The sequence below is a fragment of the Chenopodium album genome, chromosome 16 (assembly GCF_948465745.1).
Source record: "Chenopodium album chromosome 16, dcCheAlbu1.1, whole genome shotgun sequence".
NCBI classification, from domain to species: domain Eukaryota; kingdom Viridiplantae; phylum Streptophyta; class Magnoliopsida; order Caryophyllales; family Amaranthaceae; genus Chenopodium; species Chenopodium album.
The window spans coordinates 39,283,108-39,427,286 of record NC_137849.1 but is presented as its reverse complement, the minus strand read 5'-3'; the positions used below and the strand labels follow the sequence as shown (position 1 = coordinate 39,427,286).

At 35.3% G+C, this 144,179-nt stretch overlaps 7 protein-coding genes and 5 pseudogenes across 7 annotated transcripts; 8 read left to right on the top strand and 4 right to left on the bottom strand.

The window, feature by feature from the left end:
* The window catches only part of LOC145584274 (heat shock cognate 70 kDa protein-like), a 36,835-nt pseudogene extending 25,533 nt beyond the window's left edge, over positions 1-11,302 (top strand).
* A 1,269-nt stretch (positions 11,303-12,571) lies between these two features.
* Positions 12,572-15,313, top strand: LOC145584273 (heat shock cognate 70 kDa protein pseudogene; annotated as a pseudogene).
* Positions 15,314-16,058: 745 nt separating this feature from the next.
* LOC145584272 (heat shock cognate 70 kDa protein-like) lies at positions 16,059-19,359 on the bottom strand. The gene is made up of 2 exons (XM_081641150.1): positions 19,140-19,359; positions 16,059-17,879 (listed from the first exon to the last, which is right to left on the bottom strand). The coding sequence occupies exons 1-2, from the start codon at positions 19,357-19,359 to the stop codon at positions 16,225-16,227; spliced, it is 1,875 nt and encodes a 624-aa protein (XP_081497276.1). The 3' UTR covers positions 16,059-16,224.
* A 1,359-nt stretch (positions 19,360-20,718) lies between these two features.
* LOC145584271 (heat shock 70 kDa protein 18-like) lies at positions 20,719-23,243 on the top strand. The gene is made up of 2 exons (XM_081641149.1): positions 20,719-20,929; positions 21,532-23,243. Exons 1-2 carry the CDS (start codon positions 20,719-20,721, stop codon positions 23,241-23,243), a joined length of 1,923 nt encoding a protein of 640 aa, XP_081497275.1.
* A 44,045-nt stretch (positions 23,244-67,288) lies between these two features.
* On the top strand, positions 67,289-69,946 carry LOC145584269 (heat shock cognate 70 kDa protein-like). The gene is made up of 2 exons (XM_081641148.1): positions 67,289-67,499; positions 68,307-69,946. Exon 2 carries the CDS (start codon positions 68,360-68,362, stop codon positions 69,944-69,946), a length of 1,587 nt encoding a protein of 528 aa, XP_081497274.1. The 5' UTR covers positions 67,289-67,499; positions 68,307-68,359.
* Positions 69,947-73,531: 3,585 nt separating this feature from the next.
* On the top strand, positions 73,532-75,663 carry LOC145584268 (heat shock 70 kDa protein 4-like). Its single transcript, XM_081641147.1, has 2 exons — positions 73,532-73,623; positions 73,998-75,663. Exons 1-2 carry the CDS (start codon positions 73,532-73,534, stop codon positions 75,520-75,522), a joined length of 1,617 nt encoding a protein of 538 aa, XP_081497273.1. The 3' UTR covers positions 75,523-75,663.
* An 11,677-nt stretch (positions 75,664-87,340) lies between these two features.
* On the top strand, positions 87,341-91,354 carry LOC145584267 (heat shock 70 kDa protein 18-like; annotated as a pseudogene).
* Positions 91,355-98,885: 7,531 nt separating this feature from the next.
* Positions 98,886-102,418, top strand: LOC145584266 (heat shock 70 kDa protein 18-like). Its single transcript, XM_081641146.1, has 2 exons — positions 98,886-99,096; positions 100,698-102,418. Exons 1-2 carry the CDS (start codon positions 98,886-98,888, stop codon positions 102,416-102,418), a joined length of 1,932 nt encoding a protein of 643 aa, XP_081497272.1.
* A 1,084-nt stretch (positions 102,419-103,502) lies between these two features.
* Positions 103,503-106,434, top strand: LOC145584265 (heat shock cognate 70 kDa protein-like). The gene is made up of 3 exons (XM_081641145.1): positions 103,503-103,522; positions 103,672-103,901; positions 104,747-106,434. The coding sequence occupies exons 1-3, from the start codon at positions 103,503-103,505 to the stop codon at positions 106,432-106,434; spliced, it is 1,938 nt and encodes a 645-aa protein (XP_081497271.1).
* A 601-nt stretch (positions 106,435-107,035) lies between these two features.
* LOC145584264 (heat shock 70 kDa protein 18 pseudogene) lies at positions 107,036-109,503 on the bottom strand (annotated as a pseudogene).
* A 4,098-nt stretch (positions 109,504-113,601) lies between these two features.
* Positions 113,602-116,130, bottom strand: LOC145585259 (heat shock cognate 70 kDa protein-like). Its single transcript, XM_081641974.1, has 2 exons — positions 115,856-116,130; positions 113,602-115,148 (listed from the first exon to the last, which is right to left on the bottom strand). The coding sequence occupies exons 1-2, from the start codon at positions 116,079-116,081 to the stop codon at positions 113,602-113,604; spliced, it is 1,773 nt and encodes a 590-aa protein (XP_081498100.1). The 5' UTR covers positions 116,082-116,130.
* Positions 116,131-117,160: 1,030 nt separating this feature from the next.
* Positions 117,161-132,079, bottom strand: LOC145584263 (heat shock cognate 70 kDa protein-like; annotated as a pseudogene).
* Positions 132,080-144,179: the final 12,100 nt, after the last annotated feature.

The window sequence follows — 144,179 nt, the reverse complement described above, 5'->3', positions numbered from 1 at the left end:
GTACTTAGATGATGGTGGCAAACTACGTGCTGAATGTAAGTTTTGTCCAAAAACTTTTGCTTCTGATGGCAATGTTAATTGTACTAAAAATGTTAAAAACCATTTTGAAAGTTGCTTTGGTAATCCTGAAAATAAAGACAAGGGTAAGGGTAAGTAAAATCAATTGAATTTTTAATGGTACTAAAAATGAAAATGAGGCTGGAAAAATGAAGTGTGGGGTTGTAAATTTTAAAGAGGTTAGAGAAGCATTGATTTGTATGGTCATTACCGATGAATTGCCATTCAAACATGTTGAAAAACTTGGTTTTAAGTATTTTGTGAAAGTTGCTTGTCCTGGGTTTACCATTCCTAGTCGTACAACTATTGCTCGTGATTGTTTACGCCTTGATTATCGTGAAAAAGCAATACTTAAACAATCATTTGAGAGATGTCAAAAAATTTGTGTCACAACTGATACTTGGACCTCAATTCAAAGAATCAACTATATGTGTCTCACAGCTCATTACATAGATAGTGATTGGAAATTGAATAAAAAAATTATAAATTTTTGTCCTATTTCTAGTCATAAGGGTGAGGCCATTGGTAAAGCAGTTGAGGCATGTTTAGAGTATTGGGGAATCGAGGATAAGTTGTACACTGTTACAGTTGATAATGCTAGCTCTAATGATCTTGCTTGTGCACATTTGAAAAGAATGGTTTGACGAACTGGATGTGTTAATAATGGAAATTCTCTTCATGTTCGATGCATAGCTCATATTATTAATCTTATTGTGTGGGATGGTATTAGGGAGCATGGTGTGTGCATTGATAGGGTTAGAGATGCTGTAAAATATATCAAGAATTCTCCTGCTAGAATTGCTAGGTTCAAAGATCTTGCTCAAAAGGCTAATATACAATGCAAATCTTCTTTATGCTTTGATGTCCCTACTCGATGGAATTCAACTTACATGATGTTGGAAATAGCTTTGAAATTTCAAAAAAAATTTGGTGGGGTGTCACTTCCCGATGGAGAAGGTGTGAAGGATAATGAAAAACCTCCTGAACATGACGATTGGGTGAAGGTGGGAAGGTTAGTTTTGTTTTTGGAGGAGTTTTATCATTTGACTCGTCAAATCTCTGGTTCTCTTTATGTGACAAGTAATAAAGGTTTGTTTGACATTGCATATGTTTATGATTTGTTAAATGAATGGGAAAAAAGTGATGATTTGGATTTTCAAGCTATGGCCATTTCAATGAAAAAAAATTTGATAAATATTGGGGAAAAGTAGCGAACATGAATATGTTTATATATGTTGCTGCAATTCTTGATCATCAATCCAAATTTTGTATTGTTGAGGAAACACTTAGGGATATGTATGGAGAGGAAGAAGGGACAAGACTTGGTGCTAAAGTAAAGCAATTTACTTACTCTTTATTTGAAGAGTATAAAAATTTGTATTCTTCCTTCATTCCTCAAAGTGGCCAAAGTGAAGATCATGTGCCAATTGATGTAGATGTTAATGAGGCAGATAAGAGTAAGAATAAGGACTATTTTGCAAAAGTTAAGGGTAGAGTTAATAAAAGGATGAGAGGAGATAGTGCATTTGCAAATAGTGAGTTTGATAGATACATTAATGAACAATTAAGGCCGGAGGAAGAACAAATGGATGCTTTATCTTGGTGGGCACAAAATGGACATCGTTATCCGATTGTTTCACGTATGGCACGTGACATACTAGCCATTCCATTCTCTACCGTTGCATCAGAATCCGCTTTTAGTAGGGAAGGACGCCATCTTGATCCTTTTCGAAGTTCTTTGACGCCTAAGGTAATGTTTTTCGCTTCAAGTTATAAGTTATTTTATTTTAACATATTTATAATCTTATATTTTATGTTGCTTTTTTTTTTAATTTTTTTGGTTGTATATGAAAGATTGTTCAAGCTTTGATTTGCTCTCAAGATTGGCTTAAACCAAAGGGAATCATGGAAGTTGATGTTGAAGAAAAAGTAAAAGATTTAGAGGAGATTGAGAAAGGTATAATTTCTATTCAAATTTCTTACACTATTACTTTCATCATTTATTATTTTGAAAATTTTAATGTTTATTTTTACATTTTATTAGAGGTGGAAGTTGATGATGGAGATCATGAAGTCATTTTTGTGGACAATTTTGCATGATTTAATATTTGGATCGGAGGTAATGTTTCAACACTTATTTATTTTTAAAGTATCTTTAAAATTTTAATTTTTAACGTTGATGATTTTTTTTCCCCTTTTTGCTAGAGCCTAGTGGTGCATATGGACATATGGTCGATGGAGAATTAAATATGTTGGTGATTTGATAGAAAAATGGAGATCAGAGATTATCAAGATTGAAGAACATAGCTCATCTTCATTAAACTTGAATTATTATTTTGGTGTTGTATTTAACTTGGGACTTGTTTTGTATAAATTTGGAATTTTTTCGGTTTGTATTAAGATGTATAGTGTGTTTTTTATTTTTATTATTATTATTTTATATTGTGATTTATAAATTTTAGGTACAAAAATGGACAACGCAAAAATAGAACAAAAACGTTAAAAAAATGGCGTACTACCTACATAAACATTGCAGGTCAAAGCAGGGCAAAAAACGGGAAGAAAAAAAAAATCAATTCGGTCCATTCCGGTCCAAAACCGGACCGGATCGTAATAAACAGGTCCAGACCGGAACCCGGACCGGTTGATTACGGTCTGGTCCCCGGTCCTTAAAAAAGACTGATTTCGGGTTTCGGTCCATTCCGGTCCCAGTCCGGTCCGGTCCGGTTTTGGACCGGTGCACAGCCCTAGTTGTAAGCATTTTCTTATATGATTATGCTAAATTCCTCTTGATTACGGTTCCTTGTTTGGATGAATTAGTAGTTTTAGTTGCAATAATTAGGCGAGAAATCCCGATTACTTGTGCCTTAATGCTTTCTTGGACCGGTCGAAAGACAAATTCGAGTTGGTAGTCTACTTCTCATCGTTAAGACTTGGTTGGCCTATCTTGTTAGTTGAGTTTGGTTTAGGAATGCTTAGTGTTGTGGCTTCGAAATAAGGCAATGTTGAGTGCCCCTTCTATCACCCAATTTGTGTTCATGCTTGCCTATTGTTTTGATCCGTTGGTTTGATTGGTGTCGGTTCCCATTTCCCCCTAGTGTTTGTCTCCATAGTAGTTATTTAATCAAAACCCCCAATTTGTGACGGAACTAGCTTACAACCGTTTCATATTCTTGGTGTTCTTGACCCATTCTGTGTGGATACGGTCCTTTACTTATGTACCTGTAGGGAATATTTCAAGCCATCCCACACTTGAACCCCACTGTGATTATACACTTAAGCATGGTGGCGTCCAAAGGGAAGTAAGCTAGAGCAAAAGAGTCGCCAACAAGTTTTAGGAACTTGTAAACCGTTCACATGGTGAAGGTTACACCCCTTAACGATCCATGAGATCGTCAACTCCAATAGGTCTGGAACCATGACTGGTGTTTGGGGATGAAGGTACAAATCCAACCTAAAAGAGATTGAACCTGCCCTAAATAGGCCTCTACTTTATTCTACTCGTATTCATGTGCGCTTTCTGACTAACATGCAATCAATAGGTTAACCCTAAACCTGTTTATCTATGTTGGTTGAATTTAATGCACAAATAAAACTATTATTGGCGATCACTTGAATTATAACCATATTAGCCCTAAACAAGATTATTAATTATCTTATTAAGCGTGATTACAAGTACAAATTCCCGTTAAACATGCATAAAAGGTGTGATCAAGCAACAACAATAAATATAATATAAGATCAAGCAACATAATAACAATCATCATAATTATAAAAACAATAATTATAACAATAATAATCATGTTAAAGCATAATATTATTAGCAAGATCCTAGGCATGATACTAACAAGATTAATAACAAACCTTAGCATGTCACTAAACAATAAAAATCAAAGCTTTAGCCCTAACATGATACTAACATGCTATTAGGAAAGAAAATAGGAAGCATCCTAGAAATCATAATTGATATAAGCAAATCAACCTAGATATCATACTAAGGAAAGCATCCTAACATGATACTAGGAACCAAAATAACAATCTTAACACGATTTCTGTATCATAAGATCAATTAAACAATTAAAGTACTTACTTGGATGCCTCGTACCTCTTTCAACAACAAAATACACACGTTAGTAATTTCAAGGAAAATATAAAATCAAACAATTAAATTAAATAATGGAAATAGAGATTTGGGACCAAACCCTCAGAAATTATAACCTTTCACGTGTAGGGCGAAGGCAACTTCGAACTTGGCTAGGTGTGTCTAGTGCTAATGAATGTGGAATTTTGTTTGTGAAAAGTTGGTTTAGAAAGAGAGAGAGAGTATCAAGAAATTCTTGATGAGAGTTGGTGATTTTAAAAAGGGAGGTTTAAGGACGCTATTTATAATGAAAATCAGCCGGAATATGATAAAAAAGGAATCGGAGTTCGAAAAGGAATAAAACACGACCCTGTCGCCACAATAGCCTCTGTCGCCGCGTGACAGGACTGTCGCCAAGCGACAGCCTGTGGTGAGACGCTGCAGACAGTTTTTCCACACGTTTTCATATTTTGATAAAATTAAGTATACGAGGGGTAAAACTGTGATTTTATTTAAAACACTTCTTTTATTCTAAATAAAACTCAAAAAACTCAATTATCAATGCTAATCACATTAGGATTCAAAAAAACCTTCTAGGAAATTCTAGAAGACTATAATCAATCCTAATTGCATTAGGAATCATAAACCATAATAGGCCCTCCTCTAGATCATTGGGCCGCATATAAAAGTCAAACCGGGCTTAGTTTAGTATTTTGGCCATAACTTCCTCAGTATTCATCGGAATTGGGCTTATAATATATCGTTGGAAAGCTCATTTCGAGCCTAATCCAACTACACTATTATTGGACCCTTGCCATGGATCAAACTAAACTGGATTGGCTGTTTTCATAAAATAGGTTTTCGAAAACAGAGAGAAAGAAAAGAAATAAAAAACTAACCGCAACACTAGACTTTCCACACTTTCACTTCATTCGATTATGATTCGACGTGAATAGTATTCATCACCGGGTTTGGTTTTTTGGGGAGACACCATTGGGTGTCTACAGTACCCTAGACTTGTCTTAGGTTGGTTTAGGTAGAAATATTGTTTGGTTTTAGGGTGATTGTCCAACGACCGATTATTCCCTTACCAGAGGGTTCATGCAAAATTAGGATTTTTATAATTATTAAAATCGAGCCCAAATTGCTACAATTAGCTTCATATTACTCTCATTTATTATCACAATTCATATTAATTTTAGGTGAAAATGACTTAATTTTCACCCTATTAAAAACCTAAAATTAGGGCATGTTTACATTTACTGAGCTGAACTGAACTGATTGGAGCTGAGCTGAACTAAATTGAATATTTTATTAGAGAAGGAAATTAGAAACCGCACTGAATTGATTGGAGCTGAACTATAGAGTAAACTGAACTAAACTGAAATTAAGCTGAAATGGACAGACCCTTAGAATTCTTATCTAAATTGGGGATTCTTCAAATTGATATCTTTTTCTGATTAAAAAATTAGCTTGGTAATTAAATTAAGCAAAAAATGTGGGGAAAGCTCGGCTCTCTTCATGTTTCGTTGAAAAGAATTTGAGTTTTGGGTTGATGATTAAAAATCGTTTCATTAGCTGCTAGAAACAGGTTAAGGTCTGTAGAATTTAAGAGTTACTGTAATAATAATAATAAAAAAAAAGAAAAAAAAAAGAGTAAAGGTAGTAAAATCCAAAGAGTGGAATTTAACTGGCAGTGAAAATCGCAAAATATGGTGGTATACTGGTATTTACTTTTTTTTTTTAAGAATAGGATGCATAATTAGTTAAGAGTTAAGTTACAACAATGTGCAGCTGGGTCATCACCAGCACAATTAAAAGACAAGTTCTCAGTGCTTAGAGTTTTATCTCTCACAAAAGCATCATTACAAATTAGAGGAGGGTTGATCAAAATACAAATCTGGTGCATCGCCTCTAAGTTCTTCCTTGCATCCTTTGCTAGCACATCTGCAACCTCGTTGCTGCCTCTCCCTTCATAGCGCATATCCACTTGGAGGTCCATTTGCAGGTCCCTGCATGATTTGATTAATGATGGAGAGTTAGGGATAAACTCATTTGCCTTAATCTCTTCAACTGCCCTTTTAGCATCAGTACAAAGAATGACATTGTTCCAATGTTTATCTCTGATTAGAGTTAGAGCCATTTCCAAAGCTTTTAACTCAGCATCGTGGCTAGTAGGAAGATAACCTTTCCAAACCAGACCAGTCACCCAATCACCCATGCTATTTCTACACACTACAGCACACCCCCGCTTCCTTAGAGTGAGGAAGGAACGAGGCATCACAATTGATTTTGAGACAGTTTGGGGGGGGGGGGGGAGGAGGAAGCCAGTGCTTAGCCGAGGGCTTAAGACTTTCAGAGGTTGGTTTACAGTAGTAAGACTCTGAAGCAGCCCAGATGCACTGGTTGACTGATGAGATTAGGGGGGTGTTTTGTTTGGAGAAAGTCCAAGCATTCCTTCTAAGCCAAAGGTGCCAAAGAGCAAAACAAAAAATCATTTTCCATGGAATTCCATGGGAAGAGTCTGCTGAAAGAGTGAGATTCTGTGACAACCAGTTAGTCCAGGAGCCAGAGAAATTAATGGTAGCAGGACAGGGAAGAAGGTCCCAAAATTGCTGGGCTCTTGGACAAAAGATGAAGAGATGGGCTAATGTTTCATGAGTATTTGGGCAGAAAGGGCAATTTGGAGAGATAGAAGGGATTCTTTTGTTTAAGTTGAACTTGTGAGGTATGCGATCCCATACAAGTAGCCACAAGAAAGACTTTATTTTGGGATGGGTATGGCAGCCCCAAATTAAGTCCCATTTGAAATCAGGAGGAGGACGGGATTCACCCAAGCTGTCAAGTAGAGATGCTCTTGCTTTTTTAGAGTCGAATTTGGCTTTGTAAGTCCAGGTGGAGAAGTGAGAATCTGGTGTATTTGAGAAAGGGATAGAATGGATAAGGTTAAAGAGGTTGTCACTTAGTTGGAATGAAAGGAGATCCTCAAGATGTGGTTTAGAAGCAAATCTGATCTCATATAAAGTGAGTTTAGTAGCATGGAAATTGATGGGACCATAAAGGAAAAATCTAAGGGGGAGGTTTGTAAACCAGTTCTCATCCCAAAGATTTATAGAGCTGCCATCTCCCACCTCCCAAGCAAAGCTTTTCTGGGATAAATTCCAAGCCTTTCCCACACCCACCCAAATATATGACCCCTTGTTAAATGGGGTGGGGTTATCCTTGTTATCTATGTAGATTTCTCTTAAGATATTTGCTGCCCATCCCTTGTTATTATAGATAGACCAACAAAGCTTGGAAAGAGACACTAGGTTGAGATGCTCATGTTTAAGGAAACCCAGGCCCCCATGGTCTTTTGGCTTGCAAATTTTTTCCCAAGATAGCCATGCTATCTTCCTAGATTCATCATAGTTCCCCCAAAAAATTCTTGAGCAGTTGGAGTCAAGCGTTTTACAGATTTGAGCTGGGAAATACAGGGTTTGCATAAAATATCTTGGGATTGAGTGCAGGGTAGACTGAATGAGGATGTTACGACCAGCTTTGGTGAGGGTTTTGCTCTTCCAAGACGCAAGTTTGGCACCTATTTTATCTACTAAGAACTGGAGAGTCTTTTTGCTTGGTTTTTTTTAAAGAGAGAGGGAATCCTAGATACTTGCCAAGATCTGAGGTTGCTGTAACATTCAGTTCTTGTTCAAAATCATCAATTGAGGATGTAGGGGTGTTCGGAGAGAAGAAGATGGAGCTCTTTTGATCATTCATTTTTTGCCCCGAGATTTTGAAGAAATCTGAGAGGGTTTTTTTCAAGGAGAGAAGGTTTTTTTGTTTGTCTGGCCAAATAGGATGACATCGTCCGCAAACAAAAGGTGGGATATGGACGTTTTCCCTCCCCTAAATCTAAATGGGTTCCAACTCTTTTTTTCACATTCCTCATGGATCATCCTCGAGAGGTATTCCAAGCAAATTATGAATAGGTATGGGGAAAGGGGGTCGCCTTGACGCAAGCCTCTTGATGGGGTAAAGGGTTGAGAGAGGCGGCCATTGATTAGGATAGAGGAAGAGACGGATGTGACACAGCTCATGATGAGTTCAATGGTATCCAAAGAGAAGTTGAAGTAGAGGAGGCAGTGGCGTATAAATGGCCATTCAAGGCGATCATACGCCTTCTCAAGGTCGATTTTAAGGGCAAAGACACCCTTTCTACCCTTCTTTTTCTTCCCCGTGGCATGGATGATCTCAGATGCTATGACAAAATTGATATCATTTCCACGGCCGGGGAGGAAACTGTTTTGGTTGGGTGAGATGATTGAATTCAGATGGGGCCTAATTCGCTGAACAAGGATCTTTGACACAAATTTGTAGCAAGTATTTACAAGGCTAATGGGCCTATAACTGGTGATTTTTGTTAGGTTTCGAATTTTTGGAACTAAGCAGATTACTGTTTTATTGAGATTTGGAGGGATGACTCTTGAGGTGAAGATGGAAGAGATTAGTGAATGGCAGTCAGAATTGATTAGTTTCCAGAAATGTTGGAAGAAAAGAGCATGAAATCCGTCCTCACCCGGGGCCTTTAAGGCACCAATTGAGAAAACAGCTTCTTTGAGTTCGAGAAGGGAGGGAATGGAACAGCACCGAATGAGCTGGGAAGAGTTGGGCGTTTGTGGAGGGCGAATATTGTCAGAGGTGAAAAGGGAGGAGAAGTGAAAAAGAATGTGATCATGTATTTTAGTAGGGTCAACCAACCACTCTCCCACTTCATTTTTCAAAGTGGTTATCTTGTTATTTTTTTTCCGGATGGTAGATGAAAGATGGAAGAACCGAGTGTTATACTGGTATTTACATTATATAGATTTTAACTTTGATTGTCCAAAAAATAAAAATAAAAAAAAAATTATCTTTGGCACGTTCTTAACAACTAACACTTTGGATTTCATGACTAATGATAATTTTTCATCAAATACTAATTAGATGTTAATTGTCCTTATGATATATATTAAACGATCTCACCATGCTAGCAATGCACCGGCCGGTTTCATAATATATCCACAAAATGAATTTTTATTTTGCCTTAAAATGTTTTTGGAAAAAAAAAAAATGTATTGTTGGCATTTGTTTCATAATCATAAACAAGGAACTTCTCTTGTTCCTATGGGAAATTACAGTGTAAGAGAATAGTATTGTTGGCATTTGTATAAGAGAATTAATTTTGCCTATTGTCTTCAAGTAATTTATTTATTTGGAATGAGTTTTGATGAATTACTCCGTTGTTCTTGTATGATCAAGGTTGAACTTCACTCTCTCCTTTTTCAATAATCTACTTCGTATAACAGATGTGAGAGGCTAAATGGTCGGCGATTTACAGAGGAAACGGTTCAGAGTGACATAAAATTAACTCTGCCCATTCAAAGTTCTTTCAATTCCTTCCCTCATAAAGACAATAAACCTATGATAGTGGTCACATATAAGGGTGAAGAGAAGCATTTTGCCGCTGAAGAGATATCAGCCATGATCCTTGTGAAGATGAAAGAGACTGCAGACGCTTATCTTGGTACAGAAGTAAAGAATGCTGTCATCACTGTCCCTGCCTACTTTAATGATCTGCAATGACAGACGACTAAAGATGCTGGCACTACTGCAGGGATCAATGTCATGCGTATCCTCAACGAGCCAACTGCTGCTGTCATTGCTTATGGTCTTGAGAAGAAGGCTGTTGAAATTAAAGAGGCTGCAAGAAATGTTCTTGTTTTTTTATCTTGGTGGTGGGACTTTTGATGTGTCTGTTGTACTTCTTGCTAAGGATTCGTTTGAGGTCAAAGTCATAAGTGGGAACACACACTTGGGAGGAGGGGATTTTGATAGCAGATTGGTGAGCCATTTTGTGGCCGAGTTCAAGAGGAAGCACAATGAAGATATAAGTGGCAATCCAGAGCTCTTGCCAGGTTGAGAGCTGCCTGTGAAAGGGCGAAGAGAGCATTTTCATCAACTATCGAGACTAGCATTCAATTAGGTTGCCTTTACGAGAGTATCGATTTTTCTTCAACCATCTCTCGCGCTCGATTTGAGAAGCTGAACCTGGATTTGTTCAGTGATGTTATAGACCCTGTAGAAAAGTGTTTGAAAGATGCCAAGATGGGAAAAAAGGATATTCATGAGGTTGTATGTGCTGGTGGATCTAATCCCTAAAGTCCAACGGCTCTTGAAGGATTTCTTTGATGGAAAGGAGCTCTGCAATAGCCTTAATCCAGATGAGGCTGTTGCCTGTGGGGCTGCCATTCATGCTGCACTTTTGAGTGGCTTTCGGCATAATGAATGCTTTTTGCTTGTAGGTATCACTCCTTTGTCACTTGGAATTAGAGTTCACGTGATGGGATGAGTGTTGTCATTCCAAGGAACACCCCGATCCCAACAAAGAAGGTGCTGAACTACTGGACTTCCAAAGACAATCAAACTTCTATGGATCTTTCAGTGTATGAAAGAGAGAGATTAATTGCCAAGGACAACAATTGCTTGGGCAAGTTTGATTTATGGGGAATCAACCCTGCCCCAATAGGTGTTGCTAAAGTAATGTTGTCCTTTGAAATTGATGAAAATGGCATCTTGATCGTGACAGCAGAAGAACAAGGCACTGCAAACAAGAATCAAATGACCATCACTAACAACCACGGGAACTTATCAAGCAAGGAGATTGATAGGATGGTGAAAGAGGCCAAGAAATGTAGAGCAGTGGATATGGAGAAACAGAAGGTGGCCACAGCAAAATTTAACTTGGAGGTATATATCAGCAAAATGTGGGATATCATGAGTGGTCAATTTTGGAAAAAGATTGTGATGCAGGACAAGAATATGATTGAAGATTCAATTGAGCAAACAATTCAATGGATGGATTGGAATCATGATGCCACCGATACTTCTAAGTTCGAAGACAAGTTGACTGAGCTCAAGAACATTTGCGACCCTGTCATTGCTAAGATGCACCAGAACAACTCCCCTCTGAGTGGTAAGATCCCCAAAATCGAGCCAAACTAGGCTTAGCAAAATAAGTTATAGTTGCTTATAAGTGGTTGCTACTTTTGCTTAATTGGTTTAGCTCTAAGGTTCTTAAATTCTACTTTTGTATCTAAGCGCCATTATATGGAATCATTTACAGCTACAGCCTTCAAGTACTAGTTTTATGGCTCTAAATTTATTTTTGATTATGCTTTCAAGGGAGCCACTGAATCAAGTTTTACTAAAGCATCCTTGATTTATTTATTAAACATGTATTCGGCAATGGCGTATAGATTGTGTATGGTCCATGGATTTGGAAATCAAACTGTTGTTTGTTTAATCGCAATTTGACTATCGTAATTTTAGTGATCTTTCTGCCATGTATTTCTTGGATATATTGCTTGGAGGCTCACAGGTTGGTAGGTTTAATTCTGCCATGTATTTCTCTAGCAAATGAAATATCAATAATTGATTTTTTTTTTCCCCTTCTTTTTCTTTGGTAGAGTACTGACTTGTGTGTTAGCCCATGCCCGCACAAATTCTGTATGTCAGTGTCACATAAAGTTACTTCAGGCAAAATCGGTATAAACCATCTTTTTATTTTTTTTTAAACCACCTTTTAAATACCTAAAATTTTGATTGCACCACCCCTATTTAACGGATTGCATCTCAACCATCCACTTCCAAATCAACAATCATAGCAAAACCTTCCCTTCCATCTCAACCATCCACTTCAATTACCTCAGTTTAGGGTTTGAGAATGAACAAAGACTACAATTTAATTTGTGCAGTAAAATTAGGTTTGATTTTTCAAAGCTTTACTTAATTTAGTCATGCATTTATATAGAGGGAAGGGTCGAATGTTTTTGGGAGGGAAAAACACAAGTTGTGGGCCCCTTTGACGTCTCAGTTACATTTTTCGTCAAAATTTGGAATAGGGTTGGTGCAATAAAAAAACTTAGGTACTTAAAAAAGTGGTTTAGTAAAAAAACAAAAACAACATAAAAGGTGGTTTTTTCAAAAAAAGTTCGTCAAAAAAGGTGGTTTATATCAATTTTGCCTATTCTTTAGTAATGTCTAATTAAGGAAAGATTATACCAAGTATAATTTTAATGTCTTACTTTCTTAACTCTTTCCTAGTTGTATGCAGCTTTCTTTCCATTATTCAAAATTAAATCTTTGTAAGTTTATTGCTCTAACTTAAATACCAAGTACTATTGTGGGATTATTTAGCCATTAGCCTGATATAAAGAGTCCCTCAAAAGGAAAAAAAAAAAAAAAAAAAAGCCTGATATAAAGAGATTTTAAGATTCAATAAAGAGCAACACAAATTCTTTCTCCAAATTTCCCTCGTCCTGTTCCTACTACTACTACTAGAATCCCCGACGTTTTTTTTTTCAAATTTCCGACGCTAAACTTTGAACTCAAATAGTAAATCAAACTCTGAAGATGAAAGGCAAAGGCGATGGCGGTTGGCCAGCAATAGGAATTGATCTTGGAACCACTTACTCTTGTGTTGGAGTTTGGCAGAACAATCGTGTTGAAATCATTATCAATGAACAAGGAAACAGAACGACGCCTTCTTGTGTCGCTTTTACTCAAACTCAACGCCTTATTGGCGACGCTTCCGTCAACCAAGGCTACCACTAATCCTACCAATACCATCTTTGGTACTTTTTCTCCATCCTCCAAGTTTCTTTCTTTAATATTTTTTAATTTACTGCTGATTAAGAGTTTACACTAATCATACTCATTAAATTTGGTTGTAGTTGGTTGAGAATTTTTTTCCACAATAACAGAATTTTTGCTAGATTAATTAGTTAATTTTTGTGAACAAGATAATATACTCTGTGGTTGATTTAATTGAGTTTTAATTAATGGAACATAATGTTACTACATTTTTTTTAGGGGACATAATGTTACTACATAGGTGTTCTTTTGAGAATAATTAAATCTAAGATGAAGCTTGTACACTCAAAGTCAATTTTAATTCATGTAATTATTGGTTTTAATCAGTTTTTTTAATCAAAGATTAATCCAAAAAGTATGAAGAATGTTTTAAGACTGAAGAATCTATGTCAATTTCTCTTAATGTTTAGTAAGTGCATAATCTTTCTCTGCTTTTAGCTTTATTTAAAATCCGACAGAGGAAGCTGTATGGACAATGCCTAGTCTTAATAATTTGTAAGTGAACTGTGAAAGTGTCTTGAGGAATTAGGGAAGTGAAGTATTTCAGACTTATGTTTATCCATCCAATAACCTTTCAAAAGTTTAATATTGGGTGCTAAATTGCTAATTAAGGAGCAGATAGTATTTCGAGAAAATTGCATCATGTTGGAAAAAAGAAAATTTTTCGATTTTTTAGAAAATAATGTTGTTGCAACAATGTGCATTAGTTTGTCGCTATTAATTAAGGACATATTTTTTCAAAAATTGCACGGTCATATACTCCAATCCATTTTCTTCTTTTATATTTACATTTTCAATTTAGTTTCTAGTTACAATATCTAATTATTCTATATATTAATTACAGAAGCAAAGAGGCTTGTTGGAAGAAGGTTTACTGATGAAACAGTGCAAAGTGACAAACTCTGGCCTTTTAAGGTTATTCCCTCTAAAGACAATAAGCCGATGTTTGTGGTCACCTACAAGGGTGCAGAGAAGCAATTTTCTGCTGAGGAGATATCTTCAATGATCCTTATGAAGATGAAAGAGATTGCAGAGGCCTATCTTGGTATGGAAGTGAAAAATGCCGTTGTCACTGTTCCTGCGTACTTTAATGATTTGCAACGTCAGGCAACTAAAGATGCTGGCACCATTGCTGGACTCAATGTAGTGCGCATTATTAATGAGCCTACAGCTGCAGCCATTGCCTATGGCCTTGACAAGATGGTTACTGACAACACAGAGATTGCGAAGAATGTGTTGGTTTTTGATCTTGGCGGGGGCACTTTTGATGTATCTTTGGTAAGGATTGAGAACGGTGTATTTGAAGTGAAAGCAATAAGTGGGAACACCCACCTTGGAGGAGGGGATTTCGATAATAAAATGGTTAACCACTTTGTGGCCGAGTTTAAGAGGAAGTATAAAAAGGACATGAGTAACAACCCTAGGGCTCTTGGGAAGTTAAGAGCTGCGTGTGAAAGGGTAAAAAGGATCCTCTCATTGTCCTCTGAGGCTACTATTGACATTGACTGCCTTTATGAGTATACTGATTTCAAATCGACCATCTCCCGTGCCAAATTTGAAAAGTTGAACATTGATTTGTTTACAAATTGCATGGATTCTGTAGACAAATGCTTAACGGATGCCAAGATTGAAAAGAGAGACGTTCATGATATTATCCTTGTTGGTGGATCAACCCGGATTCCGAAGGTACAAGAGCTGTTGAAAGATTTCTTCAATGGAAAAAAGTTGTGCAAAAATATTAACCCTGATGAGGCTGTTGCCTATGGTGCAGCCATACAAGCTGCGATCTTGAGTAAAGCACGTATAAATAATGACTGTGTACTGATAGATGTCACCCCTTTATCTCTAGGCATTGAACTTTATGGTGGTGGTCTATGTGTCGTAATACCAAGAAACACAACCATTCCAACTAAAAAGGTACGCCATGGACTTACAACTCCTCGGAACAATATGACTAGCTTGGATTTCGATGTGTATGAAGGGGAGAGGCCTGTTGGGAAGGAAAATGACTTCTTAGGCGGGTTTACTCTTTCAGGGATTCCTCCTGCTCCAAAAGGCGACGTAATGGTGACTGCCACCTTTGAAGTTGATGCCAATGGTATTCTGACTGTGTCAGCAACAGAAATAAACACCGGAAAACAGGACAGAATTACCATTACTAACCATAGTGGGAAGTTGTCAAAGGTGGAGCTGGATAGGATGGCTAAGGATGCTAGGAAAAACTTGGCTGACGACATGGAAAACAAGAAGGCGGTCAAAGCAAGATTTGCCTTGGAGAACTACGCTGATAACATATTGGATTTGGTGCAAGATAGTGAGAATAAATTTCATGAGCAAGCCAAGAAAAAGATAGAAGATGCTATTGAGAAGACAATGCAATGGCTGGACTGGAATTGCCATCTTGTCGGGGCTTGTATGTTTGAAGAGAAATTGAAAGAGCTTGAAGGCATTTGCAATCCTCTTGTTGCACAAATGCAAATGACTGAACTGGAAGGTCGCTGACTGCTGGTCCTGCCATACATCCTGATATGAATTAATGTACAGGTCATCGAAGTTGGTTAATTAACTACGGCTTTTGCTTATTTTCCTGGCCTCTTCCATGATTTACACGATTTTTTGTAGCTTAATGCTTGGTATGATTTACTGGTGTTGCATATGTTGGACTCAGAAACACACACATTGTCTTTTGTTATCTCTGATGTACTAGTACATATCAATTTGAGCAATTTTCTAGCATTATATAACATTATAATGCTTGCTGCTGCTTTTCTCTGCTTTGTAATACCTGCAGATGAGGAATTCATCTTCGTCTGATCTAGTCTTCAAGTATGCGTAGAGTTAGAATAATTGCCTTACCACACAAGGCTAGGAGGCTTGTCTGCAGAGTAATTAAAGAGTGACATGTTGATAAACAGCTTTCTTATTGCAACTTAGCCTCAGATCATATCTTTATATTCTGTACTCCTACAATCTTTCACCAGAATATATACTACTGTTGTTTACTACAGTCCATTAATGATATTCCACATTATGTCTCACTAATTTAACCATCAAGCCATTCAGAAATAGTACAGAATTTTCCTTACAAGAAAAAAAAAAAAAAAAAAAAAAGGAGAGAAAGAAAAACAAATAGTGCAGAATTTGGCTAACAGCAAAATCTAATGTATCTCATAAAGAAAATCAGGCTAAAATTTTTCCATACCGGCTTTAATTCAAGCTTGATAGTCATATATACGTAGACGTCAAAGGCTAAAATATCTAGACTACCCTAGTTACAGTGGAAATAGAAAACAAAAACAAACAAAACAAAAAAATTGCCTAAAATGAGTTAATTTTCCTAGCAGATTAGTACTGGTGTAATGATATAAGTACACGCTTAATCATCAATGTCAACAATCCAAGGATCGGAATCACTAGGTGCCACTTGCCCCAGCACCGTCATTCGGTCGCATGCTTGCAACAAGAGGGTCACAAATGCTCTGTAGCTCTCTCATCTTTTCATCAAATCTCCATGCTTCTGTGTGAAGATAATTCCAATCTATCCATAGCATGGTCTTCTCAATAGCTTTACTCATTTTCCGCCTGTCCTTGAGCTTAATTTTCTTACCATGATCTCTGAGCAGATCAGATATAGTTTTAGTGTACTTCTCCAAATTATTCCTGGCTTTAACCCTTAGACCTTGCCAATCATCCTCGAGCTTGAACTTTGCAGCATCCTGCATCATCTTATCGACTTCTTTCTCTGACAATCGCCCACTACGATTTAAAAATGGAATTCCATTCATACTTCCAGTTTCCAAATCTTGGTTAGAACATTTCAAAATGCCATCAGCGTTGATTTCAAAACAGATGTTTACTTTAGGAACGCCTTTGTGTCCAGGAGCAATATTAGGGAGTTTAAAAACACCCAATGAATAATGGTCTCTGACTTTGGATCCCTCAACTTCAAAAACCTTAAATGAAGGTGTGCATTGGTTGTCCTCTGTAGTACGAAGTAGTTTTTGTGTCCTCGTTGGGATTGGAGTGTTTCTCGGGATAACAACACCCTTATCTTCAGGATCATAACAATACTCAATACCAAGAGAGTATGGAGTGACATCAACAACTGAAAAAGTCATGTGATCTGTACCACTCAGGAGTGCAGCCTGGGCGGCAGCACCATAGGCAACAGCCTCATCAGGATTAATGCTTTTGCAAAGCTCCTTCCCACAGAAAAAACCTTGTAACAGCAGCTCAACCATCGGAATCCTGCTTGACCCACCAACTAGAAGAATTTCATTAATATCATCTTCACCAAAGTTAGCATCCACTAAACATTTACAACAGAGGCATAAACACTCCTCAAACAGATCCATATTCAACTTCTGAAAGTGAACACGAGTAATGGTTGAAGAAAAATTAAAGCCTTCGAAAAGGTCATCAATCACAATACTAGTTGACGTTGCTGTAGACAGGATTCTTTTTGCTCTTTCACAAGCAGCTCTTAGCTTCTCAATAGCCCTATAGTTCTCTCTAATGTTCTTTCCATACTTCCTCTGAATCTCAGTCACATAGCGTTCAATTATTCTGTTGTCAAAGTCTCTTCCTCCCAAGTTGGTGTCTCCACTTACTGATTTGACTTCAAATTTTGCATTCTCAATAATGACCAATGAGACGTCAAAAGTACCTCCGCCAAGATCAAATACCAACACATTCTTTCTATCATTAGTCAACCTGTGAAAGCCGTAAGCAATGGCAGCAGCCGTTGGTTCATTGATAATGCGCATCACATTCAGCCCAGCAATTGTTCCAGCATCCTTAGTTGCCTGACGTTGTAGATTATTGAAGTAAGCTGGAACAGTAACAACAACATCCCTCACAGAAGTGCCAAGATAGGCCTCTGCGAATTCTTTCATTCTGCAGAGGATCATAGCAGAAATCTCTTCAGCTACAAATGACTTCTCTTCACCCTTGTATGTCACCACAATCTTGGGTTTTATTTCTTCAGCATTGACTTTAAATGGCCAACGCTTCATGTCTTTCAGTAGAGTTTCGTCATTCGATTTCCTGCCTATTAGCCTCTTTACATCTGCTATTCAAGAAGACACAGAGGATGATTGCATAACCAAATTAAAGTAATTTACTTCCATCGAGTATGAAGATTATAAAGCCCTGTAACCCATACTACATACAAACTGCTATTCAATGAATACTTTGTGAACTTATAATTTGATGTAGACATGCAGTAGTTTAAACTAGTTACTTTTTTGTGGAAAGAAAAGGATGAAAATGCAGTGAAATAAACTCTAAATCTCTGATCCAAAACCAGATATATATGAACTGTAATGAACATCAATGAACTCTGGCAGCATACAGCAAATTGAACTATATAATACAATGTCACATTAAGGGATCTTTATGTTCAAAATCTTCAAATCAATCACGTAAGAAAATTATTATATTACTCACAAAACAATTCATTTTCTTTTCTATTGAATAATAAGTTCAGAAACATTATTGTTCAAATGGAGTCATCATATCCTTTACAATAGCTAGTCCAAACGGCCATACAATTCGCAACAACAGAAGAGAATATAGCCAAACTAATTCAGTAAATGAACGCTAGCTAGTATGACATAATTCGATTGTTAGAACATCAAGATCAACATCATGAGTCATGACGCCCAAAAAAACTTGTCTCACTAGAAATATTTTTCGAAGTCTACAAAAAAAAATATAATACATGAAGTATTTGCTTCTCATAGTTGTGTAATTTATAGCCATTTTATGATAACTTCTGTAATTTGCACACATTTTATCCAGTGATTTCATATATTCTTTACAAATTTTATAATGTACTTCCACCTAATTTGACAATCGTTACTTCCTCCATCAAGAAAATTGGTTCTTTCATTTTTTTCAATAAGGACAATTATATAATTCATAATCTTCCCAAAAAGAATATTTCAATTAAATACTTCATTTTACTTTGATTTTTTACTACAAATTTGATGCCTAGTATCCTAAATAATCAAACCCAATATTTTAGCTACCTAAGCATTAATCATCAAGAAATCCCATAATTTTGCAAAAAAAAAAAATCAAACCCAAAATTCGACAAAATTATCAACAGAAGAGAATATAGCCAAACTAATTCAGTAAATGATTAAATAATTAAATAAATAGCTAGAATCGTTGAATGAACAATAAAGTAATAAACCCAAAATTCAACAACATCAAAAACACCTATTCATAAATGTTACTCCATATTCAAGATAACAATTGTAGCAATTAATTAATTGTAAAATCTAACTGAATATAATCTTTAAAAAAAGAACAATAAAGTTACCAAAAATAGTATTGGAAGGATTGACATCAGCTTGATACTTGGCAGCTTCTCCAATAAGGCGTCCAGTCGGTGTAAAGGCAACACAAGACGGCGTCGTTCTATTACCATGATCGTTGGGAATTATTTCGACCCTTCCATTTTGACAAACTGCAACACATGAATACGTCGTCCCGAGATCGATTCCTATCGCCGGCGACGGAGTTTCAGCTGTAGCTTCCATTTTTGGTAAAATAGAAATACCAAAAAAAAGTTTGATGATATTGTTATCATTTACGGTAATATTTGTAGAAGAGAGAGAAAATTGAGCGGCACTTCTGCCAATTCACTGCTACAGCTGCACTTTATACAAGGATGGTCTCCCCTCTTTCTCTAATCTCTATTTTTTTTTTTTTTTTTTTTTTTTTGAAAGAGCTCTATTCTCCCTTTTATTTTTTTATTTTTTATTTTTTTCGGTTATTTTGGTAGACTTTTGGGTAATTTAGAGCCTGTTTTTTTTTTTTTTTTTTTTGAAACCGTAATTTAGAGCCTGTTCATTTCAAATTATTTTCAGTTCTTAATTTTCTTCTCTTATAAAATATTCAGTTCAGTCAATTAGAACAGGCCTTTAGTAAAAGCTGTAGTAATAATTCTTTTACTTGAGTTACTTAATTAGGGTATTAATTTTTTCGAGTTACTCGATTAGTGGTTAATTGAGGGGTTCGTTTAGGGATTATTTGAGTGTTACTTAGTCAGGGGTTACTCAGCCAGTGGTTACTTAAGGGTAATTCGAGTAACCTCTGACCGAGACCCCGCCACATAGTGCGGCCATGAAAAATTCCCTTTTAGATAAAATAACTTAAAATTTTTATTATTTCTTTCTCTTTTTGGGTGAAGGAGAGGGGCAAGCCCCTAGAAGAAAATTTTTCATTATTCCTACTTACATACTTTACATTTTCTATATTTTATGATTTTACTAGTATATTTATTAGATCCTCAATGATTAAATTTTTTAAAAAACACGGTTTACATTATAATTTCTACAACTCTGCTTAATGGAAAATATTATGCATTGAACTTGTAAATAAAAAAATAGAAAAATTTGTGAGGAAGTTTCTTTTATGTAGACCTTTTTTTTTATTTAAAATGTCGTTTTATAAAAAAAAGAGGCTCAAAAGGTCGAGAGATTGTTATATACACCCGGGTGTACGGTACATACACCCACTACATTCAAAGATATTTGTTTGCTCATTTGATGATAAAATGAGTCATAATCATCAAAATAAGCAAATAATATCCTTGGGTGCACCGTACACCCGAGTGTATATCACAATTTCTACAAAAGGTCAGGTTATCCTTTGACCATTTTGTGTGTTGATTTTTTTTCAGCCTAAAAAGTCACATGACCACTTAAAGTTTCTTTTTTCCCCCTGTTTTCTCCTTTCCCCCCTTTTAAATCCTAACTTCTCAGTACTTTTCCCACTTATTAAACCCTAATTGAAGTTGCGGGGTAAATTGTATTGAGAAATTATTTTTGATTAAGAACTTTCCTATATTTCAAACTTGTTTTTTGAATCCATTTTGTTTCAAAGCTTTTTGGAAAATGGCAAAATGGCCGGTGATAGGCATCGATTTAGGGACAACATACTCATGTGTAGGAGTGTGGCAGGCACAACAAAATCGTGTAGAGATCATTACTAATGACCTTGGAAGCCGTACGACACCGTCTTGGGTGGCCTTCACCCCTAACGACCGTCTTGTCGGCGAGGCGGCAAGGAACCAAGCGGGAAAGAACCCTTCAAACACTATTTATGGTTTGTTATTAACTCTTTTTTTTCTCTTTTTTTGGTTGATGATGTGCTCCCAATTCTTAGCATGAATAGTTGCTTGAAAAGTTGAAAGTTTAATGTTGTAGTATTTGTTTTGTGTTAGGATTTCAATTGAATTTCACCGTTGACCAAATAATTATAGTTTTTATGTTCATGATTTGGTTTGTTAATTTAGATTTTCTGTATAAATGTTTGTAAGACTATTAATGAATTTGATTTGCTGGTTAATTAGATTTCTACAAAATACGAAATTAAAACATCTTGAACCTATATACTATGGATAAGGGTTTTGTCTCCGAATTGAATTATAGTGGTGATCTCAAAATATGTTTAAGATTAAGCCTAAATTATACAATATGCAGTTACAATAAATTAAACCTATAACATGAACATGTTATTATAAACACTAATAAAGTAATAACACACTATGTTATTAGGTGCAAATTACTTGTTTTCCTTAGTGGGCAAATGAGTTGATGAATGTCCCTTAATTAAATCTTAACTTGAGGTTGAAAATGACTTTTTTTGTAAGATGACAGTGTCATACTGTCATCAGTTCCTAACTTCTTGTTAATGAGTATGTACAGACGCCAAAAGGCTCATAGGTAGAAGATTTAACGATGACAAGCTTCAAAAGGACATGAAGCTCTGGCCTTTTAAAGTAGTTGCTTGTCCTGATGGTAGCGACGGAAAGAAGCCCATGATCATGGTCACCCACAAGGGTGAAGAGAAGAAACTTGCTCCTGAAGAGATTTTCTCAATGGTGCTAGCGAAGATGAAAGAAACTGCAGAGGCCTATCTTGACTCGGAAGTTAAAAACGCTGTTGTTACTGTTCCGGCCTATTTCAGTGATGCACAACGTCAGGCAACTAAAGATGCAGGAGTCATTGCTGGACTGAATATCATACGAATAATTAATGAGCCAACATCAGCTGCAATTGTCTATAATTTTGACAAGTTTAAGAGCAATGAAGTTACCCCTAAGAATGTGTTGGTGTTTGATCTTGGAGGAGGGACTTTCGACGTTTCTTTTGTCACTATTAAAAGAAACGTTGTGGAAGTGATTGCTGTAGGTGGTAACACCCACCTTGGTGGAGTTGATTTTGACAGTAGAATGGTGAGTCACTTTGTCGCGGAATTTAAAAGAGAGCACAATAAAGACATTAGTGCCAATCCTAGAGCTCTTGGGAGGTTGAGAGCTGCTTGTGAAAAGGCTAAGAGACAACTTTCGTGGACTACTGAGACTAATATTGAGATTGATTGTCTATTTGATGGAATAGATTTTTCGTCTACCATAACTTGTGCTCGATTTGAGAAGATGAATATGGATTTGTTCAGGGATTGTATGGATGTTGTTGAGAAGTGTTTGAAGGATGCCAAAGTGGGAAAGAGTGATGTTGATGATGTTGTTTTTGTGGGTGGTTCGACAAGGATCCCGAAAATTCAGCAAATGTTGCAGGACTATTTTAATGGAAAGGAGATATCCAAAAGCCTGAACCCGGATGAGGCTGTTGCTTATGGTGCAGCCGTTTATGCTGCAATCTTGAGTGATGTACGACAAGATGAGCAATTTTCGCTTGTTGATGTCACTCCTTTATCTCTCGGTGTTGGGCTAAGAAGTGGCGCTTTCAGAGTTGTGATTCCAAGAAACACACCGATCCCTACCAAGGTAAAGAAGAACTCGGTCACTGTCTCTGACCGCCAAACTCGGATGAGGACTAGTGTGTATGAAGGCGAGAGTCCCATTGCTGAGGAGAACAACTTCTTGGGTGACTTTCTTCTTACTGGCATCCCTCCGGCACCAAAAGGAAAAATCAGGGTCATTGATTGTTTCAGCATTAATGCCAATGGTATCTTGACTGTGACATCAACAGAAGAAGAGTTTGGTAAGAAGAACCAAATTACTATAACAAATCACAAAGGGAGGTTATCAAAGGTGGAAATTGATAGGATGTCAAATGAGGCCAAAATGTACATTGCTAAGGATAAGGAGCAAAAGAAGGCCGCGAATGCCAAGAACACTTTGGAGAATTATATACATGAGATGGAGGATACCTTAAGAGGTAGTGGAGAGAAGATCGGTGCAAAAGACAAGAGGAAGCTTGGGGATGCCATTGATCAGACTGCACAATGGATGAAATGGAATACCATCCATGCTGAAGCTTCTATGTTTGAGGAAAAAATCAAAGAACTTGAGGGCAGTTGTGCTCATATCATTGCAAAGCTGCGTCAACAGCTGAAAGATGTTAGTGACGCTAGTTATTCTCGAACCAAGATTGAAGTTGTGGAGCTCGATTGACAGAGCTTTGTTGTGAGTTGTACTGTGAAGTTTTAATTTAAAACTTTTGGATATACTACTATCTTAGTCTAAAATTAGTTTGTCATTTAATAGACAAATAGTTTGAATTACTTTCTGAACAATGTATGTTGATGCTTTATTTGTGTAAAGTTTTAGATTTTGGGAACCTGACTACTTTTTAATCCTTTTGATTTTAGTACTGTTATAAGCCTCTTTTAGATTTTAGCTTTTGTGTGCCTATTCCACAATTCATCTGGTTTTCGTTGCTGCATGTCAAAAGTTGTTCATTTGTGTTACAGATGTTGGACTTAGTAAGCCACACGTCGATTTTTGTTATTCCTGATGCTGTACGACTACAATTCATCTTCATGTGAATTTCTGTTTGAAACAATTCGTTTTCAGTCACTTGTTGATTGTAAACCTCTGTTGTGCACTTTATGATGAATTTGCCTCAGTATATATATCAAATTGAACAATTTTCTAGCATTATTTAACATTATAACGCTTGCTGCTGCTTGTCTCTGCTTTGTACTACAATGTTTAGGTTCTGCAAATGAGGAATTAATCTGATCTAGTCTTCAAGTGTACTGTGTTGTATGAACATGTGATGAAGTTGTAAATATAGATGTGGTTCGATGTGATCTTGTATATTCAGTATTGACACCGTGTTAACAAATAAAACTCAAGCTTTCTTGTTGCCGTGGAATTTACATACATAGACTCAGAGAGGACCTCACAAGGCTAGGAGGCTTGTCTACAGAGTAGTTTAAAGAGTTACACATTTATAAACAGATTTCTTATTGCAACTTAGCCTCAGATCATATCTTTATATTCTGTACAATCTTTCACCAGAATATATACTGCTGCTGCTTACTCCAGTCCATTAATGACAGTCCACATTATGTCTCACTGATTTAACCATCCAAGCCATTAGGAAATACTAGTACAAAGTTTGGCTAACAGCAAAATCTGATATATCTCATAAAGAAAACCAGACTAAATTTTTTCCATATCGGCTTTAATTCAAGCTTGATAGTCACATACATGTAGATGTACAGACGCTAAAATGTCTACACTACTCAATGAAATGATCAAAAATTATCTAAAATGAGTTTTTTTTTTTTTTTTTCTTCTTTCTAGCAGAGTACTATAGTAGTACTGGTGTAATGGTATAAGTACAAGCTTAATCATCAATGCCAACAATCCAAGTTTCGGAATCAATAGGCACCACTTGCCTTAGCACCATCATTCTATAGTATCTTTGCAACAATAGGGTCCCAGGTTGGTGTTTCCACTTACTGATTTGACTTCTAATCTTGCATTCTCAATAATGACCAAAGAAGCAATGGCAATAGCCATTGGTTCTTTGACAATGTGCACCACATTCAGTCCAGCAATTGTTCCAGCATCCTTAGTTGCCTGACGCTGTATATTGTTGAAGCAAGCCGGTACAGTAACAACAACATCCCTCACAATAGTGCCAAGATAGTCCTCAGCAAATTCCGCCATTTGGCTGAGGACCATAGCAGAAATCTCTTCTGGTGCAAATGACCTCTCTTTACCCTTGTATTTCACCACAATCTGGGGTTTTATTTCTTCACCAATGATTTTAAATGGCCAAAGCTTCATGTCGTTCAGTAGAGATTCATCATCAAAACTCCTGCCAATAAGCCTCTTTACATCTGCCATTGATTGTCAATGTAAAATATTAACTAGGAGTATGACAAGAAGACAAAGTGGAGTATACATGTATATATATATAATGATAATAAATTAAAGCCTTGAAATCCCTGCCTATTAACTGCTAATCAATAAATACTTATGGACTTAACATTATATGCAGTAGTTTCAATCCATTCATGTATCGCGGAAAGAAAAGGTAAATAATGCAGCAAAATAAACTCTGGTCCAGATCAAGACATATATAAAATCAATGAACATCGACAACATACAACAAATTGAATAAAATTATACAAGTAAATAACTTACAGTAATACATGGTCACATATTAAGGTTTCTATAGTATACAAAATCTTCAAATCAATCACACAACATAAGAAAATTAAGAGATTACTCACAAAGCAATTTAGATTCTTTTCTATTGCATAAGTTCTGTAACATTATTGTCCAAACGACCATATGCCAACAATAGAAGAGATCGAGAACATAACCGAACCAACCCAAAAAATGAATGCTAGTGCGACCAAATTTGGTTATCAAGAACATCAAGCTCAACATGTCCTGACTTAACTTGAAGGGGCTAACTCATGACAACGATAAACTTGTCTCACTATAGTGTAAAAAAACTTGTTTAGCTAAATTTGCTACTCATTATTATTATTATTATTATTATTATTATTATTATTATTATTTGGTGCACATGAGGAGTAGCCTTTTGAAAAGTGACTATTATAAGCCTAATGACGTGACATAATTTGATTAGATGTTATAAGACATGTCATCTTTGATTTTTCAAAGCATTTATTAATTAAAATTCATTTTTTTTATTTAAGAAATTCTTTTTAATTTTCGAATATTATATTTTATAATTTCTGAAATTCTTTTTTTAATTTCTTAATTAATATCAGAAAATTAAAATTAAATTAAAAATCAAATTAAAAAATTAAAAACAAAAACTGTTCTTCATTGTTTGTTCTTCATTGTTCTTCATCCAAAATCAAAATTATCATGCAAATTTGTTACTATGATTCACTAATTTGTTCAATGTTTCACTGTGAACTTCGATCTTTAATTTCGTTCATCAATTCGTTTTGTAGCATTTCGAATTTTTCAGTTCTTGATTTTTATGTTTTTGTTCTTAAAAAATCTCAACCAAAATCGCTTTATTACGTATTTGTTAAGGATGATACCTGCATGGCCGCATAGGTGTTTGGTTATATTGCGGTGGCCGGTGGCATGATGGTTTAGGCTGAATGATTAGTGTTCTTTCGAATGTGTGCGTGATTGGAGAAAACAATCATTCGTTTTTTGTTTTGTCCTAGTTTGATCCGTAAAAATGTAAATAATTTGTTGTGAACTTGTTTGTGCCTTAGATAATGACCTAAACTTCTAGATCATTACCTTTGGAAAATAGTTTTTTATATATTCTAGTAATGACCTTATTATATTATGGACATGACAAAATATCAGATTATGATATACTTCCGGTTAATCAATTTACGCATTTTTTCCTAGTAGGGTTTTTGTATATTAAAATTTAGATTAACACATTTAGTTAAACTATTTTTCCTAAGAGGGTTCATTCATTGGACCTAAAATTTAGGCTAAAAGATTTATTTGAAATCTTTTTATTTTGTAAAAGATTATTATGCTATTTTTCGATTATTCTTAAATTTAGTTTTCCTCTCTCATCACTCACGAGTCACGACGTACACGTTTTCCTCCACAAGCTCTTGTGCAGTTAATTTTCTTTTAGTACTTCACTCTTTGCTTTCCCTAATAGAACCATAAAATTCAAATATTCCCTACTAATTATTCGCACAATTATACGAGTAATATTTAAAAGTAAGAATAACTACAAATAAATCTACTGCCTTTTATACTTTTCATAAAAATAACTCAAAATAAAAAGCTACAAATAAATAACATGCCATTTATAATTTTTGTTAATCAATATAAGGGTCAACACTTTATAAAAGCAATTGTTGATATGAATTTCCAAATTCACCTTGTTATAATTGGGGAAATCATTTGTATACTCTTATTATAGTTAGATCTTATAATATAATTCTCACAATGAAATCAACACGCATTTTTGTTTAATCGAATATTTTGTCATGATATGATTGATATCCATAATATAATAAGGTCATTACCAGAACGTATAAAACACTGCTTTCCAAAGGTAATGACTTAAAGAAGTTTAGGTCATTACCTAAGCCACAAATAAGTTCGCGATAAATTATTTACATGTTTACGTATCAAATAAGGACGAAAACAAAAAACGAATGGTTGTCTTCTCCAATCACACATTATGAAGAACACCAATCATTCAGCCTTAACCACCATGCCACCGATCACCGCGATATAGCCAAACACCTTTACGTGTAATTCCTCCTTAACAAATACATAATAATGCGATTTTGGTTGAGACTTATTAAGAACAAAAAACCTTAAAATCAAAAACGAAAAAAAAATTCAAAATGCTACAAAACGAATTTATGAATGAAATTAAAGATCGAATGTCACAGTGAAACATTGAACAAATTAGTGAATTATAGTGACAAATTTGCATAATAGTTTTGATTTTGGAGAAGAAAATGAAAAACAATGAAGAACAACTTTTGTTTTTAATTTTTAAATTTTGAATTTTAATTTGATTTTGATTTGCTGAAATTAATTAAGAAATTAAAAAAAGAATTTCAAAAATATGCTTTTCGAAAATTAAAAAAAGAATATCATAAATAAAAAAATGAATTTTAATAAAAAAAAAAAGCTTTGAAAAGTCAAAGATGACATGGCTTATAGCATCCAATCAAATTATGTCACATCATTAGATTTGTGATAGTCACTTTTCAAAAGGCTACTGTAAAATTTTTAGCACATGAGAGGCTAAGTCTCGGGAAATAAAAAACAAACAAAAACTAAGGGGGAATAAAAAGTGGTAAAACCACTCCTACTACATCATTATGTAAAATACGTCCTAAAGCTAAGGGGGGGACTTGAATCAAATCAAATTTGCTACTCATTATAGTGTAATTGATAGTAAATGTTAATGTTATCTTTGCAAACATAACTTATCCACGTGATTTCGTAAATTATTTAATGATTTTGGAATGCATTTCCAACCAATTTCACAATCTTTACATATCTACATCAAGAAAATTGTTTTTGTCACTGGGCAACTAAAATTTTTCATTATAGTCGCAAAATAATTAAAACCCATATTTATTTTTTTTCTTCAAGAATAAAAAACATGTTACATTGTTTAGCTACCTAAGCACTAATTATCAATAAATCCCACAATTTTGTAGGATAAAAGATCAAAATTATTAAATCAAAACCCAAATTTCAACAAAATTATCAAAAATAAAAATTGGTATTCAAATAGCAGAGTAAATAACTAATAAAAAAAAACTAAATTTACTAATGACACTAAATGAACAGTAAAGAAATAACATAAAAAATGTACATAGTATTAGTATAAATGATTAAATGGTATTGAAGATAAGTAATAAATTACTAAAAATAGTATTGGAAGGATTAATATCAGCTTGATTCTTGGTAACTTGTGCGAAGGTGTCGTATTATTACCTTGATCATTAGACACAATTTCGACTGTTCCATTTTGCCAAACTGCAACACATGAGTACGTCGTCCCGAGATCGATTCCTACCGCCGGCGATGGAATTTCATCTACAACTTCCATTTGGTGAAATAGACTAATAGAAATTCCAAGAAATCAGGTTAATTTGATGAATTAGTAACAACTAATATTTGTATAAGACAGAGAAAAATGAGTTGAGCTGCACTTTTGCTTCAGTGTAGTTATTTATACAGGATGGCCTCTTCTTTTCAATTTTTTTATTTTTATTTTATTTTTTACTTTTTATTTTATTTTTTTTGGTTTGGATGTACTACTACTTGAAAAATTCGTGGGTTGCATGAGATGTAATAAGGTGATAAAAAAATTTGGGTTGGGTTAGGCCTTATCATCGAATCTCATGTCCATTTCCGTAAAATGTGGTGGGTTTAAGAATTTAAGAGAGTTTCTCATCCTTTTTGGGGGTGGATTCGGATTTTTAATTATTAATTTATTTTTTTTTAATTTCTTAAATCTGTCTTCTTTTTGGAGCGTAGTCTATCAAATATACTTCTTCTAATCCTAGCTTATTGGCAACATTTCTTATCATATTGACTCCATTCTCTTATATTCTACTCTTTTCTTATCATATTGCCTCCATTCTCTTATATTCTACTCACTTGCTATGATTACGCAATTTAAGAATTTATTTATTAAGTGGGTGTAAGATTTGGTAAGGGGGAGTATAAAAAGAGTTTGTGTAAAAAAAAAAAAAAAGGTGAATAAAGTAAAAGAGAGTGCATGAAAATGTGTTATTAACTAATTGTTGTGGGGTGTAATCTATAATAATAATAATAAAATAACAATCGCTAACATCATGTTAGACACATGTCAAGTTGTTATTAAAAAATTTTGCTTCCAAATTATTCATGATAACATTATTTTATGCCTTTTAATTTTATTTTTTGGAAGTTTATGCTTTTTTTTTTTTTTTTTTTTTTTTTTTGGTTTTAAACTTTTGATTAGCTATATTATTATTATTATTATCAATTTTCGAAAAACAATCTAAATAATTTAATTTCGCTTCCTCAGCTACCCCTTTCATCATTCAATTTTTCTATAACCTCTATTTTTTTTTTAATATTTGATGTATTATTTATTTTGGGGGTTCTAAAAATCATTATATGAAAAAAAAAATAATAAACAAATTTAGAAAATTTTATTTGTTCAAATCGTGCATCGCACGAGAATAATCTAGTTGAAGGAATAAAAGAACGGCCTAAAATAAAAAGTGAGTTAAACATAAAAGAACAAGGAAATTTTAACAACAATAAACCAACCTTTGCCCCATTCTCCCAAAATGGTCCAACCTAAATCTTTCCAAAATAAACCTAAGATTGTATTTATTCACCCAAAATGAACCCAACAGGTCACCTTACCTGTTATACCAAGTCAAAATCCACGTGTCATTAAATCATTGGTTAAGGATTTTTTTTCTTTTTTTGATAATTTTTACAAGAAAAAAAAAATTAAAAAAACCAAAACCCATCCGATCCTTTTCCACCACTGCCAGCCCCGCTCCCCACTAGCCACCCCTCCCCTACTAGCGGTCGGCACCCAACCAATTCCCCCATGTTGTTTCAATGAATACTACAAGAAGGGGGGGTTGAATTGTAGTATGAGAGTTTAGCCAAACTTTTTGCGGAATTAAAATTAAGCTAGCTAAAGGAACTGAGAGATTAACTGAAGGAACTAAAGAATGCAAGAGAGATTTTACGTGGAAAACTCCTTGGCCCTAACAAGGAGAAAAACCACGACCACTTGGGATTTTGGGAAAAGAATCTTCACTATAATAGGGCAAATGATCCTATTACAAGCTAAAGACTCAAACTCAAGTTCCTCTACGAACTTGAGACCCTGAGGAACAAGTCACCCAACTTGTTACTCTTCTCTTCTCTTTCTCTCTTCTCACTTCTCTGTTCTCTCTTCTCACTTCTCTGTTCTCTCTTCTCTTTCTCTTCTCTTTCTCTTTTCTCTCTCTCTTCTCTTTCTCATACACAAATGTTCACTCGAACTTCCCCATTCCCCAATTACAACTCGAAAGAAAAACAAACTCTAGTATAAGAACATTAAGAACACTCTAATCAACTTATGTGGAATTGGACGCTTGACTCAATTAAAAGCTTGAAAACTTATGTGAGCAAGGACGAGTTTTTTCCAACAGAAATTATGAACTATTTATAGAGCAATAAACGCTTTGGAAAACTTCATTGTGCAGCAAACCCATTACGCCACTACTCATGCCCACTAAGAAGATCATGTCCCTTAATTTAAGGAACCATGAACTCCTCAATTTTGCAGAACCACGACTTGAAAAAGAACGTGGGAGAGTAGGCCGCAAGTTTTGGAAAACATGGCGATTTTATTTTTTCAGAAGATATTTTCGAAAATAAGAAAATAAAATAAAATCCTTTTGCACAAGATATTTTCGAAATTCAGAAAGAAATAAAATCCCTTTCAAAAGATAAACGTTTTAGAAAGCAACCGTTTTCCTAAAAACTAGCATGCACAATTTTATCTTCTTAGACCAATTCCACACAAATTTTTCGAGTGCCATTTAATATCTTATACTTACATAAATCCTAAAATATAAAAATATATTTAGTCTTCATGTTCTCTGATGAAGCTTCTACTCCGAGGCTTCTGTTCCTTGGAAGGAACTTCTCTTCTCTGGTGATGCTTCTTCTCTGAAGCTTCTGTTCCCTGAGGGAACCTTCTCTTCTCAAGTCTTCATTTCTGAAGCGCCAGTTCCTGTGAGGGAACTCTTCTTTTTGGATAGCTTTGTTTCTGGCTTTCCTGTTCCTCATGGTATCTTTGCTCGACACTTAATTCTCCTAGTCTTTGCACTGATCACACACTCAAACAATCAAGCCTTTATTAGTATGTATGTAAGTGAGGTTGTGTCATCATCAAAATCATTAAGTCCAACACCCCGACCACTGGCAACCTCAATCATTTGATTGTTTCACCATCAGATTTATGTTCGAGTTCCCGATCAGCTGGAAGATCTGAGTAGCGTAAGCTGTAGGCATTCGGATCCTCCAACCTCGACCTTCAACCTTCGTATGACGATCTTATGGTCGTTTATGCACTAAAGGAAACGAGTATAATCGCGTCAAAGGGTTCCACCTTCAACGCCGCCCGAATTGAAATTATCACCGTTGGTCTACCGGCGACCCAACCCTCCTCTTCATTCAACTCCATCATCTTCTTCTTCTTCTTCTTCTTCTTCTTCTTCCTGATTCTCTCACTTCAATAATCTCAATTTTTTGACCAATATTACAGAATTTAAATTCTTTCTTTTTCAATATAAAACAAAATTATTAAAATCCTTAATTTCTCAATCTTCCAATTTTTTTTTTCTTTCTACATCAATTTCTCACTTTTTTGGGTTTAGGAATTGTTGGTTTAGGGGGTTTCATGGGGAGCGCGGTGTGGTCGAAAAATGCAGTGAAAATGAAAGGGATGGTCAAAAATGGGAGGTGAAGGGGGAGGGGAGTGGTGGCCGAAAAGTGAGGAGAGGTGGAGGAGGGGGTGGCTGGCAATGGGGTAAGGGGAGAATGGTCTTTTTTTTTTTTTTTTTAAAAAAATATTTTTTAATTATTTTTTTAATTTGAAAAAGATAATAATAAAAAAAAAGATAATTAAAAGAAAATTAAAAAAATGGCCGGTTGTACAGGTCATTTGTCATTTGGGTTAGTTCATTTTGAGAGGAAAAAAAATACAAACTTAGGTTTATGTTCGTAAGATTTAAAGGTTGGTCCATTTTAGGAGAACGAAGCAAAGGTTGTTTTGTTGTTCTTAAATTTTTCTATGAACAAGAAAAAAAAATCCTTTTATTATGAAATAACTATAAAGATTAGGAAATTTTGGATTTTAACACCAAAAAAAACACAAAAATGGTTTTTAACACTACAAAAAAATAAAAAATAAATAAATAAACCTTTTATTTTAACACCACAAAAAAAAATCACAAAATTGGATATTACCACCCCTTAACAAATCTTTGGATGAAATCCTTTAACTGGACTTCATAAAGTACATGTGTCACAACTTTTTTAGCTGAAAAAATTAGAATTTTTTTTTTTAAAAAAGCCCCAAAAACTAATACAGCCACCCAACCACCACCAACACCTAACCACCACCGATGTCCACAACCACCGGAAATCTCTTCCCACGCCACCTGCGCAGTCCTCGCCCCAACCTTATTACCTACGCGCACCGAGAACCACCTCCCGCAGCCAGACCGACACCCAATGTAACCCTCTAATGGTCGCCCTATGAAATCAGCCACCAACGGTCGAAAACGACCGGTTTTGGGGCTGAGTGGTCGATTTCGACCCTAAATCGGTCGATTTCGGCCATTAGTGGCCGACTTCGTGGCCGCTTTTAGGGAAAAGTCGGCCGTTTTGGGTAGGTTGTAGGTGTGTCGGTCAGGCTAGGGTTGCGAAATAGGGTCGGGGGGAGGTTTTCGATGTCTGCCTAGCGAGGGGTTTTGCTGGAGATGGCACCGGGGGCTGGGGTTGCGTTGGTCAGATGGGGGAAAGGGTGTCTATGGTGGTGGTTGGGTGGCTGGGGTTTTAAAAAATTTTAAATAATATTTTTTTCTTTTTTTTTTAATTTTTCTTTTATTTTTTAGCCAAGTATATGAAAGTACATGGCATTGTAGCCCCACTTAACGGATTTCATCCTAAAATTCGTTAAGTGGTGGTAAAAGCAAATTTTTGAGGTTTTTGGTGGTGTTAAAATAATTTTATTTTTTTTAATTTTATTTTTTATGTAGTGTTAAAAACCATTTTTGTGTTTTTTTGTAGTGTTAAAATCCAAAATTTCCTAAAGATTAACTTGAATATGTGATTACATTTATATATTATGATGACTGATTACAAGGTCAATTTCTTCAATAGAAAGTGAATTTAATTTTTCTTTCAAAAAAAAAAAGTGAATTTAATTTATATTTAGAAAATATTTTACTCTTTTTCGTATTGAGGGCTTGAGGCTAGTGTTGTGTCTAGGCGATTTTGTTTATTAAATTTTAGGATAAATTTTTTTATTTCAAGTACCAACCTTTATCATATACGAGTATATCTTGATCATTTATACAAATTGTATTTTATAAGAAATATAATCCCTTTGAATTTTTGGATAATTATTTTTATTTCAAGTACCAACTCTTAAACAATAGGAGATTTTAAAACTTATGAAGTGCGGAAAAAAAACCCTAGCCTCCTCTCTCTCTTCTAAACTCTAGCCTTCATTGTCAATTTTGAAGGGACTTCCATCGGATTCCACTGGCAGAAAGCCCCAATCTTTATTATCTTTTAAGCTTTTTGTTTCTTATTACAATAATGTCTCCCTCGAAAGAAAGGGTTCATCTCCTTCGAAAGACAAGGTTTTTTCGATCTCCTTCGAAAGACAGGGTTTTTTTATATCTCCTTTGAAAGACAAGGTTTTATTTGTATTTAATTTGGTTTCCGGTTGTGCGGGGCTACGATTGATTATGATTCGGGTTACGGAATCAATACAAGAATTTACTTTCTCACAAAATTACGAAGCGACGACGGATCGTAATATGACTGATAAATGTCACCCCTTTATATCTACATATTAAACTTTATCGTAATATCAAGAAACACAACCATTCCAACAAAAAAAGGTACACCATGGACTTACAACTCCGCACAACAATGTGACTAGCTTGGATACTGGTGCGTATGAAGGGGAGAGCCCTGTTGGGAAGGAAAACAAAATAACTTATTGGATGTTGTGCAAGATACAGGATAGAGCAGGAACAAGAGTATTAATGATTGGACTGGAATTACCATCTTATTGAGGCTTGTAAGTTTGAAGAGAAATTGAAAGAGCTTGAAGGCATTTGCAACCCTCTTATTGCTCAGATACAAACATCTGAACGGAAGGTGTATGACTGCTGGATTTTCTACAGAGTAGTATATTTAAAAAGTGGCAAAGATTTATAATTAACTTTTTTATTGCAAGTCAGCCTCAGATCATATCTTTTATTTATCAGATTAATAATCCATTAATGATAGTCTAGTAGTCTACAATATGTCTCACTGATATAACCATCTAAGCCATCCTGAAATACAAAATACAGTTTGACTATCAACAAAATCTCATGAAGAAAATCAGCTAAATTCTTCCATATTGGGTTCTATTCAAACTTTATAGTCATATATTAGAAGTTAATCTAGAAAAATCTAGATATATGCAATGAATGAAAAATCTAATGAGTAGTTTAGAAAATTCTAGATTAAAGTAAATAAATCAAGAGAGGCTTGTATCTAGAAATATCTTGTAAAAATATCAAAGATATTTGATGTAAAAAGATCTAGATACATGTAATATTAGACATGTGTAGAAAAAACTACAGAGTAGGAACAAGCAATATAAATATGTTGAATGTACATTGGTTAGAAGTCAGTAAAACAAGAGAGCTCCACCAATGTATGCTATGATTGATAGAAACTAAGCTAAAGGTTCTATCAAGAGAGTGAGAGACATGAGCTCTCACAAACATGTTTGTACAACTTATGATGAAATTATGAAAACATAAAATTGTTATATGATATTCGAGTCAATTAAAGTTTCGCGTGCACCCAATTTCTATCAATATATAGATAGACATTACAGACTTTACAATGGCTGAAAAATTTAGACTATCCTAGTTGAAGTAGTGAAAATAAAAATACCAATGAAATGGACAAAAAAAAAAATTGACTAACATGAGTGGAAAACAGAGCCTCCCTCTTCTTCCCTTTCCTTCCCCCAATACTTTACCCAAACAAGAGAATTTGTCCCCCTTCTAGGCGCCAACATCATCACACCTATCGCATTTTTGCAACAATAGAGTTACAAATTTTCTTTACCTTTTCCAACTTTTCCTTGTACTTGTGTGCTTCCGCATGATTCCAATTCACATCTATGAATTGCTAGCTCTGCACAATAGCAGCCCATAGTTTTATGTATTTCTCCAATTTTATCTGGCTTTAGCTCTTTGTCTTCGCTACTCATCCTCGCCCTTGAAAATTTCAGCAACCATAATCATCTTAACAACTTCTTCCCTTGACAATTGTCAATAACCATTGGGATGTTCAATCAAAAATTCATACATTGTTATATTTGGGGAAATATTTAAACGATTTGACGAAATTCACTAAATACTCCTCTTGAACTTCATCACGCTAAGATATTTGTTATCATCGAAATCATCAAATCTTACCATGAGAAAAAAAAATGTAATTTGTGAAATTTCACAATAATTCTCACACTATAATATATTAATTATGAAAATAAAAGACACAAAATGAATAATGTGTGCAATTGATCACTCCTCTTACACAAACTCTTGTATTTAAGATTTTTTTTTCTTCCTTTGATGAGAACATTATTCTTTTTGAACCCATCAATCAATCAACAATCTAACAGGAACGTCAATCTTTTCGACCTTGCAAATATTTGGGGGAAAAATTTCTCTATAATTATCATTATTATATTTTCTCATTCATAATATTCGGTCACATTACAATATATATAGACAATAAGAATATCTAACCCTAATATTCCTAAATATTTTAACTTCCTAAATCTATCACAATAACTCACATAGTTCCAGTTTCCAAATCTTGCAAAGAACATTTCAATATTCCATCAGCATCAATTTCAAAATAGACTAGTTTAAGAACTTCTTTGAATGCAGGAGGAATTCCAAGGACAGTAAAAACACTTAAACTAATATTGTCTTTGACCTTCAAACACTTGTATTACACACATGTATTGCCAATAAGTGTGGGTTTTCATGTGCATACGGTATACCACAAAGTATTTTATGCATCCTTGTTGGGATTAGAGTGTTTCTGGGAATCAATACACTCATGTATGTAGCATCATCATTAGAATTAAGACCAAGAGAGTATGAAGTGACATCATCAACAAGCAAAATTCTTGGGTAAAATGTACCCCTCAGAACTGCAGCCAATGCTGTAGCACCATAGGCAACAGTCTCATCAAGATTAATGCTATTGCAAAGGAGGCACCCTAGTTTCTATTCTTGAGAAACAAGAAGTGTTTCTCTAATGGCAGTTTTGAAATTTTTGTTGCGTTGGAAATTGTAAACTAATGCTATTTTTTGCTGACTGTAAAAACCATCCAACTTGCTTATGTGGACCCTGGTATACGGTGTTAACTTCTTAAAAAACGGCCGTCAAATCTATTTCTTAACATCCATCTAAGTATTGTAATTTGAAGGGACGGTCTGGTAGCAAAATTGGAGGATCCCGTCGGAAAACTTGAACGAAAGTGAAGTTTAGTTCGTATCACTGTATGTAGTTGTCTTCAAATCTCGTTGCCCCCTACCTTCTTTAACCTCTTTAGCTTTTACGGCGTGATCTTTAGCTTTTCCGACCGCTTCGCCGCCGAATCAAACGAAAAACCCTAAGAAATAATGGAGAAATTAGGGCTTGGTTAACCTTTAAGGGTAGGGTTTGATTTCCACCTCCATTTAAGAAGTGCGTGTATTTTAATTGATTTCTCCATTGAAAGTTTTTAATTCCATTGATGGAGGTGAGAGACTAGAGAATGGATGGAGGAATTCGCCACTACCCGTACACCGCCGGACGTGATATGAATTGCTTTTGAAACCTCGCTATGTATACAGAACGCTAGATTGGCTTTCAAGGAATTCGCCGGTGAAAATTCACGCGGTGGGTAAACTGGACACGGACAAAGGTAAGTTGCAAAGGGGGTAACAAGAGTTAACTCCATCAAAAGGTAGACTTAATGCTTAGTGTAGGGAATATTTCAAGCATTATCCCAAACTTGAGCCCCACTGTGATCATACACTTAAGTATGGTGGCGTCCAAAGGGAAGGAAGCTAGAGCAAAAGAGTCGCCAACAAGTTTTAGGAACTTGTAAACCGTTCACAGGGTGAAGGTTACACCCCTTAACGATCCATGAGATCGTCAACTCCAAAAGGTCTTGAACCAAATAGGGTTCAGGGATGAAGGTACAAATCCAACCTAAAAGAGATTGAACCTGCCCTAAAAAGGCCTCTACTTTATTCTACTCGTATTCATGTGCACTTTCTGACTAACATGCAATCAATAGATTAACCCTAAACCTGTTTAATCTATGTTGGTTGATTATTAATGCACAAGCAAAACTATTATTGGCGATCACTTGAATTATAATCATATTAGCCCTAAACAAGATTATTAATTATCTTATTAAGCGTGATTACAAGTACAAATTCCCTTTAAACATGCATAAAAGGCGTGATCAAGCAATAACAATAATAAGCATCAAGCAACATAATAATCATCATAATCATAACAATTATAATCATGTTAATAATAAAGCTTAAATATAATAGCAAGATCTTAGGCATGATACTAACAAGATTAATAACAAATCCTAGCATGTCACTAAATAATAAAAATCAAAGTTTTAGCCCTAACATGATACTAGAAAGCAATAATAACATCCTAACATGATGCTAGGAATTAATAAATAATAAACATGCTTTCTACAAGAATAGAACAATAAGACTACATACTTTGATGCCTCGTATATCTTTCTAATAACAAAATACACGCATTAGTAACTTCAAGGAAAATATGAAATCAAACAATCAAATTAAATAATTGAAATAGAGATTAGGGACCAAACCCTCAGAAATTATAACCTTTCACGTCTAGGGCGAAGGCAACTTCGAACTTGGCTAGGTGTGTCTAGTGCTAATGTATGAGGAATTGTGTTTGTAAAAGGCTAGGCTAGAAAGAGAGAGAGAATATCAAGAATTTCTTGATGAGATTTGATTGTAGATTGTATATGATTGAAAAAAGGGGAGATATGACCTCTATTTATAGGAAAAAAGAGAGTCGAAGAATAAGAAAAGAATCCGAATTCGAATCGAAATAAAATTCGTTGGTCAGTAGTTTTTGCGAATTTTGTTTTTATCATAACTTTTGATCCAGAAGTCCAAATAAGTAACATAATATTTAGTTGGAAATCTCTTGAAGTCTACTTTCCAACCCAATTGGAATCATATTAAAATATTTTGTAGATAAAAAGATATGGCCGAAATAGTGGAAGGGTGTCAGTTTTGGATAGAGTTTCGTATTCCATTCATATCTTTTTCGTTATAGCTCGGAATTAATATTATAATATATCATTGGAAAGATAATTTCAAGATCTATCCAACCATATAACATTTGGATAAATATTATTAGGCACGAAAATAATATCTGATTGTCTTTGAACATCTTTAAATTCGAATAGAATTAGGACTTAAAAAAGGAAAGTTTTAAAAAAGGAAAGTTTTATTCAATTTCAAACTCTTTGATTTTATCTTTTCAAAAAGGATAATTAAGATCTTTTAGAAACTCATAGAAGATTCTAATTAAATCCTAATTAGTTTAGGAATAGGATTAAACCTTTGGACCCTCCACATGATCATTGGGTCGTAGGCAAAATCCGGTTTGGGCCCGGTTTAGTATTTTGGCCATAACTTCTTCATTATTCATCGAAATTGGGCTTATAATATATCATTGAAAAGGTCTTTTCAAGACCCATCCAAATTAACCATTATTGGACCCTTACGACGGACCAAACTAAACTGGAATGCACATTTTCATAAAACAGGGTGAGAAAAGAAATATTTTCAAAAACAGAAAGAAGAGATATTTTAATAAAAACATCCTCATCACTAGACTTTTCACACTTTCGCTTTGTTCGATAATAAAATGATATGAAAGTTATTGATCACTGGGTTTGGTTTTGGGGAGATACATTTGGGTGTCTACACTTAGCAACTTCCAAATTGACAGAAACTAGAAAAAGTCACGCTTACCCTTAACTATACATGGAATAATTCCAAATTTAACCCCATAAGATACAAATTTTGTTTCTCAAGAAGAGAATCTTGGAATTACCCATTGCAAAGCTCCTTTCCATAGAAAAAAGCTTGTAACAGCTGCTAAACCATAGGAATCCTGCTTGACCCACCAACTAGAACAATCTCATTTATATCATTTCTTTCCTTTTAGCTTCCTTTAAACATAAAGCAATATGGTAAATACACTCCACAAATAGATCCACTCAAACTGAGCACAAGTGATGGTTGAAGAAAAATCAATGTCTTCGAAAAGGCGATCAATCTCAATACTAACTGACGTTTCGGAAAAGAGGGTTCTCTTTGCCCTTTCACAAGAAGCTTTTAGCATCTCAATAGCCTTAGAGTTCTCTCTAATGTTCTTTCCTTCCTCTGAAACTCAATCACAAAAATTTTCAATCATTCTGTTGTCAAAGTCTCTTCCTCCCAGGTGGGTGTTTCCACTTACTGATTTGACTTTGTATCTTAATGAATAAAAAGTCTCTTCCTCAATAATAATCAAAGTGGCATCAAAATTACCTCCGCCAAGATCAAACACCAACACATTTTTTATCTTTTTCATCACCCTGTGAAGGCCATAAGCAATGGCAACAGCCGTTGGCTCGTTGATAATGCGCACCACATTTAGTCCAGCAATTGTTCCAGCATCCTTAGTGTCCTGACGTTGTATGTATAATATTGAAGCAAGCTGGAGCAGTAGCAACAACATCCCTCACAATAGTGCCAAGATAGTCCTCAGCTTATTCTGCCATTTGGCATAGAACCATAGCAGAAATCTCTTCAGGTGCAAATGACCTCTCTACACCGTACCCTTGCATGTCACCACAATCTTGGGTTTTTTTTCTTCACCCATATGGCCAAAGCTTCTTGTTGTTCAGTAGATCTTCATCATCAAAGCTCCTGCCTATAAGCCTTTTTACATTTGCCATTGTTTGTCAATGTAAAATAATAGAGCCTTGAAATCCATCCTATAAACTGCTATTCAATGAATACTTATGGACTTCACATTCTATGTAGTAGTTTCAATCAATTCTTGTATCCCAAAAAAAAAGGTAAAATAATGCAGCAATATAAACTCGAGAAATTTGTGAAAAGGACCTTTTAAGTGGTCGACTTTTTGTAAAAGGATATTGATAGAGATTATTAGAAGATAATCTTGTCATAGGATATATTTGTGTATATTGTATCCTTATCTTATTGTGTTTGTAACTCTATATATTTGATTAATGGAATACATTCAAGGCTAAGGAGTTTTCTCATAATCTAGCATGGTATCACAACTTAGGTTTTAGGATTTTTTTTGCTTTCCTAGTTTTCCTGTTCCTTTTATTCCCTGTGCGTTTTTCTTGCTCCACTGCTTCCGCCTTTAACGCACTCTTTCCCTCTGCACGCCAATTTTCACCATGACCAAAGACAGTGAGTCTAATGTCCCTCCACCACCAGAATACCACCCTGCCCTGACCGTAACTAATATTAAGAATTGTATTCCCCTGATTCTTGACAGAGAGAATGTTCAATACTCAAGCTGGGAGGAATTGTTTCGTGTTCATGCTCATGCTTACAGTGTCCTTGATCATATAGACCCCAAGATCCCTCGCACGACTGGTATGACAGATTCTTTATGGGAGAGACTCGACTTGATCATTGAACAATGGATTTATGGAACAATTTCACCTGATCTTCTTCATACAATCCTCACCAAAGGTGATATGGCACAGCAAGTTTGGGACAAAATCAAAGCCATATTTCAAGATAACAAAACTACCAAGGCACTCTATCTTGAAAATCAATTTAACGACCTTCATTTATCGGGTTTTCCTAATGTTTCTGCATATTGCAAACAATTGAAGTGTCTAAAGGATCAATTGGCTAATGTTGATCAACCAATTTCGGAGCACAAATTGGTTCTTCGTTTAATTGTCGGTCTTCGCAACACCGACTTCGACATTGTTGCGGCCATTCTTGCCCAGACCAACCCTATTCCGTCCTTTGAATATGCCAGATCCCGCCTCCTCCTTGAGGAGTCCCGCAGAGCAAACGAATCAGGTTCGTCTACTCAGTCTTTCGTTGCACACTCCAGTGATTCGAGCTCGTCCTCTAACTCGCAGCAGCAGTCCGGGTCTTCCCCAGCGTCTCGTGGTGGTTCTGGTGGTGGTCGCTCCGCCGGTGGTCGAGGCAGCAGCAAGGGTGGACTAACCGTCCAAATCTACTGCAACCTCACAGGAGCAGGAGCAACACCAAGCCCCGCCTTCTCAAAACCCTCCTCAGTGGGTCGGCACACATCCACAACAACCCTACTACTTTGCTTGGCCTCCAATGGCATATCAGTAACGTTGGGCAGCCCCTCCCTTCCCTTACCTGCAACGGGCTCAACAAGGGAGTGGGCCATCTCAGCAAACCCAACAGCAGGCTTACATGGCTAGCCAACCCAGCTACGGCAATTTGATAACCCCTACCGAACTTGGCAACGCTTTCTCCACCATGAGTTTGTCAAATCCCGAGGATGGTTAGTACATGGACTCGGGAGCCTCGTCTCATATGACCAATAATCCACGTAATCTCATGCCCTTGTTTAATTTAAGCACTCAAAATTATATTTTAGTTGCCAATGGTCACCGCATTCCGATTACTGGTTATGGTCATACCTCCCTCACTGACAAACAATTGACCCTTCGTAATGTTCTCCTAGCCCCTAAAATTATAAAGAACCTAATTTCAGTTCGCAAATTCACCTCTGATAATAAGGTTTCTATAGAATTTGATCCATCTGGTTTTTCTATGAAGGATCTTCGCACGGGAAACATAATAACGAGATGCAATAGTTCGGGGGAGCTTTATCCAGTCACCACCAATCAACCTACTTCATGTCTTGCCACTTCTCTTACCGCCGTGTCTCCCTCCACATGGCATGACCGTCTAGGCCATCCCGGGGCGTCATCTTTAATTAGGAGTAATAATTTTATTCATTGTAATAAGGAGCATGACTTCAATTTTTGCAATTCTTGTCAAATTGGGAAACACACTAGACTTCCGTTTTACAAATCAAATAGTCATACTAATTGTGCTTTTGACATTGTTCATGCTGATTTGTGGACATCCCCCATTCGTAGTGTTAATGGTCACAAATATTATTTGATTTTATTAGATGACTTTACTCATTATGTTTGGACCATTCCTCTCAAATATAAATCACAAGCCTTTCAATCCTTCTTGGATTTTCGTCAATATGTGCTTACTCAATTCAAACGACCTATTAAATCCTTTCAAAGCGATCCACGGTCGTGAATTTGACAACGATCCCTTTAAACTATTTTGTGTCAAGAATGGTATGGTTTTTCGGTTTTCTTGCCCTCATACCTCTTCTCAAAATGGTAAGGCAGAGAGGATGATTCGTACCTTAAACAATGTTAAACGTACTATCCTATTTCATGCTTCACTTCCCCCCTCTTATTGGGTTTATGCTCTAGAGATGGCCACATATATGCTTAATATCGTGCCAACCAAAGCTCTCAAAAACATAACCCCCGCTCAAGCTCTTTTCGGGATAATGCCATCATATGACCACATTCGGGTTTTTGGTTGTCTTTGTTTTCCCAATTTGACTGCTACTACTCCACACAAGCTTGCCCAGCGCTCTACCCCTTATGTCTTCTTAGGCTATCCCCCCAATCATCGAGGCTATAGGTGTTTAAACTTGACCACAAATAAAATAATTTTGTCTCGTCATGTCACTTTTGACGAATCTACCTTCCCATACCGCAACTTGGGTCACTTTCGTTTGAAAGATTATGAGTTTCTTGGTGAAAGTGAATCTAGCCCACTCCTTACACACTCTCTCTTGCGTTACAGTCAAGCCCAAACCAATCCTCAACCCACAAGCCCACAATCAGCGCCCCCTACCCCATTTACTCCACCTGGGCAGTCTACTTTGCAAGACAGATGCGGCCCATCCCCTACTGCCAGGTAGCCCAACTAGCCCAGCCAACCTGTCTAGCCCAGCTACCACGCACAGTCCAGCCCACATCACTCCCCCTACCCAGACCACGCTAGCCCAGCCCGCATATTATTCCCCCCCTATGCGTGGCGTCCAGCCCATACGCCCAACAAGGCCACCCCCATCCTCGCCACCTGTTACTTGAAGCCAACGGGGGATTTTCAAACCCAATCCCAAGTATGGCTTAACAAGCATAGCTCCTCACATATCTCCACTACCCAAAAATCACAAAAAGGCCTTAAATGACCCAAATTGGAATGCGGCGATGAATGATGAATACAATGCTTTAATTAAAACAGGGACATGGGATTTGGTACCTAGGCCTGCGGGGGTGAATATTGTTAATTGTATGTGGCTATTTAAACACAAATACAAGTCTAATGGTGACCTTGAAAAGCACAAAGCTCGTCTTGTTTGTGATGGTAGGTCGCAGGAGGTAGGGGTCGATTGTGATGAGACTTTTAGTCCGGTTATTAAACCGGCAACCATTCGCACAGTGCTTAGCTTAGCTATGGCTAAGAAATGGTCCATACATCAATTAGATATGAAAAATGCCTTTCTTCATGGTGATTTGCAGGAAACAGTCTATATGCACCAACCGCCGGGTTTTGTTGATCGACGAACACCCGGCTATGTATGTCGCCTTCGCAAAGCTCTGTATGGGTTAAAACAAGCTCTTAGAGCTTAATACCAACGCTTTGCCAATTTCCTGCTTCATATCGGTTTTGTGGTTGCCAAGAGCGACACATCCCTTTTCACATACCGACAGGGTGGTTATATGGCTTACTTACTTCTTTATGTTAATGATATTATTTTAGCCACTTCTTCTGCAGGTTGAGACTCAGTATTATATCACAGTTGCAAGCTGAATTCCCAATGTCTGATTTAGGGCCTTTAAGCTACTTCTTGGGAATTGCGGTAACCCGAAAACCTTCTTACTTCTTTCACAGGAGAAGTATGCACAGGAGATCTTAGAGTGCGCGGGTATGGGGTCATGCAAACCCGCGGCTACTCTGGTTGATAAAAAATCAAAGCTCAGTGCAGATTCGGGTTCCCCTTTTAGAGATCCTACTTTATATAGAAGCCTGGCAGGTGCTCTTCAGTACCTAAATTTTACTCATCCTGATATTTCTTATGCAGTTCAGCAGGTGTGTTTATTTATGCATGATCCTAGAGATCCTCATTTCGAGGCATTAAAACGCATTCTGCGTTATATTCAGGGCACCATTTATCATGGGTTACACTTATATCCCTCTGCTCCGACTCGACTAATTACTTATACTGACGCTGACTGGGGAGGTTGTCCCGACACTCGTCGCTCTACCTCGGGCTACTGTTGTTTCCTTGGGGACAACCTCGTTTCCTGGTCAGCTAAGCGTCAACCAAATCTTTCTAAGTCGAGTGCGGAAGCAGAGTACAGAGGCGTCGCTAATGTAGTATCGGAGGCATATTGGCTACTTAATTTATTAATTGAGTTACATTGTCCACTCCGGTAGGCCACCATTGTTTATTGTGATAATGTTAGTGCAATCTATCTTTCTACCAACCTGGTACAGCACCAACGCACCAAACATATTGAGATGGATATACACTTTGTTCGGGAAAAGATTGCTTTGGGTCAAGTTCGGGTACTTCATGTTCCTTCACGGTATCAGTTTGCAGACATATTCACAAAGGGTCTACCGCGAGAGCTCTTCTTGGATTTCAGATCCAGCCTTAGCATTCGTCCTCCTCCCGCTAAGACTACGGGGGTGTGATAGAGATTATTAGAAGATAATCTTGTCATAGGATATATTTGCGTATATTGTATCCTTATCTTATTGTGTTTATAACTCTATATATTTGATCAATGGAATACACTCAAGGCTAAGGAGTTTTCTCATAATTTAGCAGATATTTACGTGAAAAGTTGTGAAAAATGACCTTTTAAGTTGTATTATGGTTTTAGGGGGTACTTGGGTGCATTTTCTTTTGGTCAACGCCGGAGCTCCGTTATTGACTTTCACGTGTTAGTCACGTGAGTTAAAATTTTTTTTTTAAAAAATAATTATTCTTTCCCCCAAATTTCCCTCCTTTCTCAAACTACCCTTTTCATGTTCCCGCCTTTCTCTTTCGGAAATTTGGGGGAAATTTTTATTTTTTTAATTTTTTTCTTCACAATAACAGGATATGTCAGTTATGCATGATTTTTTTTTATTATTATTATTCAAATCTAAGTTTACTAAAAATGATTCATATTTTATTAAATTTGTTACAAATCTTAGTTATATTAAAAGATTTTACCATTAATTTAATTTAATCATTAGTATTATTATCAACTTTGCACTTTTAAATAGTGAAAAATTGTCTAAAAAATTGTGAAATATAACAAAAATTATTGATTCTCTTCTAAATTACACATTTATTGAAATGAAGCATGAATTATTATTAAAGAACTAATTAGCTATTATGTATTTTAAAAGTGTGCTTACATTACTATATATATATATATATATATATATATATATATATATATATATATATATATATATATATATATATATAGAGAGAGAGAGAGAGAGAGAGAGAGAGAGAGAGAGGAACACTACTAAAAAACAAGTGAATTGCGACCGTCGCAAACGGTCGTAAAATTCAAGAAAAACGGTCGCAAAGTATAATTGCGACCGCCAACCGTCGCAACAGACCCGTCGTTATTTTATTGGTCGCAAAAAAAAGAATTTACGACCACTTGGCGGTCGCAGATAAAATTGCGACCGTTTTCTGTATTTTCAACTACCGTTTTATTAGTAGATGTAATTTGTTATTTGCGACTGGCAAGATGGTCGCAAAGTTCTATAATTACGACCGCCTATGACGGTCGCAAAAATATGCAAAATTGTGACAGGCTGGGACGGTCGCAAATGTTGAAAATTTACGACTGGCGCAGACGATCGCAAACTGTTAAAGAATTACGACTGGCATAGACGGTCGCAAACTGTTGAAGAATTACGACTGGCATAGACGGTCGCAAATTGTTGAAGAATTACGACTGGCATAGACGGTCGCAATTTTAGAATATTTGCGACATGCCAAAACCAGTCGCAAATATGATGTAAATGGATGCAATTTTCATAATATTACTGTTTGCATTTACGTTATCATCGTAACCTGAACCTATAACCTGTTATCATATTACAGAATTTTAAAATTAATAAAAAATAAAAATAAAATGCATAATTCATATTATAATAAATCCAACAACAATACTTACAATAACAATGTTCAAGTAAATAATAATATTAATTAGTTAGTAATAGTTTACAAAGCTAAATTTAAAAACTAAGTTAGGCCTATATGAATTATAGTTAGTAATGGCCTATGTTCTTTCAAAAATAGATAAGGCCAATATATATGCCTATATGAATTATAGTTAGTAATGGCCTATGTTCTTTCAAAATAGATAAGGCCAATATATATGAACAATATAATACCAAGTTAAGGCTTATATCCCCCCAAAAAAAGCTAAGGCCTATATTCCCAAAAAAGCTAAGGCCTATATTCCCCCCAAAAAAAACTAAGGCCTATATGAACAATACTAATCTAAGAGCTATATGAACAAATAAACTACGACACCGGAGTGTGGTGACCAACCCCACCACCACTCATGTCCGGGTCATCTTCCCTACGAAGCTGAAATGAAGGACCACCTGAACAGTTAGAGAACAAGTTCTGCAACATCGTCTCCATCATTCGCTTACTCTCAATTTTCGCCTCCTCCCGCTCCTTCTTCAATGCCTCCTGCAATTGCGTAGCAAACTGTGCCTCCATCTGTGCCTGCATCTGCACTTTTGCCTCCTCTATTCGCTCAGCAACCTCGGCTTGCACACGTTGTTCCAATTGTGAAGCTATAGAAGGATTGTACGATTACGAGCCTTTCTCAGAAGAGGGGCTGTAAAACAAACTAGCGCTTACACCTAGGCCCTTCACCACACCCTTTTTCCTACCACCAACGACCTCCCAATATAGCTGGTTAGGGTCCGGTTGTGACCTTTGAGTGGAAGACTCGTCAAGCTTCTTTTGGTAGGCATCCTATAATCAAACAACTCATATTTAGCAAATTATACATGTTTATAGTTTCAAATGGCTTAATAATAGACATTTTCATGCATTTACGAGGCTATAGGATCATAACTAGGCTTAAATGGCCTTTTAACTTACCCATTTTCGTTGTTTTTGCTATATTCTAAGAGTTTATCATTAAAACAACTCATATTTAGCATATTAAACATGTTTATAGTTTCAAATGGTTAATAATAGATATTTTCATGCATTTACGAGGCTATAGGATCATAACTAGGCTAAAATGGCTTAAATGGCCTTCTTACTTACCCATCTCCTTTGTTTTTGCTATATTCTAAGAGTTTATCATTCAAAAAACTCATATTTAGCATATAAAACATGTTTATAGATTCAAATCGCTTAATCATAGACATTTTCAAGCATTTACAAGGCTATAGGGGCATAACTAGGCTAAAATGGCTAAAATGACCTTCTAACTTACCCATTTTGTTTATTTTTTATATATTCTAAGAGTTTATCATTCAAACAACTCATATTTAGCATATTATACATGTTTATAGTTTCAAATGGCTTAATAGTAGACATTTTCATGCATTTACGAGGCTATAGGATCATAACTTGGCTAAAATGGCTTAAATGGCCTTTTAACTTACCCATTTTCTTTGTTTTTGATATATTCTAAGAGTTTATCATTCAAAAAACTCATATTTAGCATATTAAACATGTTTATAGTTTCAAATGGCTTAATAACAGACATTTTCATGCATTTACGAGGCTATAGGATCATAACTAGGCTAAAATGGCTTAAATGGCCTTCTTACTTACCCATTTCCTTTGTTTTTGCTATATTCTAAGAGTTTATCATTCAAACAACTCATATTTAGCATATTATACATGTTTATAGTTTCAAATGGCTTAATAATACACATTTTCATGCATTTACGAGGCTATAGGATCATAACTAGGCTAAAATGGCTAAAATGACCTTCTAACTTACCCATTTTGTTTATTTTTTATATATTCTAAGAGTTTATTATTCAAAAATCTCATATTTAGCATATTATACATGTTTATAGTTTCAAATGGCTTAATAGTAGACATTTTCATGCATTTACGAGGCTATACGATCATAACTAGGCTAAAATGGCTTAAATGGCCTTCTTACTTACCCATTTCCTTTGTTTTTGCTATATTCTAAGAGTTTATCATTCAAACAACTCATATTTAGCATAAGAAACATGTTTATAGATTCAAATCGCTTAATCATAGACATTTTCAAGCATTTACAAGGCTATAGGGGCATAACTAGGCTAAAATGGCTAAAATGACCTTCTAACTTACCCATTTTGTTTATTTTTTATATATTCTAAGAGTTTATCATTCAAACAACTCATATTTAGCATATTAAACATGTTTATAGTTTCAAATGGCTTAATAACATACATTTTCATGCATTTACGAGGCTATAGGATCATAACTAGGCTTAAATGGCCTTCTTACTTACCCATTTCCTTTGTTTTTGCTATATTCTAAGAGTTTATCATTCAAAAAACTCATATTTAACATATTATACATGTTTATAGTTTCAAATGGCTTAATAATACACATTTTCATGCATTTACGAGGCTATAGGATCATAACTAGGCTAAAATGACCTTCTAACTTATCCATTTTCTTTGTTCTCTTTATAAACTAAAATTGAACCTAACATACCAATATTGAAAAGTATTAGGTGCCTAATGTTTCAAATCACAAGTATAAGTGCCTATGTTTTGCTTTCTTCCTTAAAAAATTATTTCATTAGTTTCCAAAGTTAGATGTGTTACCGAGATTTGTTGTGTCCTCTTGTTAGCCGCAACTTTTCCTTTTCCAGGAACTTCCTTGAAATGGGTCTTTAGGAAGACCTCAGGAGCAGTTGGAAGCACTCCACCGGCTTTTTGAGCCTGGACAATTCAAATAACTCTTTAAATGCATAGTGTATGTAACTACTAAAATTTATCATTATCATTATATACCATTAAGTATTACCATTTTCTTTGCATGCTTTAATGCAGAGATAGAACCTTGGAAGTGTGACGGCTCAATTGGATTAGCTAGGGAGCCGCCCCTCCTGTTCTTCTTAGCTTTTTCTGACCTCTCTAGAAAGTCCTCCTTTCTTTTCGCCATAATTTGCTCAAACCTACACTGTCCCATCCATTTTGGAATTGACTTGTTTCTGACAGAAGCATTGTATGTAATCTCTTTCAACCTCTTATGTGCCTTCTTTTCATACTCCTTCTTCACAAGGGTATCAAGATCAGCATTCCAAAGGTATTGTTTCTGCAAATTTTTTTAAGAAATAAGAAAAATAATATGTTTAATAATATATTGTAATAAGTAACCAACAAACACCAAAGTTAGATAAGTAAATTGAACTTGGGGGTTTCATAATACCGTAAACTGGTTCCAACAATGGGACTTAGTAATCTTGTCAACCTCTTCATAGTTAAGCCATGGTTTGTGCCAATGTGCTTGAAAAATACTTGTAATGGAGGTGCTCACAGTGTTATCATCGAACCTTAGTACCAATAAGCAAACAAATGAAGTCATTACATACATAAAATACAAATATAACCAAGATTGTTCAAGTTGGAATGCAAATTAAGCTAACCATGATTAACTTACCATAACCCTGTAGGGTGCAAAGTCCTTCTCGCTTTGGGGGTAGGTACCTCACCCATGGGAGAGTTATCGTCTTGCGTCTGAGGAACCCGAGTAGTTGTCCCAGAACCATCCATGTGTGACACAGGGGATGGGGTAACTTCCGGAGAAGTTTCCGTATTTGCATGGCCTGTCAACGGAAACAATTCTCTCGGGGTGGCATGTCCCAGCAGCCGACGACCACCACCAGCCATGACAACCTACAGTAAGAAAAACATTATGAACATCAGTAAAAATCATATAGTCATGTTATCGCGATCTATAAGCTACTGCCAGACATAACTTTAGCTTTGCAAAATATCAATAATAACATATTAATAGTACACAAGTATATCAAATTAAAACTAGGATGGTCTTTTAAAATAAATTGAAATCCATTAAGATTACATAATAAAAAAGTTAAAACAAGGTTACAATCAATCTCCTAAATCTCAGTTGAATCACCCTCCCCATCAACACTAAGATCATCATCAGTATCGTCATACCAAAATCCGTCATCCTCATCCTCACTATCAGTAGATTCGAAACTGGACTCATCTGGAGGGGCATCGGGCATCACTTCATTTTCAATATCCGAATCTCCAAATCCATCTTCATCACCTTCATAGTCTAGAATGTCATCCGGAGCACAAAGAGTTGGAATGTCAGCAGTGGTTTCTTGTAGAAAGTCTTCGTCAACTGGTGCATCAACAATAGACCTCGCCTTTGTCTTGAACACTGCCCACCATTGAGCCTTATCTCTTTTCAGACTTGGGTAAGGTGCATAGTAGAGTTGGTTGTCTTGGTAAGAAAGCACAAAAGGATCGTACTTGGGGTATTTTTTGGTATGATTGACTTCTATAAGCTTGTATTGATCAATGTTCATACCCCTAGTGGAATCCATCCAACTGCACTTGAAGAGAACAGTTTTATAAGTCCGTAGGGCACCAGTGAACTCCAACTCGATGATATCCTCTAGAAAACCAAAATAATCTCCACCATCTTCATTGGATACGCTTACTGCATAATTCATGGTTGACTTATGTTTTCCATGGCCATAAGTTTGGAATTTGTATTCGTTCACATAGAATTGGCTCCAAGTACGCACTCGCTTAGATGGGCCCATAGCCAAAGCAAATAATATTTCATCATTTGGCTTGTCTTGAATCACCTGCTCATATGGCATAATTATATTAAATTGATATATTTCATGAACTTATAGCAACAAAGTAAGAAAACGTGTTGATGTCAAATGCGTAAAACACTCACTTTCAACCTAAACCACTCGAGGAATTCAGCTTTATGTTTAATCCATACATCTTCTTTGCGAATAGTGGGTTGCATTAGAACAATGTGGTCCTCAAACCCCCTTCCATATAACCAGAGAAAGAGTATTAATGATGGTGGTCGACATTGGATACGTTGCAAAATTCAATGAAATCTTAGTGAGTGTGATAATAGACAAATTTAATACCTCTCATATTGTTCCAGAATGCCGGTATTTCCCAAAACATATAAATGAGCACGTTGTAGTTCTTTCTCATCCAAAAAGCGGCGCACTCCACCAGTTGAAACATGTCCATGATCAACCCTAAACAGTTCCGGAACACTATCATCCAAAGTGCTCTCAACATCATCATGAACATTACGACCTAAGTCACGTGTTTTAGTATCCACTCCTTGTTGGAAGTAGTTAGAGGAAAAGTACCCTATCTCTTCTGTTAGATATGCGTTGCAGATTAAACCTTCAACACGAGCCTTATTGCCAATTTTACGTTTTAAATGATTAAGGAACCTATAATTAAAAATATTGAATAAGTTCTATGTTATGCAAACAACTATAGGTGTATAAACGAAAATAGCAGCTATGAGTTTGTAGGAGCTAAAACCTTTCAAACGGATACATCCAACGATATTGGACAGGACCACATAACCTAGCTTCATAAGGCAGGTGAACTGGTAAGTGTTCCATAGAGTTGAAGAACGCTGGTGGAAATATCTTCTCGAGCTTACAAAGAATTTCTGCAATGTTGTGTTCCAATCTTTCCATATCACTCAATTTGATGGTGGAACAACAAAGGTCACGGAAGAAAAGACTAATCTCAGTAATAGCTTTCCAAACATGGACCGGGAGCAATTCCTTCAAAGCAACTGGCAACAATCTCTCCATGAAGACATGACAGTCGTGGCTCTTTAAACCATGAAGCTTACATGTTTGTAAGTCTACACATCTACTCAAATTAGAAGCATAACCATCAGGAAATTTCAAGTTCCTTACCCACTCGCATAACACTTTCTTTTGAGCCTTGTCTAGTGAGAGTAGGGCTTTCGGCAAAGTGTCTTTCCCTCTCGCATCCTCCGTCACATGTAGTTGTGGTCGTTTGCAATATTTGGCAATGTCATTTCTAAATGCAACTGTGTCTGAAGTATGTTTTTTCACATCCATCACTGTGTGAATTAGTTGGTCAAAGAAATTCTTTTCAATATGCATGACATCGAGGTTGTGGCGGAGGAGAAAAGTCTTCCAGTACGGTAGCTCCCAAAGAATGCTTTGTTTAAACCACCCTAGTTTCTTCTTTTTCAAGCTTGCGAGTGCTTCAGGTCCATCTGTTGCCTTAGCCAAGTGTTGAACTTGTTGCCATAGCTCGTAGCCGGACATTATGTGAGGCGGTGTCCCCTTTTCAACCTTATTCTTACAAAAAGCAATTTTGTTGTTTCGAAAAGGATGTTCGAGAGGAAGAAATTGGCAGTGACAATCAAACCATGACATTTTACCACCATGTTCAAGCCAAAAAGCTTTTGATTTGTCCAAGCAATATGGACATGCTTTTTTACCAGCTGTTGCCCATCCAGAAAGCATACCATAAGCTGGGAAATCACTAATAGTCCACAAGATTGTTGCACGCAAATTAAAGTTTTTTCTTTGCGAGATGTCGTAAGTTGTTGCACCAACATCCCACAGTTGTTTCAATTCTTCAATTAACGGTTGCATATACACATCCAAGTTCCCCTTCGGATTTTTTGGACCAGGAACGAGCAAAGAAAGGAACATAAATGGTTTTTTCATGCACATCGATGGAGGCAAGTTATAAGGGGTCAGAATGACTGGCCAACATGAATACTGACCCCCAAACTTGCCATTAGGAGCAAACCCATCGGTACACATACCAAGTCTCACATTTCTAGGTTCAGATGCGAAATCGAGGAATGATCTATCCAAGTACTTCCAAGCTTCACTATCACTAGGATGCGACATTGTGCCTTGGACTCTTGGATTTTTGGAATGCCACGTCATTTCCTCCGCAACGTTCTTTGTTGCAAACAACCGTTGTAGCCTTGGAGTGATGGGAAAATAGATGAGTTCTTTTATTGGAACCAATGACCCCTTTGAAGTCCTCTTGTATCTGTCCCTTTTTCACACTCTACACTTATCCAACTCAGCATCAGCTTTCCAAAATAACATACAACCCTTTGGGCATGCGTGGATCTTCTCGTGCGGAAGCTCAAGTCCGTTAAGAATCTTCTTTGTATCATATAATGTTTTCCCCATCTTATTATTGTCAGGAATCGCTTCGTTCAGTAATGAAGCAAACCCATCAACACACCTATGGGGCAAATTGTATTCCGACTTCAAAGATACAATTCGAGATGCTTGAGCATTTAGCTCTTCATCTGAACCACTAGTACTATCATCACCCGATGGTTCGTGATTACTCCCAAGAGCATCGAGAACCATTTCACGGTAAGTATTTGGTTGCTCTACACTTGATGTAGGGAACCCTTCACCATGAGAAACCCACTCATAGTAATCAGGTATAAACCCCTTTTTGTACAAATGGAGTTTTACTGTGTTGGCATCATGAAGACGTCTATTCTTACATAACAGACAAGGGCATCTTACTTCATCTATGCCCGGGCTCTCGGGATGAGCCTCACAAAACCGTATGAATTTTTCAACACCATCCACAAACTCTTGCCTAAGTCTACGGGCATTACGGCCATCGTATCTATCATACATTCACCAACGCTCTATCCTTTTCATGGTGACAAATTCTACAACACTATGAAAAACAAATCACATTAATCATTCACACTGAACTTGTTTTCATTACAATAATGGCATACGATACAATTAGAATCGAAATGATATCCAAAGGTCCTTATCATGTCTTGAACGGGAAAGCTGATTTCACATTCTTTATTAAGAGATTTAAACATATGTTGATGTCACATGCTTCTAACACATCCAAGTTCAAGCCTACTGTAGACACCTAAATGTGTCTCCCCAAAACCAAACCCGGTGATGAATACCTTTTGCGTCGAATGATAATCGAATGAGGTGAAAGTATGAAAGGTCAGGTGTTGCGGTTGGTTTTTATTAAGAATTCTTTCTTTCTGTTTTCGAAAAACAACTCTATTTTATGAAAACAGCCAATCCAGTTTAGTTTGGTCCACGACAAGGGTCCAATAATAGTGTAGTTGGATGGGGCTTGCAAAGAGCTTTCCAATGATATATTATAAGCCCAATTCCGATGAAAATGAGGAAGTTATGGCCAAAATACTAAACTGGGCCCGGTTTGATCTTTACATGCGGCCCAATGATCTTGGGGAGGGGCCAATGATAATTATTATTCCTAAAGTTATTAAAATTAATTATAGTCTTATAGAATTCTCTAGAAGGTTCTCTTGAGTCCTAATAGAATTAGAATTAATAATTATATTTTGATAAGTTTGACTTGGAATAAAATATTATTTTATGAAAATACGATTTCAATTTTCATACGGACTTTACAAATCAATTTTGATTAATTTTTTATAAGTGGACTCCGTGTTTGAAAGCGCGTAGGAATCCAAGCTGTCGCCAAACGACAGGCCTGTCGCCACACGACAGACCCTGTTGCCAAGCGACAGAGTCGGTTTTGCAACGACAGAGTGGAGTTTTATTCCTTATCAAATTCTACCTATTTCCGGATTGTTTTCTTATAAATAGGGTCCTGAACCTCCGTTTTTATTCATTCACAATCAATTAATTATTTTCCACAATCACCTATTCTCTCCATGCTCTCATCTCTCTAGTTTTTCATAAACAAAATTCCTCATACATTAGCACTAGACACACCTAGCCAAGTTCGAAGTTGCCTTCGCCCTAGACGTGAAAGGTTTGATATTTCTGAGGGTTTGGTCCCTAATCTCTATTTCAATTATTTAATTTAATTGTTTGATTTTTATATTTTCCTTGAAGTTACTAACGCGTGTATTTTGTTATTACAAAGAGGTACGAGGCATCAAAGTATGTAGTCTTATTGCTCTATTCTTGTAGAAAGCATGTTTAAATTTGTTTAATTCCTAGTATCATGTTAGGATGTTGTTATTGCTTTCTAGTATCATGTTTAGGGTGCTTCCTCTTTTCTAATATCATGTTAGTATCATGTTAGGGCTAAAGCTTTGATCTTTGATGCTTAGTGACATGCTAGGATTTGTTATTAATCTTGTTAGTATCATGCCTAGGATCTTGCTCTTATTATGCGTTAGCGTTGATATGATTATGATTATGATTGTTATTATGTTGCTTGATGATTGTTATTGTTATTGCTTGATCATGCCTTTTATGCATGTTTAAAGGGAATTTGTACTTGTAATCACGCTTAATAAGATAATTAATATTCTTGTTTAGGGTTAATATGATTATAATTCAAGTGATCGCCAATAATAGTTTGCTTGTGCATTAATAATTCAACCAACATAGATTAAACAGGTTTAGGGTTAACCTATTGATTGCATGTTAGTCAGAAAGCGCACATGAATACGAGTAGAATGAAGTAGAGGCCTATTTAGGGCAGGTTCAATCTCTTTTAGGTTGGATTTGTACCTTCATCCCCGAACCCTATTTGGTTCAAGACCTTTTGGAGTTGAAGGTCTCCTGGATCGTTAAGGGGTGTAACCTCACCTTATGAACAGTTTACAAGTTCCTAAAACTTGTTGGCGACTCTTTTGCTCTAGCTTCCTTCCCTTTGGATGCCACCATGCTTAAGTGTATGATCACAGTGGGGTTCAAGTTTGGGGTAATGCTTGAAATATTCCCTACACCTACGCACAATAAAGCGTAAAAAATCCAACAATGAACCAAGCTATTAATAGCAAACCTCTTGCTAATACTAAATTGACCATTTAAGAATCACTAGGAAAACCCGCTTAAACAAGTAGCACATTCACAAAGTAAAGCAATGATAATAAACTGAAATCAAAATGCAACTAATAAGGATGCTTTTTTAAAAAATATAGGATCACAACTCCATAAACAACTAACATAAATATGAATCATATTGCACAAGTAAAAGAAGTAGTTAAATAAGAAGGGAAGAAAACACACACTGGAGGAGTTGACCGGAAAAGCAGAGGCGGCGACGAAGGTGGTCCTAGTATACGGTGGTGTTACACTTTTAGGCAGGGTATTTATAAAAAAACTTTAAAATTAAAAAAAAAAAATAACTACACATGACTTACCTGGCGGTTGCGACGGAAAAAGACAGAAAAAGGAGGAGGGACAGGCACAAGAGGAATCCGGCAACGGTGGAGCTGCAAAGGGGGTTAATTTGCGACCCACAATTAGCTATTTCAGACAAAATAACGAAATTAAAAAAAAAAAAAATCAACCAAAAGTTCAAGACTGAGAACATAGCTTTAATCAAAAGTTCAAGACTGAAATTTTCCCATATTTAACCCAAAATTAGCCAAAAAAGCTATTTCTATTGTTTAAAGAAAAAATTCAACTATGTAGCCTGATATTGAAGTAATTACAATGAGATAAACCCATGTATTAATACACATTTACGATAAGGTAGCTTATTTGGAATGCACATTGACTTAGTTGCCCATGTCTAATTCTTAACTAGTCATTATGAATCTTGCATATTAGACAAAATCATGTACAAATTCAACAGTAAATCTCAAAGCTAACAAAGTATCTAGCTAATTTCTATTGCATTTGGAGTATCAAATGAATTTTATTTGTTCCTGTCATATTTTCTCTCCTCCGCCTCTTTACTTACCTCTTTGCTAGTAACCTAGATAGATACCTCACAAGAAAACATTTGATCCACCAAAATCAGAAAATGTACTAACATGAGCCATGTTCTTAGGGATATTTTCATCTATTATGCTGACACTTTTTATTGAAAAACTCAAGAGTCATTGGGTTGCATCAGTAGCTTAGGTCTGTACTTGTACTTTTTTAAGAAACTAAGTTAACTCAATGCACAAATAGATCAATGAAACAGAGCAAAAAACTAGAAAAACTCGAAAATATGAAAGACCAAATACTCAACCAGCCATAAAATTTCAAGTTCCAGCAAGATTTGTAAAGCTCAATCTAAAATTAAAGATAGTCATTTCTTTGGTTGGTTACTAAGACACAAAACGCTATTAAATGCTTATTTAATCGATTCAAGACAGAAAAATTTCATTACATCCAAACTTAATCTCAAAATCACATGCTTGTTGTAAACTTCACTGAGATTAACATATAGGTGAAGTGTCTTGAAGGACATAGCATATGAAGTCCTAGCATTATATCTATATGGCTATCTATTGGCCAAAACTGGATGATCAGGCTGATTCTCATCTCTTCTTCCTCTCACTCTCCTTTCACTAATCTGAATTTGAGTCATCAGAACCTTTTCTGGCTCAATGTAACTTAGTTCCTCGGCACCTTCAAGAGGTGAAACTCTTATAGTTTGATTATCTAAGGGCAGAACACCTTTTGTCATTCCTAGGAGAAGAATTATGGTACTACGCCTGACTCAAACGCCACTTGAGATTAATGCATGAATAACTACATAGAGCAGTTGCTCACCAATACACAAATATTGAAAATTTCCACAATTAATGCATGGATAACTACATAGAGCAATTGCTCACCAATACACAAGTACTGAAAATTTCCACAATAAAATTAAGAGTTTCTGTGATCAAACTTATTACCCCTTGATCCTTATCACTCTAATACTACCATACTGTCAAAATATCAAACTTATTACCTATAGAATTTGAATTACTATATTTGAAATTCTTATGTTTCCCAAACATAGATTTAGAATTTGAAATTCACATTTTCAATTCCAGAAATTCAATTCAAGTATATGAAATGAATTCCTTGTTTCCAAACGCAACCTAATTTTGAAAAAAAAAATTACAGCGACTTACCTGACTTAACTCGACGGAAAAAACAGTAGTATAATCAAAATTAACTAAATTTAAAGTTTTGGCAGAAATTAACTAAATTTCAAAAAAAAAAAAAAAAAATTACAGCCACTTACCTGAGTACAGTCGACGGAAAACGAAGGAGGCTAGGATATAACAGGAAACCGGCGATGGTAGGCCTGCGAAGGGGTTGATTTGTGACCCAAATTTAGGGTTTTCGCACAAATTAACTAAATTAAAAATAAATAAAACCCAAATTGCATGACTTACCTAAGTACACTTGACGGAAGACGGAGGAGGCTAAGATAGAAGGAGGAAACCGGCGACGGTAGGCCTGCAAAGGGTTGATTTGTGACCCAAATTTAGGGTTTTTGCCCAAATTAACAAAAATTCAAAAAAAAATACCATCGACTTACCTGAGTACCAACGTCGGAAAACAAAGGAGGGACGTACGACCAGGAGGGGAATCCGGCGACGGTGGTCTGCGTGGGGGGTTGATTTACGACCCAAAGTTAGAGTTTTCGCACAAAGTAACGAAACTAATAAAATCAAAAACAAAAAAAAATAAAATGGCATACCTGTGTGTAGCATCGCCGGCCGGAGACAGGTCGTCGGTGGGAACAACGGCGGAGCAGCGACCGCTTCTTTTGTTGTTCTCCCTCTTCCCCCTTCTTCTCTAATTCGTATTTCCCTTTCCCCTTCTTTACAAATGAAATTGCGATTTTGTTTTAATTTGGTTTAAAAAATTCTACGACCGGTTCTACGACAGTTAGACCGGTCGTAATTATTTTTTTTTTAAAAAATAAATCATATAATTTTAACGACCGTTATAACGGCCGCAATATTTTAAAAAACGGTCGCAATTAATTAAAATTACGACAAGCAATGAAACGGTCGTAAATAATACTAATTGCGACCGTTTTTATGAAAGTCGCAAACAAACAGTCGTAAAATCACCGAATTTTAGTAGTGGAAGGCTCATGTAAGAACCCTCCTCCATATAAGAACCCATTATATATAAGAACCCATCTGGACCATTGATCATATTTCATCTAAAGGCTGATATTAATTAGTGAGTAATGGCATTTTTGTAATTTGCAGAACATACACCCCCAAATGTATTACTTTGACGAGTTGACGTTTCATTTTTTGTATCCTCTTTGAATTCAGCAACCCACTTCTCTCCCTCTCTCTCCTCAATTGAAGCATCTATTTAAAGCCGCATCTAAGCTTTCTATCCTCCATTAAAGCAGCATCTAATTTAAGCTAACTATTCTCCATTGAAGCGGCATCTAAGCTAACTATCCTCCATTAGAACATATTGTAAGTTAATTATAAATATAACTTTTTTTTTGCAATTGGACATGCCGAAATTACGTGCAATTCAAATGAAATTTCTAACCTATGTTGTAAGTATATTGAATTTAAGATTAAATTAGTTATTGCAATTTCAGATTATTTTTTTCGATTTTTTGGCGAAATTTCAGGGGAGGGGTGTTTGAAGGTTAATTAGGCTTGTAGCTTGTCATAGTTGGTTAGTAATGGGCTGGGAGATTATTAGGAATAGGATTAAAAGTTATTAATTCTTATAGTTTGCTAGCTACTTGTTAAATAATGCAGTGTTAATGTTTTGTGTTTTTAGGTAGTAATTGAGTTCTAATCAACATAATGTAATGTGCACACCAAGTGTTTGATAAAAGTCTCTGATACGATGTTACATATGTTTGAGTTCTAATTAACTTAATACATATCATTTAGTCTTAGAGGTAATCATAATTTGCGTAAGTTGCTGTTCTTGATCTAAATTGCATATTTATAGCTTTAGTACTCATCAGTCTACATTATCGGTGCTTGTAATTCTTTGGTGACTATTGGACTTTAGCTTGCTCATATTTTTTGGATTGCCTAATTTAGTAATCAATAAGATTGGCTTCTCTATGTGTTTTAATCTCTTTTGTCTATATCAAAAGAAATGGAAGCAAAGCAGCCCGTATACTTGCAAAAAATAGTCTAGCTCTTATTGCTTTTTATGTTTGGTTGGAGGAAGATCCTCCCCCAACGTCATGTTGGTTGTAAATGAAGATATTTTTGATTAAGAATAGTTAAGTTGAATTTTATTAAAAAAAAAAAAAAAGGTTTATCAACATTTTGAGCTCTTCACCTCTGTGACTTGAGATAGTGGTAAGTGATGACTTGTAATTTCTAGTTACTCTGATTTTCAATTGTGCTAAGAAAGTCTTCTTAAAACGGGTCGTAATGAGTCGTATAATTCCTATGGTTAGTCATGTGAAAATTGAGTTGTTGTGCATAATTACTTAATTAGTCCACTATAATTAAATTTATATGTACAACTTTTTTTTTCCCCCGAGATTTATTTTAATAAAATTTTGTAGATTTTGCCACATTTTTGTGTTTTTGAATCTAGCTATAACTATAAAATAAATTATAGTTTAGAACGTAAAACAAGTTTACATAACATAAAGTAATTCACTATGTTCCAAAGTTTTCCCTCTATGTTCTAAAGTTTACCCTCCATGCTCTAAACTTTACCCTATATATTTTATAATTTTCGCTCTATGTTCTAAACTTTAGTTCATTATGTTCAAAAATTTGTCCTTTATGCTCTAAAGTAGTTCATTATATTCTATAGCAAAAGCAAATTTAGACATAAGTATGTTCTAAAGTATTTCTCTATGTTCTACGAAAATTTTAGAACATAAAGTAATTTCCTATATTCTAAAGTTTTTCCTCTATGTTCTAAAGTTTACCCTCTATGTTCTAAACTTTACCTTATATATTTTATAATTTTCTCTCTATGTTCTAAACTTCTGTCTTTATGTTCTAAAGTAGTTCATTATGTTCAAAACTTTGTCCTTTATACTCTAAAGTAGTTCATTATATTCTATAGCAAAAGCAAATTTAGACATAAGTATCTTCTAAAGTATTTCTCTATGTTCTACGAAAATTTAGAATGTAACGTAATTTATTATGTTTCAAAGTTTACCCTCTATGTTCTAATGTTTACCCTCTATGTTCTAAACTTTACCCTATATATTTTATAATTTTCTATCTATATTCTAAACTTTTTATGTTCTAAAGTAGTTCATTATGTTCAAAACTTTGTCATTTATGCTCTAAAGTAGTTCACTATATTCTATAGCAAAACCAAATTTAGACATAAGTATGTTCTAAAGTATTTCTCTATGTTCTACGAAAATTTAGAACATAAAGTAATTTACTATGTTCTAAAGTATTTCTCTATGTTCTAAGAAAATTTAGAACATCAAGTAAATTATGTTCTAAGTAATTCATGTTCTAAAATTAATTCACTATGTTATAAGGAAATTTAGACCCTAAAATAATTCATTATGTTATAAAGTAATTCACTGTGTTCTAAAGTTTTCACTATGTTCTAAAGTTTTCCCTTTATGTTCTACAGCTTTCCACTATATTCTAAAGTTTTTCTTTATATTTTAAAGTTTACCCTTTATGTTCTAAACTTTATCTTATATATTCTAAAATTTTCTCTCTATGTTCTAAACTTTATCATTTATGTTCTAAAGTAATTTATTATGTTCTAAACTTTATTCTTTATGCTCTAAAGTAGTTCACACATAAAGTAGTTCACTATATTCCAAAGTATTTCTCTATGTTCTAAGAAAATTTAGAACATAAAGTAAACTATGTTCTAAAGTAATTCACTACAATCTAAAATTTAGAACATAATATAACTATGTTCTAAAGTAATTTAGTATGTTATAAGGAAATTTAGAACATAAAATAATTCATTATGTTCTAAAGTTTTCCCTTTATGTTCTAAATTTTTCCCTCTATGTTCTAAACTTTACTCTATATATTCTAAAACTTTCTCTCTATGTTCTAAACTTTACCATTTATGTTCAAAAGTAGTTCATTATGTTCTAAACTTTATCCTTTATGCTCTAAAGTAGTTCACTATATTCTATAGCAAAAGTAAATTTAGACATAACTATATTCTAAAGTATTTCTCTATGTTCTAACAAAATTTAGAATATAAATAAAGTAGTTCAATATGTTCCAAAGTATTTCTCTATGTTCTAAAAAACTTTACAAGATCAAGTAAACTATGTTCTAAAGTAATTCAATATGTTAATATAGCTATGTTCTAAAGTAATTCACTATGTTATAAATTTAGAACATAAAATAATTCATTATGTTCTAAAGTTTCTCCTCTATTTTCTAAAATTTTCTATCTATGTTCTAATTTTAGTCATTATGTTTTAAAATAATTCACTGTATTTAGAAGTAATTCACTAAGTTCAAAACTATTATTTAACAATCTTTGCATGCTCTAAACTATTATTTAGCACATGTAAAATTATATTGTTGTTGTATATCTTTGTGTATTATATTTTTCAGCATGTTCTAAAACATGATTTCTTTTGTTTTTATTATTGATTCATTATATATTTTTTATTTATCTACTTGTATATGGAGTATACTATGATATGCATATGATGGGTATACTTTTTGATATTAGCACTACTTTTTATTGTTAATTAGTTGTGTTTTTGTCAAACCTTGCTTGATTACACACTAGTCTTAACTTGGGATAGCAGCCTTTGCCTTGAAGGACTACTGTCTACCCATGATTGTATAGCCAATATAATGAACCCACCTAAATGCAAGTATACTAGGGATAGCAGCCTTTGCCTTGAAGGACTACTGTCTACTAATGATTGTATAGCTAATATAATTAACCCACCTAAATGAAAGTATTCAATCATCGGATTGCAATAAATAACGCTTAAGATTGTGAATAGAAGTGCATAGGAATATGATGTTATAAAAAAAATTACTTTTGTGATTATTTCATATAGTTGTTATTAATTTTTTCTAATTTGAGTGGTTTATATACATTAACCTACTAGCTCAACAGGTAGAGCATTGTGCAAATGCACAAAGGATGTGGGTTCGAATCCCACGTAGGTTCATTTGTGTAACACAAAGATAAGAGTTTGTACGTGGGTTCGTATAATTTAGTGCCGATTTTTTTTCTTTTTTTTCTTTTTTTTTTAAGTTATTCTTAGAGATAACCTATGTAGGAATTGAACCTACATCCCTATGCATTTGCATAGTGCTCTACCATTTGAGCTAATAGGTTTATTTATTATTTTTTAAATTTTTTTTTATACATAGCATTTCTAGCACCTATGAGAATTAGCAAGATGTAAAATAACGTTTATAATTGAACCACAAGCCAAGATGTCCCTCTAACTAATTCCGAGATGTTTCATGTAATCAATCTCTAACACAATCTTGTTGATGTTTCATGTAATTCTGAGATGTTTCATGTAAATTTTTTATGTCTATTTTTTTATACTCATATGTTTTAAAATTTTTCTCTATATTTTATACCCTTATTATGTTCTAACTTTTATTTATTTATTTATTTTATCCAGATTCTAAACTTTTTTCCCTTGTTCTAAGCACATGTTCTAATTTTTTTTCTATGTTCTAAATTTTATTCTTATGTTCTAAAATTGTTCAGTCTACGGTCTAAATTTTTTCCCTATGTTCTAAAATTTGTTTATGTTCTAAATTTCTACCTGTATTATAATTTTTTTCTATGTTCTAACTTTTTTTTCTATGTTCTACACCTATATTCTAATTCTAAACCTATCTTCGATTCTTTTAGCACTCACTAATTAATCACAATCACACTATTAAACTGCTAGCACAACACATAACCCAAACACAGTCCATAATCCTTCTCTCATAATGGAATGTACATCAGACGAGCGATAGTCATACTAGTCATAAGAAAACAAAAAGGGAAAATTAAAAGAAGAGCAAAGCCATTAGCTTGCAGATTACGAATCCAAAGATATGAAAGAGAGCAAAATACCTCCACTTTTTGTCATTCTACTTAGAAAATTATTTGCATAAACAATTAATACCAACTCAAGTTTTAGTATCATAACTTCTAGCTTCGAGGTGGTTAGCTATTGTAATTATCTATTACAAAACAATAAGAAATTAATTTTATTTTCCCACAACCAAAATGAACTTCATTTTCCATTGCAAAACAATAAGAAACCATAACTTTCCATCCTTCTCCCCAAGAGCAATGCCATTTTCGTACCATAATCGAAGTATTTATTCCAAATTTTGATAAAAACCGAACAAACAAACAAAATTTGATCTGATAATACTAGCAATTATTGAATTCCACAATAGCATAGAAAATTATTACTAATTATATATACTAGTATTGTTTTCTCCAACTAGTTTGCAAGTCATCTTCTCTACCTATTTAAGTAACTTCAGTTAGTAATGTTAAGATGCATGCATGCCTGCACTTTTTGCTGTTCTTTGTCTTTCAATAACACCATCTTCTATTTCATTTGTACGATAACTTCTGATTAACTCTATAATCCCAAACCGTATATCATACAATTCCATATTCACCAGTAATCATCCAATTATATATCAATCCTACATTAATCTAACAATCAAATGTCTCCACTTGTTGTGAGCCTCATATCAATCGCCACAAAACCGCACATAAATCGCCCAAAAAAACCCAAAAAACCGCACATAAATCACACAAAAAAACCACACAACGACACCAACAACCAAAAAAATTGCCCAATTAAAGCTGGGCATAAATCGCATAAAAAAACCACACAACAACAACACCAACAACCAAAATAATCGCACAAAATTACGCAAAAAAACCGCCCATAAATCGCACAAAAATGGTAAAATGACGCCAAAAAACACAAACAATATTAATTAAGAGTAGTACTGAAATTACCTAATATCGTTGAAATCCAAACACTAAAATCGTTGAAATTCGAACATTAAAATCGCTGAAATTCGAACCTTAAATCCGCTGAAAATTCCAGCAAAATCATTGAAGTTTGAACCCTAAATTCGCCGAAATTTTATGAAAAACAAATCAGAAAAATCAAAATCGACTTGAACTCATGCAAAATTCATGAAAATCGCAAAAATTAAAATCCCCAAATCACAGACATTGACTTGAATATCATGCAAAATTCATGAAATTTGAACAAAATCGATAAAAAAAGTACCTGTTTTGAGCAATTTAGGTTGTTTATGCAGCAATTTGTGTCATATTTTGGGATTTGAGGAGAGAGAAAGTAAAAGGTTTGAAAGTTTGAGGAGAGAGAAAATTTTGGACAGTTGGTTAGAGGTTTGAGGATTTTTGTTTTAATCTGAATCGTCCAAATTAACCTAATCCTACGGATGAGATTGGTTCTTATATAACTAAGGTTCTTATATAAGGATGAGTTCTAACCGGATCCCTTCCCTATATATATATATATATATATATATATATATATATATATATATATATATATATATATATATAAAACTAAGTTAAATTATTATTAATAATAAAAAGTATCATATAGGAAATGATATACCACTATAGCTAAAAACAAAACACTAGAAAGGGTCCACGTTTTTCAATTTTTCTAATTGGTTATTTTTTTTTTAACGAAAAGAAGGAAGAATTTTTTTATTGATTAACTAGTAGGGTCCAAGTTTTTAAAATAAGGGTCTAACTTTTTTGCACACAATTAATTAAAATCTCATCGGAAAAACTATTCTAGATTCTAAACACTAAGTAAAAAAAAAGTTAGACTTCAAACACAATCTATAATTATTACTAAAGTAACAACTGTTAACATCATCACTTTTTTCAAATTGTACACGTGTCAATTTCTCCTTCATTTTTTTCCCGCTTAAACTTTTTTTTTCCTTTCATATTTTTTTTTAATTTTAAAAAAATCTAAATTTTGATTGCAAAGTAGTTTAATACAGTACAATAAACTTTTTAGTTTTCAATTTTTCATTACTTATTATTTTAAGAACCTTTAAAAATCTTAAGTAAAACAAATATCAACCTTTTTATATATGTGATTATTCCATATAATTACAAAGTTCGCTGGTTTGCTCTTCAACCACCAAAAACTGGATAACCAAATGGCGCCCCTTTCCCTTCTCTCCCAGCCGGATGGGTAGGTCTACCTGTTCGACTAGGTACACGACTCCACCTCAAAAACTAACAAGAGGGTGGAAGACGTTGCGTATGATGTCGACCTTATACTTCAACTTTGATAGGCACTTGAAGTTGATGATGTTAGACGAGCTACCAGTGTCTATAAGGATTCGACCAACCAGCTAGTTGGCCGCCTTGCATTCGATAACCACTAGGTCATCATGCGATCAGCGGACTTTGCCCCGATCCATTTCAGTGATGCTGAGCTCTGGAAATGTGCTGATAGAGGTCTGGCCTTCATTAGCATAGTTGACGTCCATCTTCCTTAAAAGGTCCTTGCTGCCCCAGATGTTAAGGCCCTAATTGTAGACGTAAATTTTCTTTTGTTTATTTTAATTTTTGTAGTTTGATTTATGTTAATAATATTGTATGTAATACAAAGATTTTACATATTATAACAGATATGTCTTTGAAATTTACACAATTATAAATTCTTTTATTATCCGTGCACGCACGGGAGTTAATCTAGTATTATCCAAAAAGTTAGAGCCCAACTATGATTTTTTTTTTTTTTTTTTTTTTTTTTTTTTGAAACAAACCCATGATCTAAACTCTCTTTAATTGGATGGTTAATAGGACTATAAATTGTTTTAATTGCAACTATATATTGACGAATTTGACGATTAATTGGTAACTTGCAATCAAAGACTTTAGTCAACACTAATCATTCATAAGAAAAATCTACACCTTTCTATAATTGTTTCACTTCAATTCCCATACTTCACTTGTGAAATCATCAAACTAATTTTCGTCAAACCCTAACCGTTCTTTCCAAAAATCGACTTTAATTTCTTGAATAATGGTGGTTAAAGGGGAAAAAGAATGGCCGGCTATAGGAATCGATCTCGGGACAACATACTCTTGTGTTGGAGTTTGGCAGCACGGCCGTGTTGAAATCATTATCAACGATCAAGGAAACAGAACGACGCCATCATGTGTTGCTTTCAATCAAACCCAACGTCTTGTTGGCGAGGCTGCTAATAATCAAGCTACCGCTAATCCAATTAATACTATTTTTGGTATTTCTATCCTCCAATTTTTATTGTGTTTGCTTTATAATGTTATACTCCGTAGTTTGATTTTGCCTCTTTCTTTTTAACGCATGTACAATTTATTTCTTTAGCATATAGTATGTTTGATTAATTAATTAATTAAATAAGCCGTTGATTTTTGTTAATCTAAAATTGTTTTTACGGAATGAATTAATTATTAGACTTAAAATTAATGTTGATTGATTGAAAGATTTGAAACTTATTGTTGATGATCAAAACTAATACTTATTGTACACACTAGCACTACTATATAATCCGTAATTATATTTTTTATTATTAATTTTCTAATGCTTGCCTATACTGCCCAATAGGCCAATATACGTCGATAGTATCTATGTTAGATTAAACTAACCATAGTTAATTTTTGTCGACTAAAATTATTTTATGTGATTAATTGAAATTTTTTGTAATTGATCTAAACTAATGTTTCTGTATACTCTACATTAGCACTACTGTATAATCCGTAATCATGTTTTACTGTATACTTGTACGAAGTATATTTTAGTTAATTCGTAATTTAGTTAATTAAAACTAATTTTTACTCTGTATTGGATTCTGAATATTTAATGAGAAGATAGGAGTAACATTTTAAGGATCTGTTGTTGAGCTAATAGGTCTTAGCTTGTTTGTCTCCTAAAGCACATTAATTATTTATGTGACAAAAGTTTATATCTCAAAAATTGATGCAGTCAGTAGCTGTCATGATATTTGTCAATTTCTTATAATTTGGATGATGTTAATTGCCTTGTTATTCACATAAATAAACTGATGCAGATGCAAAGAGGCTTATTGGCAGAATATTCACTGATGAAGTAGTGCAGAATGACATGAAACTCTGGCCTTTTAAGGTTATTTCCGCGTCTAAAGACAGTAAACCTATTATTGTGGTTACCTATAAAGGCGAAGAAAAGCAATTTTCTGCTGAGGAGATCTCTTCAGTGGTGCTGATGAAGATGAAACAGACTGCAGAGGCTTACCTTAACTCGGAAGTGAAAAATGCTGTTGTCACTGTTCCTGCGTATTTCAGTGATTCACAACGTCAAGCAACAAAAGATGCTGGTACCATTGCTGGACTCAATGTCATGCGCATTATCAATGAACCAACAGCTGCTGCCATTGCCTATGGTCTTGACAAACTTACCACAGATAAGAAAGAGGTGGGTAAGAATGTGTTAGTCTTTGATCTTGGCGGTGGGACATTTGATCTATCTTTGGTTAGGATTGGTAAACAGGCTTATGAAGTGAAAGCAGTTACTGGAGACACCCATTTAGGTGGTGGGGATTTTGACAGTAGAATGGTTGATTACTTTGTGGCTGAATTTAAGAGAAGACACAACAAGGACTTGAGTGGAAATCGCAAGGCTATTGGGAGGTTGAGATCTGCTTGTGAGAAGGCAAAAAGGATGCTCTCATCATCTAAAGAGACTAGTATTGATGTAGATTGTCTCTACGAGGGCATTGATTTTTATTCAACCATCTCCCGTGCTAGGTTCGAAAAGTTGAACATGGATTTGTTTAAAAATTGTGTGGATCTTGTTGCGAAATGTTTAAATGATGCCAAGATGAAAAGGGATGATGTTGATGATGTTGTTCTTGTTGGTGGATCAACTAGGATTCCAAAGGTTCAAGAATTGTTGAAAGATTTGTTCAATGGGAAGGAGCTCTGCCAAAGCATTAACCCGGATGAGGCTGTTGCATATGGTGCTGCAATTCAAGCTGCAATCTTGAGTGGCGTACGTAACAATAAAGACTTAACACTAGTAGATGTCACTCCTTTGTCCCTTGGACTTCAAAGTTATCCTGCTGATATGAAGGTTGTCATCCCAAGAAATACTATCATTCCGGTGAAAAAGTCATGTGAAATGGTCATTGCAATCGATAATCAGACAAAAGCTGCCTTTCCTGTAGATGAGGGTGAAAGACCCATTGCCGTAGACAACAACTTGTTAGGTACATTTGGTCTGCGCAATGTCCCTCCAGCACCGAAAGGCCATGAAAGATTTGACGTCTGCTTTGAAATCGATAATAATGGTATCTTGACAGTGTCAGCGCAACATAGGGGCACTAAAAACAGGAAACAAATCACCATTACAAATCACAGAGGTAGGTTATCCAAAGAGGAGATTGATCGAATGGTGGAGGAGGCTAAGAAGTACAAGACAGAGGATGAGGAGCGCAAAAAAGCTGCAAGTGCAAAGCTTGCATTGCAGAACTATGCTGAAAGTATGTGGGACATGGTGGGAGTTTACTGGAAGAAGTTTCGAGAGGAGGACGCTAACAAGATGAAGGATGCAATCGAGAAGACAACTCAGTGGCTCGACTGGAATTTTAATCTCACTGAAGTTTCTGAGTATGAGGAAAAGTTGAACGAGCTGAAGAGCATTCTTGACCCTATCATTGCAGACATGCCTTGACGAAGGTCTGCTACCAGAGATGCTGTCGTCGACCCCCAATAATCTATACGACATGGCCACAGAAGTATGTTAGTTAGTTTTATTGTGCTTGAATTCTGAAGGATGCTTTGGGGTTTTGAATTTATTTTAGTCAGGTATTGGGTTTTGATGGTATGGTCAGAAAGGATATTGATCATTTGATCTGTTTTGTTTATACTACAGAACTTAATTTAATTTGCTATACTTGTGAATAGCTTCCGTATTTTACATGTTGTTACTTGTTCGTCTAATCGTCTTCTTGGCCAATTAGAGCTTTGTTATAGTACTCAGACAAATCGATATGGTTTACAACACCAGTTTTAAGACTTGTATTGTTGTAGGCCTTGTAGCCTAGTACTACCTCCCTTTCCTAACATTCTTTATATTTCGTCTTAGATAGGATTTGAAAGTTATTAACACTTTGCTTTATTCAATTTTTGACAAAAATGTTTCCACTAACTCGCGCATACTCTTTGTGCTTCTACAGTGTTTTGTGCTATATTGATGCATTAATGCATATAAGATTAAAAGACTTGTAACAATGATATAAAGTTAAATTTAGTGTGTCAATTTTGCTTGGATCAACCATCTTACTTTTTCTACAATTTTTATTTTCGAGTATGTTTAGTGTTTCAAAGTTGATGTTAAATTGTGACTCAAAATCTAGTAGGGCTGACTTTGAACGCAGATATCTCTCAAACTACAAGTGATTTTGAGGTGATTCAAGTATGAGGTGGTAGCTTGGTTCAAGAGCTTTTCAACGATAGGTCATATGCCCAATTCCGATAAGAAACGAGAAAATTATGGCCGTTTTACGAAAACCTGACGAAACTGGAAATTTGCAACAAGGCTACGAGCTATAGCTCGGCCCTATGAGGACTTGCGGCAGACATGAGCTAGCTGTCGAGCAATAGCTCGATAGTTCGATTTTTCTAGGATAATTTATGGAATATTTCCTAAAATTATATCTTTTCTATGACGGCTATTTGATTTGAGTATACTTGGGGAACAATTTAGGGTTTTTATTAGGGCTTCCTTGTGTTATAAAAGGACCCTTTAGTTGATCAATTAGATCATACCTTTTGAGCCATTAGATTTAAGACTCCTTGTGTTATTCTCTCGTTCTTTCTCCGTTATAGTGAAGAAGCTCTCCAATCCCCCACCCGTGAATGTAGGTCTAATTTGACCGAACCACGTAAATCCTTGTGTTCTTTGTTTATCTTCTTTATTGCTTTTCTCGTTCTTATTTTTCATTGATTTGTTTCGTATTAATCAAACACAATTACACCCTTATTTCCTAACAGTTGAAAAACAGGGTAAGAAAGTCATTAAGCACCCATGATACTAGTTGTCAAATACGCAACTGATCATTTCAGCACAAAGTTATAAGCAGTATGCTTACTTATCAAGTTAAACCCACTTTTAACGCGAAATTAATGAGTAATTCATATATTGCAATATGGAAATTCATACATTGCAAGATGAAAATTCATTTTAAGTTTTGGATGAGATTTCTTCTCTAATTTATTGTACGATGAAATAGGTTCTCTTTTAAAAAAAACATTATGACTAAAAAAAACAAAGTAAAAAAAAACAAAGTATGACTTTTACTTCCTATATATATACTCGTATGAAGTTAAAATCTACATGTGGTGTTATAACTCTCATGTTATTGTATTTATATTTTTAATTATAGGTTTGTTTTTTTTCATGTATACTCATGTGACTATATGAGTCATGGGTCATACCTCCATGGGTTGACCCAAGGGGGGCATGATTGGGCCTTGGCCCGCCCCATGCCTAGAATTTGCTTTAAATTTAAATTTTTATGTTAGGTAAATGCACATTGTGGCCTTGTGGATAGTTGACAAAGTTATTCACTCATTGTGGTAAGGTTTTTTCTTTTTTATTACTCCCTCTATTTCTTTTTATTATTTACGTGTTGATTTGTAAATTTACCAATATACTTGTTTGACCAATAATATATTTCTGTAGAAGTTCATAGAAATTATGAACTGATGAATTTTAGAGAGAGAAAGAAGAAGAGAATAGAGAGAAATTGGGAGGATTTTATTTCTGTAAGAATTGAATTAGATAATTACAAAGAAGCTTCTAACATATTTATACAGAAACAGAATTAAGGCATAACAAACTTTCTAACAGAAAAGCCAGTTGTAATTATGCTGTAACAAACTCATAACTAATTTTGTTATGCTGAGTCATCAGCTTGCCCTGAGCTAGATACGCCAATAATTTCATTGCATACATATAAAAATTATAAAGATTGAATAATAAAAATACTTGTTGAGGTGAATCAAACAAGATTCCACGTGACTATATTCAATCCATCAAAGTCTTGATTTCATAAGTGGGGTCAATTTCATTAACCAAAAATAATTATTCCATATAGTCATCCATAAAAATCTTCTTCGTCATTCCCTTACGATCAAATACGTCATTCTCATTCAAATTCATATGCTTCATATCCTTCTTAACTCCTTCCAACCAAATCACTTTCGGTCTCCCTCCACCTCGTTTAATCTCTCCATGATCCCTCTCTTCCACTCACCTTACCAGTCCCTTTAGGGTCTCCATCTTACATGTCTGAAGTCTAAACCAATGCAGACGATTTTCCTTTAGTTTGTCTATAATGCCCTATGACACCTACCCACTTTCTTGCAAATAACTGTATTTCGTTTTAGGGAAACCAAAATTACTTGTCTATTTCTATTTAAATAATGTAATTTTTGACAATATTCCCTCATTTTAATGAATTGTCATCATATTTCTTTATTTCTTTTTTTTTTTTTTTTTTGTACTTTTGACATCATTTTTCAACACTTTTTCTCTCCATCTCTTTAGTAATTATCAACTACCTTTTCTTTCTCTCTATCTCTCTCTAACCCCACATGCATACTTATACTTTCCAATCATGAATTTTAAGGAATCTCTAAATTCCTGTGAAAAATGAGAAATAGGCTTGTAGACAAGGGACGGAGGGAGTATTGTGATTCCATCTCTTAAAGGGTTCTTGCACATCCATCTTAATATGCACATTTCGGTAACGTTAACTTCCATCTTTTTAATTTGCTTCTTCTTAGAAACCTAACATTCTGTACCATAGAGTAACACTGGTCTTATGGAAATCCTATAGAATTATAGAGTAACACTGGTCTTATGGAAATCCTATAGAATTTCCCCTTCAATTAATACTGTGAAGGAATGTTTCGGTCACATTAAACTCTCATGGTCGCTCTCCATATAAGCCACTCTACTTAATCTTGTGGGCACGTCTTCATTAAGGTCACCATTCTTCTGGATGATCTACCCAAGTTATATAAAACACTCACTCATGGTCAGATCCTTTCTGTCCAAACTCATTACATCATCATCACTTGTCCCCTATGTGTACCAAAGTGGCATACCAAATATTCAATATTACTCCGACTTAGCTTAAACCCTCTATATTATTCCAACCTTTGCCTCTATTATATTGTTCAAATTTGACATTAACCCCATATTTAGTTGTATCCACCAAAGCGATATCATTTGCAAACAATATACACCATGGGACCTCATCTTGAATTGGTTTGGTTACTTCATCTGGAACCATTACAAAAAGAAAAGGTCTTAAAGAAAACCCTTAATGCAATCCAATTGTAATCGAAAAATATTTTGTCGACCCTCCACGTATCCTCACATTTGTAAACACATCCCAATATATATAGAGGATGCCCCAGTTTCTCACGGTGAGAAACGAATTCGTTTCTCATGGTGGCATTTTTGTGAATAAATCAACAACTTTTTCAACTTTATTCAACTGTGGAGCCCACAATATTGAAAAAGTTGTTGATTTATTCACGAAAATGCCCCCATGAGAAACAAATTTCGTTTCTCACCATGAGAAACAGGGAATTTCCCATATATATATCCTTAATTAGGTCCATGCACCTTTGTAGAATACCTTTCTTCAACATTGTCCACCAAGGTACCTTTCTTGGCACCTTGTCATATACTTTCTATAAATCAATAGAAACCAGAAGCAGATATCCTCAATGGTCCTCTCCAAGATGAAAGAAACTGCAGAAGCCTACCTTGGCTCAGAAGTGAAAAAAGCTGTTGTCACAGTCCCTGCCTACTTCAATGATTCCCAACGTCAGGCAACTAAAGATGCTGGCACCATTGCAGGGCTTGATGTCATTCGCATTATCAATGAACCAACAGCTGCAGCAATTGCCTATGGTCTTGATAATAAGATGGTCACGGGTACAAATAAGGTTGCGAAGAATGTATTGGTTTTTGATCTTGGTGGAGGTACCTTTGATGTATCTTTGGTTAAAATTGGTAAACGCTCATTTGAAGTGAAAGCAGTAACTGGTAACACCCACCTCGGTGGTGAGGATTTTAACAATCGGATGGTTCAGTATTTTGTGGCAGAATTTAAGAGGAAGAACAATAAGGACATCAGTAATACCCCTAGAGCTCTTAGGAGGTTGAGAAATGCTTGTGAGGAAGCAAAAAGGACTCTCTCATCAGCAACTGAGACTACTATTTATATAGATTATCTTTTTGACGGTATTGATTTCTCTGCACCCATCACTCGTGCCAGATTCGAATATTTAAACCAGGATTTGTTTACTGAATGCATCGATCTTGTTAACGAGTGTTTAAAGGATGCCAACATGAAAAAGGATGATGTTCATGACGTAGTCCTTGTTGGTGGATCATCTAAAATCGTCAAGATTCAAGAATTGTTAAAAGACTTCTTCAATGGGAAAGATCTTTGCAAAAGTATCAACCCAGATGAAGCTATTGCATATGGTGCTGCAATTCAAGCCGCAATGTTGAGTGATACAGGTAACATTAAGGATTTCGCGCTTGTAGATGTTATTCCTTTGTCGCTTGGAATCCAGCTTTATACTGAGGAAATGAGGGTTGTTATCCCAAAAAATACTACAATCCCTGTGAAGAAGTTTAATGATAAACTCGTAACAGCTGAAGACAACCAAGAATCTGTGACATTTTCTATATACGAAGGTGAGAAAGAAATTGCTAAGGAAAACAATTTCTTAGGCAAATTTGAACTGTGTGGGATTCCTCCAGCGCCTAAAGGTGAACATAAGCTCAAAGTTAGTTTTGATATCGATAGTAACGGGATTTTGACAGTGACAGCGTATCATGAAGCCACTAACAAAAAAAAAAAAAACCAAATCGTCATCACGGATGTAAGGAGTAGGCTATCAAGTGCTGAGATTGAGCAAATGATCAAGGAAGCTGAGAAGTACAAGGCAGAGGATAAGGAGTACAAAAAAGCTATGAAATCCAAGCTTGCATTGCAAGAATATGCTGAGCAAAACCAAGAAACTCTTAGCAAATGCAACAAGTTTCATGGAAACGACAAAAAGAAGTTGGAGAAAGCTAAAACTGCCATTGACAACACCATACAATGGCTAGACAGCCTAGATCGGAATTCAACTCTCTCTAATGCTCACAAATTTGAGGTCAAGCTGAAAGAGTTGAAGCACACTGTGAATCCTATTACTGATATGCTGAAATGAAGTCTTGAGGGAGTATTGATGCCAAATTGCCAAGGATGTTTAAGATATTAGATCATTGTACCATCAAATTAAATAAGCCAGTGTACTTCAAATTTCAATCTTTTTTTTTTTTTTTTTTTTTTTTTTTTTAAGTTTCAGATGTTAGTGTGTTTTATTTCTTGATTGATTAGTTGTATGTTTCATGATGCACTAGTTCAATTCGTGTATATTTTATATCTTTTGTTTAGCATTTCACAAATTCTTATTAGATGTGGTCAATAATCAGTTAACATATAAGACAACTACTAATTAAGTAATGAGGTCGTCATATAGATGATCAAGTGATGTTACCTAATAATCATTTTTTTTTAATGGTAAAAAGAAGGGTGGTAAGCCGATAAAGAGAAAGACCCTACTGGGCCAGAACCTCTCACATGTCAACTCAATTCGGATTAGCAGACTAGCCAATTTAGGAGTTGGGGGGTTAATCCTCACCCCAAATTGCCTTTAGTGGAGCTTAATCATACAACATATTGGTTTTGAGGTGACAAACCTTACTACTAGGTCAATTCCAGCTTTACTTGGTCGTATAATAATCATCATACATTCATATTGGTTTGAGAACTTTACATGTGTTTTTATACTATTCCAATTGGATTTCATGAGACAAAAATCAAAGTGGGAATAGGAAAAATGATTGAATAAAGTATCAAATTTTGCATTATAAACTATAACAAATTTAAGTAGGTGACAAATATAACAAAAACTTTTGAGTACACCGTTTTATAATAATACTAGGTTAGTTCCCGTGCCATACACGGTAATTTTTAAATTATTATTGTGTTACACTATAATTATATTTATCGTTAGTGCTTGTAACATAATAATTCGTATTTAATATCAAAAATAAAATTGTCAAAAAGTATTATAAATCACATGAAAAATTTAACTGCGATATATTTATCTTCTTATTATTTCTAATATTTACTAAAATAAAACACGAAAAATCAAACCAAGTATAAAGAGCTTAACAAAATGAGTTTTGTAAAAATACTCCTTTGACTATGAGTGTTTTAAAATTCACAATAAAGTGATGCTCTGTACTATTTTTCTTTTTGACAAGCAAATAATAATTTTATAAATATGTATATAGCTAGCCTTTCAACTACATTATCTTTATATGCAGTTTTTTTTTCATATAAAATTGACCGCTTTTAAAATTTGAAAATATAATTTAAAAAAGGTCATATTATCGCAAAGATAATATCACAATAGGATTTACAGTAGTAATAATTTGGGCATATGGTGTAACATAAAACCCATGGTGCATTGATACAAAAATATTATATAAAAAATATAACTTTTAACCCATATAATTCCTATTTTAAATACTTAAAAATTTATGATAATATGTTTAAAATAGGATTTACAGTAGTAATAATTTGGGCATGTTCACTTTAGCTTAATTTCAGTTCAGTTTAACTCCAATCAGTTCAGTTCAGCTCCTAATTTCCTTCTCTCATAAAATATTCATTTAAGCTCTATTCAGTTTAGTTTAGCTCAGCTCCAATCAGTTCAGTTCAGTTTAGTTCAGCTCCAATTAGTTCAGCTCAGTTCAGTAAATGTGAACAGGCCCTTAATCTATGTAGTATGTAATTATTATAAAGATAGGAAACCATAATCATACATATATAAAAATAATTAAAGATACTTAACATATCAAATAATGAAATAACTAATATTTGAGTATAATATATAAGGATATCAAATAATGAAATTATTAATATTTGAGTATAATATATAAGGAAGAAACATGATGATTATTTTGGAAGGAAAAAGTATGTAATTTTTGTAAGAAAGGAATGAAAATATTATACTTTGTATTACGTATATTAAATAATCTCTAAGAAGATTTTTTGACAAAAAAACAAAAAGGCAAAAAAAAAATGAAAATAAAAAAGAAAAAAAAACACTTTTGGTGGGAAAAATTTTAACCAAAAGATGACACGTGTCATCTTTGGTTTCGCCTTTAATATATATCTTTGATTTCGCCTTTAATATATAGTTATAGAAGTTATAGATTATTGTACATCGAACTATATTAAGGTAATTTTACTCCATTTGCGGTAACAATAAACTATTTTTGGGTAATTTTAATCGAATGTAATTTTAATATATATTTATAGTGGAATAAGCTTTATAAAACTAATAAAGTTACTTTTACTTTTGAATTTAGAGATAATTTTTGGGTGTTGATATTGCCAAGGCAAAAAAATCATCTATTATTAGCTGTAATCTAAAAGAATCTATAAATATCAAACTTGTTTATTCAATAAAATATTTTTTAATCTTTTAATAGTCTTTTATTGCTAATAATCTTGTATTACCTATAATTTTTAGTAGTTAAATATTCCGATTAAAAATTTTTCAAACTCCACCAACTGATTATTTTCTTCAAAATCCTCCATTAAGTCAATACTCTCACAATTTACTAGTCCTTGTACCGAATTTATATACTTCTTAATTTTTATCTAGCCCATGGTGATAGTGCACCAACTTCAATTGATCATCTTGTCAAAAAAAATAAATAAATAAATAAATAAAACTTCAATTGATCATAATAATGCACCTCATGTGTTGGTTAGATTGATTGTTTTTAGTTTCTTACGGATATCATGTAAGTGGCTATTATACTCTTTTTGTTATGTAGCACTTCGTATAAGTTTTAACCTTTTTAATGATATACAAATTAAGCTTTAAAAAACAAAAGTTTACTCTAACATTGAGAAACTACTACCCGTATTTGTTCAAAAAAAAAAAAAAAAACCTATGTATTTGGCTATGGATATTGATCGTATGATGTACAACTCCTTAGGCATATGATATATTTCTTCGAAAAAATGATGACTAGCTGGTTTGCCTATTAATGTTTATCGTCTTTAGAATGAGAAAGATTTAAATTGAAATATTTAGCTACTAAATTATAGTAACAAAATATTACAAAACATTATTGGGAATATAAGATTATTAAAAGATTACAAAATTAATGAGTTTGACATTTATAGATCGATTCTCATAAATACGGGCAGTAGTAGATAATTTAACCTTGAAAGTGACTTTTTTGCCTTGACAATATCAGCACCCTAATTTTTATTTAATTTAGGAGTAAATTTTGTTCAGACAGCTTAATAGTGGTTAATAACATATGTACAATAGTTGTACATCTGAATTTTGTAAAAGGTTGTGCAAACCATAAGCTTTTGATTTGTTCACCTTATTTATGAAAAATGACTTTAAATAAATACAAATTAATAGAATAAGTCCAGAAAAAATAAGTTACAATAAAAGTTGATAATAATGCTTAAACAACCAATATGTTCAAATCAATCTCACTTTCCCAAAAAAAAAAAAAAAAATAGAAAATATGGTGGTATTAGAGCCTGTTCTCATTGACTGAATTGAGCTGAATTGAATTGAACTGAACTTATTAAAGCTGAACTGAACTGGACTTATTAGAGCTGAACTTGAACTGAATATTTTATAAGAGAAGGAAATTAGGAACTGAACTGAACTTATTAGAGCTGAACTGAACTGAACTGAACTTATTAGAGCTGAACTAAACTGAAAATAATCGTATGAGAACAAGCCCTTATTCTTATTCTTTTTAATTTTTCACATAAAAATATTTACCTACCAAACCATCAATTATTATTAACCTATACTAAAAGGAGTGACTCTACTAAAAGTGAACCTAAAATGATACTTGTCAAAATGTCATTAATAATTTTCCCGCCACTTTCATTATTTCTTTATTTAATTATTATTAATTAATTTAAAATATAAGTATAGAAAATAAATAGATAAATTTTACTTTAATTAATAAAATAACTAATATTTTAGTATATTTTATACATGTGTGATTCTTTTATAATATTATCAATCATAAGATTCTATTACATAATATGCGTGATTAACTATGGATATATATCTTATGATTGACGTATATTTTTTTTAGAAAGAATTGACACAATATTTTGGATAGTGTTTAATGTGTTGCTTATTTCTAAGTGTAATTGATTCTATTGCATACATAATACTATCAATAATAAGATTCTATTAATCAATAACTATAACTAGTTTGTACTAAAAGCGAAATCAGGAATGACACATGCTATCTCCTGGTTAAAAATTTTCCCGCTTATTTTACTTTCCGCTTTTACGCTGATTCTTTAAGGAAATTATTTTATAATAATTCAAAAAAAAATTTCCAATTAAAATTTTGAACAATAACAATTCTTCATATAAACTCAAAACTTATACTTCCTCTGTTTTCTAAATATTACACCACTTTCCTTTTAAGAAAGTTTCACAAATATTGCACTATATTCATTTTTGGAAAACCAATATTTGTGTTCACAGTACGAATACCTTACATACCCTTACTTTTTAACAATTGATTCTATGGTTTATGTCTACAATCATATGGACAAATTTGTACTTTTATCTTTCTCTCTCCTCCCTTTTCCCACTACCAAAAAATTTGGAGTTAAGTATAAAACAAGGGACTCAATTCTTACAAAATATGGGAAAAGGGGACTCTATTTATTTTATAGAGGGAAAAGGGACTGGGCTAGAATGGGTTTGGGTTTCCGGTGGGTTTTAATTATATAAAGGAAAGAATTGAGTCCCCTTGGTTAAACAATTGAGTCCCCTTGGTTAACAATTGAGTCCCTTTGGTCAACTAAAAAAAGTATGTTTTTTTTTTAATTTTTTTTTTTATTTTTGTAAATATTTTAAATTAAAACCAATCAAAAATAGAGTCCGTTCCTCTTTTTCTTTGAATTTTTATTTTCTTCATTATCTTCATTACATCTTCAATCTTTCAACTCCACATTTCTCTTTAAAATCATGACCATCTCATAAGCTAACTCTGATTCACGTGCACTGCCAACACACCTACCACCTAATATAATCACACCCATGCACTTGTTTATAGTTTGGGCATATTAGGAATCTCATAAAAGGATGCTTGGCTGTCTTAGAAACTCTCCTTAATGGCCTTTTGTTGCAATATACACATATAATTTATTTTTTTCTTTTTCTTTTCTTTTTCTTTAAAAAATAAATAAATTTAGGGCTCTACAAGCCTTCACCAAAATTGCAATGTGTGCTTTTGCTACAAATGTAAGATTAATAAGCTAAAACCAGAGAGTTGAAGAACAAGTTTTGGCTTTTTATTATTATTATTGAAAGAATTATTTTTATGAATAACAAACATTAAAAATTTCAAGATCAAAGCTTTTGTATTGTTGTTGCACTTTCTTAATTTCAAACGGCTATATTTTTAAAACAATCAGTAGGAATGATTAATGAAGGGATTGAATTTGTCTGGTTTAATCATGGCAATAATGAGGGGACTCAATTATTTACAGGGGACTTAATTCTTCTTGGGTTAAAGGTGAGTAAAGTCACCTGAAATTACCCCTTATCACCAGAAATTTAACCCAATCCCCTTTTCCTCTGTAAAATAAATAGAGTCCCCTTTCCCCACATTTTGCAAAAGTTGAGTCCCCTATTTTATACTTAACTCAAAAATTTGTGCCAAACCCTTATGGTGCAATATTAAAAGAACGGAGGAAGTATATTTTTAGATATACGTATTTTTTTTTTTTGTGTAAAAAAATGAACGTATATTAGGTAAATATTATTAACCAATATTGCTATAAACTACAGTATATTTTTTTCTTCCAATTTTGTTACTTAATTTTGCAACAATGTTAAGTTCAATTAAAAATAAAATCATTTTGTTAACACATATATATATCCAATAACGCTGTACGTGCGGGTAATATAATTAGAATTTTATTTTTTTAAAAAAAAACTTCATTAATCCCTCCTCCCCCCTTTTTTTTAAAAAATCAAGTCTAAGTGCCACTAATATTATAAGTATATAATTTTTTATAAAATTCAATAAAAATAACTCTTTATAAAATTTCCCAAAAATTTAATAACAAACATGCATTGTACGCAATTTAAAGTAGTAAAACCCTTATTTTATTTTTAATTTTTATTTAAAAAAAAAAAACAGAGGTTTACCCTGTGCAGAAAAAAAAAAAAGGTGAGCAGTCTACTGTAGTGAGTTGAAGACGATGAACGGAGGAAAGAAAGCAAAATTATGGCCAGCAATAGGAATCGATCTCGGAACCACTTACTCTTGCGTCGGAGTATGGTCCCCACAACACGACCGTGTTGAGATTATCACCAATGACTTAGGCAACCGTACCACGCCGTCTTGGGTCGCTTTCAACGAAACGCAGCGTCTCGTTGGCGAGGCTGCCACCAACCAAGCGGGCATTAATCCTACCAACACCATCTTTGGTTTGTGCTTTAAGCTTTTTCCCTCTTTTTTTATTTTTTATTTTCTTGAAACCCTTGTTATTTTTGTAGTTGTAATTGGCTAATAACGTCGATTTTTGTTGGTCTGTAGTCCATATTTAACTATTATGTGTACGGTATACCCTCTTTCAAATTGCATCCATTGAATCATGAAAAAAAAAATTACCCTTTTTATGCTAAAATGAGATGGGTTATATGTAATTATGTATGCCCTTAAACTTTGAATGACAAAATGTATTTGGGTGATTTTGATTTATATTGGAGATATTGTATGGCCAATTTAAGAGTGTAATTGTTATTTGGGTTCTTAGATTGAGACTCTATTACTATTTGATAGCACAAATAATTTGAGCCATCTTGTTTAGATCATTAATCACTCCCTTGGTCTGAATTGGAAATAAAAGTGATAGACTATCTTGGGATGTTCGGCAAGTAAAGGTCTTGTTTCTTGAAATAATAAACTTAAATGGAGTGGTGAACTGAGGATGGGAAAGAGATAAGTATAATAGTGAAATCAAGATGAATCCTTTGTGGTAATGGGTTTTGTTAATTTAAAAATTACTTCTTGATTGAGAGAGTATAATTTGAAGTTTAGTTATAAATTTGATCATTTTAAATGATGTTTTAATGGATTGGGAAACACTTAAATAAAGTATTTTTTTGTTCTTCAATGCTACTTCATATTATTTCTAAAAAAAACATTTTATTTTATTTCGATTTGGTGTTAATTTTCTATTTTAGGAAGCACAAACAAGAACATGATATTTTTAGAACTCAAGGACTCTAGTGACATAAAGGCGTTCCTAAGAACGTTGATGTGTCACGTTGTCCCTATTTTGTTGTGCCACGTCATCTTCCCAACATCTCATGATGCCACATCATCACTCAAACAATGCCACATCGCTCAAGCAACTAACATTACTCCATATAAAAAGGATAGGGGGGTTTGAACCCTCAACCTCTTATAAGACATATAACTATTTAACCATCTAAGCCAATATTAACTATGTTATTTGAATGAAAAAAAATTCATATAATTGTCACAAGGTTCAATTAAAAAATAATAAAAAAAAATATTCAAAGAATAACTCAATTTTAGCTTGACAATAACAATTGCTGTTTTGAAAAGCTTTTAAAAAAATTATCAATTACACGTCTACAACAGTAGAAACCCAAACGCCTGGGCTTACTCACTAGTGCTTAAATTATACCAAAATAGTTCGTTCTTCTTTATTAGTATCATCAGCGCAATAAGATTTGTTAGTAGTATTAATAGATGTCTTTGTTAGTATTAAGATGGTACCATTTAAAGTTTTACATATCAATATATCATCACACTATAACATACTTCCTCCGTTTATTTATAGTTGCAACACTTTTCTAAAATGGAAATGTCACAATAGTTGCAACACACTATAATTGGAAAGTTTTTTATGTCAAAATTGTACTATTATCCTTATTATAATTTCATGGCCCACTAAATTATACTCTCAGCAATCTCCCTCCTTCATTTTAAGTGTTTTAAATCACATAAGACCCACTTTTCTTAAGTAGCGTGAAAAAGAGTGTGTTGCAACTGCTAAAAAACGGAGGAAGTATGAAGAAGTCGTTTTCAAAATTTCTTTGTCGAATATGAGTACTTATTATTTTATTATTCCCTGTGTCTCATAATACATGAGATATTGGACTTTTTTTCACTGTTTATGCATAAGATTTGACCATATTTTTTTACTAACATAATAAAAATATATTTTATTATAAATTATATTGTTAGATAGGTTTTAATATAAAGTTTTATAATATAATTTATAAAATAATTTTCATTACTCCCTTCGTCCCTTAATACAAAACCTCTTTCTCTTTATTATGTGAGTAATAAATGCTAGAAAGAGGTTTTGTATTAAGGGACGGAATGAGTAATATTTAATTATATAAAAACAAATCTATACTAATGTATTAAAAGGCGTTTATAAAAACGTCTATGCGCCACGTAGCCTCTTTCAAATTATGCCACGTCACTTCACCAACAATTCATGACGCCACGTCACTTCACGAACATTTGACGGCGCCATGTCACCTAGCCAACATCTCCACATACCACACCATCACTAAATTAAAAAAAAATGATGATAAGAGGATTTGAACCCCAAACCACTTACAACAAAATTGACTCTTTAGCCATCTAAGCTAATTATCAAGAACATTATAATTATGAAAAAGAAATATATATAACTTTAAACCATATGGTTTAATTATTACAAAAAAAAACGAGTTAAGTATAATACAGGGGACTCAATTCTTGCAAAATGTGGGGAAAGGGGACTCTATTTATTTTATAGAGGAAAAGGGGACTATGGTTAAATTTCTGGTGTTAGGAGGTATTTTCAGGTGACTTAACTTACCTTTAACCCAAGAAGAATTAAGTCCCCTCATTATTGCCTTGATTAAACCAGACAAATTCAATCCCTTCATTAATAATTTCTGCTGATTGTTTTGAAAATATGGCTGTTTGAAATAAAGAAAGTACAACAACAATACAAAAGCTTTGTTCTTGAAATTTTTTTAATGTTTGTTATCCAAAAAAAGTATTCTTTTAATAATTTTTTAATGTTCTTCATCTCTCTGGTTTGTAGCTTATTTGTCTTGCATTTGTAGTAGAAGCACACATCGTAATTTTAGTGAAGGCTTGTAGGGCCCTAATTTTTTTTTTTTTTTAAAAAAAAAATTATCGATAAGCCTAGTGTATATTGCAATAGAAGGTCATTAAGGAGAGTTTCTAAGAAAGTCAAGCATCCTTTTATGAGATTTCTAATATGCCGAAACTATAAACAAGTGGATGGGTGTGATTATATTAGGTGGTAGGTTGGTTGACAGTCCACGTGAGTCAGAGTTAGTTTATGGGATGGTCATAATTTTAATTAAAGAGAAATGTGGAGTTAGAAGGTCGAGGATGTAATGAAGATGATGAAGAAAATAAACATTCAAAGTATTGTAATTTTATGCTTTATTTTTGTTCCAAAAAGAGTAAGGAACTTTTTTTTTATTGGTCTTAAATTAAAATATTTACCAAAAAAAAAAAAACAAAAAAAACATACTCCTTTTTTTTAGTTGACCAAATTGACTCAATTCAATTCTTTAACCAAGGGGACTCAATTCTTTCCCTTAATTAATTAGAACTCACCGAAAACCCAAACTCATTCTAGCCCAGTCTCTTTTCTCTCTATAAAATAAATAGAGTCCCCTTTCCCCACATTTTACAAGAATTGAGTCCCTTGTTTTATACTTAACTCAAAAAAAACACATATTTATTTCCTACTTCACTCTTTAATTTATTCCCTACTTCGTACTCCGCATATTAAAAAACGTTCCTAAACCTCTTATCACACATATTACTATTTAACCATCTAAGCTAATATCAACTATGTTATTTGTATAGAAAAAAATTCATATAAGTGCAAACCACAAGGTTCAATTAAAAATAAAAAAATTATATTTAAAGAATAACTCAATTTTGGTTTGACAATGACAATTGCAGTTTTGAAAAGCCTTCTAAAAAATTTATTGATTGTACGTCTACAACAGTATCAACTCGGGGCAACGCCCGGGGTCACTTACTAGTTAAAATGAAACTAGTGCATTGACATTTGTGTAATGTTTGACTGTGTCATGAACAAAAAGGAGTATTTATGACACGACCACACCCACTTGCTTCACTTTTTAGTTGTTACTTCGGTTTTTTTTTTCTTTTTCTTATGGTCTCCAATGCTCCATACATACTCACATACCTTTAATTTAAGAATAATATCCCCTTAAAAAAATTAATAATAATATAATCACAACAAATAAAATGTCTAAAACTTTGTGCAAATGAAGTTATACGCTTAAATCCTATATTTAAAGTGAAAGGGGATTTTGGGTAATAAATTTCACTAATTAAACCAATAAATTTCACTAATTCAAAATACCCCTCTTATTTTTTTTCTTTTTTTATTGTTAATAAAATAACTACCATCATTTTTTTTTAAAAAAAAAAAAAAACTACTACCATCTTGGTTAAAAAAAAAAAAGCCATATTTTATTTTTAATTTTTTTTAGGGAAGTCAAATTTTATTATTTAGTTTACATGACGTCATCAACATATTTTTTATTACAAAGTTTTCCATCCATTTTATAATGTTAGTCCCATTTACGTATATCGATGGAAATCTTCGATTGCAAATATCTTAATTTCACACTGGAAAAAAAATTATAAAATTAGATATTAATAAAGTACTAATCGAAACGAATAAAACTAGTTCTTATATGACTATTTTTGTTATTATATATAGAGGGAAATTTAAAAGATTCCCTCTAATTTTTAAGAGTTAAAAGATTCTAAATGGGACTAAGGGTCTGTTCACTTCAGCTTAATTTTAGTCCAGTTCAGTTCAGTTCAATTCAACTTCTAACTTTCTTCTCTCATAAAATATTCATCTCAGCTCTATTCAATTCTATTCAGTGCAGTTAAGCTCCAATCAGTTCAGTTCAGTTCAGTAAATGTGTACAAGCCCTTAGGGCCTGTTCTGATTTACTGAACTGAACTGAACTGAATATTTTATCAGAGGAAGATATTAGGAATTGAATTGAAAATAATCTAAAGAGAACAAACCCTAACATTATGAAATGGAAAGGAGTATATTTTATCAATAATTCTTAAGCCCATTGGCTAATATTTTTTTAATAGAATTAAGGAGATAATATTTTAATGGATCTTGCTAACGGACTCCCGCGGGGTGTTGGATATCCCCATTAAAATAATTCATAAAATGATATTAATTTTGGAATGCATGCCAAAATCACGCGTTGATTGGTGTAATTAATGTTTATTTCAAGTTAGTTAGTCTACTTTAAGTTAGCTTATCAAACGCATCCGGGGCGTTCGATAGTTTTTGCCTGTTTGGAAAACAAAATAATCGGACTTGATAGATTACTTTAGCTTGTAAAAATAAAAAAAATAAAAAAATAAAAAACAATCTTTAGTTTTTGTTTTTTTATATATAAATGCATTGATTTAGAGTCTGTTCTGATTGACTAAACTGAGCTGAATAGAAGTGAAAATAATCTGAAGAGAAACCCTTAAAATACTAGTATTGTTTAAGTGAAATTTATTTGGAAAATTAAAATTACATCAAAATACAATAAAGTACTTAAATAGTTAAATGTGATTTCAAAAAAAAAAAAAAAAAAAAAAAAGAGTAAAGACGGATACAGTTCACCTAGGCACCTAGCCCACTAGGGGACTTTGAAGCTCTGAACGGACTCTCGTCTCTAAAAAGACAATTTTGCAGTACATTGAAAAGTAAAGAAAAGCAAAATCATCTACATACACTATTTATCTTCTCTCTTATATACTGTACACTTTCACAAATTCAGCATAGTTTAACTTCTCCTGTGAGATAGAAAAATGGGAGAATCGGAAAAAGCCCCCGCAATCGGAATCGATCTCCGGACAACCTACTCATGCGTGGCGGTTTTGCAGCGTGGCCGAGCTGAAGTCATTCTAAACGACCAAGGTAACAGAACGACGCCGTCTTGTGTTGCCTTCACTGATACTGAACGCTTGATTGGTGATGCTGCCAAGAATCAAGCTTCTACCAACCCTTCCAATACTATTTTTGGTTTGTTTCCTCCCCTATTTTTTATACAGACTACTTTTGATTTTTATATGACCAATTTTGAACATTAATAATTATTTTTGATTTGATTGTATATAAGTGAAATTTACAACAAATCCATAAGTATTTTACAGGCCTAATTGATCAAGATTTTAACTTTTTTCTATGGTTTGAAGTGTTGGGCAATGTTTTTTTTTTTCTTTTTCTTTTTTTTTTTTAAATTTTATTTTATTGATGTACACATTCAGAAGAATCTAATAAGATATAACTATGTTTTTTTTAAAGTATAAAATCACGAAATATGATTGAATTGAAGTTGAATTTGTGAATAATTTACGTTTTGATGTGTCGAGGAAATTCTCACTTTGATTTTCTCACCCTTATTTTAAAGTATTGGAATTAATCCAAAACAGAGGGAATAACTTCACCGCCAAAATTAAAGAAAATTCCTATTAATTTTTTTTTTTTTACTCTTGAATGCTTAAGTCAAAAAATAGTTGTTTAATTTTAATTTCTTCAAAATAGAATCTGAGCTAGCTTAACAAGTGCCCATGAGCACTATCTCATGGGAAGAGTGCAAATTGCATTCCCCGATCAAGGTTAAGGTTTGATCCAGGGAGCTTTCGCTGTATGCTTGCAACAAGCTATAAAACAGAGGAAACAATTCACAATTATACTAACTCGCACCATATACACAATCAATAATGTTTCGGGTGAAAACAATGGGACCTTGTCGAAGGTCCTGGGAAGTGGTGAAGACTGGGCTCGGTCCAAATGGGCCGAGGGTTTCCTGCACAGCAAATACACGTAAAATGGCCTCGGGGGTTGTGCCGAGGAAGGCCCCTCCAATGCCAAAGTCAGTACAATATGTAGAGAGAAATAGCTATGTAAGAGAGTTAATTGCTTGAGGCTATATGTGAATTTTTGATGAATGGTGCAATTGAAGGTTTTTATACCTTAGCATAATAAGGAGAAATGAGCTTGGAGTCATATGGGCTGACCATGTTGAGTGGGCCGCTGACTTGACTTTGACTTGGCATGATTGGAGGCTTGGGCCTTGACCTTGCCTTGTAATTGAATCATTTATGGAACAGGCTTAATTGGACCCAAACAAGTAAGATATACAATTATAGGAAGGTTGCCTCATATAGGACTTGCTGTGTGTTGGGGTATCGGGAAAAGTTATGTTACTAAGGTAGGTTTTTTTTCTTTTTTCTTTTTTAATTTTTATTTTTTTTTTTATTTTTTTTTTTTAATAATTTTAAGGGAGAACTTAGAATTATATTCAGGACACAATGTAGATAAGTCCTTTTGGCTGCAATCACTAAGTTTCTTTTTTAATGAAGATCTTCTTGCTTTCTCTATGGTTGAGTAAAACCTGAGTTCAATATGCTGCAGGGTAAGAAAGTAAGTTCATCTTTTGTATTGTGGCTGATGTTTGACAATAGATAGTATTGTAGCTGATGCAGGATAATATGCAATACTCAATAAGCTTTATACAACTGAATAATGTGCCCTTCGATTGATCTAATTGTATAGATAGATGTGTTTATTATCAAGCCTTTTGATATGCTTTACACATCAAGTTTCTTAATTATTGATTACAGATGCTAAGAGGCTGATAGGCCGGAAATTCAATGCTGCTGCTTTACAGAAAGACACGAAGTTGTGGCCTTTCAAAGTTGCTGCTAGTCCTGATGATGACAAGAAGCCTATGATTGTGGTCAGGTACAAGGGTGAAGAGAAGGAGTTTGCGGCTGAAGAGATATCTGCCATGATCTTATCCAAGATGAAAGAAACTGCAGAGGCCTATCTTGGCTCAATTGTGAAGGATGCTGTTGTTACGGTTCCTGCTTATTTCAATAACTTACAGCGTCAGGCAACTAAAGATGCTGGAGTAGTTGCTGGACTGAATGTCATGCGCATTATCAATGAGCCAACGGCTGCTGCCATTGCTTATGGCCTTGATCACGACGATGCCAAGAAGAATGTGTTGGTTTTTGATCTTGGTGGGGGTACTTTTGACGTCTCTTTGGTTTCTATTGAAAAAAATGTGTTTGAAGTAAAAGGAGTAAGTGGAGATACACATCTAGGAGGAGGAGATTTTGACAACAGAACGGTTGAACACTTTGTGGCTGAGATTAAGAGGAAGCACGGGAAGGACATTAGTGGAAATGCTAGGGCCATTGGAAGGTTGAGGGTTGCTTGTGAGAGGGCAAAGAGAATCCTTTCCTCATCTTCTTTCACTGCTATTGATATTGATGGTCTTTTTGATGCTACTGATTTTTCTTCGTCCATTACTCATGCTCGTTTTGAGAAGCTGAATATGGATTCGTTTGAAGAGTGTATAAGCCTTGTTGAAAAATGCTTGAAGGATATTAAAGTGGAAGAGAGTGATGTTCATGACATAGTGCTGATCGGTGGCTCGAGCAGAATTCCCAAGGTTCAGCAGCTGCTGAAAGACTTTTTCTGTGGTTGTGGTAAGGAGCTCTGTAAAAACATTAATCCTGATGAGGCTGTTGCCTGTGGGGCTTCCATCTATGCTACAATCTTGAGTGGTCTTGATAACAAGGACTTCCGACTAGTCGATGTAACTCCATTATCTATTGGTTTTGAGACTGATATTGGTGATTTTTCTGTCATGATTCCAAAGAATTCTCCTATCCCATCAAGGAGGGATAAGATTTGTCATTCTGTTACAGACTTCCAGACTTCTATGTATTTCCTTGTCTATGAAGGAGAGAGACCTAGAGCTGTGGACAATAACTTACTGGGTAAATTTGTGCTCAACGGAATTCCCTTAGCACCCAAAGGTGTTGTTAAAGCCAAGTGCTGCTTTGAAATTGATGCCAATGGCATCTTAAAATGCTCTGCCCAAGAGTTAACCACTGGCAACAGGAATGAAATCACAATTACAGATCATAGCGGGAGGCTTCCAAAGGAAGATATCGAGAGGATTGCTGAGTGATGCTGAGAAGTACAAGGTCGCGGATGAGCAGTACAGACAAAAGGTTAAAGTTGTCAATGCTTTGGAAAACTATGCTCAAGAAATGAAAAACATGCTGAGAAGTCATGGTAATAAGATTGGACTGAAAGACAGAAGAAAAATGGGGGATGATATGCCATTGAGCAGACAATCCATTGGCTAGATTGGATTCATGTCCTCACAGATTGTTGTAGATTCGAGGATAAGATGAAAGAGCTCGAGAGCATCTGTAAGCCCTTCATCACAAAGATGCTCGAGCAGCAAGAAAAGGATGCTTCTAAGGTGCGTGTCCCCAAAATTGAGATCAGCAGTGATAGTGAGTAAGCTTGGTTCTTAGGAGTTTTCTGAAACAAGCTTCAGGTATGCTAATAGTATATGTTAGTGCAGGTTGTTTTTTAGACTAGTTTTTGTAGTTTATGTTAGTGCAGGTTGCTCTTTAGACTAGTTTTTGTGCACGACGAATATTGTGCTAGGATAAGACACTGATGCTAGGAGTCTTAATAATGTTTCTTTTGGCTTCTGTATATTTGTGACATTGTTAAGCATGAAATTAATTATATTAAGTCTCGAGAAATAGTTAGATGGGATATACTTGGTGCAGTTCTAGTGAGCCTTTACTGTTATAAACTATGATAAAATTGCAGAATTAGGCTTCACAGACAGAATTCAGTGCATCACAGACAGAATTCAGTGCATGATGTTTCAGGTAAGACAACATCAAGGCGTCACAAATGAACGAGCTATAACCAAAGTCATTGAGAATTATCCCAAGACTGTTTATCGCGAATTCGCGATCTTAGGTATTGTTAATGCTTGAAGCCTCTCTTTCCAACTCTGAAAGCAAATTATATTTCATGGATTTTGGGGAATAATACAGTTTTATTTGTTTCATTGCTGCTAGCTTTAATCCAAGTGAAATGTTATGTGCCCTTGCCTTCTAATTATAATTTATAAATGCTGCAACCCAGCAATAGACATGCAGTCTCCATTAATTTAATTTTGCTACACATTTTTTTAAATGCTATTATTTCTAAGAAAACATGTTTTTGTTCAATTTCATGTTAATTTTCATCCCAGCGAGCGCAAACAACATGGTACTCTCTGGTAGGGGTGTTCAAAAATTGGTCCAAACAAAAAAAATGGATTGGACTGGTCCGGTTCCGGGCCGAGAAATTTATTTTTTCGGTCTTTGATCCGGTCCAATCCAAATCTAGTCTTAGACTGATGAACATCCCTACTCTCTGCCTCTGTGGTGTAATATAAATTGTAACTTTTTAACATTCTTTAGGTTGTCTTTTTTTTTTTTTTTTTTTTTTTGACAAGAAGAAAAGGATTTCATTAATGAAAGATAGCCAAACGGCACTTACAAACAATTCCGAGGAAATCTAAAATTCCAACACAAATACAATTCACCTTAAAACTAGTTACATCGCAGATTCGATCAACGATCGCCTTTATAAAAATCTTCATCCAAAGCAATACAATGTGTGAGTTAGCACTAATTCGGCTTGAGATCCACGGATGAACAGTTGTTTGGGTGAAAAAACTCATATGGCCTTCTAAATACTTTTGGAGATTGTGAAACCCCAAATCTTTAATCTTTGGCAGACGAACAAACAAATAAATTAAACCTAATAGAATAAACACCACATACAAATGCGATCCTTTATTGAAAGCAATTAAAAAGTTTTTTGGAGCTTACCACCGGTAAAAACACCGATGGAAATCCCTACAAAAATTTACAATTGAGACCAGAAGAAAAAAGATGGAAGAGAAAGAGAAAGAAGGAAAAGATTGAAGGAAAATCTTCAAAAAAGTAGTAAAAATCTAGCAATGGAGGCTAGAAAAACCCTTCCAAGGGAGAAATCTTAAAGGGAACAAAAAAATCCTCCCAAGGAGAAAACCTAGAGAGAACTATTAACAAAATCATTCTTTAGGTTGTCATTTACCCCATTCCTCTTTTTAAAATGCTACATTAGGGTGGGTACAAAGTTTTGGGAGCCTTATTTATGCTACAGAGCCTTTTCGGTGCAGCAGGCCACACGGTGTGGCCTGCTACCAAGTTAGCAAAAATAATGGACCCAGACGTGCATAACGGGGTTACTATTCACGGGTATAACGGGATTACTGGTTTTGTCAGAGTTACTTGAATTTTTCAGGGTTTTTTTTTTTTTTTTTTTTTTTTTTTTTTTTTTTTTTTTTCAGGGGTTACTTATATGGATTACTTATTCGGGGTTACTTGTATTTTTATTTTTTTCAGGGTTTACTTGTATGTATGGATTACTTAATCAGGGGTTACTTGTATTTTTTTTCACTAGTTACATGTATGGATTACTTATTCAGGGGTTACTTGTATGGGTTAATTCAAGGGTTACTTGTATGAGTTACTTACTAATTCAGGGGTTACATATATGAGTTATTTCAGGGGTTATTTGTATGAGTTACTTATTCAAGGGTTACTTGTAGGCTCCATACCATACCAAACCAGTAACACCATACAAGTAACCCCTGACCAAAACCAGTAACACCCTACAAGTAACCCATAACCAAACCAGTAACACCCTACCAGCTAAGTAACCCCTTACCAAACCACTCGCACCCTACAAATATTCTACAATCTACTCATATTATTATTGTTGTTTTTGTTGCTGACTTTTTGACGAAGAATGTTCGATCTAAGATTCCACGAAGAAAACGAGCTCACATTTCTCTGGTTCTCATCAATTTCACTACTTCAAATGTTGTTGATGATCTTAAGGTTAATTAATCGCAAGTTTTCACAGCAATTTGACACCCACTTTCTACAATTTCGGGCTTTAATTGCAGCAATTTGGCAAAGAGGAGAGAGAAAATGGGTGGAGTAAAAATATGGTTGTTGGTGATGTGTGGTATGGCTTGAAGAAGAAGCTAAGAAAAGAGGAGAGAAAAAATGGGTAGAGTAGAAATATGTTGTTGGTGATGTGTGGTTTGACTTGGAGAACAAGCTAAGAAAAGAGGAGAGAGAACACTTGTAGTATTTAAAAAAAAAAAATAGAAATTGTGGCTGGCCACACGGTGTGGCCAGCCACATACAAAAATTTGTGTTTATGCTAAATTAACTATTATATTTTGAGTTTATGATAAGAAAGTGGGAAAATCTCTACCTCTAATAGTTTGAGTCTTCATTCAATAACTCTGGTAAATTGTGCTTAAATGATACTCCCTCCATGTTTATATACTTGCTCTTGCTCCAATTTTACATTTTGTACTATTTATTTGTCCTACTTTGACTAATATTTGTGATTTATATATAAGAAAAAAATATAGCATTGTGAGTACTAGTTTGAATCATCTCAATAAATAGATTATTAATTTTCATTTATTAGAATTTATGCTTATTGATAATGAAAGATATTATTGATAAAAGATTAGCTTCGATGTAAGTGCCCAGGTGAAATGGAGCAAATATTTAAAAACGGAGGTAATATTATTTAGATACCAAAATTTTTCCTTTTTTTTTTTTTTTTTTTTTTTTTGAAAAGTAAGATACATGAAGGAGATTAGGTACGTCTTCTCGCAAGACCATGACCTAATCTATCAAGGAGTAAAAAATACGAAAATTTACTATCTAGAAATGGATCTATATCTTGATGAGTTGGAGTAGAATAGCCGAGAGAGGCAACATAATCTGCTGCCCGATTTCCTTCCCGATAGATATGTCTTGCCTGAAAGCTCGAAAAAGAATCCAAAAGAGTCTTGATATCTGCCATAAGATGTAGTTTCCATGGACAGCTGAAATGACCCTGTAAAATATTAATAACTGTTAGATTATCACCTTCAATATAAATATCGGAAATATTATAATCTTTAGCAAGAAGGAGCCCATTGCGAAGGGCAATGGCTTCTGCAAGGAAAGCCGGACAAGATCCTAAATTGTAAGTGCGACTTGCCACATGATTACCCAAGTTGTCTTGAATGACCACGCCTGCAAAATTTTTCCTTATTAGTGTCAACAAATGCAATTAGATTTGTTAGTACTCATAGACTTCTTTGTTGGTATTGAGATGGTACCATCTAAGCCAATTTAATATTAATGAGTATTATTAGTCATTAAAAACTCGAGCTATTAGTGGCGGAAAAATCCTCTCGGGATTATGGTGTGATCATTTCACAAGTTCACATATATAAGGTAATTATTGTGTCATTGAAGTATAGCCTTATAGGGTTACAAATTTACAATGATGGTTATATAGGGTTATCCAAATGGATCAGGGTCACTAAAATGTAAAAATGAGGTTACTTTTCTTAAATTAAAGAAGAGGTTATTCGAATGAATAAATGAAATTTCTTTTTTTTTTAATTATTTGATATAACAATTATTTCATGTTACTAATATAATGAATTGAATTTACTTTTCTTGAGATTTTAATGTTACTTTGTAAATTGATGGGTTACTAATAATGTGATATAAGTGAGTATAATAAGGTTACTCTTATGAGTTATAAACAAATACGAGTATAATCATTTTTTTTTTTTAAAGGTAAGGAGAAAGATCATGACCGTTTCTCAACCCTCACGGTTTTTTGATTCGGTATTTGTGGGTTAGATACTTTGAGAGTGAGAGGGAAGGGTAAGGGCTCTTCATCCTCAAAGTGTCTCTAATAGGGATTGAACCCCCAACTTCAAGGTTGGAAGGTAACAATCTTACCACTAGATCAAGCTTAGCTTTACATTATGTGTTTGGCTACACAAAAGGTACGGAGTACATGACTTGTTGAAAACTTACACTCCCTATGTTTATTAACTTTTCCCATTGTAACTTGCAATTGTTATTTTATATTTGTAATTATATTTTAAATATTAAGAGGAGATAAAACTACTCCCTCCGTCCGTTATTGGGAAAATTTCACAGAAGTTAATAAGCATAAATAAGTAGTAGTAAAAGTATATTGGAAAGATAAATTTATACTGGGTTTGCAAAAAAGTAGAGAGAGAAAGTAATAAAAGTATATGGGAAAGTTAAATTTGCACAAATATTGTTGCAAATTAGAGGGAATTTTAATAAAAAAATTAATATTAATGGTTGTTGGAAAAAGCAAATAGAGTGAATATTTTGGGACTAAAATTTAGCCAAAAGGGACTATCAATAAGGGATAGAGGGAGTATAACATATTCTTGCTTTAAAAACACCAAAAGCACTTTCCTATGGGGCATAATAAAAAAAATGTCCTTTGTTTCATATAAGTATTACTCGTAACTAGTAAATTCCTGTGTAATGCACGAATTTTACTAAATTATATAGTGAAGTACAATATTAATTAATTCATGTGCAGTAGATGCACGCACTACTACAAAAAACCCTATCGAGTCGCCTCTAAACCATCTTACATATCGCTTCAAGGGCGACACTACAGGCACCGACACAATAGATACCCTCCTTACGTGTCGCCTACGACCTGATGCGTTAGAGTATTTTTGTAGTAGTGACGGTTGTTTAATATGGAGTAATTATAATACAACAAAATTATAAAACAACATAAACATTTAAGGGCTTGACACCAATTATTAGAAAGTATGAAGTATATAAATAAAAATAACCACATATAATAGTTATAATGAAAAATTTAATATTTTAGTAAGTTTAGTTTATATTTTATGTAAAACAAATCTCATTATTTAAGTACAATGATTCTTCATTATGGTAAGAATTTTTTAGTTCGCCTTTAGTAATATGTAATAAATGTTCCCATTTGAAATATTGTACTCCCTCCATCCCTTTTTACATTCCTGCTTTTCTTTTTTGGTATTTCAAAATTGCATTCCTACTTAACTACTTTCCTTTTTATTAAGTAAATTTTTACCAGGTTGAAAATTCAACATGAAAGCAGCCTCTTTCCCCCAGGTTGATGGGCATACTTGGTCTATAATTTGGGGGGCTGACACATACCCCAAGATAAGGGCTTTTCTCTGGCAAACAGCATATGACAGACTTCCTATCAAGTCAAATCTCCTACAAAGAAATCTGGCCACCTCAAATGCTTGCCCTTTCTGCCCGAATACACCTGAAACTACCCTTCACCTCTTTATCTTCTGCCCAAGAGCCTATGAGCTGTGGCAACTTCTGGATGTGCCAAGCCAATGCCTTTATATCCAATCTTCGACCTTCATAACTTGGCTAGCAAAAAACTTGACTGTAAAGACCCCTGCCCAGAATGGTGTGCCTTGGAAGATCATTTTCTGTTTTGCCATTTGGGCAATTTGGATGAGAAGAAATAAATGGATTTTCAACAACATAAACCTCCCCTCTCAAAAGTCTAAAACTCAATGCTTATGGGCTGCATCTGAATGGTTTTACTCTACAAAAAACCATCAGACCTTAAAGCCTGTTGAAAAAGCTTAGGCTCCTCCTCCTGCTTCTTTTCTCAAGCTGAATGTTGATGCTTCCTTTATTCTATCATCCAAAGAAATGGGGTGTGCTGGTGTGTGTAGAGATCAGATGGGGCAATGGAAATGAGGCTTCTTATGGAGAGGTTATGCACCCTCTTCAAAGGAAGCTGAAGTGAAAGCCATAAGTCTTGGGCTAGATTGGATCAGAGGAAAAGGATGGGCAAAAATCATAATCCAATCTGATAATAAAGAAGCAGTGGAAGACATAACTCATCTAATTACCACTAACTTAATTACTCCATCGATTTTGAATTGCAGGCAGCTGCTGTCTCAGGAACGATTGTCTATGAGGAAAGGGATAAAAAACAAGGTGGCTGATATCCTTGCAAAGCATGCCAGAGGAGATTGTAATCCGATGTACCAACTGTGTAATTTAGACAATCCCCCCCTGTTTGTATTAATGCACAAGGCAATGACTTTGCGTCTTTTGAACAGCTCAATGTAGCTCAGAATGCAACTATGCTAATGCCTACGGGCAATGAACTAGATGATGTAGACCTTATTTTGATGCCTTAATTAATCCCCTTCCTCTTTTCAAAAAAAAAGTAAATTTTTACCAAATATCCCAAATTATTCCTATTTTTCTGTTTTGTAATTAATGCTTTCCCTATTTTCTCACTCTTATTCTCTAAGTCTCACTCTTATTTTTAGAATCCATGTGCATCAATTTAGATGAATATGATTGGTCCTTTTTTTTCCACCAAAAAATGTTATTGGTCCTTTTTCTTTTCAAAGGATTGATAACATGTGCAACATTAAATATTATTCTATCTTTGTTTTACTCAAAGACATCAACTAATGTCTTGTAATTCCCATTGTACTTTGTTTTATTGATCTTTATTTAATTCCAAATTCCTTAATTCCTGTGTAATTTTACAAATAGAAATATAAAAAAGGAACAGAGGGAGTATGTAAATCAAAGAAATAGATATTCTTGAAATAATGTGCATTGGGACAATTACAATACAATGGGACAATCTATTTTATTGGAATAAAGTACATTGGTACCCTCTAGTTTGATTGAGAGTTTGAGACCATTAAATTAAAATAAGGGTTATATGAGAAAATAAAAAGGATAAGTGAGGAATTAATAAAAAAACACTCTAGGTTGGGGTACATAAATATCAACCGGAGGGATTACTATTATACAACAAAGTATCACGTAAATAAATAATGATGAATCACTCAAAAATGTTTGTTTTCAAAAAATAAAAAATAAAAAAATAATAATAATAATAATAATAATGATGATGATGATGATGATGATGATGAATCACTCAAAAATGCAACAAGAAAAGTAGAATGAGATAGAGGTACTATTATTACAAAAAAGTAAATAAATATTACAAGTGTAGGTGATGTCAATTGTCTTAGCTTTACTAGTACAAATTTTGAAATATGAAGATGAAATTATGAAAATTTTTAAAGTTTAAGACAAGTTTTAAAAAATTGTAATCCCTTTCTCCCCAAAAAAATGATTCTTATGGCTAAATTCTAGTTCCAAAATAATCATTCTATTTGCATTAAAATACTTTTCGATTGACAATAATATTTGTGCAAAAGTTAGTTTTTTCATGTAAATTTTGTTTTATATATACTTTTATTACTTTTCCTCTTACTTTTCTGAAAGCCCCATGTAAATTTTACTTTTCAATATAATTTTATTACTATCTTTTTTACTTTCTTAATACCCTCGAAATCAGTCAAAAGAGTCGTTTTTTCGAGGACGGATGGAGTAATAAAATATTAAAAGGAGCGATAATTAAAGGAGATGAGAAAGAGAAATGAGCTAGTCCAGTACTTGAGTAGCTCCATTTTTTCAAACATCAGAGCCTTCCATTCTGTTGGCGCGGCGCTCGATAAAGCACTCAACAATTACTCTTTGCCAGTCGCTTTAATCTGCTTATTTCTAAAGTCGGAAAATGGAAGAGAGTAATACGCCGGCGATCGGAATCGATCTCGGCACGACGCATTCGTGTGTGGCAGTTTGGCAGCACGGCCGTGTTGAGGTTATCCCCAATGATCATGGTAATCGCACGACGCCGTCTTGTGTTTCTTTCACCCAAACTGACCGTTTTACTGGTGATGCTGCTTTTAACCAACTCATCACTAACCCTTGTAACACCATTTTTGGTATGTTCCTCTCTTTTTTTTCTTTCTAAGTTTAGTAAGTTTTGTTATCATATTTGCTTATTTTTCTTCCATTTTTGGGATGATTAATGGTTAATTATGCCTATTATAAACTCGAATTTGGTTTATGATAGCTTGAATAGCTTCTATTTATGATATGTTAGTTTACTTTTGGAGTAATATGATATAAATTTGGTGAATTTCCAATGTGAGTTTGTGATCCTTGGAAGGGGTTTAAACCCGGGACTTGTTACACGGGGCGTGGTCGGTCTTTGCCACTAGGCCAAGGCCTTATTGGTAATGTATCATGTATGAACTTGGTTATCTTGTCTCAAATTTACAATTCTAGAAAATTATCCGCTTAACTCTAATAATTCATTCTCTAAATGATGATATAGAATTGGATAGCAGGTTGTGAAGATTGGTTCTTTTTGGGCAGTATTTGGGTGAAAATCGATTGGATCTTCCTTTGTTAGTTAGCTTAGCTTTTGATGGTTAATTTAATCCAAATTAGTTAATAGCTTATCATGATGCATTAATCAATGTTAGTAACATTAAGTTTTAGGCCAAATTCGGTTGATCAATTGAGAGTGAGGAATGACTCAAGTGGTTAGAACTTCCCTCCTGGTTCGAGGAGATCCTGGGATCGATTCTCATCCCCGCCCTTGTGGCTCACTAAACACCAAAAAAAAAAAAAAAAAAAAAAAAAAGATTCGGTTGATCAACTTTGATGTGTCAAAAATGAGGGAATGGAACATACAACAGAGATTGAATATTTTTCTTGTTTCAATACTCATTCCAAATCTTTCAACGAGTGTATAGATTAAAATCATACAGAGTTTGTTGATAAACTTAGTTCTATTATTTGATGGTTCAAAGAGCTAGTCTGTTTGCACAAGAATGATAATACATAGGAGTAAGATTTGAGAAGAATAAAGGGGGATTAGCCGAGGAGGATTGCAGAATTGTATTATTTAAATTGATCCACTAATATAGGCTAGAAAAAAACATTTTAGGGATTAGCTAGGGTTATCAAAGCTGAGATTATCAATTGAGCTAATGGTATTCTTCCAAAAAGGTTATCTGTAAAAGATAATGTTTAATTTGAGAGTCTTTAGTTTATGATGGTTGTTTTCTCTCGCACTAGGTATTTCCTTTTAGGTCAGGTGTTGGCTTTCTTATGCTATCTCTATGGAGTTCTTGTATTGAATCTGTTTATGAATCATGGGATATGATTGGCAGGAATCCTTCTATACTACTTCGTGTTATACATTCTCTTAATTTTATGAAAAGCTTGGGTATAGAAAGTGAACAAATTTAGGGACTATAGGATTTCAGACCCAAAACTTTGATGTTGATGTGAAGCAGCAAGTTACAACTCTTATGGTATGGGACTACTATGGGTAACTACTCTTCAACTGGCAATTTTCCGTATGTGATTATTTTATTAACCTTTTGTTGTGTGAATGTGTGATTCTTTCCTTATGTATATCTCCTCCGTGGAATTTTTGAATGAGCCTGGCTTAACTATCTGCTCTTCAACCACTCTTTGTAATATGTTAACCCCTTTGATCTTTATATCTTTGTAAACTAATTGATGACAGATGCAAAGAGGCTAATTGGGCGGGAGTTTGATGATGAATTAGTGCAAAAGGACATGATACTTTGGCCTTTTCAGGTTGATGCTAGCCCTTGTCATGGAACTGGCAAGAAGCCTGTGGTTGCAGTTACCTACAAGGGAGAACAGAGAAAGTTTGCAGCAAAAGAAATTTCTGCTATGGTCCTGATGAAAATGAAAGAAGTTGTAGAGGCATATGTTGGCTCAGCTGTGAAGAATGCTGTTGTTACTGTTCCAGCTTATTTTAATAATCTGCAGCGCCAGGCAACTAAGGATGCTGCAACCATTGCTGGGTTTAGTGGTGTACGAATTATTAATGAGCCAACAGCATCTGCCTTTTCATATGGCCTTGCCCAGAAGCCTAATGGCAGCAGTGTGGTGAGAAGAAATGTTTTGGTAATTGATCTTGGTGGGGGAACTTTTGATGTAGCCTTGGTTACTTTTAAAAAGGATGTAATTCGAGTAAAATCAGTTAGCGGAGACACCCATTTAGGAGGAGGAGATTTTGACATCAGAATGGTTAGACACTTTGCAGCTGAGTTTGAAGAGAAGCATCATAAGGACATCAGTCGAAATCCTAGGGCCATGGCAAGGCTGAGAGCTGCCTGTGAAAGGGCAAAAAGGAACCTTTCTTCAACATCTATAGCTACAGTTGAGATTGATTGTCTTCTAGAAGGCACGGATTTTTCCTCAACTATTACTCGTGCCCAATTTGAGAACTTAAATTTTGACTTGTTTGAAGAGTGTATAAAACATGTAAAGAAATGCTTGAAGGATGCTAAAATGGTTAAAGGTGATGTTGATGATGTTGTCCTAGTTGGTGGATCAAGTAGAATCCCTAAAGTTCAACAACTGTTGCAAGACTTCTTTTGTGGTAAGGAGCTCTACAAAAGCATTAACCCAGATGAGGCCGTTGCTTGTGGGGCTGCCATTTATGCTGCAAGTTTGAGCTGTTTTGATGATAACAATCTGAGGCTTGTTGATGTAACTCCATTGTCTATTGGGGTTAAGGTTCATTTGGGAAGAATGGCTGTTGTCATTCCAAGGAACAGCCCTATTCCAACGAGAATGGAGAAGATCTTTACAACTTCAAGGGACTACAAGACTCGAGTATATATTCCTGTGCACCAAGGTGAGACACTTGAAGCATCGGACACTAACTTTTTATGTGAATTGAAGGTCTCAGGAATCCCTCAAGCACAGAAACACATTCCTAGAATTAAAGTCTTCTTTAAAATTGATGCTGATGGTATCCTACATTGCTCTTCCCAGGATCTGATGACAGGCAACAAAATCAGAACTATACCACACTATCATAGTGGGAGATTGTCAAGAAAAGAGGTTTGGAGGATGGTGAAAGATGCTGAAAAGTTTAAGGTTGCGGATAAGCAGTATCAAGAGAAAGTAAAAGCTATGAATTCCTTAGAAACATATACTCAAAACATGGCAACCATGCTGGAATGTCATGGTGCAAAAGTTGGGCTCAGAGAGAGGCGGAAGATGGGGGTTGCTATTAATCAGACAATCCAATGGCTAGACCAGAATTGGGTTCTTGCAGAAGGTTGCAAGTTTGAGGACAAAATGATAGAACTTGAGGGCGTTTGTGGACCAATTATCACAAAGATGCTTGAGACGCAGAATTCATCTTGTAATGGCGCAAGTAGCAGCAGAGCAAAAATTGAGATCATCGAACTTGACTTGGATTAATCTGTTGTTGCCGCGTATTTTAATTTGCAGACAGATTGGTATGGTAAGAGTTCATTGTATTGTAATTCTTTTGCAGGATAGAACACTAAAGCTCAATATAAGTGGTTCATTATGATTAATGTTTTAAATAGTAACTTCACTTGTATGCAGTTGTATCAATGATTTGCATGACACTGTTAATAAAAGCTTAAAGGAGTGATTCAGGAAATTTGTGTCAATAACTGTGATTATAATGCTTGCAAGTTGCAACACCCCCTCAGTGACTGATTGATTGTTGCTAATTAATCCAATCTAAATGTTTTCTCAGTTTTGGTAACTATTAATCACGTACGTTTTATTGCTTGACAATTCTTTTTTTGGTGAGATTATTGCTTGACAATTTCACTCACACTAAACAGTAAACACCATAACAAATGATTTTGTGTAATTTTTCTCTGTTTCAACTTCCAAATGTCAAATTTATAGGTCAACGCCGGAAAATGAAAGTCAACTATGAATTTTCGATCAAGGGTAGTCTCTTACAACATTTACCCTTTTATAAGATAGTTTCTTACAATATTTTTTTTATTATGTAGTTTCTCGCGAAAAAATTGTTTTATAAGGTAGTTTTTCACAAATTGTCCATTAAATTACTTGTTAATTTTTTAATAGGTGTCTAACATTTAGCCGAATAGTTTTATATGGAGTACTCCTTTGTATTCTTTTTGTTGCCTTAGAGTTTGCCATATTTTATAAATGACTATGAGTCGATGAAAAAATATTGCTTTACTTATTATTGTACACTTGGTCTCATTGATGTTTTTCTCTTATTAACTTCACTCACCAAAAATTAAATACTTCGTGTTCCGTTCAACAAAACTCTAATTCCCAATCAAACAAACAAAAAAGGACAAAGAGAGTATTTATTACAGAGTATCTTACACTTAGGGGCTACTACAAGCAAAACCTTTTCCAACATTTAAGCTAAAACCATAGGTACTCAGACAGAGAAGTTGTGGAACTATTGTACTTTTATTGTGCACTACACACTTCCCTTTGCTTCATTATTAAGTTAAAAGAAAGGGAAGTAAATGCAGTGGAAAAGATGGCAGGAAAACACTTCATGTAAGCAATTAATTACTTCCTACTTGTTTTTATTACTCTTTCATTCATCCTTATTACCTACTTCTCTGTCACCTTGACTTCATATTCAAAAGAACTTCATTTTTATTCTCTCAATTTTTTTTCCTTCCATTTACAGAAGTTTAGTTTAGAAAGGCAGTGTGTGAGACGATCGCAAAGGAGAAAATGCCGGCAATCGGGATCGATCTGGGGACAACAAACTCATGTGTGGCAGTTTGGCGTCATGGTAAGGTGGAGATTATCACTAATGATCAAGGTAATCGTACCACACCGTCTTATGTTGCCTTCACAAAAAAAGAACGCCTAATTGGTGATGCTGCCAAGAACCAAGCTACTATCAACTCTGCCAACACTATATTTGGTTTGTTCTTATCTCTTTCTTTTAATTTTGCTGTCTCAACTTGTAAATTTAGAAGCTTTTTTCAGCATGTTTACTGCACTTACTTTCCTAGCACTGTTGTGAGATAATATTTGAATTTATTATGATGTATGATGAATAATTGAGTTATGTTCACTATATTATTAGCTCTAACTTTAGGATAAAAAGGGGTATTAAGGGGTATAGATTCTCTTATCCTTCGAACTCCCGGTAACTTTATACTTGAGAATAGTCAGTTCAAACTGATCTTTCTCCTTATTACCTAAAAATTCTAGTTTGGTACTAGTTTCATTCTCTTGTGATAAGGTAGGCTTTAATTTTAAAATTTGAAGGGTGAGATGAAATTTAGATCTCATTCCAATCCCAAACAATAAGCTCAAAATGTGGAATGAATAAAAGGATTTTAGAAGTTAAAGTAATTTTAGAATAAGAGGATTTGAACTTGGAATTGTTGAATATTTTGTTCCTTAAAAACTCACAGAACTCTGAATGGTGTTATATTTGTATGCACTTCTACCACCCTATAAAAATGATCCACAAGATATAATAATAATAATAATCTGTTCTATTGGCTATAAAAATTACCTAACTACAATTGAGTGTTGACGACTGCATTTTGGCCCTGTTGTTTCTGAGTTTTCACTTGTGGTTTTGCCAAAGTCATCTTGGCCTTTATTCTCCAAATTTATGGTAAACGTAAAAATGTGTTTTTAGGTAGGTAAGTACTCCATAGTTCGTTTATACTATGTTTGTAGGAACTAAATAACCGATCTTTTGAATGTTAATTTAATCTCCTTCTCGAATTCATTATAATTAATTGATGACAGACGTGAAGAGGCTTATAGGTAGGGGCTTCTATGATGAGGCTGTGCAGAAGGACATCAAACTTTGGCCTTTCAAGGTTGTTCCTAGTAATGATGAGGATAAGAAGCCTCTAATTGTGGTCACCTACATGGGCAAAGAGAAGAAATTTACAGCTGAAGAAATTTCTGCTATGGTCCTTTCGAAGATTAAAGAAATTGCAGAGGCCTATCTTGGAGTAACAGTTAAGAATGTTGTCGTCACTGTGCCAGCTTACTTCAACAATTTGCAGAGACAAGGAACCAAGGATGCTGGAGTTATAGCTGGCTTGAATGTCATACGAATTATTAACGAGCCAACAGCTGCTGCCATTGCTTACGGCCTAGACAGAAAGGCAGCCACTGGCAAAACGAATGTGATGGTATTTGATCTTGGCGGGGGTACTTTAGATGTCTCTTTGATCACGATTGAAAGTGATGCATTTGAAGTCAAATCAGTTAGTGGAGACACTCATTTAGGTGGTGAAGATTTTGACAACAGAATAGTGAATTACTTTGTGAATGAGTTTAAGAGAAAGCACCGTAAGGACATCAGTGAATGCCCCAGGGCTATTGGGAGGTTAAGAGCTGCATGCGAGAAGGCAAAGAGGATCCTTTCTTCTGCTGCTGTGACCAGTATAGATATTGATTGCCTTTTTGAAGGTATTGATTTCTCTTCAAGTTTTCCTCGTGCTCGGTTTGAAAAGTTGAGCTTTGATCTGTTCAAGAGATGCATAGGTCCTGTTGAGAAATGTTTGAAAGATGCTAAAATGGAAAAGAAAGACGTTGATGAAATTGTCTTAGTTGGTGGGTCAAGTAGGATCCCTAAGATTCAAGAATTGCTGAGCAAGTTCTTTGATGGGAAGCAGCTTTGCAAAAGTATCAACCCAGATGAGGCGGTTGCCCATGGAGCTGCAGCTCATGCTGCAGTCTTGAGCTGTGTAGATAATGAGGATTACGTGCTTGTTGATGTTACTCCATTGTCTCTTGGCATTGAAAATCATCGTGGAGAGATGTCGGTCATAATCCCTAGGAACACTCCAACTCCAGTTAGGAAAGAGAAGGAATTTACAACAACAGAAGACAATCAAAGTGAAGTAACGTTCAGCGTGTATGAAGGTGAGAATCCCATCGCCAACAAAAATAACTTTTTGGGTGTATTTGAACTCTCGGGAATTCCTCCAGCACCCAAAGGAATTCCTAATATAAAGGCATGGTTTGAAATTGATGCTGATAGCATTATGAATTGTTATGCCCAAGATGAGGCTTCTGGCAGTAAGAATGGGATAACGGTTTCATATCATACTGGGAATTTGTCGAAGGAAGATGTTGAAAGAATGTTGAGAGAAGCTGATAAGTATAGGTACGAGGATGAGCTATGCAAGGTAAAGGTCCAAGCTATGAATGAGTTGGAAGAATATCTTGAGGACATGAGGTACTTTCTTGAAGCTGAGAAGAGTATTGTGCTTGAGGACAGGAGTATGATGGAAGATGTCATTGAGCAAACAGTACAATGGATGAATTGGAATTTCCTTCTTACCGAAATTTCTAAGTTCAAGGACAAGCTGAAAGAACTCAAGAGTGTTTGCGAACCCATAATCAAGAAGATGTACAAACATTGTGATGCCGAGGCAGGCATCACTAATGTGGGAAATGATGTTGTCGAAGTTGATTAAGCTTGAATTCAGATAACAACTTTGTTGAATAGGCTTGAAGATCTATCTTGCTCCAGTATACTGATATGAAATCCAAGCTGGTAAGCTGGTTTCTAATCTTTTGTTTATTTTTAAGATGTTTTGTGTCTGAAATCATGCTTTTTTCCTGCTGTGTTACTCTTTGGAACAACATTATGCTGCTAGTGGCAGGGGATTGTAATATTTTCCTACTCCAAACCTTGAATTAACCTCCCTAATTGTATGATTATGCTGCAAGTATGTACCAGAAATCCAGAATTAATCTTGGTGATCATATATAATGGTAGGTAGTTTCGGTGAGCTAGATGTCTACTGTATGCCCTGTAAAAAATGAATACTACTGCATGATTTCAGTCTTTTGCAGGAATTCGATCTGGTTTTATTTCCTTATTATATTTGACATTATCTTGACTTATGCTGCAAACATATTATCAGATTTAAACATGCATCATTCCAGTAATTAGCTAACTGCACATTACTATCTTGGCATCTGATCAAAACATTGTATATAGTAGTATGTGCATTAGTAAAGCATTAGAATAACTTACAAAAATTAATTTCCTACTAGAAAAGTCCACCAAATTCAATCAAGCTCTAAAAATAGGCATCGATACGGCCGACTTCCCAGCATCTTTTCCAAGATAGGCTCACAAGTTCTCTGAAGCTCATTCAATTTTTCCTCAAACTTACAGGCCTCTTGAAGCAGGTAATTCCAATTTAGCCATTGGGTTATCCTCTCAATCACATCGCCTAGCAGCTTCTTCTCACTTGTCTTAATCTTCATTTCACAGCTTTTCAAGGTGCTCGTCATCTTGTCGATATACATTTCTAAGTTGTTCTTAGCTATAGCTGCTTCCTTGCGCTGCTCATCCCGAGCTTTGAATATAATGGCCTCTTCCACCATTCTATCAATCTCTTTCTTAGGTAACCTCATACTGTGATTGGTAATGGTTAATTGATTCCTGTTTCCAGTGCTTTTATCCACTGCTGTCACAGTCAAGATGCCATTCTCATCTATGCTCAAAGCTTCCATTATTCTTGGAACACCCGCTGGTGCTGGAAGTATGCCATGGAGTTCAAACTCACCCAAGAAGTTGTTATCTTTCGCAATAGGTCTTTCACCTTCGTAAACACTAATTTTCACAACCGACTGATTGTCTTCAATAGTAGTATATTGTTTCTCCATCTTTGCAGGGATTGGTGTGTTTCGAGGAATCAGAACATCAAACGCACCACTATCAAGCTCAATACCAAGAGATAAGGAAGTAACATCCACGAGCACAGTGTTTTTACTGCTGCAATCGACACCGGCCATGACAGCAGCAAAAAAAGCAGCACCATAGGCAACAGCCTCATCAGGATTAATGCCTTTGCAGAGCTCCTTCCCATTGAAAAATTCTTGCAACATGGTCTGCACCTTAGGGATCCGAGTTGACCCGCCAACTAAAAGAACATCATGAACATCATCCTTCTTCAGCTTTGCATCCTTCAAACACTCCTCAACAGGGCCCAAACAATTCATGAACAACTCCATATTTATCTTATCAAACCGTGCACGATTCAGGGTAGAAAAAAAATCGATGCCTTCAAACAGACAATCAATTTCTATAGTAGTCTCGGTAGTTGAAGAGAGGTTTCTCTTTGCCCTCTCACAAGCAGCTCTCAACCTCACAAGAGCCCTCTGATTACCACTTATGTCTTTATTGTGTTTCTTTTTAAACTCATTTACAAAGTGGCTAACAATTCTACTGTCAAAGTCTCCTCCACCAAGGTGGGTGTCCCCGTTTACTGCCTTCACTTCAAACACATCCTTCTTAATAGCCACTAAAGAGACATCAAAAGTTCCACCTCCTAGATCAAAAACCAAGATGTTCTTCGTCCCAACACAACCGCTATTAATCTTCTTGTGTAGACCATATGCAATGGCAGCAGCTGTTGGCTCGTTAATAATACGCATGGCATTGAGCCCAGCAATGGTACCGGCATCTTTAGTTGCCTGGCGTTGAGCATCATTGAAGTAAGCAGGAACGGTGATCACAGCATTTTTCACTTGTGTGCCAAGGTAGGCCTCTGCAGTCTCCTTCATTTTCGCTAGGACCATAGAAGATATCTCCTCAGGAGCAAATGTCCTGTCTTCACCTTCATATGTTACTGAAATCATAGGCTTTTGGAAATCGCCAGCAACGGGGCCAGCAACCACTTTAAATGGCCAATAGATCATGTCTTTCTGTACCATTTTATCATTGAATTTCTTACCTATAAGCCTCTTTGCATCTGTCATTAATATAACCAAGTCAAACAAATTAAAACTACAGCATATTAAAACCAATCTAAACACAATGTATCATACTTAGAATTAGAACTATTACATTACAGATTTGCAGTAAGCGAAAAAATTTGACAATCGGGAAAATTTCCAAATTCTAATCATAATCAGCCAAGTATCTTAATAATTTTATTTCGTGATTCATTATAGGAAAAGGATAATAACCCTCAAATAATTTTTAGTCTTCTAAAAGTGAAACAAAAAATATGGCATGAACATTTATAGTCCACATATTCTTAAGAAAAACACCTATACACATGTATCATTGTATAAGTTCGGGAATAAATTAAACCTTTCACCTTTGCAATGACATTACTTGAGGCGAAATTTTATAAGCAGTAACATTCTAGATTTACTTGCACAGCAAGGTTTAATTGTGTAGATCAATTTATATTATACACATATACTAGGAAATAATTATTCTAAATTATCTCTAATGTACCTTACAAAACCATAACAAACAAAGAACATGCACTATAATAAAGAGAGGAAGACTAACCAAAGACGGTGTTGGTAGGGTTAAATGCAGCCTGGTTCTTGGCACTCTCACCAACAAGGCGCTGGTCTTTGGTAAAGGCTACACAAGACGGCGTGGTACGGTTGCCTAAGTGATTGTGAATGATCTCAACACGACCATGCTGTGGCTGCCATACTCCCACACATGAGTATGTTGTCCCCAAATCGATTCCTATTGCCGGCCATAAATTATCTCCCTTTTCTTTCATCGTTATTGTTTCAGGCTTAATTCCACTATAACGTTGTTAAACTTTAAGGAAAATATGTCTATTGACTTGTATTACTTTGTGGAAGCTTTACCATCAAGTACTCTTATATATATATAAAGAGGAGTTTTTTCCTTTATTTCTTTAAGAACTAAACTAAATAATTCAATATCAATTAACCAAGAGAGTTTAGATAATTAAAAATTAAAATATTATCTTTTGATATTAGTAATTCTATCTAAGTATATAACTCTGTTTATATGAGCTCGACAAGAAATCCTACTAGAACATGAAATAGGTAACCAACTTTTCAGATTATTAGTAAAATTAGGAAACAAACACTTATAATTATTTCCTAAGCGCATACAACCTTTCTAAAATATATCCATAATATGGTTATTTTTAAAATAAAAAAAAAACCAAATTAGATTAGAAAATCTAATCTAATCTAATATATACAAATAAAGTGACATTTTTGAAGAGCATTCGGCGCGCACATAAGCAAAGGGATATTTTTGACCAATTAAAAAAATTAGATTTCTATTTTATTTTAGAATTAAAAATTTCACTTGCCACCTAAATAAAAGCGACGAATGAAATTTAAGAAATTTGCCACGTATTTAAAAACAACGAATAATGATTTAATAGGATTTAATTTTTTTAAAAAACTAAAAATTATCCTTTGAAAAAAATCATCTTTAGATATAGGATTTATATATCTAAGATAATCTTGATAGTGTTTATGATAAGAAATAAAAATTATTCATAATTAAATTAAAATTTGTGATGCCTACCACAATAAATTGACACATCCTACAACACCAATAAAATTTCATATCAATACAAAACCAAATCAAGCAAATTTTGTGTCAGTTATGTCGATTTTAGGTCATCAATGGCTGCGTAATTCTTAGCTTAATTATAAAAATTCATGTTTAAATGTATATTTGTTATTATTGCTTACATTGTGTTTATTTGGAATACTTAATGATTATATATTTATGTTTTGTTTATTGAATTTTGTTTTTACATGTAGATCTAATTTAATCAGAGAACTAAATTCGAGCAAAAATGATTGAAAAATCAAAGTACGAAGAGGTATTATATCTTTATAAATCCTTTACATTTATTAATTTTTTTTATAAACCTTTTTAGTTTTTATTAATTAATTTTATGATTAAAACAAATTTTTGTGATTTAGATAGCTTAATTTTCAAGTCATCAAATTAACTTAATTTTTATTTTTAATTATAGGGTGACTGTGTTCATGCCTCAATTAAAGCCAACTTTGTACAATTTCGTCCAAAATTAATTATAAGAAAAGTTTACTCCGTTAGATACTTTTCAATCGTTACAAATAAGAAGCAATATCGCACGCATTGTCAGTGACAACAATATAATGATTTAATTTTTCAAATACTATTGTTCGGGCGATTTGAGACGATGAAAAAAGTCCAATACATAGATTTAATTTTGTACAATTAAATTTTGGGATTAATTTCACAACAATTTTTCACTTCCTGGTAAATATGTTGATTTATTGTATAAGACTATAAAGATTAATTTTATATAAATTTTATTTTTGCTAACCTGTTTTATTTATCCATTTTGATTAGATAGAAGAGATATGGCTGTGAACAAAATTGGTGATTCTATTGAAATAGAAGATAACTAGTATACAAGTTTTTATTATTTTTTAATATTTTTATTTTTTTTAAAACAATGAATAATGATTTAGGATTTACATTATTTAAAAAATAAAAAAAAAAATATTTTTTCACATTAAAGATTTTATCCTAATATGTAACCAATAAAATATCATATTTACAATTTTGTTTTTTTATGAAAGATATCATATTTATAACGTATTCATATTTTTAAATTTAGTTGTCATATAATTAACAACCATGAATAAAATACAAAACAACAATAAATAAAGCCGCATTATAAATTACATTAAAAAAAATACTTTTGTAATAGGCAATAACACTTTAATTAAATTATTATGTGCTTTTTATACGAAAATATATTTTTCTGAGATTTATATATGAAAAAATCGTGCATCGCACGGGCTTTCATCTAGTTATACAGAAAGTGAGAAAGTGATGAAATTAAAGGAAACAAAGATATTCAATTACATACAAGTATATACTCCGTACTAGAGTGGGTGACCATAGTGCTGATCTTAAAATCTCTGTACGCAAACTTAACCCTTCCCACAAAATAAATGCTAATATTAGGTCTTTCCCAAAATATATATATATATATATATATATATATATAGAATTTTCCCTCAAAAAAAAAAAAAAAAAAAAAAAAAAACGATTTTGCTTCATCCAAACCAAAGGCTCACGAGTCACGAGTGTTAAATTTATAAAATTATCATTCTTTTTTAAATAATAGGCTAGCAATTAACACTATACATGCAAAGCATAAGATATTCAGAATGACTAATATTAAGCTTCAGCTTTGTTGCAACGAAATTAACTAATAAAATCGATCAGAGTCAAAAGAGGATCCTAACAAAAACAAACAACAAACTCCATATCAAAGCAACTACATGCGAGAAAATGAAATTTTAGTTACATCTATTTTGTTGGAGTAAACTCAATCTTTGGCTCTCAATTCAATTCAGATCAACCTTAGCTTGTAATAACTTATGTACACTAACAGTGGGCTAGCTCAATCAAGATCTATTATCTCAATCTTTGGAGAAGCGCAGCTCATAACCACGTCAGTATCGGACTCCTCTTGGTGCTAACGACGTCAGTATCGGATTCCTCTTGGTGCATCATTGCTATGATAGGCTCGTAAATCCTCTTAAGTTCCTACATCTTTGCAGGGATTGGTGTGTTTTGAGGAATCACACCTCTCATCTCACCCTTGAAATTTCTAATTCCAAGGGATAAGGGAGTAATATCTACAAGTAGAGCGTTCTACTGCTACTATCTACACCAGCCAAGATGGCAGCATAAAAAGCAGCACCATACGCAATAGCCTCATCCGGGTTGATGCCTTGGCAGAGAGCTCCTTCGCATTGAAAAATTCCTGCAACAATCTATGAACTTTGGGGATCCGAGTAGACCCACCAACTAAAATAACATCATCAATATCACTCCTCTCCAAATCTCCAGTTTTGCATCCTTGAGACATTTTTCAACAGGGTTCAAACAATCCATGAACAAATCCTTGTTTAATTTGTCAAACAGTCCAAAACTGATGGTTGATGAGAAATCAATACCCTCAAAGAGGCCATCGATCTCAATACTAGCCTCTACAGTTGAAGAGAGGGCTCTCTTCGTCCTTTCACATGCAGCTCTCAACCTTACCAGAGCCCTACGATAACAAGGTGGTCCATCGTATTGTTGTCAAATCCCCTCCAAGTCGATTAAACTTGAATCTAGGTAACGAATTTATTATACAGGCTTGAAGTAGAAGCTCATATGAGAGTTTAGTTTATTTTAAAGATGTTTTATGTGTTTGTTCATGCCTTTTTCCTGCTGTATTACTCTTTGAAACTACATTATGCTGCCACAGGACAGGGGAATGTAATATTTTACCACTCCAAATCCTGAATTATAGGCCCTAATTATAATATTATGCTGCAAGTATGTACCATAATTGGTCATAAATAGTTATATAGGTAAATTCAGTGAGCTAGATGTCTACTGTAGCCCTGTAAAAAAAAATGACTACTACTAGATGACTTCAGTGTTCTTCAGGAACTTAATCTGTTTTTGGCATTATCTTGAGTTTTGTTGCAACCATATCATCAGATTCAAACATGCATCATCCCAGTAACTAGCAAACTGCACATTACAGGTTATCGGACAACAAATAAAAAAGAGAGAACATGAAAAAAAATATTAGCAAATCCAGGCATCCGATCAAAACACTAAAAATTAGCATTAGAATAACTTACAAAAATTGATTTCCTACTAGAAAAGTCTAGAACCAAATTCAATCAAGCTCCAAAAAAACTGAATCTAGGCAATGTTACTGCCTTTCACAGCATCTTTTCCAAGATAGGCTCACAAATTCTCTGAAGCTCATCCAATTTTTCCTCAAACTTACAGGCCTCCGGAAGCAGGTAATTCCAATTTAGCCACATTGGGTAGTCTTCTCAACTGCATCGCCAAGCTGCTTCTTGTTCCTTATCCCAATTTTTCTTCCGCAACTATTCAAGGTACTCATCATCTTGTTAACATAGACTTCTAAATTGCTCTTGGCAATGGCTGTTTCCTTGCGCTTCTCATCCTGAGCTTTGAATTTTATGCCCTCTTCCACCATCCTATCAATCTCTTCCTTTGGTAACCTTATACTGTGATTGGTAATGGTTAATTGATTCCTGTTTCCATTGCTTTTATCTTCTGCTGTCACAGTCAAGATTCCATTCTCATCTATGCTCAAGGATTCCATTATACATGGAACACCCGCTGGTGCTGGAAGAATGCCATAGAGTGCAAACTTACCCAAGAAGTTGTTATCCTTCGCAATAGGTCTTTCACCTTCGTAAACACAAATTTTCACATTCGACTGATTGTCTTTCTCAGTGCTAAAACATTTCTCCATCTTTGCAGGTATTGGTGTGTTTCGAGGAATCACAACTTTCAACCCACCACCACAAATCTCAACACCAAGGGATAAGGGAGTAACATCTACAAGCACAGTGTTTTTACTGCTGTAATCGACACCGGACATGACAGCAGCAAAAAAAGCAGCACCATAGGCAACAGCCTCATCAGGATTAATGCCTTTGCAGAGCTCCTTCCCATTAAAAAATTCTTGCAACATGGTCTGCACTTTAGGGATCCGAGTGGACCCGCCAACTAGGACAACATCATGAACATCATCCTTCTTCAGCTTTGCATCCTTCAAGCATTTCTCAACAGGGTCCAAACAATTCATGAACAACTCCATGTTTATTTTATCAAACCGTGCACGATTCAGGGTAGAAAAAAAATCGATGCCTTCAAACAGACAATCAATTTCTATAGTAGTCTCGGTAGTTGAAGAGAGGTTTCTCTTTGCCCTCTCACAAGCAGCTCTCAACCTCACAAGAGCCCTCTGATTACCACTTATGTCTTTATTGTGTTTCTTTTTAAACTCGGTTACAAAGTGGCTCACAATTCTATTGTCAAAGTCTCCTCCACCAAGGTGGGTATCCCCGTTAACTGCCGTCACTTCAAACACATCCTTCTTAATAGCCACTAAAGAGACATCAAAAGTTCCACCTCCTAGATCAAAAACCAAGATGTTCTTCGTCCCAACACAACCGCTATTAATCTTCTTGTGTAGACCATATGCAATGGCAGCAGCTGTTGGCTCGTTAATAATACGCATGACATTGAGCCCAGCAATGGTACCGGCATCTTTAGTTGCCTGGCGTTGAGCATCATTGAAGTAAGCAGGAACGGTGATCACAGCATTTTTCACTTGTGTGCCAAGGTAGGCCTCTGCAGTCTCCTTCATTTTCGCTAGGACCATAGAAGATATCTCCTCAGGAGCAAATGTCCTGTCTTCACCTTCATATGTTACTGAAATCATAGGCTTTTGGAAATCGCCAGCAACCACTTTAAATGGCCAATGGATCATGTCTTTCTGTACCATTTTATCATTGAATTTCCTACCTATAAGCCTCTTTGCATCTGTCATTAATATAACCAAGTCAACAAATTAAAACTACAGCATATTAAAACCAATCTAAACACAATGTATCATACTTAGAATTAGAACTATTACATTACTGATTTGCAGTAAGCGAAAAAATTTGACAATTGGGAAAATTTCCAAATTCTAATCATAACCAGCCAAATATCTTAATAATTTGATTTCGTTATTCATTATAGGAAAAGGATAATAACCCTCAAATAATTTTTAGTCTTCTAAAAGTGAAACAAAAAATATGGCATGAACGTTTATAGTCCATATATTCTTAACCTATATGCATGTATCAATTAAGTTTGGGAATAAATTAAACCTTTCACCTTTGCAATGACATTACTTAAGGCGAAATTTTATAAGCAGTAACATTCTAGATTTACTTGCACCGAAGTAAATTGGGAAGTAAAAAAGATACAAGCCGGATTTAATTAATTGTGTAGATCAATTTATATTATACACATATACTAGGAAGTAGGTATAAAATCAAGAATCAACAAATATTGAAGAATAACTACATTAATCAAGAATCAATCATGAAAACCAAATCAAACAAGCATGAAATTAAAGAAAGCAATAAGATGAGATAGAGAAAACAGCAAATTTTGATTATTATTCTACATTATCTCTAATGTACCCTACAAAACCATAACAAAAAAAGAACATGCATAATAACAAAGAGAGGAAGACTAACCAAAGACGGTGTTGGTAGGGTTAAATGCAGCCTGGTTCTTGGCACTCTCACCAACAAGGCGCTGGTCTTTGGTAAAGGCTACACAAGACGGCGTGGTACGGTTGCCTAAGTGATTGTGAATGATCTCAACACGACCATGCTGTGGCTGCCATACTCCCACACATGAGTATGTTGTCCCCAAATCGATTCCTATTGCCGGCCATAAATTATCTCCCTTTTCTTTCATCGTTATTGTTTCAGACTTAACTCCACTATAATGTTGATAAACTTTAAGGAAAATAGGTCAATTGACTTGTATTACTTTGTGGAAGCTTTACCATCAAATACTCTTCTATATATATATATATATATATATATATATATATATATATATATATATATATATATATATATATATATATATATATATATATATATATATATATATATATATATATATATATATATATATATATTAAGGGTAGTTTTTCCTATGTGGATTTTTATTTCTTTAAAGACTAAATAATTCAATAACCAATTAATGAAGAGAGTTTAGATTAATTAAAAATAAAATATTATTTTTTGATATTAGTAATTTTATCTAAGTATATCTGTGTTTATATGAGCTCAACAAGAAACCCTACTAGAACATGAAATGGGTAACCAACTTATCTGATCATTAGTAAGATTAGGAAACAAACACTTATAATTATTTCCTAAGCACATACAACCTTCCTAAAATATATCCATAATATGGGGTTGGTTTTTTTTTAACCAAATTAGAATAGAAAATTATAAAGAAAGTGAGAAGGTGATGAAATTAAAGGAAACAAAGATATTCAATTAAAGTATATACTCCGTACTAGAGTGGGTGACTATTATGCTGATTTTAAAATCTCTTTATGCAAACTTAACCCTTCCCACAAAATAGACGCTAATATTAAGTCTTTCCCAAAAAAAATATTGAATTTTGCCTCAAAAAAAAATAATAATAATAATAATAATTCCAATTTTGCTTAATCCAAACCAAAGGCTCACGAGTGTTAAATTAATTATAAAATTTCTAGCCACTCCGTAATAGGCTAGCGAATAACACTAAACATGCAAATCATAAGATACTCAGAATGACTAATATTAAGCTTCAGTTTTGTTGCAACCAAAATTAAATCAACAGAGTTAAAAGAGAATCCTAACAAAAACAAACAACAAACTCCATATCAAAGCAAAATACACGCGACAAAATGAAAGATTCATTACTAATATTTTCTTGTGGAGTAAATTCAACCTTAGCTTGTAATAACTTATGTACACTGACAGTGAGCTAGTTCAATCAAGATCTATAATCTCAATCTTTGGAGAAGCACAACGCATAACCACATCAGAACCATCGGACTCCTCTTGGTTCATCATTGCAATGATAGGCTCGCAAATGCTCTCAAGTTCCTTCATCTTTTCCTCAAACTTGCTGGCTTCAGTAAGCATGTAGTTCCAGTATAACCATTGGGTTGTATTCTCTATAGCATCGTCTATCTTCCTCTTATTCTTTTTCCCGATCCTATTTCCATAGCCTCTCAAGGTTTCCACCATCTCGTCCATATAATTGTCCAAGTTGTTTTTTGCAGTAGCTGCCTTCTTGCGCTCTTCATCCCGAGCTTTGAACTTTTTCGCTTCTTCCACCTTCCTATCAATCTCTTCCTTGGATCCCGCTATGTTCAGTTATGGTTAGGTGGCTCTTGTTTCCAGTGCCTACCTCCTCTGCCGTCACAGTCAATATCCCATTCTCATCAATATTCATACATTCTTTTATCTTCGCTTTACGTGCAGGTGCTGGTGCAATGCCTTCAAGCAAGAAGCTACCTAAGAAGTTGTTATCCCTGTCAATAGTTGCCTCACCCTCGTACACCATTATTGTCACTGCAGTCTGGTTGTCATTAACAGTAGTCCATCTCGACTCCATCTTTGCAGGATTTGGTGTGTTTTGAGGAATCACAACACACATCTTACCACTGTGATTCTTAAAACCAAGGGATAAGGGAGTAACATCCACAAGAACAGTGTTCTTACTGCTACTATCTACACCGGCCAAGATGGCAGCATGATAAGCAGCACCATACGCAACAGCCTCATCTGGGTTAATGCCTTTGCAGAGCTCCTTCCCTTTGAAAAAATCCTGCAACAATTTCTGAACTTTAGGGATCCGAGTAGACCCACCAACTAGGACAACATCATCAATATCACTCCTCTCCAATTTTGCATCCTTCAAACACTTTTCAACATGGTCCAAACAATCCATGAACAAATCCTTGTTGAATTTCAATAGTAGTCTCTGAAGTTGTAGAGAGAACTCTCTTAGCCCTTTCACATGCAGCTCTCAACCTTCCAAGCGCCCTACGATTAGAACTTATATCCTTGTCATGCTTTATTTTAATCTCGGTTACAAGGTGGTCCATCACTCTATTGTCAAAATCTCCTCCACCAAGGTGAGAGTCCCCTCCTACTGCTCTGACTTCAAAGACATCTTTCTTCACCGCGACTATAGACACATCAAAAGTTCCACCACCAAGATCAAAAACCAAGATGTTCCTTGAACTAGCATCACTGCAATTAAGCTTCTTTTTCAGACCATAGGCAATAGCAGCAGCTGTTGGTTCACTAAGAATGCACATGACGTTGAGTCCAGCAATGATTCCTGCATCTTTTGTTGCCTGACGCTGTGCATTGTTGAAGTAGGCAGGAACGGTGATCACAGCATTCTTCACTTCTGAATCAAGATAGGCTTCTGCAATGTCTTTCATCTTTCCAAGGATCATAGAAGATATCTCCTCAGCAGCAAATAGCCTCTCTTCATCCTCATAGGTTACCGAAATCATAGGCTTTTTGTCTTTGGCACCATCAGGAGCAGCAACAACTAAGAATGGCCAGAGTTTCATGTCTTTTTGCACATTTTCATCTTTGAACCTCCTACCTATAAGCCTCTTTGCATCTGCCAATACGAAAATTGATCATCAGTAAGATGTATCTAAAGCAGAAGTACAATTATAAGCCAAAAACATTTTAAATCTGCTCCTACTTAACAGAAATTCCCTCATGATATCAGGCACTTCATCATTGTCACAAACTTCAATGCCTTTTTAATCTACTCCCTTCATCTCTCAGAGTTCTTCCAACCCTACTTTGAGTTTTTTTTGTTTCATAATAAGTTCTAAACATGACACGGACTTTACAAGATGGAATGAGTAACATTTAGTACCCTCATAATTTAATTAGACGTCAAATAGGAATGAGAACAAATCTCAAAGCAGCCAAGTAATCAAAAGATTAATTTAGTCCGGAACCATTAACAAAATGATTGGAATTGACAAATTAAGACCATAAAACAGAAATTATATAAACGAGCAGCTTCCTGTAATTCAGTAAGGGCTGTAACCAACTAACCACTGATCAAAGAATTATAACTAAATAATTCAGAGGAAAAAAAAAAAAAAAAAGAGGTTCCAACAGCTGTTCTTTAGTGCTTTACAAAAGTAATTTCTATAAAAATTCATCATTTTTATTTACTTCGTATACCCTAATGATTATTGAAAATTGGATTACACCCAAGAGCAGACTGTAACAAAATTAACATACTCCGTATAATACAGAGTAATTACATGCAATTCAAAATATAATATCCTTTTTATTTTTAACAAAGCACATATTTCATAATAAAATTCCATGTAAACGAACAAAAATTAAAATAACATACAATTAGATTGATCTTTTCTTCATTATTACATATAGTGTTTTTGCATAACTTCAACAATTATCTTTATTACTCGTATCACTAATATGATTAAAAGATACTCCATACATATTTTGGAAGTAATGAAGTATATACTCCATATCAAAATGACGTTAACATGAATTTTATTTTTTAAGTACATTATAAAATACTACAGTAAAGAAAAAAATAAATAAATAAATCTGCAAAAATAAAATTCTGATTATTAATCAAGGAGCGGTGGACAAAGTTAAAAAAAACGGAGGCCACCACAAACCATTATGTAGGAGATAAAACAAAAACGGAGGTAAATTTCCAATGGAACGGATAAATGATGAGATGCAACTAAAAGAATCTACGGCAAGTTAAGGGACATCTATTGTATGGGATGATATCCGGGCATGACCGATATCTTGCGAAAGCACGTGACCAGATCACAAGAAGACGCCGATATGTTACAGAAAGAGGACATGTCGGCCTGCCGCAATTTAACACGTGGCAACAGAAACTCGACACTTGGCGCGAAAGGTTGTGCATGGGTGAAAGCCACCTGTCAAGGTAGATTACTATAAATAAGTAGGTAAGACCTCATTAATGGGGACAATTAATGACTCTCTCTCTCTCTAATCTCTCTCTACTTTCTTTCTTTTACTTATCTTCTCTTCCCAAATACTTTCTGACTTTATCATCGGAGTGGTTATCCCCGGATCACCCCGGGGTTAGCTAACTTCTTCTCATTGTGTAGGTTCTCAGCTTGCCGATAGAGGTATCAGAATCTCAGGTCCGAGTTCCTGGAGGAGTTGGGATCAGACAGAAACAATTTGGCTCTAGAAGGAGGGGAAGTTGATCACTTCTATCGCCTAAGAACCTCACACAAAATATATATACAACAACAATAATCATGGCCGGAAACAATTTAAACAATGGAATACCATAAGGACAACCCCAGGTGGAGATAGTAGATGAAACCCATACCCTAGAGGGTAACCAGTTCCATATGCCGATAACCCCCCCTGCAGGAGGAAGGGAGGCAGAGGATCCTATGGCAGCATTTACTCCAGATGAATTGGAAACAGCCGCAAGGGTGATGAGTGCAATGAGCAAGAAGAGAAAGGAGGCTGAGGCAGCACGGGCTGAAAGATAAGCTGCCCAGGCCGATAGAGGAACATCGCACCATCATCAGGAGGAACAACACAATCAGCTGGAAAACTCGTCAAGGAGACCCCGACATGAGTCGACAGTAAGGACGCATACAACATCACGGCAGGATGAGCAATCCTCGAGCCGTGTTGCGAGTACCAGAACTCAGCAGCAAAGAAGCTCACAAGTGGCAGGTCAAGCAGTACGCACGGTAGTGCAGCTAAGGGCATCCCCATTTGCCCAGCACATCTTAGAACAACCAATGGAGAAAGTGAAAATGCCGACTTGTAGATATGATGGAAGAGGGGATCCGGCAAGTTTATAACGTCTTATGAGGGACACATGATGCTGTACACAAACTCAGATGCAGTTTGGTGTAAGGTCTTTCCGACAACTTTGATTGGGGCTGCAGCCGATTGGTTTAACAACCTTGAAGTTGGATCAGTAGATAGCTTTGAAAGACTGACTGAGATGTTTGTAGGGCAATATGTCAGTAACAGCGTGAGGCAGAAAACTTCTGGAGAATTGATGGCTGTGGAGCAGAAATCAGATGAATCTTTGAGGGATTACATCAGGAGATTTAATAATGAAGCAAACACTATTCCGAAGTTACAACAGGAGATAGCTGTGATGGCTTTGATGAATGGATTAGTTGATTCGGATTTCAAAAGGTATCTTACAAGGAAGAGTCTGCCGACATTGGCGGCAGCGTTCAGCAAAGCTCACGATTACATAAAGAGTGAGGAGCTGTTGAAGACGAGTAGCAAGCATATGGTGGTAGGAAAGGGGCAAAGTCAAAATGAGGGGACCTCGTCTGGAGGGAGCAGGCCGAGAACTCCTGCCCCGGGAAGGGGAGGAGGAAGCCGGCAAGATACCAGACCGACAAGGCTGCCAATGAGATACAGCACCTACACCCCCCTGAATACACCAAGGGCTGCAATCTACTCAGTGAATCAGAACAGAGAAGATTAGTCAAGGCCGATTCCCATGAAAGCAAGGTCGAGGGACATGAAGAAGTACTGTATGTTCCATAGGGATGTGGGGCATTATACAGAAGAGTGTACCCAATTGAAGGACAACATCGAGGAGTTGATCAGGAGAGGGCACCTAACACAATACCGGTTGAATACCGGTAGAAATCAACAACCGGCACAGGCCGTTGAGAGGCAACAGATAGAAGCAAGGCCTGAAAGATCTCAAGGAAGAATAGTCCGACAAGGGGACGCAGGAATACCACCGTTATCTACTGGAAGAGTAGATGTGATAACGGGAGGACCGATTCACGGAGGAACGATTAGTGTCGCAAAGAAGCATTTAGCGGAGCACCGGCATCTGGTTTACGCTTTGGATGTAGATAATCGTCCTCGGCCGGCATCAATACCACAAGTTGTGTTTACGGAAGAAGATGCACGAGGTGTAGTGTTCCCACATGACGATCCGTTAGTCTTGATAATCAAGATAAATGGTGCCGACATCAAAAGGGTGTTGGTAGATGGGGGCAGTTCAGCAAATGTTTTGTTTGTTCAAGCTTTTAATGAGATGAATATCGGGAGGCAATACCTGAAACCGGTGTCGTATCCAGTAATCGGGTTTAATGGATCAACTGTGAGGCCGGAGGGGAGCATTGTGTTGCCTGTAAGGATGGGTGATGGACCACAAGCAAGAGATGTGATGGCAGAGTTTCTGGTGGTGGATGTCAAGTCGGCGTATAACGCAATTATCGGCAGACCGATAATTCATGACATGCAGGCTGTTGTATCAACCTACCACTTGGCAATAGCCTATGTGTCAAACTTGGGAGCTGTGGAGAAGGTGTATGGAGGCCAGGTTATGTCAAAAGCCTGTTATGTCACAGCTTTAAAGAACCCCGTTGGTAGTGCCACAGTTCCATGCAACCCAACAAGGGAAGGTGAACCGACAGTGCAAGATTTGACAATGAAAAACTTTGATGCAAGACCTGAAGAAACACCAAGGCCGTTGCCGGGCGGAGAAACCGTCCAAGTTGAATTGCAGCCAGGCGACCCCAGTAGAACAGTGAAAGTTGGGGCAGATATGGATGTGGAGACCAGATGCAACCTGATAAGTTTATTGCGCGAGAACGCCGACGTCTTTGCGTTCTCGGCCAGTGAGATGGCAGGCATACATCCTGAGGTAATGGAACATAAGCTGAATGTTGATAGAAAGTTCAGGCCGATAAGGCAGAAGAAGCGTAATTTCTCGACTGAGAAGATAGAAGCAATCCAGGCCGAGGTGAATAAGCTCTTAGCAGCAGGGTTTATAGAACCCTGTACATATCCCGAATGGTTGGCAAATGTAGTAATGGTTAGGAAGCCGACAGGGAAATGGCGAATGTGCGTGGATTTTACAGATTTGAATAAGGCTTGCCCTAAGGATTGCTATCCATTACCCCGGATAGATAGGCTGGTAGATTCGACCTCTGGTCATGCCATGCTTAGTTTTCTGGATGCATTCTCAGGATATCACCAGGTCAGCATGCATAAAGCCGACAGAAATAAAACGGCCTTTATAACGGATGTAGGTGTGTACTGTTATAAGGCAATGCCCTTTGGGCTGAAAAATGCAGGGGCAACCTATCAGAAGTTGGTGGATAAGATTTTTGAGAAACAGAAAGGGCGGAATGTTGAGGTGTATGTGGATGATACGATAGTAAAGAGTAAGAACAAAGAAGACCATATAGCCGATCTGAGGGAGACATTCGAAACCTTGAGAAAATATCAAATGAAGTTGAATCCAGAGAAGTGTGTTTTTGGGGTGAGATCAGGGAAGTTTTTAGGTTTCATGGTTAGTGAACGGGGGATAGATGCAAATCCCGATAAGGTGAATGCGGTGCTTCAAATGAAACAACCAAGAACCATTCGTGATATACAGAGGTTAACGGGCAGGATGGCAGGGCTAACAAGATTTATCAGCAAATCAGCTGATAAAGCACTCCCGTTTTTTATGGTGCTGAGAAAGAATAAGGCATTCGAGTGGGGAAAAGAACAAAGTGATGCCTTAGAAATAGTGAGGAATCATCTTAAATCTCTTCCCACAATTGCCAGGCCTGAGAAGGGAGAAGTGTTACAATTATACATCTCAGCATCACCAAAAACAATAACGGCCGTTCTGTTGGTAGAAAGGAAGAGGCAACAACAACCGATTTACTTTGTCAGCCATGTCTTGAATGCGGCAGAACGCAGATACCCAGTAATAGAGAAAATGGCTTTAGCTGTACTGGTAGCGGCCAGGAAGTTAAGACCTTACTTTGATGCACATCCGATAGAAGTACTCACCAATCATCCCCTAGAGAAGTCACTGCGAAAAATGGATACGTCTGGTAGACTACTGACATGGGCAGTAGAGTTATCGGAGTATGAAATAAGTTACAAGCCTAGGACGTCGATTAAGGCTCAAGCGTTATCAGATTTTTTTGTTGAAACCACATACACGGATGAAGAAGAGGAGTTGGGAACATGGCAGGTATCAGTTGATGGATCAGCCACAGCAACGGGGGCAGGGGCCGGAGTTGTGATAACGCCTCCAGATGGAAAAATATTTGAATACGCCATGAAATTTAAATTCAAGGCAACAAACAATGAGGCCGAGTATGAAGCTGCGGTAGCTGGAATGCAGCTGTTGATAGCGGCAGAGGCAAAACGGTTAGTTTTGACAACTGATTCCCAGCTGGTATCAAGCCAGTTTAGTGGGGAGTACGAAACTCGAGAGCCAGCAATGGTAAAGTATTTAGAGAAGATGAAGCAATTGGCAGCTCAGTTGCAATACTTTGAGATCAAACTGGTTCCGAGATTAAAAAATGCTCAAGCGGATGCACTGGCAAGATTGGCAAGCTCAAGCTTCAATGACTTGGAAAGAACGGTTATGGTTGAGATTTTAAAGCAGAGAAGCATAGATGAGATGCCGGCAGATGTCAATTGTGTTGAAGTGGAGGATCAGTGGTATGATGAAATACTGGCATACATCGTTCATGGTGTAGGGCCAACCGATAAAGGGAAGCTGAGAAGGTTACAGAAGGATAGTGTGTGGTTCGTTATGTACCAAGGCCAGTTATACAAAAGGGGATTTTCATTGCCGTTGCAAAGGTGCATAACGGATTTTGAATCCGCAAGATTAGTAGAAGAATTGCACGAGGGAAGTTGTGGTAATCACCTCGGAGCAAGAGCTTTGTCCAGAGAGGCAATGAGAAGGGGATACTACTGGCCGACAATGATTGCAGATGCGACGGCTTATGTTAAAAAATGCGAAAAGTGTCAAAAGTTTGCTCCAATTATCAACTTGCCCCCAAATGATCTGACTCCGATGTTGAATCCAGTCCCCTTTGCCCAATGGGGAATGGATATAGTAGGCCCGTTCCCATCAGCCACAGGTGGAAGAAAATATCTGATAGTGGGAATTGATTACTTCACCAAGTGGATAGAGGCAGAACCAGTAGCGAAGATAACGGCATCGGAAGTGAAAAAGTTTATATGGAAAAGCATTTTCACGAGGTTCGGGCTGCCGATGGCGATGGTTTTTGATCATGGAACTCAATTTGACTGTAAGCCAGTCAAAGATCTCTTAATGATGTATAAGATAAAATTTGCTTATGCAGCAGTATGCCACCCACAGTCTAACGGCCAAGCAGAAGCAGCAAATAAGCAAATAATAACGGCAATTAAGAAAAAGATCGAAGACGCAAAAGGTTTATGGGCAGATTTGATACCAGAAATATTATGGGCCAACAGGACAACAATGAGAGAAGCCACAGGTGAATCCCCTTACACTCTAGTTTTTGGAACGGAGGCAGTCATACCAGCAGAAGTCGGGTTGCCGACATTCCGAATTCAGCATTACTGTGCAGATCAAAATGATTTACTCCTACGGCAACAGTTAGATTTCTTGCCAGAGCTAAGAGAAAAAGCAGCAGTTAAGTCAGCTGTCTTTAAAGAAAGAATGTCACGGGCCTACAACAGAAAAGTATCATATAGGCCGTTAAGCAAAGGAGATCTAGTCTTACGAAGAACCGCAGCAACCGGTAAGGGAAATGAAGACGGGAAGCTGACTGCAAACTGGGAAGGGCCTTATCGAATAAGAGATGTCGTCATCCAAGGGTCATTTTATCTGGAAACCCCGGATGGGATACCTCTCAAAAATGTATGGAACTCCGCTGTATTGAAAAAATACTATGTGTAATGAACAAATCCTTATTTTTTGAAACTGATATCAAAAAAGATATCGGTAATGAATGAAGAAGTATTCAGACAATACGCATTGAAATAGGCATCCTCCATTTAACAGAACATCGTTAAGTGGGATGGACAGCTAAAAACCGCTTCCATGAAGATAACAGTTATACAACCTGATCAGTTGTATATGTTAACTCATGAGGTTGCTGGTTCAAAATATAAATACCGGCCAAATCAATTCGAGTATACGCCGACATGAGGCGTAGCTCAGAAAATGATCGCCGAGAGGGTACCTAACTGGCTAAAACAACACAGCAGTAGGTGACCAGTGTTATAATCTGAACCAGCAACAACCGTCCGCTTTTATGTTCGCAGCTCAGTGTGCATAGCTCTAGCGTGAACTATGTACACTGGGGGGCACAAGGAATGATATGGCGTCCATATGCAATTTGATATCCATAGTATGCTGATAAGTTTTTAAAATATGCTGGTAATTTTTATATGCAATTTCTCGAGCCAGGTTTTAGATCTGGTATCTTCGGAAGCTGGCGTCTTTAAAAAGGTTTCTAACTGGAAGTTTTCGGATTTCAGACAAAGCATTAGGTAAGTAACTATTTTTTGCAATTTTTTATGCGTTGAAAACTAGCAAGGCGAGGCAACATGATTATCATAACCTTGTTTAAAAACAGGCAAACTAGAAAATGATAACTAAAGAGTAACACAGTTATGATAAAAGTATAGAATTTTGAAGGCAAACGGCAGACGATAAAAATAAAAATAAGTTTACACAACAGATAAAATTAACAGCCGACAGGCATCACCACAAAAGAGGGGTATATGCCGATAAAACAGCACTGTCAAAATATGTTCATACATACAAAAACAATAAAAGAGTTACGGCTGGTAAGGCCCAATGATACAAGACCCACAAGAGGATGTCGGTGATGACTGCCCGCCCCTTTAAGATTGAGCATTCTCAGGCGCTGGGGAATCCAAAATGCTGGGATTGCTGGGGCCGTCATCAACAGTTGGCGCCAGGTTATACAAGTCCTCATCAGAAAATTGCTGCGCCTCAAAGCCAGAAGGGATCTTGTAGGCTTCCTCGCCGAAAGCCTTTTCAATTTTTGCCCAATCATCCTTCTTCCAACCGGCGGCGTGAGCAATACATCTCTGAGCAGCGGTCCAACCTCCATCAAAACGATCTTGGAGCTTGGAGCAGAACTCATCAGAGGCTAGATAACGGCCGACCGCTCTCCGACGAATACCAGGTTTGTCGGCTTCCATTTTTTGAACCTTTTCTTCAAGGCTCTTAATTTTAATCCTGGCATCCCGGAGATCTTTTTCAACTGAGGGAAGCCGCTCAACGACCTTGTTTTTCTCAGTGATCTGAGTCTTCAAACTTTGCACCTCTAGCTCGAGGTTGGCAACCCTCTCAGCCTTGATCTTCAGCTCCGACATCTCTCTGTCGTCTTTCTCTTTTATTTTCCTTAAGTCATCCAAAGCTTTTTCAGCATTTTTGATGACTTCCTGCATAGCACTTTCGCTGGCGGAGGCTTGATGATGCTTCTCCTGATAGTAACGATACATCTCAACCAGCTCTGTGCCAGACATGACGGCCTACAAAAATGTATATATAAGTAAAAATAGGGAAGCCGAGAACACTACATAAAAATATATATATAATGAAATAAAGTAATAACATATATACGTACCTTCATCATGTTGTGCATGTGAATAGCAGCAAGGGGGCCGATTGGACCAGCAGGTCTGTCCATTGGCAGTGTCAAATTGCTCAACAACCGATAACCGAGATTCCCACCTTGCATTGGGTCATCGGTTATCATAGATTCGTTCCGGCCGACATCCATAGCAGGTTGCCAACGGTCGCCGGAATGGCCGGGAGGGACAGCAAACCCCTTCAGAACTTCATCTGGAAACCTTCCAGAAACACGTTCAATCCATTGATTGGACCGATAAGTCAAGGCTGGGATGCTAGAGTCCGACCCAACCGTTGTAGGAGCAATTACGGTGGTTGCCTGAGGTAGACGGGGAGATTCAGCAGAAGTGAGATCTTCGACCTCAATACCCTGAATAACCTTCTTCACAACGGCCTCAGGGCTTTTAGCTTTGTTAGCAGTCGGGGTCTTTTCAGACACCGACTGGTCTTTCTTCTTCTCGGGCGCCGATTGCTCCCTTTTCTTTTCGGCTCGCCCTTCAGGTTGCCTGGGGCTGAAGATCACAATGCCGCCTCGCCGGTTGGCTAGAGGTGTTAGTTTTCTTTTCTTGGTATTTTCATCGGCCATGATCTCAGCTCTTCTCTTGGCACTAATGGCTGGAGCACGCCCGCAAACGGAAGCAAGAGTATCGTAGGGGTCGGAAGCTTTGGGGCAGCGCCTGATAACCCTTGTCCCGTCAGAAGATAGGCCGAGTTGTCTGTTATCCAACTTGTCAATACCTGGTGAAAAGGAATGTAAATTCAATCAGTTAAATGCGAATATATATAAAAAAATAATAATAATAAAAGGGAAAGGAAGGTAGCACTAAACAAGTAAGCTACGCCGTTTTCATTATGAAAAAAGAAAATGAATAATTAGTGAATAAGAATAATAAAGCCAAGAAGGATAAGCTATACCATGCTGGTCAGTCCAACAAAGACCGACACAAGAAAGCGGCGCGTTGCCCAGAATGTAACTCACATTCGGCACCCACACCGCAGGAATAAGACGAACCTTGCCGTCACCTTCATCATGTTCAGAGATGTCAAAGTAATTGACAGCCCTCTCTTCATGTTTCCCGAGATCTCTCTCGGGGATTGAATCAAAGTGGGGATGAGGCTTGAAAAAAGTTCTCCTCAAAGGAAAATCCTCTGGGACTGACATGAAGAAAAACTTATCCTTCCAACCTTTGCAGCTAGATAATTTAGGATGGACGGTATATTTATGAGGTAGGGTATATAAAGACCACCACCCATCTGATTGACCATCTCTCTTTAGGGTAATAAGCCGCCTGAATACATTAAGGGTTAGAGGGAAGTTCCGATATAGCATAACCCAAACTGTAGCGACAACGGCACGAATGGTTTGAGGGGTTAACTGGACCAGGCAAACGTTCCAAGCCTTCAAGATTTTAGCAACAAAGGGATGTAGAGGAAAGCGGAGGCCGAAATCCAAGTGCTTCATGTAAACAGCAACGGAACCAGCTGGACAATCCAACACTGAAGCTCCAGATGGAGGGAGAGACAACTCATACCCATCAGGTAAGTTAAAGAACTTTTTCGCACGACGACAATAGTCCTTTGTAATTGCCGTTTTCCTAAAAGCTTCACTTATCTTTTCCTTTGCTACTTTTCCGTCGCTGGCAAGAACCATAGGTTGTCGGAACTCAGCCCTATCAGTCTCAGAACTATACCCCTCGTCCAGATTCTCTTCCTGGATAACCTCAGCCGTTAAATCAACAATGTTATCCCTACTCTCATTATTTACACTGTCTTCCTGAGCGTCGTCATCTCTTAAAACTGAGTTGACGGCAGAATCATGAACAGGAGATGACGGACCTTCTTCAGGTGTCAAAGGGATATCATCCTCAAGTTCTTCTTCAGAAGAACTTACAACCTGACCTTGTCCAGGTCTTTTGCTAGATTCCGCTGCCTTGGCGGCCTCAGCGGCTTCACGGGCGGCGGCTCGGGGTTGATAACTTGTACTCTTTACCCTTGGCATAGTGTTTATACCTATATTGCCAACGTTAGTGCCGTATTGATTAAAATATCGTCTCCCAGTAAAGCTGCGTAAGTGATAACGGACATTAACAGGCTCAACGTCAAGAATTTCAATATCGGCAGGGATATCAGGGTTAGTAGGGTGAAGGGCACTTTCACGATGGGCAATGGTCCTATGTATCATAAAAGCGCGTTTTTCTTCTTCAGAAGATAACGTCTCAAAAGGATAGTCAATATTATCAGAAAGGGAAGACGAATTACCCTGATTACTACCGGTTTCTTTGCCTAAAGATTGCCTAATTAAACGACGCCTAGCAGTACTAAGGTTAGGAAAATTCTCTTCAACACTATCTTCAGACATTTAATTGAATATAAGAAAATATAAAAAAAAAGGCATGAAAAATCAGGGGTTAGGGTACAAAAATACCTTCGATGAAAATCGCGGATTTAACGCCTCTAACTGATAAGGAAACGACGAAGAAAGAGAAGATACGCCTGAGGAGACGGAATGCACAAACCGAACGCGAAGAAGATAAGAAAGGAAAGAACTTTGGTCGGTAACTTAAACTTTTTCGAAAAAAAAAAAAAATTAGGAAAAAATGCGAAGTAATGAGGAAATGGCGGAATTTTGATCTAAAGAGAAGAAACTGAAAGGCCAATTGAAGTGAAAGGCGGTTCAGAGATCTGACGGCTGTTAATTGACAAACTTTTTCAAAAAGCAGCGGCAGGATTTGTGACACGTGTAAAAATTTTCCCGCCCGAACAAACAATAAAAAAAAGAGAGAAGAAAAACGGTTACACTACCATAACGTCCACTTTGCAATAAGTTGACCTTGTATGTTATCAGCATACAAGGTCACTTGGGGAGGAAAACGGAGTTTTTCGCTCCCAGGTTTTTTATAATAAGTTGACCTTGTATGTTATCAGCATACAAGGTCACTTGGGGAGGAAAACGGAGTTTTTCGCTCCCAGGTTTTTTATAATAAGTTGACCTTGTATGTTATCAGCATACAAGGTCACTTGGGGAGGAAAACGGAGTTTTTCGCTCCCAGGTTTTTTAATAATAAGTTGACCTTGTATGATTATCAGCATACAAGGTCACTTGGGAGGAAAACGGAGTTTTTCGCTCCCAGGTTTTTTAATAATAAGTTGACCTTGTATGTTATCAGCATACAAGGTCACTTGGGAGGAAAACGGAGTTTTTCGCTCCCAGGTTTTTTATAATAAGTTGACCTTGTATGTTATCAGCATACAAGGTCACTTGGGGAGGAAAACGGAGTTTACAAAAGTTACCCTCTTGCGAATTAATAACAAAGAGTACTGAAAGTAGCAAATTAAAATGACACTTCTCAGCAAAAGAACATAGAGCTTGAAAATATATGAATGTGTAGAAACTAATTTGCCTAGATACAGGCCAAGCGATTACAATGAATTTTGACAAACGACAACATTAGTAATGAAACTTTGTTAATACACAGTACTTAACAGAGTGCAAGAAACGTTGTTACAATAAAATTTCCAATTTAGGGAAGAGTCTGAAGAATGAGATGCGGAACCCAAAGTTTGTTTTGTTAGGTTCAGCATGTCTCCCATGATTAACTGAGCACGATGATGAACGATCATACGTCCTCACTTGGGGGGCTAATTGTATGGGATGATATCCGGGCATGACCGATATCTTGCGAAAGCACGTGACCAGATCACAAGAAGACGCCGATATGTTACAGAAAGAGGACATGTCGGCCTGCCGCAATTTAACACGTGGCAACAGAAACTCGACACTTGGCGCGAAAGGTTGTGCATGGGTGAAAGCCACCTGTCAAGGTAGATTACTATAAATAAGTAGGTAAGACCTCATTAATGGGGACAATTAATGACTCTCTCTCTCTCTAATCTCTCTCTACTTTCTTTCTTTTACTTATCTTCTCTTCCCAAATACTTTCTGACTTTATCATCGGAGTGGTTATCCCCGGATCACCCCGGGGTTAGCTAACTTCTTCTCATTATGTAGGTTCTCAGCTTGCCGATAGAGGTATCAGAATCTCAGGTCCGAGTTCCTGGAGGAGTTGGGATCAGACAGAAACATCTATAATCTAACAAGTAACAATCGATTAATTACTTTGAATTACATAATTTAACCACAATTAACAGAATTAAACAAAACTTTGATCACAATAATTAATACAAAGAAAAAAATAGAAGAACAAACCAAAGATGGTGTTAGCAAGATTCATAGCCGCCTGATTCTTAGCACCCTCACCAATTAGACGCTCGTTTTGATTGAAGGACACCCAAGATGGTGTCGTACGGTTGCCTAAGTCATTGGTGATGATCTCAACACGGTCGTGTTGAGCTTGCCAAACTCCTACACACGAGTATGTTGTCCCGAGATCGATTCCAATTGCCGGCCATGACTCAATACTCTTTTTGTCTATTTCATTCTCCATTTTTTGAAATGAAAGAGGTTTTCTTTAGTTTAAAATTTGAGGAAGAAGGTGTATAATGAAGCCTATGAAGGGAGTCAAAGGATGACTTTAGGCCTTCTGAAATCAGTCTATTGTTTAGTGATTACTCTCTCCACTCTTACCTTTTTGAACTCCACGCAAAATTTATGATCACGTTTCTCTGATTTTTATTTATTTATTTATTTTTAAGTCAATTTTAATCGACTAATAAAACCGTTACGAGTCCAAAATAATACGGAGTACTCAGTATGAAATTGTGATTTTGTAGACTTAGGCCCCGTTCTTTAGAGCTGCTCTGCTCTGCTTTGCTCTGCTGAAATCTGCTCTGCTCTGCTTCAATCTGCTCTGCTCTGCTCTGCCCTGCCCTGCTCTGCTCTGCTTAAAATTAATACTTAATATTGAATTATTATAATAATAATGTATATTTAATAATAATAATAATAATAAATAATTAATACTTAATGATAATAATAATAAATATTTAATAATAATAATAAATAAATAATATTTAATAATAATAATAAATATTTAATAATAATAATAAATATTTAATAATAATAATAAATATTTAATAATAATAATATATAATTAATATTTAATAATAATAATATATAAATAATATTTAATAATAATAATAAATATTTAATAATAATAATATATAATTAATATTTAATAATAATAATATATAAATAATATTTAATAATAATAATAAATATTTAATAATAATAATATATAATTAATATTTAATAATAATAATATATAAATAATATTTAATAATAATAATAAATATTTAATAATAATAATAATATATAATTAATATTTAATAATAATAATAATATATAATTAATATTTAATAATAATAATATATAAAGGAATTCAATGTCTCCGGTTAATGTGATCGGAAGGTCGTCAAGCTAGTGACGTTAAAGAAGCGCTCCCGGGAGGCAACCCGAGTATTTTTGCTTTTAAATCGAGTAAATAAAAAAAAAAGAAAAAAAAAAGAGAGAGAGAGAGATGAAAGAGCTTAAACTAACACTTAACATTTTGAATGTTTTTGTTTAGTGTTTTGTTTTGATGTAGGTAATTTGCTCGGAGAAAAGAAAGGTGGATTTGGAAACTCCAGTTAGGAGCGAGCGCTCCTACCCGAGTGCACGCCCGCTCCTACTAGCAGCATTCAAGGCAGGAACTTCCAGCAAGTTTAGGAGCGGGCGCTCCTGAAGGAGTGCACGCCCGCTCCTGTTTACACAGAACTGGGCAGGAACTACAGAAAACGTAGGAGCGGGCGCTCCTTACAACCTGCACGCCCGCTCCTATTTTCAGCTCTCGAAAAAAAAATAAATAAAATATAGTTTTGAAAAAAAAAAACTGGCAGAATCGAAGAGAAGAAGTAGGAGCGGGCGCTCCTCACAACCTGCACGCCCGCTCCTACTGTCGAAAAACAGGCAGTAAGTACCTCTAACAGGAGGAGCGGGCGCTCCTCAAACCCTGCACGCCCGCTCCTCCCCTGCCGTGTAAAAAAAAAAAGGATTTCATCCTTATCTCTTTTTACCCACTTTCATCTCCCACCTCTCATTTACCATATTCATATTCTCTCTCCTCTTTACCCACCACTTTCTCACTCTAAAAAAAAAAACCCCATTTTCTCTACCTTCTCTCATCAAAATCATCATCAATCCTTCACTTTTTTTTTCACTCAAAATTCACATATTCTTACTCTCCTTCCAATTCTCTTTCTAAAAATCACAAAAATTCACAAATTTGGTCAAAAATTCAAAAACCCACAAAATCTCCATTGAAGGACAAGAGCAAAAAGGTGAAAGCTTGAAGAAGGAGGAGCAAATTTGGGTAGTCTTGAAGGAATTTAGAGTATTTTCATACTCTATTTGGTATAATCCACTTCTCTACTCAACTTTCTTTTTCAAATTTTCTTAATTATTGTTTATTTCATACAAATTGTGTAGTTGATTGCATGATTGGTTGGAATTGAACAATTATTGTTGTTTATGGAGAATTGTTAGAGAAAATTGTGAATGATTTTTAGAATAGTTGAAATTGTGATTGAAAATTGCTTAAACATTGTGATTTTGTGAATGTGATTTGTGTGAAATTAGTGAAGTACATTGTTGTTGGGAATTTGTGTGTTGGAATATATTGTTGGTTGTGTTGTGGAACAGGTACATTTGGATTTTTAAAGGGGGTTTGAAGTTAAGGGTGTGTGTGGAGTTGTTTGTTGTTGAGTGTTTTTCCTAATTACCCTTTTCCAAACTAAAAAAAAATGAAGAAATTCATTGGAGGGATTAAGAAAAGAAAAACAAGTGAACCTCAAACATCCTCATCCCCTTCACAACAAGAAAACCCTAACCCACCACCAACTTTAAAAATCGATAAACGATTTAAAAAGCCTTTCGATGACCTCTCCAAACGAAAGATTATTCCAACCCGATTCTATCATCAACAATCAATGCGACTTCTAGGGGTCGATGAGGGAATTAGAAGAGTAGCCGAAAACTTCGGTTGGCTAAACTTCTTGGACCTTGGGGAAGAAACCTTTTCTTCCCTAACTCTTGAATTCCTTTCATCGGTTTCTATGAAACGCATAAGCCTTGAGGATGAGCCATTGGAATGTGAAATAAAATTTAGAATGTTCAATGTCGAAAAAACCTTAACTTTGACGAGATTGAACGAAATTTTTGAATGGCCCACCCTCAACCAAGTCTATGACCCCAATGGTACTTACTTCTCAAGTTATGAGGAGCAAGTGTGGTGGAATACCATTGTGGGGTATCCCAATTTCACAACCCGGTCTAGCCATGCTAGCCACATTATCCACCCCGTCCTTCGAATTTTTATGCGAATCATGAGCTATGCTTGTTTTTCTAAACAAGACTTAGGGAAGCTAACTAAAGAGGATATCAAATGCCTCTTTCTAGCTTCAACATTCGAAGGAAATGTGGAAGGGTATGTGAACATGGGATACTTGTTCATCAAAAGATGTATTGAAATAAGAGAAAGTGGAGAGATGAGCGGAGAGATTAGATGCGGGGGAATGATTTCAATTATTGCGAGGAAGTTAGGGTTTGGGTCTTTTCTAGACCAAATGACCCCGGTCCAAGGTTCTAACACGCTTGATCTTAAGGCACTTAGTGATATGAAGTTCCTTAGTGAAATTCCGGGCCGAAATCTTCGCTATAGTTGGAAGGTCAATGGGGTGCATTATTGCACTCTCCCAAATCCGGCGGTTAATAACTTGGTGGGGGACACATGGCAAGTGCCAAGTGATCAACTCCCACGAGGTATGGCCGGTGGTGGCGAGAATGTACCCATACCCCGTCGTATGAGTACATCCTCCATTCCCCAATCTAGGGTAGATGGTTCCTCTTCCTCCTCTTCTCTCTTTGATGTGGAAAATGCTTTCAACCAATTAAATCTAACTAATCAAAGACTTCTTGAACAAAATGAGTACCAAAGTTTTGTAGCGGAGAGAAGCTACCAACATCAAGTTGAGAGGGGAGACTTTCTCCCTTACCTCAACTATCCCAACCGTCCCGTTCAAGAAGGGCCGGTAGCGGGTTGGAACAATGGCCAACCCACCTACCCCTTTTGGCAAGGCCCGCGTAGTTCAATTGAGAAGCTTCGCTCCTTTCCCCCTTATGACTACACACAACCCGGGGGAAGTGATTATAGGGGCGACCCTAGCTATTACTATGTCCCCGAGGTTAGTGGAGATAGTTCATCTTCGGAGGTGCTCGATCCTCCCTTAAGGGGGCATTACGGGTTTCCACCCGGCTATGATGGTGGTTGGGGTGAGCAAGGTGTGCCGGACTTTGGCCATTACCGCACTTGCCCCAACTATGATCTACCTCCTTATGTAGACGCCCCGGCCACTTCTAGTGATGTAGATATTAACTACAATTATCACTATTCGCCGGGACGACGACATAATTAGATGGCCTAGACATTCTAGTTACCGTTTCATTGCCCCTTTCACTTCTTGGGACACCGAGGACGGTGCCAATCCCAAGCTTGGGGGAGGTTACTTCATTGCCTATTTTGTTTCATTGAAACGGTGACTAAATGTCTAGCTTGGGGGAGTATTTAGGCCTTGCATAGAGTTGGGAATTGATGTTGCTAGTTTTGCGCTTAATTTGATTATGCTCCGTTTGTCTTGATTGGTTAGTTAATGGTTGAATGTTTGCATTTTGATGAGCTTGGTTTGGTTTATGTGCTTCTCTGTTGATGATGATATTTGTTGATGAGCCTCCTCTCCTTCCCTAAAATCCAAAACCCAAAAATCCAAAACCCAAAAATCCAAAGCCCTTAATCCAAATTCTTTAGTTAGTTTCTCCTCCCTTCCTCTTCTCCTTCCCTCTCCTAATCTTCTTTGGCTAGTTCCTCTTTCCTTAATCCAAATTCTTTAGCTAGTACCTCTTTCCCCTCCTTTAAAAAAAAAAAAAGTGTTTCCTTTAATTAGTTTAGACTTTGTATATATTATCTTTGCTTGTAGTCATTTGGCTTGATGATTCGACTAGTGTCTTTGATGGTAAAATGAATTCAAGTGAGCTTGTGATATAATTGTCTTAGTTTTGCAAATGACGATTTATTTATGAATTGTGGAGTGATTGTTTAACTCGTATGTGTATGATCCACTCATAATAGTCCTTGTTTGCTTTGCTACTAATCACTACTCTTTTATCACCTTGTATATAAGAGACACTACTACATCAAGATCAATGGTAACTCCTTCCCTTCTATTCTTGTTTATATTTTCCTTTTAGTCCCTTTAACCCTTTAAAAAAAATAAAAAAAAAAATATAAAAAAAAAAACATTTTTGCTTTTAGAATAGTCCTCAATGATGATATTGAATTGCATATGATGGATATTTGCTTTCTTTTGGTAATAAAATTTCGAGCATGGTTTAGATGCCCTTGGTTGAACATAGAATTGGCTAGTTTAGGCTAGTGTGAGAATAACCTTACCGAATGTACGAAACCAAAAGTCTAGGATTGTGGTAAGAAGGTGTCGCCCATATCAAAGGAATTTGAACCCCGAAAGGTAGTAATTGATCCTACATTGTTCCCAAAAGTGAGGTTGTAATATTTTTTCAAGCCTACTACATTTTGAATGAGTGGCAAGGATCCTCTTTGATTTAGTACCTAGATCGAGAACTTGAGTCTTAACTCCCAAGATCGCAGCCTAAACTACTCTTAGTGATTATGAAGGTTGTTATGTATTGATCATTCGCACAAAGTTAAGGCATGTCATTCTTATTTCATTAGTTCAATCTTTAAGTTATTATAAATAATAGTTTGTGATGTAAATGCCAAGTTTGAAAAAAAAATAAAAAATAATAAATAAATAAATAAATAAATAAAATAATAGAGAAAGAAAGAAAGAAAAGAAGTGATGAATAGCCACCACCCTAGCAATTAAACAAGCTTGGGGGTGCATTTTTGTTTCAAGTTTATTCATAGTTTGAAATTTGGGTCAAAGTTAGAAACCTCTTTAGGTTTGCTCTTAGTGCTATATATCTTAGCTTGACTTTAATTGCAAAGAACTTCTAGTTTTCTCTATGCCTTAACTTTGTGCCGTAATCCTTGAGTTTTGTAACTTTAGTAGAGTGGTTGAAGCCATAGTCGGTGGAGGGAGTTGGTTCGCAAGCATATGGAGAGGGTACTTATCATTGAGATGTCGAGTGTTCTAAACCTTCTTTTGTTTATTTTTCTTCCGACTCCTTCGAGGAGTCATGAGACACTACCATTAGGGGGAATTTGAACTTTGTGTTGGGGACGCGGTAAGATTGGTTGAATGGACCAAAGTTGAGTACATTCGGGAAGGTTAGCTAGGTCTTGGCTAGTCATGACCGTGGTTGATCTTAGGCATATACCTCATGCTCGAGTTTTATTGCTTAAGGATTCTTTTATCTTTACATGTGCTTCTCTTTGAGCGGACTAATCTATTGGTATCTTTTGCGCCAAGTGAATTGCTTAGGGACAAGCAATTGGCTAGCTTGGGGGAATTTGATAAGTGTTTTATTTGTCCACTTATCATGGCTTTTTAAAACACAATTTTGTACTCTTTCCCCTACTTCAATCCCTTTTTCTAACTCTTTTTGTGCATACTTGCATCTTTTGGCTTCCCCGTTTCTTTTTATGTGTGTGCTCGTGTTTGTAGGTGCAATGAGATTATGGTTAAGTAGCATGAGCATGAAGTCATACTCTTTGGAAGCAAAGGAAAGCAGGAGCGGGCGTGCACCCTTAGAGGAGCGGGCGCTCCTCATCCCAGCACCACAATCTGCCTCCCCCTGCACATAAAGGAGCGGGCGTGCAGCCTTCAAGGAGCGGGCGCTCCTCCCTGTTTTCCTACATTCTGCCCCAAACTGCACATAAAGGAGAGGGCATGCAGAGAGCCCAGGAGCGGGCGCTCCATACAGAGGAGCGGGCGCTCCTACTTACTGGAGCAGGCGCTCCTCCTGTTCTGAAGCCCGATTTTGACGGATTTTACGATGTAATTTTTGGGCATATAAATAGGACGCTTGGCTTCAGTTTTCTGGATCTTCTTCCCCTTTTAGTTTTCTTAGGTCCTTAGTTTCTCTCAACCCTCATTAATTAGCTTAGAACTTCTCAACTCAATCATTGTAGTAGATTAATTGAAGATTGTTCTCTTGAATTCAACAATTTCTCAACTTTGAAGCATTTTAAGTAATCTCTTTCCTCTATCTCTTACTCTTTAATTTCAGTTTTTATTTACTTTGAATTGTTAATTTCTCTCTTGATCTTGCTTAATTGTTGTTGCGTGTCCAATCTACCTTATTCCTACTACTCCTCTCAACTTGTTAACTTAATGTTTGAATTGGAACTTGTTGTTTTGATGTCCCTCACCATGTTTAGTGAGTAGTTAATTAGCTAGGGGTTGGGTGAAGACCCAACCAAGCCATGGGTTGATTGATGTTTGTGCTTGCATGTTCATTTTGGGTTGATGATTGATTGTTAAAGAATTGGTTAATTGCATGTGTAATTGGATGGCCACTAATTGCTCATGTGTTCACTTCTATGCCTGCATTGAGAGATGAAGTCTAGTTGTGAGCCTTTTCTTATATGGTTATGCTAAATTCCTCTTGATTATGGTTCCTTGTTTGAATGATGTAGTAGTCTTAGTTGCAACAATTAGGTGAGAAATCCCAATTGCTTGTGCCCTAATGCTTTCTTGGACCGATCGAAAGACAAACCCGAGTTAGTAGTCTACTTCTCATCGTTAAGACTTGGTTGACCTATCTTGTTAGTTGAGTTTGGTTTAGGAATGCTTAGTGTTGTGGCTTCGAAAGAAGGCAACATTGAGTGCCCTCTCTATCACCCAATTTGTGTTCATGCTTGCCTATTGTTTTGATCCATTGGTTTGGTTGGCGTCAATTCCCATTTCCCCCTAGTGTTTGTCTCCATAGTAGTTACCTAATCAAAACCCCCAATTTGTGACGGAACTAGATTGCAACCGTTTCATATTCTCGGTGTACTTACCCATTCCCTGTGGATACGATCCTCTACTTGTCCTAGACTTGTCTTAGGTTGGTTTAGGTAGAATTATTGTTTGGTTTTAGGGTGATTGTCCAACGACCGATATATCCTCTACCAATCAACAAATAAATGAAACTACATATTCTAAAAATAAATTTTTTACAAAAATATTAAAAATTACAGCGGTTACATTAAAGATTCCTTAATTTCTATTTGCAAGAAATACTCTCCATAACAACTCTGAAATGTTGCGGTTCACAAGGAATTTGTAGAACACCTTGTTGATGATACCCGAACTCGTTGGCGGAAACACGTAACAATTCAACAATACAAGGATGGTTCATCCAACCAAGAGGCACCATAAATCTTTCTTCTTCTTCCTCACTTTTCCCTACCATAATAGGCACGTACCCTTTCTTTTTAGCCACTTTATCATGTCTTTGATGTTTGTTCTTCACTTCATCCTCACAACATGATGACAATCTTGAGTATGGAGGCGGCGAACACGATGAATATTGCTCCTTCTTCCTTACTATCTTTCCGATCAAACCCTTCATTATTATTGTTGTTGTAGATTAACAATAATTATGAAGGAGAGAAAGTAATTATGCGAGCGATAATGTGTTTTTTAGGTTGCTTAATTGAATAATAATGCAAGTATGTACATGTATAGTGGTTTTAGATATGTATCTCCTTATTGGATATAGTCGGTTGTTGTTTTCTTGTATTAGTGGACACTTGTGGGTTAGTTACAAGTTCAAAAAGATATTTGAGTCAAAGATTGGGCATTGAAACATAGTCAACAAAATTCTACTGAAGCCAATAAAAAACTAAGGGTATTTTGGTTGCTAAAAATAGAATACAAAGGCCAAAAGTTGTTCTGTAATTAGTTATCAGATGATGCAAATCATACAATGTTCCTCTTCAAATTCATAACAACCTTAAAGAACTTCAAAACTTTTCTGCTAATTACGTTGCAGATACTCAAATATTAGCTCAAAAAACATGATACGAAAAGGTGATCATTCTACAACTCTCAGCTAACACAAGTCAAAACCAAGTTAAAGAAATCACACACATTTGAGATTGTATAAGATCATCTTCACTCATGGTATAAAAATTTATACCATCCCTCTCTCTCTACCACTTTCTCACTCCTCCACATCATCTATACCATAATACAATATACTTTCTCCAAAAATCATCCCACCCATGGTATAAAAAAGAGTAAACATAAAATACGGTCCCTAAACTTTGCCAGAAGTTTGATTTTGGTCCTTATACTTTCAAAAGTATGATTTTGGTCCCTCAACCATCAATGACTCATCAATTGTGGTGGCTAGTAAAATTAGTCAGCAAAGTTTAAGGACATTGCCTTATTTTATTGCTGACTGGACTATAAGTTAGGGACTTCTAATGCTGACTGGACCAAAGTTTAGGGACTTTGTCCTTTTTTTTTTTTTTTTTTTTTTTTTCAATTGCTACTAAATATGTTAATTAACCATATATACCCTTAATTAATCTAAACTATTATTTCCCTTTCAAAAAAAATCTAATACTATTATTTTATTTCTCTATCTAATATTGAATTTATTTAATTTTCCACATTAATTTTAATAACTTTATGTTTCTCTCTCCTCAACTTCTTACCTTCCCCATTTTTAAAGCTCCACCACCCTACATATCTAACTCACTTCCACCAGCACCACCCTCTCCCACCGGAACCTAAACCCCCACCAAAGCCACCAAATTCCCCACTGTACTACTCCCACTAAAATCACCCAAAACCCAGTCACTCCCTGTGAAAACCGCCAAAAACCCCACCAACACCATCAACGAACCACCAACATCGCTGCCATCAAAAATGAAACACCAAAACCATCAACACCCCAATCGAAAACTACCAAAACCTCTATCACTCTCACCAAAACCATCACCACTCGCATTGAGATTGACCAATACCCCAACCACTCTCAGCGAAAACCACCTACACCGCCACCACTCTCACTGAAAACCACGCACCACCTCTAGATTTTCAAGCCTCTAACTTACCAATGCATCCAGATCTATAACCTATAAAATTATAAGTATATATTATTATCCAGACTTCAAGGCGGTGGTTGTCTCGTGAACTTGACATGGGTTACTCCTTTATTTTTTTTTTTCTTAAATTCAAAACTAATTGTTTTCGATTTGTTTTTTTTTTCAATTTGATTGGCTTTTCTAGATTTGTTGGAAATTTTGGTTTTTTTTTATTAGTTTTAAGGCAGTTGTGGTGTAATGATGGTGATGGTGATGGTGGTGGTTTATGTAGTGGCGGTGGATGTGGTGGTGGAGGTTACTATTGTGGTTTTATTTTTGGGGCAAAGCGAAGACCAAAGCGCGTAGTTTTATTTTTGTGGTGTTTCATTACGCCACATGTCTTACTGAGTCTCTAAACTTTCCCCTTAAAAAATATCTAATGCCAAGGTCCCTAAACTTTCACCATTCTTAATATAAAATGACATGTCATATGGGCAAAGTCCCTAAACTTTCCCCTTCATTTGATAACTCAGCAATTTAATCCCTGAACTTTGCCTAGTCCCCAATTTTTTCGCCGGAATAAGTGTTTAGTGGTGGTGGCGGGACCAAAATCAGACTTTTGAAAGTTGAGGGACCTAAATCAAACTTATACCAAAGTTTAGGGACCGTATTTGGTCTTTACTCGTATAAAAAAAGTTTACCACCACACTTTCTCTCTCCTATTTGTATTAATGATACACTTAATTTAATTATAATTATATTTTATTTTATTATTAGAAATAACTAATTAATGTTTGTAAAGTTAATTAAATAAAATAAGCAATTTATGTAGTAAAAAGTAAATCCGAAAAAATATATAAAACTATATCAATATGGGTGTCTATGTGTAGGTCTTGAAAAATTATGAACAATGGTAATTTTTTCATAATTTTTTACTTCATAATTTTTTCTTAAAATGTAATTGGAAAAAAAAAATAAAAGATACATGATAACCAGGACACATGGGGTGACCTGGTTGGTTCATGTTTCACGGGGACCAAAGCAATTGTTTACCATGGGATGGTATACACCATCAAATGGTATAGTTTTATACCACCAATGTAGTAAAAAATTGTATGCTTTTGATGAGTTTTTACACCGTGGTATAAAATTATACCACGAGTGATGATGCTCTAAGAAGACCCAGAAAATAATTTAGCTAATGAATGAAATTACCTTTAATTTGTCCACTAAATTACAGTTTTGACACCTGAAAGTACATCTATTAATAGTAATCTAATGATTAATGATGATAACTTTTTCTAATCATTCATTTACTGTCTACTTTCTCTCTCTAGAAAGTGCATTCACTGACTTAAGCGTCGAAGGGACGTTCTTGGGTCAATCCCTGAGTTAACTTACTTTCTCGATCTTTCTTGCAAGCGCTGCTCTCAGACACCCTTGCAAGGGGAAGCTCGAGTACGTTTGGACATTGAGTCTTGGACATCTTGTTACCTAAAATACTCTTACTCACTAAGGAGAGTTCTATTTTCAGAAACAGGTAGATGGATTTAATTACTTTTCTATCTTACACAATGCCCATCTGTCAAACGGGTCTGGGCCACACCCGCCATGAGTGTTCACTTTACAAGTCTAGAGGAGGTTCCATCCCAAAATCACATGGCAATGAAGGGAGTAACCCCTTAGCCTTATAAAGTGGACACAACTTTCTCTTTTCTTCTGTTTTATACTCTTTTAATGTGGGATAACACTTTCACTCACATGTCAATCGAATTTTCTCATGGCGCAACACCATCACTTATAAGGTTTATACTAAAATAATCTTTATCCCCAATTACACTAACTTTATCTTACAATGGCGCATCCACGTTTTCTATGAATAAAATACTCCCTCCGTCCCCTTTGATAGTCACTTATGTCATTTTTGGTGACCCAAAATGTTAGTCACATTTGCTTTTTTCAAGTACCATTAATATTATATTTTTTTACCAAAATTCTCTCCCATTTGTAAAAATATTTGTGCAAATTTAACTTTTTCGTGTAAATTTTACTTTCTCATGTACTTTAATTACTTTCTCTCTTTACTTTTTTGCATACCCAATGTAAATTTCCTTTTTCAATGTACTTTTGCTACTTCTTATTTATGTTTATTAATTCTCGTGATTTTCTATCAAAAGTGACTATCAAAAGGGGACGGAGGGAGTAACATTCTACTAATTTCACATTACAAAAAATACTTCATAAAACTACCCACTCAAACATTTCTTTAACTTTGTGTCTATTTCAAAGTAGCAATTAAATGAAAACGGAAAATTATACTCCCTCTGTTTTTAAATACTTGCTCCACTTTTCATTTTTGGCCGTTTTTAAATACTTGTTCCATTTCTTTATTTAAAATGTTTTTACAATATTTAATTTATTTTTTTCAACTAGTAGGACCCAAATTTATTACATTTAGATTCTCTCTCTTTCAATTTTCCTTCCACCTATCCTTCTACTTCTATATTTTTTTAGTTTCTCCAATTTCTCCTAAAACTCCGAATTTGGAAAA

Bases quoted from the DNA above. Each gene is read 5' to 3' on its own strand.
- LOC145584272 (XM_081641150.1), bottom strand. From the start codon at position 19,359: ATGGAAGCTACAGCTGAAACTCCGTCGCCGGCGATAGGAATCGATCTC. The intron at 17,880-19,139 runs GTAACTTTATTG...CTTGAATAGCAG, and splicing joins TCCTTCCAATACTATTTTTG to ATGTAAAGAGGCTAATAGGC.
- LOC145584271 (XM_081641149.1), top strand. From the start codon at position 20,719: ATGGCAAAATGGCCGGTGATAGGCATCGATTTAGGGACAACATACTCA. The intron at 20,930-21,531 runs GTTTGTTATTAA...GAGTATGTACAG, and splicing joins CCCTTCAAACACTATTTATG to ACGCCAAAAGGCTCATAGGT.
- LOC145584269 (XM_081641148.1), top strand. From the start codon at position 68,360: ATGAAACTCTGGCCTTTTAAGGTTATTTCCGCGTCTAAAGACAGTAAA.
- LOC145584268 (XM_081641147.1), top strand. From the start codon at position 73,532: ATGGGACCTCATCTTGAATTGGTTTGGTTACTTCATCTGGAACCATTA. The intron at 73,624-73,997 runs GTAATCGAAAAA...ATAAATCAATAG, and splicing joins ACCCTTAATGCAATCCAATT to AAACCAGAAGCAGATATCCT.
- LOC145584266 (XM_081641146.1), top strand. From the start codon at position 98,886: ATGGAAGAGAGTAATACGCCGGCGATCGGAATCGATCTCGGCACGACG. The intron at 99,097-100,697 runs GTATGTTCCTCT...AATTGATGACAG, and splicing joins CCCTTGTAACACCATTTTTG to ATGCAAAGAGGCTAATTGGG.
- LOC145584265 (XM_081641145.1), top strand. From the start codon at position 103,503: ATGGCAGGAAAACACTTCAT. The intron at 103,523-103,671 runs GTAAGCAATTAA...AGTTTAGTTTAG, and splicing joins ATGGCAGGAAAACACTTCAT to AAAGGCAGTGTGTGAGACGA. The intron at 103,902-104,746 runs GTTTGTTCTTAT...AATTGATGACAG, and splicing joins CTCTGCCAACACTATATTTG to ACGTGAAGAGGCTTATAGGT.
- LOC145585259 (XM_081641974.1), bottom strand. From the start codon at position 116,081: ATGAAAGAAAAGGGAGATAATTTATGGCCGGCAATAGGAATCGATTTG. The intron at 115,149-115,855 runs GTTAGTCTTCCT...TATTAATGACAG, and splicing joins CCCTACCAACACCGTCTTTG to ATGCAAAGAGGCTTATAGGT.